We start from the raw sequence: 144179 nt of genomic DNA, 5'->3' as shown, positions 1-144179 counted from the left end.
TGGAGTTGTCAGAAAATGGTTGTTTTTCAACCACAACTCAATAAGGAAGTGGAGCGAAAAATCTCAAGTTTTCATTCGCTCAAAAATAAAATTGGTTTGATTAAATCATCGACTAGTAAGTCAACCAGGGACTGAAAACAGCAGGAACACAGTGTTGCAGGATATGTACTGTGGTGTGTTTGAGATATGAGTTTCTTCACACATCGTTCTGAGTGAGTTTCCTAATGTCAAACATACCACCAATGTAACATAAATTATGAAAGTAATTGTAACGTTTTGTTAAGATCGTAAACCATTCTAGATTTCCGTAACCTGAACTAATAGTTAATTGAAACCTAAAGGCTGCGCTAAAGTAAATAAATGTCAAATTACAAATGCTGTTGAAGTCGATATATTTTTTATAAGCTTTATGGTTGAATTTTAACCACATTCAGTTAATGCGCTCTAATTCGAAAATGGTTTTTAGTGGTTTTTTAACCATACCGTGTTTTTTTTTTTTAATCAAAAGTAGGTAATCAAAAACAACCGTGTTCATCTCTAGATTAAAAAAAAAACAAATAGCACAATGCAAATGTGTGCGTGATATATTAATAGCGTTTCAATAAATACACAATAATAGTTATGTTTGTGTAAAAAAAATCCTTTTGTGTAAGTGGCCGTTAGTTTCACGATAACCCGTAGATAGCGCTGCGGAAAACGCGCCAAAATCAGCCTTCAGTGGTCAGTCTGGGTATATGGTGTCTGCGGTTATAGTGAACCAGTGTTTTATGAGTTTGTGAATAAAATAGAATTTAAGAACTAAAATTGTATTTTTTATTATTCAAACTCCTAATAGGAACTTCGAAACAACAGAGTAAAAATCTTCCAATTGGAATAAATGGAAAATGGTTCAATGAATAAATGCTTTTAAATCTATACCTAAATTACCTTTGAGCAAATATAATAACTTTAAATCAAATGAGCTGGTTTTTGTATCAAAGCATTAATATTTTCAATCTAAGATTTTTCAAAAGAAAAAATCTCTGAAACAGAGGAAAATGCATTTGAACCAAAGGATTTTTTATTTATACCAAAACCAAAGGAAAAAATCCTTTGTTTTTGCAGCACTTTCCTTTGAAACAAAAAATCTTTAATATAAGAACACACCCGAAGTTGTACACGTCCTGATAATAACTTGTCGCCAGTGAGTGTCGCCAGTAAATGTCGCCAGCGCTCATTGACGATAACTCCGGTTTGGGGATTCAGCGACAATATATGGTACACAATTGCAACATTTTGGCTGCTAGTAAATAGGAAAAAAATATCCCGTGAATGACCTGTCCTTCGCTGGTTCATGTATCCCAAAACTATTTTAGTTTTCGTCATCTTCGTTTCTAGTTAGGGTTTCTGAAATTGGAAAAAAAAAATATACATTTAACGGAAAACTCAATGCGAAGACATTAATAACCTACTTTTACCTTTTTGCAGCTCTGAATGAAAAGAAATTGTCAGAAAACTTTTTTTGTTTGCTGGAGGAAATAGGTGGAAATTACTAACACCAATCTAGATGTTATTTTTCTTTGGGCTACACTGAAAATCGAAAATACCCAAACTTGAGAACTGCCACCTGCCAAACTTAAGTTCAAGATTGACAACTTAAGTTTGTGAAAAAATCACAGCTTGCCAATAAGCCAAACTTGTCCTTCAAGCGAAGATCTGTTTTTTTGGGGGGTTTTTGTTGTAAGCGCAGCAGATTCTGTTACCTCCATCCTGGCAGATTTAGGTTTGGGGGGTAAGTTCAAAGCGAAGAACTGTTTTTTTTGGGGGATAACTTTTATTCCCGCTTCATTCGCAGAAAGTCTCACTTATACGATGATGTAGCTGCCGCTCTCAACAACTCTCCGGTGGTCGAGCGGTTAGCATCCTGAGATGGTATTCGCAAAGCCATTGCAGGTATGGGTGTGATTCCTGTACCTGGCGATATTTTTTTTATTTTGATTTCCATTTTATTGTGGTATCAGATTTTGGGGGATGAGTTCTCCTTTAAGAACTTAACTTTGTGCTATGCCACCAATAGCCAAACCTGTAGGGAGGGAGTTTCATTCGGGTTGGCGGGGAAAGTTCTCAAGTTTGGGTATTTTCGAGGTTCAGTGTAAAACCGTAAACTTTTTAGAAATCTGCCGTTTGTTGCCGCCCGCCCTGTGCCGAAGCATAGTGAATCAAAACCTGTAAAAATTTGGAGTAAATGTGCTTATCAAAAAAACATATTCAAATACCCATTTACTTATCTCAGCTTAATACATTAAATTGTGAAAATGTGTTCTTTTTCCGAGTTTCTGCTAATGATTTGAAGCGTACTATAGTATAATCAACTAAAATTTATGTTTTACCATTTGAAATTGAAATTTGATCTCTAATTTCATAGCTTACACGCTGGGCCATGTTCAACCATTAATGCTTGAAAAATAACCATAATGGCAGTTTTGTGGATCAAGTCGTTTTATGAGTTTTCAGTGAAAACTCATAAAATGAGATTTCGTGGAGAACTCGGATTATGGTTATTTTTCAAGCATGATAAAAAAAAGTGAAAATAAGCAGAAATTGAAAGTTTTTTCATTTTATTGGCATAAAATTTAATAAATTAAAAAGACAATAACCGGTATGAATGTAAAATGACAGAATTCAATCTGTGGTCCCTTTATTAGTGCTTTGATAACAGATTTTTTTCATATTGCACTTGTTCCGGTTGCTTCTACCGGTATTCCCACTGGTGGATGCTGGCAATAATGTTACACAACTATTCTACATTGGCTGGGACGAATTGCTAGAAGTCATAGGATCTGTCTCTTCGATTTCCAGTGAGCCACTATCTTTCTGCAATTGAAAAAACAAAAACTATTTGTATGACATGTACGATGGAGCAAAGGAAGTAAATTGAATTGAAGTAATGTAGAATTTAATCTTTTTACCTCTTTGGAAGATGCCAAAGCAAACCATTTTCAGCATTCTTTGCCAGTATCCGTAGAACTTCCGGTATTCGGATGGAGTGTAACAATTTTGGGGAGCCGTCAACTGGAACTTTTCAATTTACTGAAAAAAAAAACAAACAAATGGCGTTACGAAGCATTCGTTTGTTATTGAAAATTTAACCATTATTCTGGTTATCCATTATAAACTCGGAATATGGTTAAAATTTAATAGTTCATTCCGGTTGAAAAATAACAATTATCGCAGTTTTTGAAAGAAACCCATAAAACGGTTGAAAAACACACGATAATGGTTATTAAAAAATGAGCGTGTATTCTACACAAATAACACACGACGTATTACAGGACACGACACTTAACGTTCTTACTAACGGAAAAAAAGGAACTAAAATTACCTTTTTGTCGACCGGTTTCGGGCTCGATGTTGCCCATCTACAGGACGATGTCCGACTGATTCCGCAGAAGAAAAACACTAACACAGCATCATACTATCACGTAGTATTTGTCGAAGAGGGGTTGGTTTTTATACATTTTTGTTTGCCAAGTTGAAAAGCGGCGAAATGATAGGCGCGTCATCCTCGTTCATTAAAGGCCTCTCTGAAGTCGTGATGTACATCGATTCCCAGGCATTTAAATGTGACGCTTTTCGAACACATTTTTTGAATTTCACCTTTTCCCAATCTATGGAATGGTTGAATTCTGATGCATGGGCGGCTACACTGGATTCGTTGGATCTGTTGTTTTCTACGGCGTTTTTATGCTCCTTTATCCGTGTTTTAAATTTGCGCCTTGTTTGGCCAATATAGACCGCCGGGCAGGCCTCGCAAGGTATCTCGTAGATACCAGATCTTTCCTCCGGAGGCACCTTATCCTTTAGTGAAACCAAACAATCTTTTAGGGTGTTGGAACTTTTGTAAGCCACTTTCAAACCGTGGTTGGAGAGGATCTTCCGAATGCCATTGGTCAGTGGTGGGTGGAACGGCAAACTGACCCTTTGGGATTCTTCCTTTTCTGGTTTGAAAGTGGTGGCATTACTTCGGAACCTTTTTCTTTCGTGTTTGCGTAGGATTTTATACACGAATTTTTCGTCATAACCGTTCAGATTGGCCGCCAACGGTTATGACGAAAAATTCGTGTATAAAATCCTACGCAAACACGAAAGAAAAAGGTTCCGAAGTAATGCCACCACTTTCAAACCAGAAAAGGAAGAATCCCAAAGGGTCAGTTTGCCGTTCCACCCACCACTGACCAATGGCATTCGGAAGATCCTCTCCAACCACGGTTTGAAAGTGGCTTACAAAAGTTCCAACACCCTAAAAGATTGTTTGGTTTCACTAAAGGATAAGGTGCCTCCGGAGGAAAGATCTGGTATCTACGAGATACCTTGCGAGGCCTGCCCGGCGGTCTATATTGGCCAAACAAGGCGCAAATTTAAAACACGGATAAAGGAGCATAAAAACGCCGTAGAAAACAACAGATCCAACGAATCCAGTGTAGCCGCCCATGCATCAGAATTCAACCATTCCATAGATTGGGAAAAGGTGAAATTCAAAAAATGTGTTCGAAAAGCGTCACATTTAAATGCCTGGGAATCGATGTACATCACGACTTCAGAGAGGCCTTTAATGAACGAGGATGACGCGCCTATCATTTCGCCGCTTTTCAACTTGGCAAACAAAAATGTATAAAAACCAACCCCTCTTCGACAAATACTACGTGATAGTATGATGCTGTGTTAGTGTTTTTCTTCTGCGGAATCAGTCGGACATCGTCCTGTAGATGGGCAACATCGAGCCCGAAACCGGTCGACAAAAAGGTAATTTTAGTTCCTTTTTTTCCGTTAGTAAGAACGTTAAGTGTCGTGTCCTGTAATACGTCGTGTGTTATTTGTGTAGCTAAAAGTTCTTACGTTGGCACAAACCACTAAAATGAGCGTGTATTCTACCTGAATGGAAAAATCGATAATGCAGTGTGCTAGAACCATCCCTTGCAGTTGGTCGCCTCTATACAAACGGAAGTTTTCTTATAAAAACAACGTTGTATTCAAAAATGCCAAATGATTATACAAATTCCGAACTTATTAATAAACAATAAAATATATTTTTGCCATACGCTTACTTTTTGAACCACTGTGAGTCGAATTGTTGGTGGCAGGCGGCAACCAATGTGGTGGAAAGAGAGGTGATGAGTAAGAAACGTTGCGAAAGTAGATGTAAAGTTTTTTCTTCGTAAACATAGTTACCATGACAGAAGTGACGTCACTACCGACCATTTTCGCGACGCATTTTGCCTAGGATAAATGAAGCTCCCTGACAACGATGCGTTGCGACGCAGGGCTTGTTTATGTTTATTTTTCTTGTTCCTCTCCGACGTGCAATAGTGTACGTTCCTTTGCGCCACCTTAGTAAAAGTGTACCTCATTGGGCGGCAACGGCAAAAGGCGGCTGCATTCAAAATCAACGCGGCCAGAAACTGTCGAAAAAAATCTGGCCCATAGCGGTACCATCCCAGCCGTCTCCCAATGTGGTACATACAATGGTGATGAGAAACTCAATATTGCGGTCGTGGTAAAAAAAATTACTGATAACATAGGTTGTCATGTAAAAATTTCACAAGTGTGCATGTATGCTGTGTAAATAATGTAAATAATAAAAGATTGTATATGAACTTTTGTGAGTGAGCTCTCTTGATATTCGCCACCTGACTTTGAAGATATGTAGACAGGTTGGTCATCCTCCTGTTGGCCGCTTTGTTTCTGACAGTAACTTTTTTTGCCGCCGTATAGGGTAACGGACTTATTTTGGACCAGAGGACCAATTTTAGACCACCTTGACTGGCTCTTTTATAAAACATATAATTATGAAATTTATTAGCAATTCTTGTTGAACCGCGGGCACTTAATGTAATGCATTAATTTTTTTTAATTATTAGTTGCTTTATTAGAGCTAGACAAGGTGGTCCAAAATAGGTCTACTGGTCCAAAATAAGTCCGTTACCCTATAGGACAACTAGCAAGTTAACGAAAATAAATTAATATTAAATGGCGTATTTTTTTTGATTCCGGATTTGGCTCTGAAACCGTCAGAATAAAAAAACGAGTTTCGGGTTATTCCATACGTATAGGTGTGCGTGAGAACGAGCGCAATGTTTACATGCAGTTGTCATTTTGTTCTCCCTTCTGGATTTCTTCATTCGGTTCTTCATATCCGGATTGCCGTTTTTCGTGTCAGGATTGCACTGGACTGCAGATAGTACGATTTTGCTTGGCTGAGAGGTTCAAAATCGCGGCAATAATCATTTGCCCGTTCATTATTTCAACTGTTTTGTTTTCAGCCAAAAACAGCTGTTTAATGTTTTGACAACAACGTTGAGAGTATTGGTGAACTTCTCGCAAAACTGACTTTTTTCTCAGGGCGACTCCGTCCCTTTTTCGAGGGAACCTAGGTTGCCTCTCGAGCAATAAATGAGCACGATGACAGCAGTTAGAGCGAACCTAGGTTGCCTCTAGTTTGCCTCCAGGTGAAAAAAAATACGGTAAAAGAATAATATTTCAACCCGCGAAAAAAGTTTACCCCTTTGGGATTTTATCCTGATTCAGTAATTGTGTTTGGCCGGAGTTTTGGCTTCAACGACACTGTCGTCAGTGTATAAAATATAACGAAACCTGGGCGATGTCGTATTGGGCAAGATGGAATTGCACTAAAATATTTAGATCCAGTTTGTCAATGATGAAAGTCCTGTGGACCCGATTCCTGTTCTGTGTAAGGTAGGTAGATGTCTAATCTCTGCAAAGATTTCACAACGATAGCTATTTTTTTTAAATATTTTATTTTAAAGGTTACCCGCATACTAAAAAACTATATAACAAATAGTTAAAACGATACATCCACGGTCCCAGAAAAAGTTATTGTCTCCGTAAACGTAGCTATAATTTAATACTTTACTTTGACTACGATAAGATAATAAAACGAACGTTCATGTGAATAGTGATGATATCTAGAAAGGTGAATGAATTGTTTAACGATATACTTAAATTTTATCAATAATCGTTAAACTGCTCTCGAACCATAACGCTTAGCGTTCATGTCATGTGTCAAACTCACGTCAAAAATTACCGAAATTCGGGTCAGAGATGCCAGATGGTTTAAAAAAAGAAAACTCAGCCCGGATTCATGAAAATATCTTAAATTTATTTATCGAATCAATTATTGATAGTTGATTAGTTCCGTGGCAAAAATAAAAGCAGTTGCATTGTACAAAGAAAAAAAAATGGTCTGATTCAATCACCGTTCAGTAAGCAGTTATCATATTTTGTTTCATTAGAATAATAGTTATTAAAACTTTTTTAAAGTCTGAGAGAATTTTGCAATGGACAGATTAACAAGTTTCACTAAACTAAGCATGCCTCATCTTTAAAACAATAGTTTTGTTGATTTTGTTTGGTTCCGGCACGAGTTTTTATATTAAACGGTTAGAACTCTTTTCAATAAGTGCTCAGTTTTTTGCCGAAAAGTAAAAAAAAATCTGCAGCGAATTTCTATTTGCCCAACACCATGAAGAAAAAAATCAGGATTTTCAGGACGCTATTAATTATGATTAAATTGCGTAAATAAAGGCAACATAGGTGAGGAGAGTATTAGCTGGCCTGCAGTTTATACGAAAAACTCATTTAAATATCATCTTAACCGAAGATTATTATCGGTAGAACTATTTCATTACAGATCTGTTTGATATCCTGATGGTTCTACTATAAATGCAATTACAATTTAAATATATTATTTCAACATCAGAACAATTCAGTACATTTAAAAAATCAGGACGGTCTCTCGAAAATCAGGACAAATCCTGATTTATCAGAACACCTGGCACCTCTGATGATAGCTGTCATGTCATGCTGCAGTTTTGAAAAGAAGAAGAAAAGAAAAAGAAATTTTAAAACGATTCGCTGGTGAAATTGCAGCCGCAGCAATTTCGGGGAGGAATTTCGGTGCATGTACTTGAACGTACCGGAAAGCAGGCACGCAGGATGCCGGACTCAGTGCAGCCCAGCAGTTAGGCTGAAAAAATCAGTTTTTCAGGTGAGTTAAACAATGTTTTACCTGTTTTTACCTGCTGCTTATTGGGTCGTCAAATGTTTGAATATTCTTGCTGCGTTTATGTGAATATCTAATTGATGTTTTTCATCTTTCATTTCAGTGTCGACGATGCTGCTCTCTTTTGCTGCTCGAGTACGCCACCGGGGGGATTTCCCTCGTGAGTGGCGCTATGGCACCGCAGAGATTTCGTCTGAATGATATGTCTGAAGACATACATTGTACACTTCATTCACCATGTAAATCTACGGAAGCTGGTTCAAACAATTAATTAAAAAAAAACTTGTACCTTAAAAGAAAGTAGTAAATAAAATGTATAGTGAGAAAATAAATTACTTTATGTGAAATCCGAACATCCAAAAAAAAAGTATTCCCTTTTAGTGCGTCCGCCATTATCGCGTACGGTTCTCATAACCATCAGTGTAACGTTGGAAGAACGTTTCGTAAATCTTTTCATAACTGTTACTGTAAAAGTTTAGTTACAAGAGTACTTTTTGGAATACTTTAACAATAACAGTTTGATGCTCTAAATACGTTTCCGTAAGCGATTTTTAGATTTTATCTAAACTGTTTCTAGAACAGTCTCCCCATACAATTGTTTTAACAGTTTTAAACAGTAACATAACTTAACGCCATATTCAACAGACCGTCGTTTTGGAATTCAAGATAAGTGCAATGTTTTTTATGGTTTCAGATATCATTTTCTAAACGTTTTTTTACGCTGTTCCTAATCGTTTTATAACTACAACAGGAACAGTTATGTTACAATATTTTCGTATTCGGGTAGCCTTCCTCGCATCGCAGCACAAAATTTGGACGAACACAAGATGCAAACATTTATGTAATTCTTTAAAGTATTGTGATCTGTGAACTATTTTGAGACCGGTGGAGGAGCCAACAATTGAATTTTTGGAATCTGATCCCTCAAGCAGTTCCCGTAGACGAGATGTTGTCCCCGTTCAATCAGAAAGATCGGATGTATCCAGGACATCATTCCGAAGACGCACAGTTTTACCTGCCAGAAGTCATTTGCCTATATCAAAATTAGAGATTTTTTGTTCGCCCCAGAACATTTCGTCAATCAGGTAAAAGTATTAAATAAAAAAAGATTAATGGAATTGAGCAAATAAAAAAATTAATTCCCCCGGGAGAACGATGAGTTTTTTAAATAAATATTAAAGTTTCCTGCATCCATATCTGGTAAAAAATACAGCGGCTCATTTTTTCCCAAAGTACTGGTTAGGTACATTGATTAGAAAAAGTTTACAACTGGTTTAAATACATTATACTTTGCAGTAAGAAAGAAACAGTTCCGTCTCCGATGTTTAGATTTAAAAATGTTAGGATAAGTTTGGTCTCATTAGTACCTTAAATCCGAATGTGATGTATTCACTGCGCAATTCTCCAGTTTCGGTTTGAGTAAAGAATACAGGTTACTTACGGTTTTCTATAGCGTTTTTTAACCAATTTACTTGTGTTGACATTTTTGTACCAAATTAGATGCCCCATGGTGCTGCTGGATTCAGTCCCTCGGTTGTTGTTGTTGTCGAACGTAGCCGCTGCTTTCAGCGTTAGTCTGTTGCTGTTGATTCCACTTATTGCTGCAGCACTTATGTTCAGCTTCGGATTAGTGGCTTTTTTTTCAACTGAAAAAATATTTAAAACACAAAACATTATTTGAAAATAAAAGATTTCTCACATTACCTTTTCAGACGGCCACAGATAAACTGAATACCCCATGAATTTCACTCGATTTTGCAAACCTACGATCTACATTTTTAATCTCTTACTGAACGGAGGAGGGACATGTTTTTATTCATGTCCCTCAAATCAAATCTGCGGCAAACTACTTGATTGGCTCAGGGGAAGTCAACGACTGATTGATTTCAACTCATGATTTTGAATTTACGCTATCGTTTTTATATTTACATGACATAAAATCACATCCCTTATGCAATAAATTTAGATCTTTTCGAGTTTAACATTTGTTCCAATATGCAAATTTTTGTAGTGTGCGTCGTTTGAATACAAAATGACGTAAAATTAGATCTGATCTAGATTAGATTGAAAAAACTATTAGGTGTTGAAGCGTTTCTGGCTCGTTTAATTTTAGAAAATTTTTGGTGTGTTGTTTCAGCGTTTTTTTTTTTTTTTTTGTAAATTCTTTATTTGAAACGGCTCATACCTTTAGGCTTTAAGGAGCCAAACTCGTTTTGTTTGATAACAATTGTGTGCTTATATCTAGTTCACTTTTAAAGAAAAACGAAGATAGATAGGGAAATATGAAAATAAGAAGAAATTATAGACGAAGATCAATAGCTTTTAGGAAAAGATATATTTCGAACATGTAGTCCAAGTCTCTCACACCCAGCACATCTCTCACTGGAACATAGGGTGGTTTTCCTCGGGCCCGAAGGGAGTCTATCAAATTCGTTCTAGCGACAAGATGGACCTCGCACGACCAAACAATATGCTCGATGTCGTGGTAACCTTGGCCGCAACTACACAAATTGCTGCTAGCAATATTCAAACGATAGAGTACCGCGTCTAAGGAATAATGATTGGACATGAGACGGGAAAATATACGAATAAAATCTCGACTCAGGTCCAATCTATTAAACCAGGGTTTGAGGCTTACCTTTGGGATAATCGAGTGGAGCCATCGACCCAACTCATCCTCGTCCCATTTGCGCTGCCAGTTGACAAGAGAGTTCCTTCGAACTATGAAGTAAAATTCGTTGAAGACGATTTCACGGTGATATGTGTCGCCTTCCATCGCCCCCACCTTTGCCAGAGAGTCCGCCCTCTCATTACCCAATATCGAGCAATGTGAGGGGACCCAAACGAAGGTGATGGCAAAGCAACGTCTTGATAAAGCAGTTTCAGCGTTTAAAGAAGTCTCAGTGCAGCCAACACGCTCGATTTTATTTAACCATTTATGGTTATAGAATAACCATTTTATGGTTTTTGATGACAAACTTTCAATATGGTTATTTTTTAAGAATTTTTCTATGAAGAAATTTAACCATTTTGGTAGTTCTCGCGTATTAACCACAAAACGGTTGAAAAACTTGGCATTTTTTCTTCGCCATTTTGAAAATTTGCGTGAGGAGCAAGCAAGGATATGTTTTTGGAAAAGACAAAAGAATCAATCTTTTACTGTGATTCGGGTGACCGTGGAGATAATCTAAAAGGTAATTACTTGGTCAAAAAATTAGTCCAATAAAATCACAATCTCAAAATAAAATTAATTAAATTTGCAGCGCACCGATTGGATGGCTCAGGTACAGTCCGGAATCAGTTCCAGGGAAAAAATGGCAACGGCTAGCACGGGAGCACTTACATCTGGAATAAGCGCATCTATAGTGTTACAGAAACTGGCCATCTCGATCATTCCGTCGAATAACATCCGTAACATTTGGATGGAGCTGAAACGAGGCGGGTCGGACTGCCCGAAAAGCTCCACCCTCAGACCGTGCTGGAATTGCGGTCAACTTAAAGTTTGTGCTGCAGCTGCCTCAATAAGAACCTCCAGGAGCATTTGGCAACAAGAAGCAGAAAAAAGGACCTGGTAATTTTTCTTGTATTCGATTTCAAGTATTTTGTTTATATAATTTTTGTTTTTTTTAGCCTTTCGGAATATATTTGGGTCAATAATTTTGGCCACATCCGCCAGTGAAAACCAGACGAAAATGAAGAAAAGCCTATATAAAAGCTCGCGTTGGAGGAGGTCATCATCATAAACCGAAGGCCAGCATAAATCAGGATGCAAACTTTAGCCGCTGCTCGAGCGTCGGAACACAAAGTTCTACATTGCCGATTACCGGAAAGCCGAGCGTGAACAGTTCATCTGGTGCTAACCAAATATTGTCACGGTTCGGGAGCGGGACAGCAAGTACGGACTGTTCAAGGCGAAAAATAGGAGAAAAGACGGAAACAGTTTTCGATTATACTTAGAATGTTCATATATTTTTATATCATGATTTTCAATCTTGAACATTTTTTTAACATTAAAAAGAGCCGTACGTACACTTTAACCACACATAAAAAATAAACAATTAAAATCTCGTATTTTTCATGAATTTTATTTACAATTTTGAAAATTTCACGAATTTGCAAACTGCTTTCCGAATTACGGTTCAAAATTGACCATTTTTCAACTTCTCCGCAATTATTTCTTGCGGTTAAAAAGTAACCATATTTCCACTTCTCAAGAGAAGTCAAAAAATGACTTCTATGGAAGAAACCAAAAAATCACTTAACGCGGAAAGGTGTGAAAATGGTTACTTTTTAACGATAATTGGTTAAAGAATTTCGAGCGTGAATGGGATGAGTTGAAGAGTTGCTTCCATAACACTTTTTCAGGCTTTGTTCAAACCATTCGCTACCATTGGAATTTGACAGACTGTGAACTGTGGTAAAACTGCCCTGCATGATGGCGGCTTGATTGGAATGAGGGGAATTTTTGTTTTCCTTATGCAATGAGCGATTTTTTTATAACTTCTCATTTACCTTAATTTTTAAATAAAGAGTAAATTTTCTCAAAAATTTTATTTTTGATGCCCAAAACTGAAAAAAAGATCATTTCTCTCACACTTATTTAAAAAAATCTTCGGTTGAGAGGCATGTTGGTCGCTTAAGATCGACAAATTTTCATTGCGTCGCAGACTTCATGATTGGTTCTGCGTACTGCGACATGCGACCAACAAGCCGGAGGTTTAAAAGTCGGGGCAGTTGAAACGAAAAAAAAAAACAACACAGAGGGGAAAAAGTGGGTGGCAAACATCGAATAGACACTTTTTTTTTGCTTTTTTCTTGGGTTGATCCGTCAATTGACGTATAATGACGTTTGCTGAATAACTTCTCCAGATCAAGATGATTAAAGGCTGAAGACACGTGAATTAGTGAATTTTTGAGGCCTTCTTTCAGCCAGATTGCTGATCAAAAATTGAACCACGATATTTTTTCAGCGTTAATTCAGCAAAAAGTGTTTGTTGGGTTATTAATATTTCCAAATTTAGATATCCTTCACTCGTACACAATATGCTCTGAAGAAGGGACCGCATGAAATTTGATAACTGTGATCATATTACAGTTCAACATATGTTTTTGGTGTTTGTCAACAGCCGAGAATATACAAAAAAAAAACCTAAAAAAATCTGAGTTTTGACTTTTTTTTTTGTAAAAATTTCAGCCCTTGAGAGTTAAAACAAATATCGATTTTTCTATTAATTTATTCTATGCTTCGCTAACTAAGCATATTTTACTGATTTCAAATAGCCAGAAAATCGATTAGAAATGTTGCTTTTAATCCCATATTATGTTGTTGCTTTTAATTTTGAAAACCAACAAAACGTCAACGACTGAATTTTATATTTTTTTATTTAAGTCGTCTTGACTATGAAATTATGTTATAAATTGTTAAGTACAAAAGCGCCGTATTTGCAAATAATATTATAAAATTAAAGTGTTCCCAAGTAACCATTAAGCCGTAAGAAATGGCTCTATTTTGGCACTATAGTCGTATACAAGACATACCTCACAGTGCCTGTCGGCCTTGTATTCTGATTAAGGGCTGTTCAAAAGCCACTTTTGGCCTGTAAATCGGCCGTTGTACTGCTTGTCCCCACTTTTTAACAACGCCTTTTGCAAAATGTCAAAAATGACAGGGAGTGAAAAAGAAAACAAAAACGGAGAAAAAAAAATTATATCAATTTTTTTGTCCTTCTCTCCCAGGGGAACTTTTTTTCCTACCAACCTCTTCTAACTCATGGTTACATCATAGTCGAGTAGAAAGTGGACTCGAACTCGGAACTTCTTCAACCTTCTACGACTAATTATGTATAATCTAGAGACTCTGCTTCATGAACCATTACGTACTCACAGCAAATACAGTAAAAAATTGTGTTCTTAAATGAAATATGCAGGATTTTCGGAACCGAAGGCAAATTTAGAAAAAATAAAACTCTGGAATGAACAATTTATTATATTTGTTCGACGATGTGTCGGGCAAAATAACTTGACAATACATTTTATCCATCAGTTAAAAACTTTTATGGCTATTCTTATTCTGAACACCTAAAACGCTCGGTCCCTGTTGGTCGGAACGGTGTACATGATTCCCTGGTTTTCACTTATGCTAACGTTTCGATGATTGCCATACCGGGTCGTCGACGAAACTGCCGACAATCTACAGGAAAAGTTAGCTGCTTCACCTTCCATCCGATATCTCAAAGCATTGGATGTTTTGGACGAATTCCGGAAAATGGATTCTTTTGAGAATCTCTGCTGGCACTTTTAGGGCATCGATGGCACCCAGTTTCTGCGAGTCATCTGTGGTTCTGGCTGGTTAAACCTTTCCTGCGTGTCAATTGTGATCCGGAGAGGAAGAATAAAAAACAATTCGATCACGAAAATTCGATTTGTTTACATTTAGTTGAGTTCACTTTCTTTTTCTCACTATTTTATGTTTTCTTTTGTTCTTTTTCTTAAAAATGACAAATTGAAAGCCGAAAATCAGCATTGACGTTTATCACTTAAAGCTTCAGCTTCACAGGGCTTGAAAGCCCTAAAGCTAAATCATATACGGCCAAAATTGACAGCTTCATAGCCACAGTGCTCATTAGCATTTAAAAAAATACTCAACGGCTTGTAGGCACTCAAGTGCTGTTATTTAGTCATTATTTGACTTATAACAGTGCTTAATGGTTTGTTGGGTTGTTCTCAATATTTACAAGGTAGTGTGTTGTGTACATAGACACTTTTTAAAACATAGGTACCACGAGCTTTAACACTGTCGTTATTAAAAAGTTTCGATAAACTCCAATCATTAAAGCGCTCTTATTTTTTTTACCAAAGCGTTTGGAGTCGTTCAACTTGGCGTGTCGCTAGTGTGAAAAGCTAATCACATTATATTTATGATACATTCAAATATTCCATAGAATCGTTAGAAATTTAACTGTCGTCAAAAAATAGTAGGGGAAAAAGTGGGGAATATAGCTGAAGATTTCTCTAATGGGATTCTGGATTTCTGATTTTTTTCTAGATGTGATGCTCAGTGAATTTCGTTTGACATCGAAAGCTTTGAGCATCACAACGAAATTTATTGTGCTGCTTAATTGATACTCATCACGGTGAGTATCAATTTCAAATGATTATCTGAAATCTTGCAACTCTGGTCTATATGCCACTCTTATCCGAAAAAATCCCATATGCATTGAACTAAATTTTCCGTTTGTGTGCGTGCATTTTTAACGAACGGTTCCTGGTTCCTAAACGGTTTAACGATATAATCTAATAGTTTTTTTTAATGGTTACGTTATATGAGGCACCATCAAAAAAACAGTAATCTTGGTACAAACGGTTCGTACAATAATAATTCCGATTTCCGTAACAGTTCGATTGACGGTTTGACAAATCGTTTAAAACATGCCTACACATGTTCATTCTAGATAAAGTTCAATACCCTGAAAACGTTATTCATTAGCGTTTTATAAACCGTACCCTTACTGTTCCTAGTACAGTGTCTCCATATAGAGGTTTTAATAGTTTTAAACAGTAACATAACTTAACGCCATATTCAACAGACCGTCGATTTGGAATTCAAGATAAGTGCAATTTTTTTATGGTTTCAGATATCATTTTCTAAACGTTTTTTTACACTGTTTCTAATCGTTTTATAACTACTACAGGAACTGTTTCGTTACAATATTTTCGTATTCGGGTTACCCATCAGAACTGATTCTATATAGACATCTCAAAGCGCGTTACTTTCAAGTATCACTTTTGCATTCCATTGTCCAAAATTAAGCACTTCTAGTTTGAACGAAGCAATTAACTTTTAAGATATTTTTTACTATGCAAACGAACAAAAGTGTTACTAAACTTTTACAGTAATTTTCTTGAAACATGCCAAACAGTTCATACGACCTGTTCAAAACTGATCAAAATTTTGTTTTTTTTTCTCAGTTTGGTTTTGACAGTTCTCTTTGGTGTTTTTGGAGACATCTGGTGGCCCAAGCAAAAAACAAAAATTGGTTCTAAACGATCGTTGGAAATTTTACACAAGTTTCATGGGCTAGCTTGCACTCAGAAAAATACTATTATGTATGCCATAAGATTCTCTTATGAAGTGGCGCCATAAGAAAAATTAATGAAATTCATAAGATTGTCTTATGACGCGAATGAATTCTGAAGATGAACGCCTACTTCAATGAAAGGTTGTTGCTTTTCATAAGAGATTCTTATGGAAATAGTAAATCACTTTCTAATAAGAAAAATTCTAGATATTTCATGCTAAAACAATCACTTTATTGTTTGCCAAATTTGTTTAAAATTAAATCCTTAATGGTCACCATCAGCAGCGCATCAAGAGACGGCTCCATCAAAGTTTTTTTTGCCGCATCTAAATCTTTGACCTTTCGTTTTTTGCCGATCAGCTTGCTGAAAAGTAAACAAATAATGTATTTTAGTTTACTAATACCCAAGCAACATTTTAAATACTGCAAGGTTTTATAAAAAATAAAGCAGGTTTTTTAAAGGGTTTGGGTAGGCATAGATTGCTGTGAAGTATACTTTCAGCAGACCATTATATAAACCATCCTCAGGATATCTACAAAACCATTATTAAACCTCCTTAAAAAACCTCAATCAAAGTTCTAGATTATTTTTCCACTCGTCCCCACAGCGGTTTTGAAGGTCGCTACAAAGCAATATTAAAACCACAAAACATATTTGCTCGAACAAGTCAAAGAGGCTTTGAAAAAAACCTACGAAGAATGTCATCTGAAATGTCAGATCCAATCAAATTCAAAACAAGCTGTGTTTACAATAGAGGCGACGTACAAAAATATTCACTTAGTTTTCACTTTCATTGAGGCTATTAAATCCTCTGTTTTATCGAAAACCATGCAGCAACAAACGGGCCAGATACAGAAGCAGAACGGAGTTCGATTAAAAGCTTGTGGAAGCCGTTTAGTTTATTGGGAAGAAACATTAAGATAAGAAATCTGCCAACTATTTCACGGTGTTCATCGAACCGTGATATAAATCCTCCGGAAGCAATTCGACTGTTCTGTCCGTCATTACCGTTCACACAGTCCGAATGTTCACCACCACCATTTTCCGAATGATACGTCGGTACCGGAAAATGGTTCCTTCTAGCAACATTCCAGCAATCGTCCGTACATTAACTGTTGCAAGAAAACTTGATTGATCCACCGGAAAACCGGATCGATCGCATTCGCAAAAGTAGAATTTATCGGTCGTGAATCGCGTCAATCGAATTGAGTACTTTATGTTTAACGCATTATGAATAATATAAAACAAGCAAAGCTCAAAATAATCTTTCTATCATCAAGATGTAATTTATTTTAGGTACCTTACACAAAAAATAACTATATCACTTTCCACTATGCATTTTATAATTTTCTTTCCCTGCTGTGTTTCTTCCTAATCCCTTTAGTGCTGGCTGAATGACTTCTTGCGATCGTTTCGAGCTTCCGAAGTTTGAATACCTTCATGAGCAGTTGTCCGATGTCAGCTGTCCTTAATCGTATACTACCTGCTTCCGTCGTATTTATAATTTTCCCACAGCATTCTCCAGCTGGTTGGTTTGGTCGTTTTTGTTAGCAAAAGGTTATCAGTTGTTACTCTGGAATCATATTTAAGATGAACCTGCAAGTTGTACAAATTACGATAGTTCAATTTGATGAATATGAAAAGCATTCAAACATATTTACCTGGGATATCAATAACGTTGAAACTCTAGGTTCTACTCTTGGGCGACAGTAGTTCCAGCCGGCAACAGCCTCCCAAGCGCTTGCGATGTGCGAAGTGCGGAACATTTTCGTAGAATTACAAGCTTTCTGCCTACGATCGTGAACTACAGAGAGCCTTCCACGGAGACGGAATGTTCGGATTTCGGGGAGGAATTGTTTTGTTTTTTTTTTTTGACAGCTGTTTACAAAGACAAAAACACTAAAATAGGTTCGCGATAAGATTTCTTGGTTGTATAATGACATTCAACCAGAATAGTTGATCTTATGAATGGTTTGTTTAAGTGAAATAGATCTTCGGATAAAACAAACTTTTACCATGAGGAAAAGCGAAAAAATCGATTACGAAATTTAATAGAATAATAATTAAAGTATTACCTAAATGTTTGGCTGGATAAAAACATAGAATTTTATTGCTAGGTGCTGAGTCAGATTATTTTATTTTAATCTATGCCCTTTCAAAACCTATTTCGGCAAAAAAAAAATTCACGAGTTTTTTGTTCAGTGCAAAAAGAACTGACAATCTAGAACAAGCCTTGAGCAAAACCCTTATAAGTCCATATGCACGCTAACTTTTGGCTACCCCTTAAAGGCGTAAAATTGACCCGTTATTGAGAACCTCCACTATCTGTCAAATGAAGGGTCATTTTAACGGATCAATATTACCCCTTATTTCGAAAAGCTCGAGTCCGCTTCAAAGGGGTAGTTCTAGACGTAACATTGAAAGCGTTATTATTTATCCGGTGAATTGTGATAGATGCGAAAGATTGTAAGTATTTTATGATGTATTTATTTTGTTCCTTTTGTTAGAGTTTAATTATTCATGTTATTTTTTCAGAACTGCACAGTTCCGGATGAGGGCGGTGAATAATTTTAAGCCGATGAACGAAACCGGAACCGCGGTGGATTGACATAATGGTAAAAAAAATGATGAATAAATTTTGCTATTGTCATATTTCAATAAACCAAAACAAAAATGATATTTTGTTGTCGTTTATTTCCCAGCAAACATATTTCCCATAAGCAGCTCCTGAAATTTCCACCATATGAAAGCGTCTCTAATAAGGGGTAATTTTCATCCGGTACGAGCGTTTGGAATAAGGGGTAATTTTGATCCGCTACAAGCGTTATCAAGCTGAGTACCCCTTAAGGGGTACAGCGACTATATCCTTAAAAAGGAGTTCTCCCAGTCTTATTGAATAACGGGTCAAAAGTATTCGTTAAGGGGTAGCCAAAAGTTAGCGTGTGGCAGTATAAGGTACTTTGAATGGGCACTTCAGAACCTCCTGTAGGTGGGCCTTTTTACACTTATAGTTGTTTTATAGATGTTTTAATGGAGCTTATAAAGCGTAACGTTGTTTTATAACAAAGTTTGAAAGTGCCCTTCTAGATTCTTAAAAAACTTAAATTGTTACTTGGGATATATTAGACGTTTACACAAAAAACATCAAATCGAACTTACCATTCCGGAGATAGCAATAACATTTAACATTGAAGGGAAATTATAATAACATGAACTGGCGATTGCTTCGTACAGTTAGATGATGAAAAAAACTGATGCAATGAATGAATGTGTTCATTATTTTTTCACAATGCCGTTTCTTCTATTTTTCATAAGAGCATCGTATGAAAATTGAAAGAATTTTATAAGACTCTTATGAAACATTATTTTACACTCTAAAAAGCGGTTCATAAGATGCATCTTATGAAAATTATAATAAGAATTTGCCTGAGTGTGTATGTCTGTTCTCTGTGCCTAAACCTCCTGCAAGACAAAGTGCAATTGACCTCTCACTCTGCTCAAACTCACTATCATTGGATTGCCAGTGGAAGGTGTCGTGACTGGACGTTTTGCGTGTTTAGCTGCACAACCTTCTGTGTCAAAATTCGTTTCTAAACTGACTGGATGATGGAGCCTTTCCGACTTCGTTTTTTTCTCTCTCGTTCTCACATAAACGAAACCCGAAAGCGAAGACGTGTGTGTATATACAGTTTCTACCTACCGTTCTGCAAATCTTACCAACACTTCTGCATTTACTTTTACCTGACTGTTGCACCGTGCCAAATGCGCAAGTTATATTTTCATGAATTTTCTTTTAATTATCTTTCTTTGCCTTATACTCTACAGAAGGTAATCTCTGATCCCAATGGAAGTGATCACTTACCAATCAAAATAACAATCACCAATGGGGCCAGCACTTCAAATTCAACATATATGGCATATGACCTTACAAGACACATCGATTGGAAAAAGTATTCGGACGAAATAACAGATGCCATTGATTCTATGAATGTTCTACCTCCTTTGGAGGAGTACCACTTTCTTTCACGATTGATCCATGAAAGTGCACTTTGTGCTCAAACAAAACCCATCCCAGATTCATCTGTTCCTCGAAGGACCAGCAGTGTCCCAAGCTCTATAAGGACAAATCAAAAGCATTCAAAGATTTTCGAAAACATGGAACCCTCGTCCTTTTTGAATCATATGTTTCCCTTGAAAATCAGTTCAAAAAATTAATCAAAGGGAAAAAGAAGGCGTATTGGCGGAATTTTGTGGGTGGTTTATCACGGGAAACTTCCTTGAGTACCTTATGGAAAGTTGCACGAAGCATGCGTAATCGATCATCTACAAATGAAAGTGAAGAATATACACAAAGATGGATATTCAACTTCGCACGGAAAGTCTGTCCAGATTCTACACCTGTGCAAAAAATAATCCGGAACGTGCCTCCTGATAGGTGTAGTCTGGATTCCAGCTTTTCGATGGTCGAATTTTCACTTGCCCTCCTCTCTTGTAACAATTCAGCTCCGGGAATTGATAAAATCAAATTTAACTTGTTGAAAAACCTTCCGGACGCCGCAAAATTTCGCTTGTTAAATTTATTTAATCAATTTTTGGAGAACAACATTGTTCCTCAAGAGTGGAGACAAGTGAGAGTTATCGCTATCCAAAAGCCCGGAAAACCAGCGTCCGATGCGAATTCGTACCATCCAATAGCGATGTTGTCTTGTATACGCAAATTGATGGAGAAAATGATTTTGTTTCGTTTGGATAAATGGGTAGAAGCAAATGGTCTCCTTTCAGATACTCAATTTGGGTTTCGAAGGGGCAAAGGGACAAACGATTGTCTTGCTTTGCTGTCTTCAGAGATACAAATGGCGTACGCAAAACGTGAGCAAATGGCTTCAGTGTTTCTAGACATAAAGGGAGCTTTTGATGCAGTCTCAATAGAGGTGTTGTCAGACAAGTTGCACTCCCGGGGTCTGCCTCCTTTATTGAACAACATCTTATACAGCTTGCTTTGTGAGAAACATCTGAACTTTGCTCACGGAGATATTGCAGTTAGAAGAACCTCTTACATGGGCCTCCCCCAGGGTTCATGTTTGAGTCCACTTTTGTACAACTTTTACGTAAGTGACATCGACAGCTGTCTCTCTGAAGGCTGCACTTTAAGACAACTTGCAGATGATGGCGTAGTATCTGTAACAGGTGATACTGAGTCACATCTGCACAGACCTTTACAAGATACTTTAAACAGATTGTCTTCCTGGGCTTTGGGGCTTGGGATCGAGTTCTCTCCAGAGAAAACGGAGTTGGTAGTTTTTTCTAAAAAACATAGACCAGCTCAACCACAGCTCCAACTTCTTGGCAGAACGATCACTCAATCGAGGTGTTTTAAGTATCTTGGGGTTTGATTTGATTCCAAATGTACCTGGAGAGCACACATTGAGTATCTGAAAGGAAAATGCCAACAGAGAATCAATTTTCTCCGATCAATCACTGGTACCTGGTGGGGAGCCCATCCAGAAGATCTTTTAAAATTGTATCGAACAACTATTCTTTCAGTGATGTAATATGGTAGCTTTTGTTTCCAGTCGGCTGCCAAAACTCACCTCATCAAACTCGAGCGTATCCAATACCGTTGTCTTCGCATCGCTTTGGGCTGTATGTCCACAACGCACAACATGAGTCTTGAAGTTTTGGCAGGAATACTTCCTTTGAAAGATCGATACAATCTACTATCACTTCGGTTCCTCATCAGGTGTGAGGTCATGAACCCATTGGTGATCGTTAATTTTGAAAGGTTACTAGAACAAAATCTTCATACCAGATTTATGTCTATATACCATGTCCTCATGTCAATGCAGGTAAACCCTTCTTCGTACTCTTCAACTCGAGTTTTCATCCCAGACTACGATAATTCTTCTGTCCAGTTTGATTTGTCTATGCAGCAGGAAATTCGTGGAATCCCGGATTCGCATCGCCCACTTCAGATTCCAAGAATTTTCGAAGCTAAATATAGACACGTCGATGCTGACAAAATGTACTTTACCGATGGGTCTCTAATTGAGGAATCAACGGGATTTGGAGTTTTCAACGAAACAACTAGCGCCTCTTATAACCTCCAGTCACCATGCTCTGTATATATAGCAGAGTTGGCGTCCTCGTGCAGAGGATGTGCGAGGACGCCAACACTTGGCGCGTGGTCAGCGATGGGTTCACCCGGATCATGACTGCCCTGCAGAGGAGTTGGAACCAGCAACAGTCCGCGATCGGTGTAGGGTGACTCCTTCGTCGGGGAGCACCTGAGTAGTGTGCGTCCGACCCTGGCAGTAAAGCATACAAAGATAAGACTCTACCTTCTGCGTATGCCGAGCTGCTAGGTACGTCGCGCGTCTGTGTGTAGGATACCTCCATCGTTATCGTCGCGGAGTATCCGAGTCGAACGCGCCCTCTGCGACGGAGGCTGTGGGGATAAGACACGACCTTCTCCGCAGTCGAACTCGTAGGGGGAAGAGTATTCACGTCGCGGAGTACTCTCGGGTAGAGTGGTCTCACGTCGCCGCCGGATGAGCCACTTGAGTCGGGTAGGATGACATCGCCGTCGGGATTCATCTGAGTCGCAAGCGTCTAAGACCCGTACGTGTGCTGTGACAGGCGCGAGTCTAGGATAAGCTGTTCTCGATTCGGCACTCGGCGGGCAAAAACCCTAGGGTTGCCAGCCAATAAGGGAGGAGGAAGATCGGACCACGGTCGGAGTAGAATGTCCTTTCGGCGGGGGGCATTCGAGTAGTGTGCGTCCGATCCTAGCAGCAAAGCATACAAAGATAAGACTCTACCTTCTGCGTATGCCGAGCTGTTTAGGTACGTCGCGATCGTTGTGTAGGATACCTCCACCGCCGCGGAGTATCTGAGTAGAACGCGCTCTCTACGAGGGAGGCTGCGGGGATAAGAGTTGACCTTCTTCGTAGTCGAACTCGTAGGGGGAAGAGTATTTACGCCGCGAAATACTCTCGGGTAGGGTGACTTCACGTCGTCGGCGGGTGAGTCATCTGAGTCGGTGTAGGATGAATTCTTCGCCGGGAATCATCCGAGTAGTCTTTCGTAAAGCCCCGGACGTGTGCTGTGACAGGCGCGTGTCTAGGATAAGCTGCTCTCAATTCGGCACACGGACGGGCAAAGAGGAGAGGGCCTCGAGCCAAGCCAGGCGGAGCCAAGACCTCAAGTCGTTAGAGGCGAGGTCATTGGTCTCTTGCAGTGGTCTCGAACAGAGGCGGAGCGCACGTTTTTCGTGGGAACCAAGCTAGTCTCGATTTGCGAGTAAAGGCCGGATCTCAAGTCGTTAGAGGCGAGGTCCTTAGTCTTGAATCGTAACAAGAGGCAGGGTATATATGCTGGAGTTTGACTCGAACTGGAGTTTGCCGAAGAGCGCTTAAGCGCGGACTTGGTCTCCCATCTTGGGTACAGCCTTCGTTGCAGGTCCGGATGGGAACTATGGCCAGAGGCCCCAGGTGGACTTTATGGCGTAGGGGTACATAGTATCATGAGTCGTCCAATTGCACCCATGGACCCAGAGTAGCATACTGGGGGGACTCGGTCGCTCGCCGTGCCTTGGAATGCAATCCGTAAAACGGATTTACCACCTGGGTGATCAACTAATAAAAAAAAAATATAGCAGAGTTAGCTGCTATTCACTGGGCCTTGGACAGCATCGCCTCACGGCCTGTTGGGCACTACTACATTGTAACGGATAGCCTAAGCTCAGTTGACGCAATACGCTCAATACGACCGGGAAAGCACTCGCCGTTCTTCCTAGAGAAGATACGGGATATTTTGAGTGCTTTAACAAGACGTCGCTTTTCCATCACCTTTGTTTGGGTTCCCTCGCATTGCTCGATAGTGGGCAATGAGAAGGCAGACTCTCTGGCAAAGGTGGGGGCGACGGAAGGCGACACGTATCCACGTGAAATCGTCTTCAGCGAATTTTACTATTTGGCTCGAAGAAACTCTCTTGTCAACTGGCAGCGCAAATGGGACGAGGATGAGCAGGGTCGGTGGTTCCACTCGATTATCCCAAAGGTAAGCCTTAAACCATGGTTCAATAGATTAAACTTGAGTCAGGATTTTATTCGTATATTTTCCCGTCTCATGTCCAATCATTGTTCCTTAGACGCGGTACTCTATCGTTTTGACATTGCTGGCAGCAATTTGTGTAGTTGCGGCCAAGGTTACCATGACATCGAGCATATTGTTTGGTCGTGTGAGGTCCATCTTGTCGCCAGAACGAATTTAATAGACTCCCTTAGGGCCCGAGGAAAACCACCTAATGTTCCAGTTAGAGATGTACTAGCTGTGCTAGATTTGGACTACATGTTCGAAATCTACCTTTTTCTAAAAGCTATCGATCTTCGTCTATAATTTCTTTTTTATTTTCATATTTCCCTTTCTATCTTCCTTTCTCCTCTCACAAAGTGTTAAGTTAAGAAAACAATTGTAAACAACAAAATCGATTTTGGCTCCTTAAAGCCTAAAGGTATGAGCCGTTTCAAATAAAGAATTGTTAAAAAAAAAAGCTATTGGGAATATTTTTAGTATAGGAACACGCAGAAAAATATATTTTAGAAATAATAAGATTTCGGTCGAAAATAATAAAAATTTTGGTTGGGAAAAGGCACAAATATATTTTTGGCCACAATGAATAAAAGTATCGTTTTGCTTTAAACTTATCGATTGATTCAAAATAAAATGCACCCCTTTTAAAAGTGATTCAGGATTTATTTCAAAATAATAAAATTTTTGCGTGAAGATTGCAACACAAATGTGGTTTAAAAAGAAAATTGCGAGTTTGGAAATTATCTTTTTTTTTTAATTTGAAATGAAACAAAGGTATTGTTTGTTCATATATGTATGTACTTGAATTTCGGATAAAAAGTTCAATCGCTTTTTGAAGATTTTAATTGTTTTTTTCCACAATCTTACAAAAAACTAAATTTTATCACAATTGTTAGAGCCAGTTGCTTCATGGACCAAGTACTGACGGACGGTATATATAGCTACGCCCTGGTAGAGCCGAAGCTCGACGGCCAACACCTAGAACGCCAACCGGGAGCCTGATATGACTCGACCGACTCCAGTAGCTCGTATGCATCGCTGAAAGGGTAGGCGGCACGGTTTGGGTCGAAGCATCTAGAATAGAAATAAAATGAAAACATTGAATGATCAGAAAAATGTTATTCCCCCAGCCCCCAGCTCAGAGAAATGATATTCCGCCAGCCGGTTTTTAGCAGCTTTCGAGCTAAGAAACTTTGTTACCTGCCTTTAAAGCTGCTGGCCTGGACCCCGAAAAACATGCTAAGTTGGTTCCGCCATCCGTATCCGTGCCGTTATCGCTTGAGCCTTCTCGATGGTTTTTCCCGCTGATGTTGTGATTCGAATGCATGGAAAACTTTTTAGCTTTTTTTTTCTTTTTTCGACTTCTCGTTTTTAAGTTACACGTTTATCGAATAAACCAAATACTGGTTTCAAAATAAATCAAATTTAAATTTTATGCAATAAAAAATAAGCGTATAAAAATAACAAAATTTTTCGATTATCTACATTCCAAATTATTGTGAAAGCTATTCAAAAATCTACTATTAAAATACTAAATAAAATAACAAAACGTTTTGTTGAAACCACTCCCCGTTCTTTTTCTGCGTGAATGAAATTAATGTTGTTTTTACTTTGTATTTTCATTTTGTTAGTTATGATAAAAAATAAAACCAAATTTAATTGAGAATAAACTTTATTTTCACACCAATTTTATCCCTTTTCCTTCAATTCCTGCAGCTCGCTTGGTTTTTGGAATCCTGCAAAAATTAAAAGTATGATTTAATTAAAAAAATATTATTGAAATAAAAAATAAATCACCTTTGTTGCGTTCATATGTTCTGTTGAACATCTTTTTCGTGCAGTCCAACCACTGACCACACTGACATGACACTTAGAACAAAAATTCAACCATTTTCTGTCTAATTTTTTGTTGTCAGATTTTGCAGGTTCGCAATACCGACGGCAGGTGGCGGATCTGAAAAGTTTGAAAAAAAAATGCCCTGTAGGAAAAATTGTCCTGTTTAGCCCGATTTTATTGTAGAAATTGCGTGTTTTATTTTGAAAGTTGGGTAGCATTTCCTAACTGGGATAGCATTTCTTCAAATCGATCGATGCGCACTCTGGAATCGACATTGCGTACTGTTGGAAAGATTATCCAGAAAACGAAATCGAGTGTCCAGTCAGTATGGTCAGTGGTCCAACTTAAAACGAGCGATCGTCACCAGGTTCAACGAAAGATGAGTTGTGTCCATTGCTAAAAGGGGATGAAAAACGAACATAAATTCATGATTATCATAAGCATCATAATCACTTACCAAAAAGACAAAGCTGAATCCACAGTTCCATTAGACACAAAAATTTTAACAACAGCTAACGAAATCAGTTGGCTGAAAATTCAGGTATCAGAATGGGGGTAGGCTTAATAGCGGCACGTTATCCAAACATACGGGAAAATTGTGCCTAACAAGATAGACATACGCACAAAACGGATTTCAATCATTCACTTAGACTTAACGTGAAATTCATGCAACAATTATGTGGAAGTAAAATCGCTACTACCAGGGCTTCCGTTACACACTGTGTTTACTAAAAACACACGTAGAATCGATATTATGCAGCAAAATCATAGTTTACGTGAAAAATCCCGTAGAAAAATTTTCTTCATTCTTTTGGGTGCAAGAAGAAGAACTGCAGGAAGTTTTCGTCCGAGAAAACGAGCGAGAAGAAGAGAAAACCGAAGCTGAAAAAAGTGCGCGAAAACGATAAAAAATCGTTCACGTTTAAAGTTCGAGCAAACCAACACACTAGTGAATCTCGGTTGTGGTTGTTAGACTCGGGGGCAACATCACATATGTGTAGTGATGAACGTTTATTTGTTGAGCTTTCACGTAAATCTCGTTCGTGTGTAATTGTTGCCGACGGATCGGAAAAATCGGTTGAAGGTGTAGGTAGTTGCCTAATCGATTGTGTGAACAGTATTGGTGAAGCAATCGAGCTTACGTTAAGTGATGTATTGTTTGTGCCCGAACTCGGAGGGAATATGATTTCGATCAGCAAGTTAGCTGCGAAAGGTGTCCAAACAACATTCAACAATACTGGTTGTAAAATGATTTACGCGAACTCGATTATCGCGGTCGGTGATAAGATTGACAATATGTATTGGCTCAGGATTTGCCAAGATCGAGTGAATAAAGTGAATGAAAAAGCCCATCAGAAGAACTGCCAACATATTTGGCATTGCCGTCTGGGGCATAGAGATGTGAATGTGTTAAATGAAATCCAGCAGAAGAAATTAGCAACTGGATTCGATGTTGTTAATTGTGGAAAAGTTTTAACATGCGAAAGTTGGAATCAAAGCAATCGAAAGATTCCTTTTAATTCAACCACGGTAAATGAAAAGTTCATATACCAGTATTTCGATAGCAACTTACTACCTTCTTCAGTGAACGTTTTTGATTCAATCGAAAGCGAGCCGAGTGGATAGCTCGATGGATGATGAGATGCAATCTCATTACGAAAACGGGACGTGGGAGTTGGTGGAGTTGCCGAAAACTCACCGCGCTATCGGCTGCAAGTGGATTTACAAGTGTAAAACTAACGAAAACGGGAATTTGGTGCGATATAAAGCCCGTCTTATCGCCCAAGGGTTTTGCCAAAAATACGGGACCGAATATGATTTGGTTTTTGCTCCCGTTGTGCGTCAAATAACATTTCGTTTGGCTTTATCTATAGCGAGCCGCAGGAAAATGTTAGCAAAACATCTAGACATCAAAACTGCTTACCTCTACGGGCAGCTTAAGAAGGAGATTTACATGCTGCAGCCTCCGGGATACGGCAGCAAAAATCCCAAAATGGTTTGCAGATTACGATGGAGCCTTTACGGTCTCAAACAGGCGGCGCGAATCTGGAACAAGGAAATCGACCATGTCCTTAAGTGTATGCGTTTTGTACCATCTAAAGCGGATCCTTGTTTATATATTCGCTTTGTAGATGGCAAGTACGAGTTTATACTCATCTACGTTGATGACGTCATAGTGATTTGCAACACCGAAGGCGAGTTTGCAGCAGTGGCCAACAACCTGGGAAAACATTTCAAACTGTCAGTTATGGGTGATTTGAAATTTTTCCTTGGTATCCAAATTCGATGCGAGAATGGCCGATTCTGTATAAACCAGCGGGCCTATTTGAGTCGGGTCCTAGAGCAGTTCGGAATGACACAAGCTAAGCCATCCAAAGTACCAATGGATGTTGGCTTTCTACAACAAAAGGATGAGTCAAGCAAGCCGCTAGAATCCGGTGATCAGTACCGACGACTTGTTGGAATTTTGTTGTATGCAGCCTTGACAAGCCGTCCAGATATTTCGATCGCTACTTCAATTCTGGGGCGGCGTGTGCAGAATCCGACAGAGGCTGATTGGTGTGAGGCGAAACGTATTCTCCGTTACATCAAGGGTACGTTGAACGTCGAATTATGCTTGGGATACGATGAGCGGAATTTGGAATGTTCGGTGGACGCTGGTTGGGCAGATGACGTCAGCGACAGAAAATCAAACTCGGGATTTCTGTTTAAGTTTGGTGGTGGCGTTATTGGATGGGGGTGCCATAAGCAAACATGTGTGGCTCTATCCAGTACTGAAGCTGAGTATATTGCCCTGGCGGAGTGCCTTCAAGACGTCAAATACGTATTCAAACTTCTCGAGGATCTCGGTGAACCAATCCGTTATCCCATCATCGTGAAAGAGGACAACCAGGAGTACTGCCCTACCGAGAACATGGAAGCTGACCTGTTAACCAAGCCGCTTCCAGCTGTTAAACTTCGATGACTCCGGGAGGCTATCGGCATCCATGAAATCAGCGCTGAGGAGGAGTGTTGAACCACCCTAATGGTTCGACATACATCAACTGTTTCATCGACTGACAACTGGCAGCACTAGTGTTTTATCGACAGACATGAACAGTGCTATTTCTATTATACGACGATATAATACATTCTGCTTTTACTTCCCGAATAGCAAAGACCATGGTAATAATATATCGTAACAATGATTTTGAATTTAATAATAAACTTCATAGTGATTTCAAAATACTAATCAACCGGTTTTAATCTTGAAAGTACCATGATTTTTAAAGTTACCGTGAAGTATATCGTTAATTCAAAATATTTCAAAGTTGCAAATATTTCAGAAACACGAACATCGTACGGTATTACAGTGAAATTCTTGTGATTTTTATTGTAACAGTGTTTTTCATGGTTAAATGATAATCCGAACCACGCGAACATTGGCAAATTTTTGCTTTTTTACACATTTACATTTTTTTCGTGTAAAGAAAATTTTGGCGCTCTACAAACGTCACTTTCTCTCGGAGGAAGTTTAAATTTTTGCGGCCGGAATCAGTGAATCCGGACAAAATTCGAAATCAAGCTGATCGGATTCTGAACAGAAAATGATGGCTTTGAATTCGGTGATCTTGGTAAGTAATTTTATTATTTATTCATTGATGTGTAGGATAACTAAACTGAAATTTCTTTTATTCCAGAAGCTGACGGAAATTCAAAGTTCCACATTGCCAACTTTAGATGAGGGCCGTATACAATTGCTGCGACGTGGACAAGATAGACGTCCGAGGCAAACCGATATCAAACGGATTTGTGGTCTGCTCCTTCGTGATGTGCAGGAATCCAGCCTTGTCCCAGGATCGGGCAGAAGATGCGGTACAAGACGAGCCGCCAATGTTGCAGTTTAGAAGATCCGTAGAGCAGATAGTTTTCTATAGCTTCTGGAAAGTGATATTTTTTTTAAAAACAAGACGAAAAATTTGAATGAAAATTGAAGCAAACAAATGAAACCAGTTTATTTTATTTAATAGTAAATATGAATTTAAAAGAAAAAACAACTAAAAACCATAATACTTACCATGGAATTTCACGGTCCTGGAATTATGATAAATTGTGAATTAACATTGATATTCAAGATTATTAAACGATTGAAATTCAAGGGAAAACAATGAACTCCACAGTTTAATTGAAAAAAGTGGAAGCTGTAATAACCGTTAACATTATCGTTTTGAGTTTCCAAATGTATGGGAAATAGTTGATTTTTTCATTGTTAAGTTGCTTAACAACCCCCTTTTTTCATGGTTAATTTTGCTAAAACCATAAATTTCACTGTCCAAAACTATGAATTTGACAGTCTATTCAAGGTTTTATGTACCATGATTCGCATAGCTTCAACCATAAAATTCATGCTTGCGTTAAAATGAAATTTATGGTCTTTTCACAATGTTTTTCTATTCGGGTTGTTACACGAGATAGTCGCGTATTTATTCTTATCCGATTGTGCCAACTTCCGGTCTTCCACACCTCGCCACAGTAATGAATAGTTATTGTTGAAATTAGAGCTAACACGGCCTTGTGGACGATTACGCGCCTTTCGCTGACGGATTTTCCGTTTTTTTATTTATCCGCGTTTTTTTTGTTGCTCCTTGCGTCGCAATTGCCGTGCATCGTAATCTGTCCAGTCAACTTTCCACACCTTTCTTGTTCCCAAAATTCGCCAACCTGAGACAATTTTAGGATTCAATTCTTCAGCCAGGCTCATTCCTGGTTCAGGTGAAGGAACGACATGAATCGATGTAACAGCGTCATGGATAGATTGTAATTCATCAATCAGGTCCACGTTAGCCGTTGGATTTTGTACTGTTGCTCTTAAGGCATTTATTTCCAAGGCAATAGATTGGAGCGAAGGAGTGAGCTCCTGTTCCAAATTCATGAAGCAGTTTCGATGTTGTTCCTCGACCATGTTCATGAGGCTATTTTGATGTGCCGAAATCAATTCCTCTAGCATCTCAAACGTTTGTGCCATCTTTCTTTTATGTTCGTCAAAAGATGACACGTACTTCTCTTTCATTGATGATGAAAGCGTATCAATTAAATTTTCTTCTGACGGTGGTGGTCGCAAGGCCGTTTTTAAAAGGGACGAAAGCTCAATTTTTTGGCCATTAATCTGATTGGAGAGTGTGTCGATACCCTCAATCAGAGTCTCGAGGCATGAGAATTTTGCCACTTGAGAGCTTAACCTTTCATGGGAGGTGTTTTGCATCTTTAGTTGTTCCAGTATTTCCGTTTGCTGTGCCATCAATTTTGCCTGATCGATTTGCTCCGATATTAAGTGTTGGCAATCACGACAGACCGGCAGCATGAACCGCCTTATAGATTCCTCGCAATTTCGCTGAACTCCAACACAAGCTGTAACAATTATGTTTAGTATGTCATGTATTCAGTAAGGATTATTCGCACCTAAGAACAAAACAAAACAAACCGATAATCGAATTGCCTCAGTGTGGACTTTTCACACAAGTTTCACACACCCCTCGTTCGAGGTATGTGTCAAGAAAAGAAATATGTCAAAAACGAAAAGACATTTCCTTCCGTGTATGAAAAAACGGAAAAAAAGTAACTAGCGTGGCAAAAGTCGGTCGGAGTCTCGGTTCTCGGTTGGTGTGGTTTTTAAGTGCGCTGCGGGATGGAATCGGTGCTACCGTAAAAGAACCGGCGCGGCCAGTAAGCACCTGGACAGCACAAAATCCGAGCGGTATCGGCAAAGGCAGGATTCCATCCAGGCAAAGGATTTCAGCGCCAAATTGGGTGAGTTGCCAAAATCGCAATAACCACGACACGCAAAATCTCACCAACTATTTCGGACAGATTCTTTCGCCGGAGCACAAAGCGTTGATATTGGGTGAACCAGCCAGCAGCGCAACCGGCGAAAGCTGCATCAACCAAGGTGAATCGTCCGTGTTGAGGTCAGGCCGGAAGCGAAATTATACAGGTGAGTTAACCTCGATGTGGCATGCACATGCACATGCAGCTAACCTCACTTCGCTTACTATGCACGCAGATAACCGCAATTCACTGCAGAGTGCAGCATAGCATACTGGTCAGGAGGCAGAACCATTGAACAACAACCCCAATCAAGGGTAAGTTCCGAAAAGAACAGCAAACAGAATCGAGAACTAATTTAGCTCCTCCGCCAGGGTTTTTGTTTTGCCACTTCAGCTGCTGCGTGTCGGTGGATGTGGTTTCTTCGCAGATCGTCGGGTCAATCTGGCTTCAACCAGCCATCGAGAATTCGTCGCACTCACCGATTCTCAAGAATAGCACGACAGCAACTGTGTCCGGAAACCTACAGGACGGATTGTGTCTTCGGGAAGAAACGATCTAAGCGAACATCGCCGGAAGGAGTGACCGCCAAAGCGGCATCAGCAAAGTTGCAGTCGTCGAGGGAGAAAGCATTACGACATCCAAAAGTGGTTGCCGCACTTGGAGCTGTGCAGGACTCTGAGTCAGGAAAAATCATCGACTCGTCACCAAGGCCAGGAAGTGCCGTGTCAAGTGTTACCGTTCGTCGCTAGGTGGCAGCACCAGCAGGAGTTTCGGTGCCTAGGGCATTGCATGCTTGATCCGGATCTCCTGGATGTGCGAAGGACAGATTATTGGTGTGGCATGCTCGACAATCCACCAATGCTCTTCTCAGGAATTGAATGCGCTTACGAGGAGGCCGGCGCGCTTCTTCATATGCATGTTCCAGTTGCGGAAAATCGTTGCTGCTAAGCGGCGCTCGTTTCGCTGCATGCTGCGGAGGTCACGCGATGACAAGAAGTAAGTGCCCGTAATAATTTCCCTGAATACATGCAAAGTAATGAATACCAATTTTGATTTTGTTGTGGCCTATTTTGTTCTTGTGGAGTTGCTTCCGTTGCCTTTGCGAACGTCCACACTTTAGTCAATATTATCATCTCCCAACAAAGCGGCGTGGAACCTTCGGTTGCATGGGCCCGTACACGTCCAAAGGTGAACGCTATCGACGATATCACAAGAGGAAATATGACACTTGTTTGACACACTGTTTTTTTTCTTTAGCTTTAACACAATAACAGCAACACAAAAATAAATTAAACCGACGAAGGCACTTTGAAGCACTTTACGGCGTTGACAAAAAATAAATATTTAAAACTTAAGGAGGAGCGCGAAAAAACACGACTGTACGGTACGACGATCAGAACATATCTCAATCAGTAATAGTATCGTACATGGGCTTGTCTTCTGAGATCCGTGACAAAATCCGTTACAGCGCCGATTGCTTGCTATTTGGTGATTTTAATCAACCGAATCTATATTGGGTGCCCCATTCAAATGGTGATTCTTATCCTGATCCTAGCACATCTTCACGGTTGCCGTGGACCTAGTGCATTTGCAAAGTTCGTCGAATTATGTTGTGAGACGGTATACTATGAAAATAAAAAAAAATATTTTAGAAGTGGCTGAAGTTCTAATTCCGTTATTTGAAACTGCCAATAGAAATCATTAAAGTGATATTTTTAGGCCGATTGATGATGAGAAATTATAAGAGTAAATTAGAAAATAAAGTGAAAATAATATCTTACTGCTGTTTGTTATATATGTAAAAAGAAAATCACATAGTTTTAAACAAATAAAAAATCCTAACCATACTGTAACTCCAGTGTTTAAATTTTACATGCCCTTGATTATTACATGCACTTCAATGTTACATGCACTCAATTTCATTGCTTTTCAACTTTGTGATATTCAACTCGCACGGAAAATTACGTCATATATGATACTTCTTTTTATTTACATCATATGTGATGTGATTTTCCAGTTTTTTTTGGTAGTGTGTAGGGGTTGAAGTTGAAAACGCCAATTAAATTTAAAAAAAAAATAAGAAACGTCAAATGATCAAGCAAGGATTTTTTTCACAGAAATATCTATATCTTGATTAATTTAAACATATATTTTGAAATTTATTTAAAATTTGGTAAACACAGTCAGTATGATCATAAACATGATCATACTAGCCAGGATAACTATGCAGAACATTTTCCTATTCTTACGTTGAAATTTTTCAGCTTTTTGAAGTTGTTTATATCCTTCAATGACACGAGTCTGTGTTGTTTCTATGTTGTAGTCAATTCGATCCAATATTGTTCCTTGCTCTTGAACGAGCTGAGATAAATCCTTAAATATAACATTAAGATCGACTATGGAGTTAACAATATGCTTGACTTCTTGCTCTCGACTTGAAATCATTTTCGTGTTGTCTGATTCGATTAGCAACATTTGTTTCTGGTTGATACTGATGCCCGATGAAGGTAGCTGAAAATACTCGTCCAGTTTGTCATCGTCGTTGTCGTAGTTTAATCCTTTCGGGGAGGTCGATGGAACATCCATGTTTAAAAAGTTATCAAAAGTTTCCACCGAGTTTTTCGGAACTCCTTCGAAGTTGCACGGCATTGTTTCAAAAAATTCTTTAGACTTCTTAAGTAAACTCTTTTGTTTATCCATATAGGTGGTCTGATTTATACGAAACGTTTCCGTGACATGTTGAAGTGAAATCATAGAGCTTCTTTCTACATTTTGCAGCATAACACGTTCTAGATTATTATTTCCTTGAATTGTATACAATTTAATATATAATTAGTTTAAGGGAAATTTTTCATAAACAAGTCATGCAAAAAAGAAATTTCACTAAAATACGTTTTAAATCTTTTTTACAAAAAACCTTCACGCCGAACAAACGTGAAGACCAATATAGAATAGATTTTAGTATGTTATATAAAAATACCTTTGCTGTAAGATTTGATTGACTTTATCTGGCCATGACAAGTAGCAATCAATTTAGATATTTCTTTGGTTAAGGATTCTATCTGTAAAAAACATCTCATGAGACAATTTATTTCAGCATTCATAAAATGTATATACCATGAAGCAACCATTCACCGCCCAGACACCATTTACCTCCTACAATCATCCTTTAATGTATTTTGATTTGTGAAAAAAAAACTGGAATGTTTACCCCAAAATATGACGTTTATTCTTTGGTGCCATCATTGTTCTACCCTTTTTTTGTGGCGTTTAAATAGCTCGAAAAAAACACGCAATTTCTACGATAAAATCGGGCAAAACAGGACCGTTTTTCCTATAGGGCTTTTTTTGTCAAATTTTTCAGGTTCGCCACCTGCCGTCGGTATTGCGAACCTGCAAAATCTGACAACAACAAAATAGAAAGAAAATGGTTGAAGTTTTGTTCCAAGTGTCATGTTAGTGTGGTCAGTTACCCGGATCGGAGCGAATCTCACAAACGGACCGATTAGGCCGATGACATAGTGAATACGATGCGATGCGATGCGGTGAATGCGGTTCAATGCGGTGAACCACATTTGATGAAAATGTATGTGAATCGCTTAAACCTGACAGGCCGATGACATAGTAAATACGATGCGATGCGATGCGGCGAATGCGATTAAATGCGGTGAACCACATTTGAAGAAAATGTATGTGAATCGCTTAAACCTGACATACTCAACGCGGCGAAGCAGATGTCAATTTGTTCCGCCGCTCGAGTTCGCATAGGCTGCGTCCGTAAATTTTCCGCCAATTCGCATCGCATCGCACTCACTATGTCATCGGCCTATGTCATGTTTAAGCGATTCACATACATTTTAATCAAATGTGGTTCACCGCATTAAATCGCATTCACCGCATCGCATCGCATCGTATTCACTATGTCATCGGCCTCAGGTTTAAGCGATTGACATACATTTTCATCCAATGTGGTTCACCGCATTGAATCGCATTCGCCGCATCGCATCGCATCGTATTCACTATGGCCGATGATTTTTTGATTTATTGTGGTATCAGATTTTGGGGGATGAGTTCTCCTTTAAGAGCTTAACTTTGAGCTATGCCACCAATAGCCAAACCTGTAGGGAGGGAGTTTCATTCGGGTTGGCGGGGAAAGTTCTCAAGTTTGGGTATTTTCGAGGTTCAGTGTTCCACACTGCTATAAAAACAGTATCGACATGACAGAAATCCAACGCTGTCAGATTGAATCGGTTCGGTTTTGTTCCGATTTCCGTCAGATTGTCTTGGCCGAAACGATCAGATTTGTTTTCTTTTTTTATTTTTATTTTACTGGCTCAGCCACGCCAGCCACAGCAAAGAAAAAAATATTGTTTTACTTTTTTCCGATTTGTCCGGCAGAAGGTGTACGTGCGCGAGTTATTTGCAAAATTCTGCCGTGGGGACCGGATATAACTGCTACCTGCGAGATAACTTGCTAAGTGCAAACAATCTGCTGCTACTTGCTCCGAACCAAGCGAACAAGGACGGAACCAGAACTTACAAAACGCCGGACATGTATCAACTGTCACGGGGAGAAAAACTGCTAAGCTGCTCCGAAATTTCGGCAACAAGCGTGTCTCGACTGACAATTTGCCACAAAAACTTCCGAGGAGGTAAAGAAAGTAGTAAGTTCTCCCGATAAGCTTGATTCCGCTGGGGCTCATCATCGAACCAGATCATTAAGAACAGGTAAACAATTCATTAGGATCTGTACGGAATGATTGTCATCCGTGTTTGTGTTATTTCTTCTTCATGACTCACAAACTTCGTGAATCTAATTGAATATATTTTCTTCCAAATCTCCCGACACATGACTGAAAATTAAAATCATCCGATGGCAAATAACAGCAACAACTTCCACAAACTCAACTCAAGGGCTCAGCTCCGAGGAAAAACTGCACGAAGTCAAGTACATAATGTCATTTGTTGACTGCATCCGGAACGTGGTCCTGCGCTCAAGGAAGGCGGCCTCGGATTTGTTTCCCATCACCCCTCTGATAGCTACCAAGGTCAAAAATGTCAAGGAGGGTTGCTGCAACAAGTGTCACTCCCAGCCGAATCTGTGCTTAATCGGATCCCGGTGCATCAGTCACTACTATGGCTTCTCCTGTGATTGGTTCGGGAGCAAGTATGAGGGCAAACACTGTGCTATTTATTGAAATAGTAAACCATCGATAGATCCGAAAAGGTCAATAACCCAATAATACGGACAAAGGTCAGCTGGTTCTCAAATGAAACCAGGAAACCTACATCAAACATGGGGAACTTAGCATCGGGCAGCAGAAAGTTAGCCATCTAAGCGGCACTCACCGGAGATATGACTGGGAAACGAAATACGATAGTTTTCGATGATGGTGAGGAAGAAGATGGTTAACCTGGAAAGCCTCAACGAACCAATTCGAAAGCTAAAATCGATGCAACTAATAAATGCTAAGGCAAACTGAATGGCTGCACTTAAAGGTGAGTGAGTGAGATCATAAATATTCATCCATTTTTCAAATTATTTTTTTCTCCTCAGGTTGGTTTGTTTTTCGTCTCCATGGGCCAGGAATAGAGAGAATAGTAACCACAGCATAATGATCATAGCCCACCAAGTAAATGATATTACCAAGTAGGTAGATGTTTTTTTATTGACTTTCGATATTCATTGTGCCTTTTTATCCTTACCAGGTTTACATCTTGCTGTAGTTTCCTGTGGTATCTAAAGTTACTTGAACCAACATCTAGTAAAGCAGTTTCCGAAAGTTCTTTCGCTGCCTTCGTAGGAGCAGTTGGTGCCTGAAGATAGTCTTGTCGGCATCGCTGAACATCCATCTGATAACGCTGTTTCCGGAATTATTTTTTATGCACAAGCGGGAGAAGAAAAATTTCATCATTCAAGCCAGGGCCAGACCACTTATGGCCAACTTCAGAGCAAAGGAGCTCAAGGCGTTGCAACATTGTGACCGTGTTCTGAAAGTGTTCAGAAATACGAAAGACTATACAGCCAACCAATACAAATGTTCTTATATCATCGGACATTTCATTAATGAAAGGTTGGTTCAACAAAAGATATTTTTCATTATATTTTGGTATAAATTGATCTTTAATTATTCATTATCTTTACAGTATTCGGGCCTTTCAAATTGAAAAATACCTACCTAGATATTTTTGCACAAGATGACGATAGCCACCTGTTGTATTACGACTACCGGAAGTCGCTTGTTGTAAATTTGATGGAACTACAGGCGCGAACTGGTGTTAGTTGATGCACTGATGCTCAAGTAATGGAACATATTGATTACGAAAATAAGATTGAAATATTTTTAAAAATTCTCTACGGACGGTCTGGTTACCAATTGTTTGCTGGACAAGATCGTCGATCTCCTAGAGGGCAACTGGATATCACTAAGGAGCTAGAAGTTGGGTCTAACAAAATCGAGCATTGGGACCACCGAAACACCATAGGCAAGTCCTGGACCTGTTTGAGGAAATTCGACTGATCTGGCTTACTGTGTGTCCAATTTGGCCTATCGATCACCTATCTGGCATATCGATCATCAATCCTGCGATCGATCATCAAGTAAATCCTACTCCCCAGAAGAAATTTCCATCGCAAGAAAAAAAAAAAATGAAAAATTGTTGTTAAACTTTTTTTTTATTGGCCCCAAAATTTATTAAAATTATCCGAAAAAATTATTTCGTTGTTTTCTTAAAAATTTTAATCTGAAAAAAAACGTATAACAACAGGGTAGAAAAGCAACAAAAACAACAGGGCAAAACGTTCGGATTTTTTGACCGATTTCGATCGGAAAACCGTCAAGTTTCAGCTTGGATTTTGGTTAAAAATCTAACCGATTTCCGTCTTGAGACGACCCGGTTGTTTTGACAGCTCACTCGCAAAAACTTATCGTCGTCAGGAAAGTTGTTTCACCAGGGCACTGAATCCGTCCGAATTCGGTGGGATTTCTCGTACGATTTCTAACCGATTCACGGGTTGAACCGACCGAAACCCAACCGATTTCGGTTCGTTTTTCCGATCCGGGTAGTGGTATGAATCAAGGAATATTTAAAGAAGGTAGTGTCGAGGCAGCCCTGCTTTAGTATTAGTACACACTGCGACATCACAATCACGAAAAATCTGTTAATTTACTAGGAAATTTGCCTTTTTCATTGATAATTTGAAGAATTTGCTGGTAATGTTCCACTTTTAATACCTGTTATTCTAGAAGGATTCTTGCTCTTCAAGATTGGTACGAAAAAAGTTGGATTTTCGAGTAATTTTTGTATGAAATAGACCATCGAAGTTCGAAAAAATGGTGGATTTTCCCTACTCAAATTTGCAAAACTTAAAAATTAGTTCAAAGTCTTCCATGAAAATGATCAAGTCAGTGCAGTTTAAGATCCTTATTACAAAAAAGATATCAAAAAACAAACTTTGATATAAAACCACAATTATTTATTCGCATTTTAGGAAATCGAGTTAACAATAATCAATTGATGTTAATTGTTCTACATAAGAATTGAATATGGTAAATCGATTGGTTAAAAATCATAACAATCAGTTGAACACTCAATAACTACCAGCTAGACCTTTTTAAAGTAGATTTTATCTTCGTTTTTGAACGTTTTAGCTTCAAGGTAACATTGCGTTCATTATTAAAATGAGAAAAAAACATAATACAATCTTCAAAGGACCAGAAAATTTCATAACATAGTGAAATAGAGGTCTTACAACACAATCAAAATGAAATTGGAATTCATTTTCGTTCTAAAACATGTTTTTCTTTGAAATTTCTGCCATTCGCATATAAATTTTCGATATATTCGTTTTTGTGACGTCACAAAAAAAAAATCCAATATGGCTCTCGACACTACCTTATTTAAATATTCCTTGGTATGAATAAGGTTTAGCAATTGCTTCGGTAGCTTTTACTTAGCTCGAAATCAATCAAAGCAAAAGTCCAAAGCATTTGCTTAGTTTGGTATGAATAAACATTTGCTTAGCGGATGTGTACTAAAGCGCAGACACCATATACCCAGACTGATCAGTGGCGGTTGAGCCCATACAACTACAAATCGCCCAGAACCATACGCCATCTATCGGGGCATCGTGAAACCATTGTGCTTCATCAAGAAAAAAAAATGAACTTGATAATTAACAAGCCAAATGAAAACTTGTTTGATTGAATCACCTATGAGTATTTGAAATTCTTTTTAGAATATTTCCAATTTGGTTTTTGTCTTCACTGTTGAACTGTTTACTCTAATTTACTGTATCATGATAAGAAATGAATGTTGTACACACCATGCCCGTTGATCGATTTAGATGAAAAAATAAAAAACTTACGTTGTATCGGTCCTTAGTTTAGAGCCAATTATTTTGGTATTCAGCTTTGATTTCTAAATTTATCCGGCTGAGTGACAGTTTGAAATTTATAATGTCCGCATTGAATAATTCATTGAGGTCTGAATTGTTCGTCTTATTCTGTTTATTTATAGTTTACTACGACAAAAAAAACAAACTTCATAATATGATTTATTATATCCTTGAAAAACTTGAATTCCAATCAATCTTAGCTGTTTTGGCTAATATCTAGATTGGTTTGAGGAGTGAAATACATTATCGTTGGAATGATTAGAACTTGTTTAGACAATTTGCAAAAAAAAAAATTAAGTAGAATAATAAATATGACGAATGTATTGGCCAGCGCTTTAATCATATTTACTTTTTTTTTTTGTTTCAATTATAGTCGCTTTACAATCTTTATAGCATTCGCGAATTTATCAACGTTGCAGTTGGCGGATTGTTATTGAAAAACTATCCGGTACAACTGTGTTCGATGTTTACTCTTGGGCTCGAACTCGCGGACATCGGCTCAGGAGGCAACAGACTTGCCAACTGAGCTATATCACAAGCCTCAACCATATTTACTGCTGGTAGTGTTCGTGATATAATGCTGGTTGTTTCAATAAAATTTTTATTTCGATTTAGAAATATAACCTCAGAAACTTTTTTAGCCTTATTCGGGACTAGGGGAAAATTAGCCTAAAAAGCCTAATTTTTTTAGACAATTTTTCCATCTTTTTCCGTTCAACTTTTTCTCTAAGAAATTTTTGGAAAACAAGGTCAAATATCCACTGAATTTGAGACATTTAAAAATGTCTGTTTCAAATCCATTTCTCCTTGTTTCTAAAAAACTTTCACGGTTGAAATTTAACCAAATGTTTTAATTCAAAGTTATGTTTAAATCATAGTCTTTAAGTAATTAGTATACAAAATGAATCCATTCTTCAAAAAATTATAATTTTGAATGAAGTTTATTTCATGTGAATAAGCAATAATTTCACTGTATTATTTATCGAATTCAATACTTTTCCACACAGCCGAAACGAATTTTGAATGGTAAAAGAACATTACTCTCTTGATGCAAACGAAGATGATTTTTATTTTCTTGTCGTTGCATGAAATGTCAAATAGCGTATGTCTGTGTGAGTGAATTCGTTTTATGTTTTGATTTTGATGTGACGAACTCACGTTTGTTTTTTTATACCCATTGATAGCATCGATTACACGTGCGATATTCAATAAATGGTTCGAAATTTGTCCAACAAAAATAATGAAAACGGGTAAAACACTTTGTCAGTGTTGTTTATCTTCGAGAAGTATACCGGCCGGAAAACTCGATCGCTAAGATCCAACGATTGAAGGATAAGGCTGAGGCCAAGGCCGCTGGCAAGGAGGAACCTCCGACAAAAAAAACCAACCGCCTGCGGCAGGGCGCCAACACCGTCGTCAAACTAGTCGAGCAGAAGAAGGCTCAGCTGGTGATGATCGTTCACGATGCTGACCGGCTCTGTGCCGAAAGATGGGTATTCAGTTCTGCATCATCAAGGACAAGTTCCGACTGGGAACGTTGGTGTTCCATCAAGATCTGCACCTGTGTTGCTCTGACCCAAGTGGACAACTCCGACCGTGCCAATCTGTCCAAGCTGGTTTAAACCATCTATACCAATATCAACGATCTCTACGAGGAGATCCGCAAGCACTGGGTAGGTGGTCTGCTCGGGCCGAAGAGTATGGCCTGCATCGCCAAGCTGGATAGGCTCAGGCTCGGGAACTTACCCCGAAAACGGTGTACGTCGTACACAGAAAAAAAATCTGAATCCTTAACAACACTGAAATTGGAAATCTTTAATGTTACATGACATAGAACGCGATTTATTAATGTAAATTTACAGACTAAAACAAGATTGAATCCTTAACAGCACTGAATTCTAATGGCATAAATATTACTTGACACGGAACGCGATTATTTGATGGAAATTTACATCACATATGATGTAAATAAAAAGAAGCATCACATATGATGGAATTTTCAGTGCGAATTGAATATTACACGTCATTGATATTTACATGTCTTTCAAATTCCACACGCCTGTAGATGTTTACAGGCGTGTAATATTCAACTCGCACTGAAAATTCCGTCATATGTGATGTTTTTTTTTATTTACATCATATGTGATGTAATTTTACAACTTTTTTCTGGTCACACAGAATTCTTAACAGCACTGAGATAGAAATTTCTTAAAATTACACGACATGGAATGTTATAGGACATTGAATTAATATTCAATGAATATTTTAAAACACTGAACGCGTTAATGTCATGTAAAAATACAGACTGTCAAAAACAGGCACACACAAATGTCATTAAAGTGTTAAGTCAAGTCGTGCACCATATATAATATTTTATAATATTTTATTTGAGCAGTTCTCCCGTGAGTTTATCGATCTTGCTGGTTGCTGGAGATCTTTGATGCGGATCTGGAAGTGGCTCGACGTTATTAAATTTAGGATCCGGTACTTCGGGGAAGAAAAGAAAAGTATGGATGTAACTCCTAAAGACAAACAAAATTTGTGACATAAAAAATTTTGCCGTTTAATAAAATGAATTATATTAATTATAGAAAGATTTTATTTTTTATTAGGAAATAAGAAAATTCCATTATTGAATCATATTAACGATAAATTAAATAAAATAAATTCCAATTGGAAAGTTTTTATTCCAGTATTCAGTGATTTTATAATTTACATCATTTTGATTTTACACGTTGCAAAATTTTACATCACTTTTATTTTACACGTTGCAAAATTTTACTGGCGTGTAATTTCCAACTAGCACTGAAAATTCCGTCATATATGATGCTTCTTTTTATTTACATAACATGTGATGTGATTTTACAGATTTTTTTCGTTGTGTGTAGGTATCCTCAGCCCTAACCGATAGCTGTTGTAAATCTTGTGTAAGGACTCGTGCCGATATTCTCTCGATGTTGTAATGTAATGTAATGAAGTAATATTGACGATATGGTACATTGGATTGAAATGATAATTTGCACACAGGAGTTTTGAGGGACGGGCAATCGATTGTATGTGTCAAATTTTATTTAAGAAACCGACCATATCACCTATTCACTTTTTTGTGATATTAACGTTATTGTACATTGGAATGAAATGGGTTAAGTTAAAGAGACGGTCATTTATATTGATACGACGAAAAAAGGTCTTTCTCATGAACCAGCCACCGTTTTCGCGAAATTTTTGTGGACATGAAATGGGTTAATGTAATAATTGAAGAAAGTGTTCAGGAAAGAAACAGTTACGTCGTTTATGGTGGTAGGTTTCCAACTTTCAAATAAGAATACTGTTACTGCAAAGGTATTTTTATTCAGTTTAAGCAATATCCAGATTTGAATTGAAAATGGGATACGGTTAAAAGTGAACAGTTTTTAATGTTTTGGGTGACTTGTAGCTCTTCTGCCTGCAATAAAAGATCATTTGTATGAGTATTGAATGCACTGATGAATATAACAGATTAAGAACTCGTACCGTCGTTCCAGGTTGTTGACTTCGGACTTTCTTTAGAAATTCAATTTCTTCTTACGGACTTCAAAGCTTTCTAGAAAAAGCTATTATATTTAGCCTTTTCTCCTTCTGTTTCTTCTTCAAGGCTTTTCTAACATCACTCTGATGTTTGAAACCGGCATTGAGTTGCCCCAACATACAGGACATAAGCATGTTAAGATACTTATTTGTTATAAGTAGCGCGCATTCCTCACAAATAACGTCTAGAATCAATGTTTCGACATTATCTGGGTTATATTCATCAACCTGCATTGACGAGAAGCCAAAATCAATTTGGATGATATCCATCAACTCTTCTTTCACCCCAACGGTATCAAGCCTTAGTAGACATTCAAAGTGTCTATCGAAAATGCTACAAACTTGCTGGAAATAGGATACTATTTTTTCTCCTGGTGTTACAATTCTCGATGTTGGTTGATATTTTTTCATTCATTCATTTTTGATCTCATGGATTCTTCTTGTGAATTCACAGTGTGTGGTTTTCAACCATGACCACACTGGAGTTGTCAGAAAATGGTTGTTTTTCAACCACAACGCAATAAGGCCGATGACATAGTGAATACGATGCGATGCGATGCGGTGAATGCGATTCAATGCGGTGAACCACATTTGATGAAAATGTATGTGAATCGCTTAAACCTGACATACTCAACGCGGCGAAGCAGATGTCAATTTGTTCCGCCGCTCGAGTTCGCATAGGCTGCGTCCGTAAATTTTCCGCCAATTCGCATCGCATCGCACTCACTATGTCATCGGCCTAAGGCTTAATTCATTTTTTGATCTCATGGATTCTTCTTGTGAATTTACAGTGTGTGGTTTTCAACCTGGACCACAATGGAGTTGTCAGAAAATGGTTGTTTTTCAACCACAACGCAATAAGGCTTAATTCATTTTTTGATCTCATGGTTTCTTCTTGTGAATTCACAGTGTGTGGTTTTCAACCATGACCACACTGGAGTTGTCAGAAAATGGTTGTTTTTCAACCACAACTCAATAAGGAAGTGGAGCGAAAAATCTCAAGTTTTCATTCGCTCAAAAATAAAATTGGTTTGATTAAATCATCGACTAGTAAGTCAACCAGGGACTGAAAACAGCAGGAACACAGTGTTGCAGGATATGTACTGTGGTGTGTTTGAGATATGAGTTTCTTCACACATCGTTCTGAGTGAGTTTCCTAATGTCAAACATACCACCAATGTAACATAAATTATGAAAGTAATTGTAACGTTTTGTTAAGATCGTAAACCATTCTAGATTTCCGTAACCTGAACTAATAGTTAATTGAAACCTAAAGGCTGCGCTAAAGTAAATAAATGTCAAATTACAAATGCTGTTGAAGTCGATATATTTTTTATAAGCTTTATGGTTGAATTTTAACCACATTCAGTTAATGCGCTCTAATTCGAAAATGGTTTTTAGTGGTTTTTTAACCATACCGTGTTTTTTTTTTTAATCAAAAGTAGGTAATCAAAAACAACCGTGTTCATCTCTAGATTAAAAAAAAAACAAATAGCACAATGCAAATGTGTGCGTGATATATTAATAGCGTTTCAATAAATACACAATAATAGTTATGTTTGTGTAAAAAAAATCCTTTTGTGTAAGTGGCCGTTAGTTTCACGATAACCCGTAGATAGCGCTGCGGAAAACGCGCCAAAATCAGCCTTCAGTGGTCAGTCTGGGTATATGGTGTCTGCGACTAAAGTCTTAGAACATAGCTTTTGCTTCGAAAAATAGAGCTATCCAACCAGCAGAATCTGAAGTTTTCTAAAGTAAAATGAAAGAAGACGATCAAAAATTGAAAAGTACGGCTAAAGTAGCCTTGGAGTCGACGAAGCGGGTGGTGCGTGTAAGAACGACCGGATTTTTTTGTTAATGCGTGCTCGTATGTTGATTATAAAAAAAATGAATACATATTCGAATATTGTCAAACAAAAAATGGCCTAACTTGAATATTTATCATAAGCTGCCACATGTATTCGGATCGGGATAATCCGATGTTTTTATAAAAAAAATAGTCAATAGGCGCGCATTTTAATTTAGATTTTTTTTTTAAATCTTAGGATTATAAAAAATTATATAAAAATGAGAGATCTGTATAATGTTTTAAATTATTACAATTCATTTCTTACTTTGAGCCAATTGGGACTTCTTCCACTATAGCCGGATTTTTTTAATTTGAAATATTTACTAATTGATTTGTTTATTGTCATCTTAGACGAATGATTTTATACAACGACAGGAATATGAAAAAAAGTTGGGTTATCACTTCGACTTTTCTTTATCCATGTTGAAAATACCTTTTTGAATTGTTTTGAAGTGAAATATTGCTAATTTGATAAGTTGACGTTATTAAAGAATTTTTTATTGGAAAAGTCTGCTACCGAGCATGCTTAGAAAATAAAGCAATTGCTATGAGATTTGTCGAGCAATTGCTTCAGATTTGAGCTTTATTCATACCAAACTAGCTTGTTCTAAAAGTAAAAGCTCCTGACTGAGAAAACAGCTGTCAAAAAAAACTTTATTCATAACAACCGAAGCAATTGCTTTAAGCGACTGCTCGACTGCTCGATTCAGTTTAGCAAAAGCAAATACTAAGTTTTTTTCATACCACCCAGTGTTATATCCACTTCGGGTGAATATGGACAGAATGCATGTTACTTCATATGGATTCGACACTAAATTTCGAGAGCAGTGTTTTATTTACGCAGCTTCAAAGCTGATAATATTCGACTTTTAGTTTACATTTTTCGGTTAAGTATTAAATCTAGCTTACATTTTAGTGCGAGAATGTCGCCTGTGCTTCGCTACTCGATCGATTTCGAATCTGGTCTATCCGAGCCAGAATATCAATATAGGGCCTTATTCTGCGACGCGAATGAAGTGACTCGGAGTCACATTAGTCGTAGTCACGTGACTCTAGTCGGGGTATTCCGAGAGGCGACTCACTCACGGTGACCAGTTCATTGTCTCGGTGGCTTGATGTTCATTTTGACGTTCCAGAGGCAATGAACCAGTTTCATCGGGTTCACCATGCGAACTGTCAAACATGTAAGGAACATTCAAAGCAGGTAGTGTGATATTCAATTTCTTGGACGACGTCACAATCATGAAGAATTTGAAAATAATACATTTAATTTTTATGTAACCAAACCAAATGTAAGTCTTAAAAAATCATACCAATCTTTTTCGAATATGCTGTAAATCCATAAGCAGAATTCAAATCGTCTTTCGTTGTAGTTCATGTTGAGAATTGAGATTTGTATCCTAGTACAAGATAAAATTTCAGATTTAGATAAAAAAATTAAAATCTAAAAGTTAAATAGTTGAAGAGTTCCAAAGTTGAAATTTAGATTGAAACCTGAAATCTTAAATTTAGTTTTTTATAAACGATTGTCAGATAAATTTAATTTTTCGATAAAAAAAATCATATTGATTCAAAACCCAGAAATTAAAAATATAAACATAATTCAGAATATTTTTTTTATATGATTCATTTGGTTGGCCGTCAGCACAACTAAAGGCTATTTAGTCCGTTAATATTTCAGAATAAAAATAAGACAAATACATTCATAAATTCAAAAATAAAATTCTGATTTAAAAAACTCAAATTCAAAATTTCATTTAATATTCATCTACAATCCTCTGATCAATTTTAAATGATACGATTGAAGTTCATGTTAATTAAAAATATAAATCTATTATTAAAACATATTTATATTTCAACTTATAATAATAGATTATAAGTTGAAAAATCTAACTAACATATTTTTGATAGAGATTCATAATTCGGAATTGATGATTTCAGAATACATTTCAAGCTAGGATTAGGGAATTTAAAATTTCAGATTCATTTATTTATTTATTTTTTTAAGTTATTTATCTCTCAATAATTACGGATTCAATGACCGAGAAAGTTGAATACAAACTTTCAAGCTTATCTATCAAATTACTAGAATATAAAGATGATAGAATAATCAAATATTTAAAAATAAAGACAAAAAACGGTCTTTTTAAATTTTGTCATTTCTAAATAAATTTAAATTTCCTGCGATTGAAATTAGTTTAATAAATCACGGATTTCAAGGCTAGAGAATTTCAAATTTTTAAAATCATATTCACGGTGAAACCGCAATCGAGGAATCGGCATAAAAACATTTCTAGGAGGTTTTAAACAACAATACCAGTTGGATTTTCATTTTTCAACCATTCCACCATGCTACACAAACTAGTTGTGTCACGTTTTTGTGTTATGTTTTCACGAATAAAACTTGAAAAAACTGACGCACTGTTCGCTAGAATAAAGCATTGGAATTAGAAGAGGTCATGTTTGAAAATTAACCTTAACGGTGGGAAGAAGTTGCAATAAGGTTGTCTAAATATTTTTTCTCCAGGCAAATATGTATCTTTTTCTTCGAAAAGCATTTAGATTTAACGAGTTACAGTGAATGTGTCCGATTGTTGTAGCCATTCTCAATTCTCATAACTAATTTATTGATTGCTTACTAATACAAATACAAATAACGGAATACTTTACCTTAGCAGCCAAGTTAACTTATGCATTGACATTTCTCTGGAGTTCATTCGAAAATGACTTTTTCCCAACAGGCTTACATAATAAGGTGATGCAGATCAGACAAAATGCATGCATGACATTGTTAACTTTATTGAAAATTTCAAACCCATTCACGTTTCATTTAGGATTTTAATCCATTATTTGTGTTTGGGTGTAACTCCAGCTATAAAATTAACACTCTTTGATACCAAAAAAGTGATATTTTTATACTTTTTAATCATTATTAAATAAATACAAAACTTTCTGCATCACCTCCCTTGGTATCTTCATTGAATTTTGTCGTTGTATTCATTTGCGGAGCAAAGTGATGAATTACGCTGTTGAAAAGTTTTGTTTTCCAAAACAGAAGTTTGGGCATAAGAAAAGGTAATTTTGATTCAATGTAGCTTTTATTTATGACTTCATGTTAAATATTTCCCCAGGAATACTTGCGTTTTTTGTATATTGCAGTTCTGGATGGTGCAGACCTCGATACCCGTGTGTGTTTCTTGGCCAACACGAAAAAAACGACGGTGTAAGGAAGAGTGCAGATGTGGGAACAGGAAAAATTAAGAATGAGCAGAAAACCGCCCCATCCGTTGTGGCCAGAAGCTTTAGCAACAATTGTCCCACTAGTAGCAGCAGGTCATCATTGGAAACAGCGGCATGAAGAAACTTCCAGTGTTACAACATCTGAATGATGCTAATAATTTATTGAAATGTTACTTAAATTTTTATTTTAGATATGAATAGTAAACGAATGTCTGCTTATTACAGAAAACCAGAAGAATGTTTTGTTTGATGATATGATCATTGAGTATATTTCGTGTTTTTGAGATGGAAATTAAAAAAGAAATTAACATGTTTTTCTCGGATTTTACTTTCTGATCCCTTATGCTTGTGAACCCGAAATTCAGATCTTGAATTCAAATTTTTAAGTTATATTTTGTTTTGCAGGAGGTCAAAAGCAAGCTGTTCTTCTAAAGATTGTTTCAGATTTTAATCCTTGTCTCACGGTGCATTCTCCAACTATGAGTCTTATATAACTCAAAAATAACCAATAAGATTTTATAAACGACATAAAATAAAACTTATCAGTTTTCTTTATCATTTCCTTTGAATATTTCATCGTTTGAATTTTTTTTAAACCATTTAAAAATTGCTATATCGATCTGGAATTTAATTTCAGAATAGAAATTTTCAATTACTTTTAAGCTAATATTTAGGATTGAAAAGTTAATACATATGTGCATTTGACTAATTGGTTTAGTCGCTTAACACACAAGATTGAAACTTGGATGATTGAAATGGAATTTTTTCAAAACAAATTAGAACCTTCGTGAAACACTTTTTTAAATATTCTCTAACTATTGAATAGTGAATCTTAAAGTTGAAGTTAAAAAAGTCCATAAATTCAACGTTTAATTTTTAATTTATTTTGTTTCGCTTCCGAGTCACTTGCGAAATAGGTTACGACTTCAAAAGTCACTTGCCACCGACTCGAGTCACGCCATTCGCCTCTGAGAATACGGTGACAGTTAAAAAAAGTTCATTCAAGTCACCTAAAGTTCATTAGAGTCACGGCGTTCGCCTGCTAGAATACGGTGACTCTAAAAAACCAAGTCATTTCACCTCACTCGCCTCGCAGAATAAGCCTCATAAACATGAAACGAATAAATGTATTAAGATTCGAATTTCACTTTCAGTTAGATAAAGTTAAAAGAACTTCTTCTTCTCCTTTTGATGGCGAGCTTGTTCAGCTACAGCTACTGCCAAAGGTTGTCAAGTCGTACACTCAGAGGAAATTTTATTATAAATTTCATAAGATACATCTTATGAACCGCATTTTTGCGTGCAAACTAATTTTTCATAAGAGTCTTTTTTTTTTAATATGTCTTTATTCGTACCAATTCATCATTACATTTATATTACATTATTACATTAAATTAGGTGTTCAGTTTAATAATGAACTGTCCAGACTCCAGAGCCCTATAGTTTACTAATCACTAAAATATATTTATTCGACTTAAATTTGCTGAGCACAACGAGTATTTTTTTGTAGGAGAACATCCTGTAATGTCAAAAATATTTTAAACTTACAACTAAAAACTAAAACTATCCTAAAACTAAACTAATTGTAGAGAGAACGAATCTCTGCGATGGAAGACTGCATCGATTTGCCTCTGAAGTTGGAGATGATTTTGTTGGCCATCTCTTCGATCGATTCAATGCCTGCAATCCGATGAAGATCTTCGGTGCTGTGCCAAGGTGGAAGCCGCAAAATCATTTTCAGAACCTTGTTCTGAATCCTCTGGATGGCTTTTTTCCTCGTCGCGCAGCAGCTAGACCAAATCGGAACTGCATACATTATCGATGGTCGGAACACTTGCTTATAAATAAGCATCTTATTTCGCAGACACAACTTGGATTTCCTGTTGATGAGAGAATAAAGAGATTTAGTGTATTTATTACATTTAGATTGAATATCTTCAATGTGATTTTTAAAAGTAAGATTCCGATCAAGTGTGACTCCCAAGTACTTCACGTGATCAGACCATTCTAATGAAACCCCATTAAAAGTTATCGAATGATTTTCATTAGGTTTTAAAACATTTGCTCTTGGCTTATGGGGAAATAAAATAAGTTGAGTTTTGGAAGCGTTAGGAGAAATTTTCCACATTTTCAAGTAATTCAAAAAGGAATTTGAATTTTGTTGCAAGCTACTGCATACCACCCGTAAATTCCGACCTTTGGCTAAAAGCAAAGTATCATCAGCAAATAATCTTCTACCTTTTCCTTCTGGTACATCAGGAAGATCAAAAGTAAAAATCTATCTATATAAATAAAAATGAATTTCTGTCTGTCTGTCTGTCTGTCTGTCTGTCTGTCTGTTCCCTATAGACTCGGAAACTACTGAACCGATTTGCGTGAAACTTGGCAGGGTGGGGGTATTGGAGGCAGGGGAAGGTTCCTATTGTGGTTTGAGACCCCTCCCTCTCTCATGAAGGGGGGGAGGGGCCTCCCAAACAAACGACATTTTTTTTGCATAACTCGAGAACCAATCAAGCAAATGGTATCATATTTGGCACGGGGTGGTATTTGAGAACGAGGAATATTTCTATAAATATTTGGTATCCCTCCCTCCTTTCAGTGGCGTGATAGGAAGGGGGGAGGGGGGCTACTTAACAATTTTTCATATAACTCGAGATCTAATCAAGATATTGGATCCAAATTTGGCATGGGAAGGTATTTGGACTCGAAAAATATTTCAATGATTATTTGAGACCCCTCCCTCTTTCCAGTAGAAAGGGGGAGGGGCCTTTTTCATATTTTTTACATAGTTCAAAAACTAATAAAGCCAATGGAACCAAATTTGGCATGGGAGGGTATTTGGATACGAAAAATATTTCAATGATTATTTGAGACCCCTCCCTCTTTCCAGTAGGGAGTTATTAAGGGGGGAGGGGGCCTCTTTTATAGTTTTGAACATAACTAAAATAGTGATTAAGCAAATGGAACCAAACTTGGCATGGGCGGGTATTTGGGAACGTGACATGTTCTAATGATTGTTTGAGACCCCTTCCTTCTTCCAGCGGGGAGAAAGGAAAGAGGGAGGGGAGTTTCATACAATTTTTACTGCATAACTCAAGAACTACAACAGCAAATAGAACCAAATTTGGCACGGAACGATATTTGGGTACGAGAAATGCTTCTATGAACATTTGGTATCCCTCAATCCTTCAAAGAGGTGGGTAAAAAGGGGGAGGAAAGGTCTCCCTTACAATTTTCAGTATATTGTCGTTACAGGGAAAAACTGTAAAATCAGTTGAGCGACAATGGATTTTTCTCGGAGTAGGTACGTTAAACCTAACGTCGGAAGTAGTCGCTGGATGGCGGGTCACCGTACGATTCCAGCGCACTACTTCCGACGTTAGGTTTAACGTACCTACTCCGAAAAAAATCCATTGTCGCTCAACTGATTTTACAGCGCTGGACTGGCGACACAATAACTGTAGAGCTGATCGAGCAAATTGAACCGATTTTGACATGTGAGTGTATTTGGATACGAGAAATGTTTCTATTATAAATTGAAGCCCCACCTTTTTAGCGGAAAGATATAAAGGGAGAAAGGGGGGTTTCCATTTTTTTTGTTTTGCATAACTCGAGAATTAATCGAGCAAATGAAACCAAATTTGGCATCAAAAAGTATTTGAGTACGAAAAATACTTTTATGAATATTAAGTTATCACCCCTATATTGAAAGAAGAGAACGGAATTGGGAATATAGTAAGGAAAGAGGGAAGCTTACATTTAACCTTTATTTTATATACCAAATCCGAGAAATGGACAAAACTTAACGTGGAAAATCATTTTGGTATGACTCTATGATTCTTTGACACACCATCCTCCTTTCAGTGAGAAGGTACATGGGAGGAGGAAGGCTAGCCCAATACAATTTTGTTAGCACATGTTCTCAATTAATGCTTACGAAGCCAACAAATGGAAACAAATATGGCATGGAAAGGTACTTGGTGACGAGATATGTTTCTACGATTGTTATAGACCCTTACGCTTTACAGTGTTGAGAGGGGAAGAAAGGAGGAGGCTCCATATAAATTTTGTTGTAAAGCTGTAATACTTATCAACCAATGAAACTATATTTGATATGAGAGGATTTTTGGAGACGAAAAAAAAATAGGTATGATTATTAAAGATCACGAACTCCATTCAGCAGGGGGTTAAGGAAAGGACAGGGAGGGGCTCTCTAATCAGTTTTTAGCATAAATCCAGAACATATCAAGCAAAAACAACCATATTTTATAAGTTAGATTGTTTGCGAACGATTAATTTGGGACCCTTCTTTTTTAGGACGAAACTTAAGGAAACAGATGAAAATTATCAGATCTTTTAAACATTAGTTTATAGATCAAGATTCAGAATATGAGTTATGGTTATCTTTGTGTTGCAATTTGAAACTCCAGCTGCAGCTCTCATTCTATAGTGGTTGCTTATTAATTACGTCATAATTTGATTTAAAATAATCCCAAAAAACAATAAAATTTTTTATAATTTCTGAAAATATCATTTGATTTTGAAAGGTGTAGCAAAGCACACCGGGTCAGCTAGTCTATCTATATATATAAAAATGAATTTCTGTCTGTCTGTCTGTTCCGTATAGACTCGGAAACTACTGAACCGATTTGCGTGAAACTTAGCAGGTGGGGGTATTGGAGGCCGGGGAAGGTTTCTATTATGGTTTGAGACCCCTCCCTCACTCATGAAGGAGGGGAGGGGCCTCCCAAACAAAATACAATTTTGTGCATAACTCGAGAACCAATCAAGCAAATGGTAACAAATTTAGCATGGGTGGGTACTGGGGTACGAGGAATGTTTCTAAGAATATTTGGTACCCCTCCCTCCTTCCAGTTGGGAGATAGAAAGGAGGAAGGGGGCCTACCTTACAATTTTTTACATAACTAGAGAGCTTATCAAGCTAATGGAACAAAATTTGGCATGGGAGGGTATAGGAGGGGTATATGGATACGATAAATAGTTCTATGAATATTTGGTACCCCTCCCTCCTTCCAGTGAGGATATAGAAAGTGGGGAGGGTGCTCCTTTACAATTTTCAGCATAACTGGATAAATAATCAAGCAAATGGCACCCAATTTGGCGTGGGAAGGTATTTGATTATTTGATTGGTATGGCTGTGTGGTGGCGGCTTATAGAATACTACCACTGGGATACTGGTCCACGTCGTAAAAGGCGACTTATGCAGTACTTCCCATATGCGTTAGTCATTCTTCAAATGTGACTATCACATTGGGAGGGGGGAACCTTGGCTTGGTTCTAAGCCAAGTTTGTTCAGGGAGGATTCACCAATTGTGCTTATTGCTATTAATGCGCATGCACGAATTGTATTCTCCTAAATTTTGTAAACACCCGCTTCAAGGTGGTTCTGTGCCTGCGGGCCCCAAAGTGGGGGTAGGAGGGTGTATAATAATCCTATCTTAAGCAGAACGTTGTTAAGGTCTGCACTATAGCCAGGCACTGGTGCAAAGGGCCGTATTTTTCCTGGCAACTCGTGGGATTCAGATTATACACACGATTTTAAAATTTTCATCCTGTATGGGATACCCCGCTTCATGCGTCGATATGAAGGTGCAGAGTTTCTTGTGTGTGATGGAAATATGTGTGGAATTCTTTGATAGAAATGCTTTCTATTAAGGTTGCACAGATAAATCTGCAGCACAAAAGAACCGCTACACTGAACTTATGTCGTTTAATCCTTAATGGAACTGCATCAATCGCCTTGGTCCAAGAACCCTATTTCCGAAATGGAACTTTTTACTTAGGGAATTTGCTCAAACCAAACTTTACTGTGTTCAGTGTAATTGGAATGACTAATGCCCGAATAATGCCTCGTGCATGTACAATTCTTTAAATGCAACACATATACCCAATCTAACAAGAGATATTTGCTTCGTTCAGGTTTCGCTGCCTGATGGAAAATACGTCTACTGTTCAGCATACTCACCATATGAACAATCATCCCCTACGGATGATTTAAAAAATGTCATTTCAGTCTGTGAATCACAAAATATACCTCTTGTAATTGGCTGTGATGCCAATGCCCATCATTTTGTACGGGGTAGCTCAGATATCAATCTGAGAGGCTTAAATATAATGGAATATTTAAGCAGCACTGATTTAGAAATTCTAAATGTAGGAAATAAACCAACTTTTGTTAGGTGTGACAGAGAAGAGGTGATTGGCATCACATTTTGAACACTCATGTGAGTTTTTAGAACAATTAACATTCAAAAACCCAAGAACAACTAATTGGGACCTTTATTTGGAGCATATTGCTATTAAATTTCATGAATATACACCTGAAATTACTACTCCTTCTGAGTTGGATGAAGTGGTTGCAAAAACCACCGAAATTATTTTAAATTCTTATGAAGAAGCGTGTCCCTTACGAACGTTGAAATTCAACAAAAACAGTACACCATGGTGTCGTATCCTGAACTAGATCCGGGAATGACGCTTCCGGTCATTCCGTTTTTTAAACCGTTAAGATTTGACGATTTTGCCAAACAACTATATTTCGCAACAATCACGAATAAACTGGCTCGACTAGTTCGCATCGTGTGCTGAAGAACCCACATGCAGTGATGCCACATTTCTATCGGTATTTTGAAATCCAAAAAAATCTTTTATCGGTATGTAAATCATAAAAATCGGTATTTGAGGTGGATATTTAAAAAAGCTTAGAGCAAGTTCACTGGTGTTGGAAAAAAGTGGTAGAAATTTTGACATTTTGAAAATTTTGCCATGCAAAAACATTTTCAAGATCTTTGGCCTTCAAGTTTTTTTACAACACGTGTTGTATTTCCGCATGCTGTGATGCAAAAATAGCAATATTTCTATCACATACGGCTGGAATAGAAACAGTGTTGTAAAAAAATACAACGGCATGGTAAAATTTTCAAAATGTCAAAATTTCTACCACATTTGTGCAGGCTGGTTATCCAACAGAGATCACCCACCAGGATATTCTCAGCTACTAGACGGCGGGCGCGCCTCACTCAGTTGACGGTTGCGTCATTACTGAGGTAGATGGTCTAGCCGTCTCAGAGAGAGTGTATGGTTAACCCATACATTCATTCGTGCACCACACATCTCCCTTCCTCTCAGAAGAAAAACTGTTTCAACAAGTTTTGTTAAAAAAAAACTATTCGTAACCATATTAACACGTTTGAATTATCATGCTCTGCCCAAAAAGAGGGCGAGCACGTCTAAAATGATGATTCATTCTGTCATTAAAAACTTTTTTTGCGCTGCATGTTATGCAATTTTACTGAGAATTGCCTATGCTCTCGTAATGATGACTGCAACGAAAGTTTTACCAAATCTGTAGTTGATACGCTATATAGTAGATGTGGTGGATTCGGAAGAGAACTTAAGATAACTCTTTTTGGTGTTAATTCTGAATAGAACCGATTTTGCATAACCACTAACTACCAGATTCAGGCGAGAACGGAAAAATGCCCCTTTTCTTTCTGCTAATGATTTCCTTTATTCTTTCTGAATTACTTTCGTTCACTTGTGCACTATCCGAACAAGTAAACATAACGTGTGGATTACAACTGATTCATTTCTTTATTTGCTCACGCCCCTTAATTAGCACGGGATTTAATACGCCCGTGTGTATACACCTTCTTTTAAACGCCTGAATGTATTTCTATTTCCATCGACCACGTGGTTTGGTGGTTTCCGTACGCGCCTTGAAATTCTAGACGTTACTGCTGTTATTTACGGGGGAGCGCGTCTGCACCGCTCGCTTTCTCTCTCTCGGTTGAGAAGTTCCCTTGGCATATTCTCGCGACGCTGGTTCGCGCATTCGTCTCTAGCTAATAGAGAATTTGTTTTCGTATGGTGGTGCACCGGGGCACTACCGGTAGTGCACTTTTTGCTGTTTTCATGCTCGTTTTCAGGATGAGTAGTCCACTGGTAGTGCACCATAAAGTGGACGGTGGAACACTCTGAAAATATTCGGTGTTGCTTGCGCTCTCACCAATACTATCATGAATTTTGACAGCACGTGCTTCCCGATGTAAACAAATATCAGCTGGTTGGTTTATTTCTTTACCGCAAAAATTGCGTTCGAGCTGTTTTTTTCTCTTTATTATCCCGAAGAACGGAAACTTGTTCCTGATTCAATACCAGTGCCGTTTCCAACAGAGGCGGAGAATTTCACCTGGATGGCACGTTCCAAAGCAAACAACGCTCCCAAGAAGAAATGTGCCCAGAAGGCTTGCTGCAATCGGTTCCAGGCGATGACGAAAAAGAGCAGCAAATCCGAGTGCAAAAAGGCCAACCCAAAGATCTGGTGGAATCGCCCAAACCGAAAAGTTTTCTTGTTCGGGAGGGTCCTATAAGTTGGTCTCCGCAGCAAGAATCGTTCAGCTGCATCGAAGCTACTCTGCTTCGAGCTGTGCCTTAGGGTGACGATGCTCGGTTGCGCCAAGTCCCGGATTCCCACCCGTTGCCCTTCAAAAACGTAAGTTCGAGACTACACTCGTATGGGAGCTTGAATTTCGTTCGTTTCGGTCTGTTAGCAAAATTTTCTCCCCCGACTTCCGCGATCTGAGTTCGCCAATTTGACTTCCAAGAATTTTTCTTTTGTAATCTGGAAACGGAAATAGGTACTCGAACGAAGATGAGATTTGCGAGGAATAAACGTTCAAAATACCGGAATCTTCAAGCTGGGGTAACTGCAGTCTAGCAGCGAATCTACCAAGCAAAATAAATCTGAAATCTTCACAATTCAACATAATACATAAATTCATGTTAAAATTTTCATATTATTTACTAGACAATGATCAACTAAAGTAAATTTGTTTCAATTTTCGAAATCAAACGAAAACAAATACCAGCTGTAATGGATTTTTGACAGCTTGATGTTTTCTGTTGACACTGCCGATTTCACGTACACCAACAAAGGTGGGTGCAAAACTCGATTCATGCTCGTTTTCAGCTTGGAAGGTGCAACACTTTCGGGTGGTGAAAACAAATACGGTATAAGTGTGAGGATTGGATAAATTATATCGATATTTATAAATAGTTGCTAACAGTTGATCACCCCTTGCCACGACAGGTTACATTCCTCTCTCGAACTGTTCACACTCACACTAGTTTCCTTCGGTTCCTTTCTCAGCTTTGTTCTTGTACACACACACACCTCGTTATGCGGCATTCCAACCATTTCAACGGCATCAGTTTCAAACGGTAGCCATGACAGTCAGCAGCAATCATTCCGTCAGGTTTCCTGTCGTGGCCAGTTGGAGATTTCCTGCTTGACGTTAATGCGGATTTTACACTAAGAGAGCTCGTTGCGAACACTTTCCTTTCCTCTCTCTTTCTCTGATCTTCGTTCCCAGAACGAATGACGCTCACGACTTCCTACAACGAACGACCAGAGATACGCTTCCTTTTTCTACGAGAAATGTACCAATTCGGAATTCGGGTGCCAAAAACGTTGTTTTCATGATTCACAGATCTGAAAGTTCTGAGGAATCGGGGTGGGTTCTTTTCGAGTTTAGTACGTCTTGCTACCTTTTTTTTCTACAAAATTGCAGCGAAAATTTAATGATTTTTTTAGTTTTTAACTTACGGCTCGTTTGACCTTTTTCTGCAATGATTATACATGCAACCAACGTTGCCTCTTTAAAGTCAGTCATTATTTTTATCTATTCACCGCATTCTATATGAATAGCAAATCGAAGAAATGTTCGAATTTTTCAACATTATATTCCTAAACAAAATATAATCCATGCCTTCATATATCCTTTATTAAGGAGACATTGTAATCCGAAAACTTTGTGTGTAGTAATATTGTCAGTGCCGTTGAAATTGACAGTGACGATGAAGATTTCATCAAGATATTTGATAGATGTCTGGTCAACATTAAGTGTCGTCAGGAATTTTGCCGTCGCTGATATTGACGAAAGTTCCGGTTTGGAGATTCAGCGACAATACCATTCAACAAAATGATTGACATGACTCTACACTTTTCCAAGCAACAAGTGGTTTGATTTCCTTGTAAGCTTAAACAATTATTCAAATGTTTTTCCTCAGGTCGAATCAGACCAAATCTGTACTTGTGGCAACCATGATTGCAACACGAGTTTTGCCTCAATAGCTCTCTCACATTTCTAATGGAAGAAAACTCACACACACCTCCAGCGGTGGAACCGCATGGCTCTTCCGCAACTGTTAAGAGATGTTTGACAGGCTTGCCAGACAAATTTTTCTTCTCGTACCTAATTTATTATCATGTCAACAACAAAACCATACATTATTTTTCTGGCTACCTAGTACCTTGAAAATTATTTGTACCCTCTAATTTGGGACCTCTGGTACAGATGTCTATTCTAATTCGTTCTTATTCTGATTCAGTTCTCTATTCTGAACATTTAATAAATCTTTCAATTGTTTTTTTTTATGATTTCATTCATTCATACTTCAAATCATGACTTTCGCGTTTTGTCTTTTAAAATTTGGCTTTACACAAATTGTATATAGTTGATATCATGATTTAATTGCCGTGCTGTGAGCGAAAATCTTTCTCATGAATTAAATTGATATTATTTGCAGTAAGCTCATTCCATTTACTCGTCTCTAATATACATATCTTTTCAGCTTCTTCTCCTTCTTATCTTTTCCACAAATTCTCATCCGCTCATCTTCTTCTTTTCTTGTTTTTTTAATCTAGTTATCTTATCATCTTCTCCTCGTCAAACTTTTTCTTTTACCTAACTTATTGAGTTCTCATCTTCCTCACATAAAATCTGGATTTCATCTTTTAACCAACTAACTTCTTATCTTGTAATCATCTCATTTTGAACATCTTCATCACAATTTCTTGTAAACAGATAATTTTCTGAAAACCATCTTCTTTTTCCCATTCTGCATCTTTTACTTGTTTCAGTTGTTAAGTTTCTAATTTTTTGAGTTTTTTAAAATAATCATTATCTGCAGTTTTTCCTTTTTTTCAATTATCTCAATTTCTTGAATCATCTTCTCATCATTTCACAGATTTCACAAAACATTCGCATTAACTGTGATCCACAGAATGTCATTTTTTCCGTTTATTTCCCGTTGTGGTCGTTGTGTTCCTAACTCGCAATTCATAAGCTTTTTTTATACAGCTTTTCTCTCAAAACGCTGTTTTTCGTTGCGGTCCTCCCAACTCGCAAGCTAAGGCTGTTCTCTCAACTCGCCTTTTATCTTATTCAGCTGTCCTCTCAACACGCTATTTTCTTTGCGGCCCTCCCAACTCGCAAGCTTAGGCTGTCCTCTCAACTCGCCTTTTTTAAAACAGCTGTCCTCTCAACACGCTGTTTTTCTTTGCGGTCCTCCCAACTCGCAAGCTTAGGCTGTCCTCTCAACTCGCCTTTTTTTTATTCAGTTGTCCTCTCAACATGCTGTATTTCTTTGCGGTCCTCCCAACTCGCAAGCTTAGGCGGTCCTCTCAACACGCCTTTTCATACAGCTGTCCTCTCAACACGCTGTTTTCCTTTGCGGTCCTCCCAACTCGCAGTTATAGGCTGTCCTCTCAACTCGCCTTTTTCACCCAGTCATCGAAACTTTTTTTGTTTCGAATTATTGAATACTCACATGCTCTCCTAGCAACACTGGTCGGTCCTCTCTCAAATTCCACTTGTTTTTTTTTGCCTGGTGGGTGATCTCATTTATAGGTTCGTTTGTTGCTAATGTAAACTGATTCTTTTACGCAACATAGCATACCTCATTCAATTTTCCTCTACACAAAATATCACTTAAGGAAAATTAGGTCCTGACGGTCGCCAAATGTGCAGGCTGGTTATCCAACAGAGATCACCCACCAGGATATTCTCAGCTACTAGACGGCGGGCGCGCCTCACTCAGTTGACGGTTGCGTCATTACTGAGGTAGATGGTCTAGCCGTCTCAGAGAGAGTGTATGGTTAACCCATACATTCATTCGTGCACCACACAACATTTTCCCAACACCAGTGAACTTGCTCTTACATTTTCAACTTCCTAACGTATTTTTCTTTAAATAGAAGCTTGCAATAAACAGCAAGTCTAAAAACTCTTATGAATGTTGAAAATGACGGTTTTGAAATTTTAACAGAACTTTATGTTTGTTATGACTTGCACATTTTTTTTTAAATTTAAAACTATCTGCTTTTGCTGACGAAAGCAAAAATCTCAAATGAAAATTCAGCAGAAAATCCGAAATAAGTGTTTCTTTCCAGTACTCATAACTGAATGAAAATTTATTTTAAAAGTTGAAAACTTGAGACTTTGATTTTGGCTTAAGTGGGATGTAAATTTGATAAATTCGATAAGGTTATAATAGAACCAGGTCAACCTAAAGGAAAGTAAACACTTACAAATCCAATGGCTTTTTGACGTTCGAGGTAAATATGGGCCCAAGTTAATGTTCTTCGTTTTATTTATTGGTGGATTTTCGCCAATCTGGCCAATTCAGCTTTTAGTATTAGATATGAGTTCTAGCGATTAGAAAAAGAAATGATTGCAGAAAGTTGAGAGAGTTGTTGCTTCAATTTTTTTTATAGTCAATAAAAAATTAACTTCATATTATGAAAAATCACGCATTAGTCATATGAAAATCCAAGAATTTTATGCGAAAATAAATGAAAGATGTGCTCTAAAAGAAGGTGGTCTTCCGAAAAAGATTAAAAAACACATAGTTTTACTATAACTGAAACCCATTTTGCCTGGCGTGGACTTTAATTCTGCGATCTCTGCAGTTTAGGTACTTATGATATAATTTATTTGGCTAACAAGATGCAGAAGGATTGAAAATAATACCGATGATATTACATACCACGTATCTGATTGCACTTCAAATCTCGACATACCCCATCTGGCGACGAGTTGAACAAGGATTATGATTATATTCAAACGGTGTATGTATTTCCTTGAAAAGTTAGCATCTCACGAGACAAGAGCTTTAATGCGATCGTCAATTGAGATTGACCTTAAGGAACTTCTATTGGTAGTCGCAGTTTGACCTGCTATCAGCCTTGAGCTTAGTCCATTGGCTTTGAGTTTGAGTACCATAATCGTGCATCATTTGACAGAACAAAGGAACAAAACAGCGCGAACAACTGAACGAATTATCAGAGTGAGCCGTGGAGATCTTTGCAGAATACTTTAAAAGTTGTACAGGTCAAAGTTACGCCACGCCAGCTACCGAACTTTGTCTTCTTTCTACGGGACCTTTACGAGGATAGCTTGAATGAAGTGGAAATGTTGAAGTGGAATGAGTTTTGAGTTAAAATTTAAAAAATCGGTATGAAATCGGTATGTTTTGCCAAAAATCGGTAATCGGTATATACCGATTCTTGGTGAAAATTTTGCTCAAAAATCGGTATAAATACCGGAAAATCGGTATGTGTGGCATCGCTGCCCACATGAGTTGTCATTTTTCTCTTTTCCTCTCGGTGTCACATGTAGTCTGTCTCAACTACAACCAAATTGTTTCGTTAAAAACACTGATATAATTCATTGTCTGATTCTTAAGACGTTTATCTGTAGAATTTCATTGACTCATTATTTATATCTCTTATGTATGCCATATTATCTACACATGGTGGAGCTCAAATCTCAGTAAATTACGAAAAAACTGCAGACTCTTGGAACCGAAGGCGCACGGAAGGTTTTGATGCTTTCAAGTTGGCTCGCAGAGCTTACCGGAAAGCAACAAGAGCTACCGAACGCTCATGTTGGCAGAGTTACTGCAAAAACATTTCAAGCTTGCACGAAGCAAGTAGGTTAAATAAAGTCTTAGCCAAATCAAAAGATTATCAGGTTTCATACCTTAAAACCCCTAGTGGTGATTATACATCAAACGACGAAGAAACATTAAGTTGTCTATTCAATACTCACTTTCCAGGATGTGTTGATCAAGATTCATCGATAGAGCCTGAGTTCTTTTCTGGAAGTCTAGATTCCTTGCATTTTGCTCGGAAAATAGTTACTACAGAATCGATCAAATGGGCAATCGCTGGTTTTGCTCAATACAAATCTGGAAGTGACGGTTTATTTCCAGTTTTGCTTCAAAAAGGTTTCGATCATTTCAAACACATATTAAGAAAAATAATGATAAGCAGTTTTGCTCATGAATATATTCCTAAACTTTGGCGGCAGATAGCCGTGAAATTCATCCCTAAAGGGGGACGATCATCATACGACGAAGCCAAAAGCTTTCGTCCTATTAGTCTAAGTTCATTTCTATTAAAAGCACTTGAACGTTTAATCGATCATCATATCAGGCAAGAATGCCTCGTCCAACATCCGCTTAATGCGACACAACATGGATACCAAACAGGAAAATCAACATTAACTCTTCTGCACAACGTAGTACATAATATTGAAAATAGATTTTCACAGAAAGAATCATGTCTAGGAGCATTTCTAGACATAGAAGGAGCATTTGATAATGTCTCGTTTACATCAATAATGGATGCGGCACTACTTCATGGAGTGCCTAGTGTTATAACTAACTGGATTAGCGCAATGTTCAATCTTCATTCGTCTTTAAGACAGGCTTCAATAACAAAAGTTAGCACACGTGGTTGCCCACAGGGAGGTGTACTATCACCTCTTTTGTGGAACCTAGTTGCAGACGGCTTGTTGAGAAAACTCAATGACCGTGGAATACCAACCTATGGATTCGCAGATGATTATCTTCTGCTGGTAAGAGGTTTGTGCATAAGCACATTATTTGATATAATGCAACAATAAGCTCTGCGCTCTGTTGAACGATGGTGTTCTCATGTAGAACTTTCAGTTAATCCTCTAAAAACTAATGTTATTATTATTATTTCATTTATTCATCGAACATATTTGTTTAAATGAATTCTAATGTATATAAAAAAAAACAGATCAGATAGAATTAAATAGACTGGACTGACGAACACGACGAATAAATGAACTGGTGCAGATGTTCAGCGTCCTGGAATACTCGCATCATCGCACTCAATGGCTCATTATAGCCGTAGGATGTTCGGTGGACTCGAGTTGATAGCAACGAGTGAGATCGTAAGGTCCTTAATGGCGCACTTAAGCATAACATTTCCAGCAAGTGTGGTGACTGGACCTCACCGTTCAATACTTTAGCGACGAATGTTGCTTGTTGAATCCTTCGGCGGCGTTCCAGTGTTTCAATACCCAAAAGCTGGCAGCGGTTAGGATAAGCGGGAAGATCCTCAGGATGGTGCCATGGCAGATGTCGTAGGGCGAATCTTAGAAAACGCTTTTGTATGCGCTCAATTCGTAGGATCCAACACAGCTGGTAGGGGGCCCAGACGATTGCAGCATGTTCTATTATGGACCGGACGAGTGCACAGTACAGCGACTTCAAGCACAGCGGATCAGTAAATTCTCGTGCTATTTTTGAAATGAAACCAAGTTGTCGATTGGCTTTATTTATGACGGTTGTTCGATGGCTGTTGAACGTGAGCTGTGCATCAAGGGTAACACCTAGATCGTCAACTTCCAATACCCTTTTAAGATGCTGATGATCGATGCTATATTCGTGTAGAATGGGTGATTTTTTTCGATGGAAGGTTATTACATAGCATTTAGGGACACTGACAGATAACTTATTCAGTCTACACCATTCACTAAACCGATCGAGCAGCGATTGGAGGTGAGCACAATCCTCGGAGCATTCTATTGGGACATATATTTTCAAATCATCAGCGTATGCAATCTTAGTTCCATCATCCAAACTGATTATCAGATCGTTGAAAAACAATACAAACAGCAGAGGTCCAAGATTGCTTCCCTGAGGCACCCCAGACCGATTTATGAAAGGAAAGGATATGCTGTCACCAAATTTAATTCTGATACACCGATCTGTGAGAAAGGATTCCAACCAAACAACCATGTTCTCATGAACACCAAGTTTAGATAGTTTGGCAAGCATTATTCTGTGATCAATCCTGTCAAATGCAGCCTTGATGTCGGTGTAAACAGCATCTACTTGCTTTTTACACTCCATCTGGTTCAGGCAAAACGATGTGTATTGCAAAAGGTTTGTACTCACCGATCTACCAGGCATAAACCCGTGCTGTTCAGCCGCAATATATTGGGATGAAGCTCGTAATAGAGCGCCACTCACGATGATTTCGAAAAGTTTAGAACCTGCCGACAAACTAGTAATACCTCGATACTGCTTGACATTTCTTCGGTTACCATTTTTAAATATTGGAACCATAAATGAATTTTTCAATTTTTCAGGAAATTTACGTTGCTGAAGAGATCTGTTGTAGATTCGTACCAGAGGCATTGAAAGAGCTTCGATGCAGCGGCAGTAAATTACAGCTGGAATTCCATCAGGTCCGGGAGCGAATGAGGCTTTCAATTTCTTCGCGGCATTTACAATTAGCTCTTGGTTAATTACAAAAATGTTAAGCTCTATTGCATCAACTGGAACATAAGAGTTGGCTACGCTGCACTCAGATTCGGAGGAAACAGTGTCCGAGAAAACCGATCGGAAATGCTCAGCAAATAAATTGCAACAGGTATCTGGAGAGCTAGCAACAGCATCATGGTAAAAAACGGAGGTCGGTAATGGGCTCGTTTTGCGTTTTGAGTTTACGAAAGTCCAAAAACTTCGCGGATTACTGCGTAAACTAGACTGTAAGCGTAAGACGTGGAACTTATACAAGGATTCATTCAGTCTACGGTAAGCAACGCTTGCTGCTTTGAACTGTCGTTGAAAATCCTCAGTTCGATTTTTTCTAAGTCTCCGTAGACAAGCATTTTTTTCGCGTCGTAGTTGCCGCAAGGTGGGCGTACTCCAAGTCGGCGACATAGGTGCTTTAAACTTCGGAACGTGCGAATTCAACCAGGTACAGATCAAATTGCAGAACGAATCTGTCATTGCATCAACTGACAAGTCTCCAAAAATTGCATCCCAGTCAACACAGTTCAAGTACTCAATGAGCAACGCAAAGTCCGTCTTTCGGAAATTTAAAGGCCTGTTCCTCGGTTCGGAGGTATTTGGAGAACCGTAATTTGTTGACAGAGCAGCGGGTAAATCAAAAACGATGGGCGGGTGATGCAAGTCTATCGGTACGAGAATATCGGGAGCATTTCTTATTACGATTTGTTCCTCACAAGAGCCAAAAACGAGATCAAGTATTCGTCCGAGATGATTACTGATAGTGTTGAATTGATTCAGATTTAGCGAATTCATTCCATCTATCAAGGAGCTGGCGCAGCACTGATCGGTGTATTATTTAAGAGTTTAGCACCTGCATCACTCGCCTCCCACAACAAACGAGGTTGGTTATAATCCCCACATACCACGACGGACTCATCAGCAGAAGCACGGGTGCACAGCTCGCGAACAGTAGCTACGTGGGACTCCAAAATGTGCATACAGTTACACTTATCGGGTGGCACGTATATAGCACAAAAAATAAACTTTTTCCCGTTGATATTCGCTGCAACACAGACTTGTTCCAAGTCATTTCCGCAATCAGTGGTGACAAAACTGCTCACGTGGTGTTGTTTAACGGCAATCAGAACTCCACCAAAGCTTTTTTTCAAACTATTTCTTGAGCTGCGGTCGCATCGAAAAACAGAGTACCTATTGCTGAATAGTTGGGCAGCATTGATTGAATCCGTCAAGCCAGTTTCGGTCAATATGATGACATCGTAGCTGCAATCGATAGTTGCCAAATAGAAGTCCTCTGTTTTGGTGCGTAGGCCCCGAACGTTTTGGTAATACCACCAAGCTGTGTCGTTGGGTTGAGTAGACGGATTCCTGTTCGATGCAAGGCTAGAAGGCAAAAATGCATCACTGGGTGAAGTGCTCGAAGCAGACGAATACTTGCCGTGACATGGCTATTGGAAGCCTCCCTCTGAACCACCTGACCGATCAACGGGACGACTTGTAACAGGAACGGTCGGTCGTTGGTGGCCAGAGAAGAGAACTTCCGAATTGGCATGAGAAATGGTGCGTCCCGACGTCCAATTGAAATTTTCCGGAGCAGCATCGGTGACCGTATTATCATCGGCAGCAAGCTGCAGCAGTAGGTTGCCATCATCAAATATTGGTTCGTAGTCACGGGCAAAACTGAATACATGCGACCCATACGATGCGGGGCTGGAAGGTTGAAATGCGTGACGAGGGGGAAATCTTAACACAGACGAATACTTGCCGTTGCATGGCAATTGGAAGCCTCCCCCTGAACCACCTGACCGATAAGCGGGACGACTTGTGACAGGAACAGTCGGTCGTTGGTGGCCAGAGAAGAGAACTTCCGAATTGGCATAAGAAATGGTGCGCCCCGATGTCCAGTTGAAATTCGACGAGATAGAGCCGGTAGCCGAAATATCATCAGCAGCATGCTGCAGCACCAAGTTGGTGTCAACATGAATTTGCTCACCATAGCGGGTATGACAATCCAAGTAACGATTCGAGGTGTGGCTAGAAGCGCAGACACCAGATACCCAGACTGATCAATGGCGCTTGAATCCATACAACTACAAGTCGCTCAGAATCATACGCCATCTGTTGGGGCATCGTGAAACTACTGTGCTTCATCAAGAAAAAACATTACACTTGATAATTCACAAGCCAAATGAAAACCGTCTTGATTGAATCACCTATTAGTATTTGAAATTCTATCTCAAATATTTTCAGTATCGTTTTTGTCTTCAATGTTAATTGTTTACTTTAATTTACTGTATCATAATAAGAGATGAATTTGTTTATTAGAGTAACATCAACGGATCATATGTAGATCATAATGATAACTTAATAGTAATTACAATACAAGATAAAAATTAACATAAAAATTAACACAGGTTTATACAGTTCTTGAAACAGTTAAAATTTTTCTCCGGAACACGTTCCTCGAAACATCGAAGTCGAAATGCTCAGAAAAGCGATTGAACGTTTTCAATATGCCGATAAATGCGCTGTTCGCTCCATAGTTGTTGAGACGAATAGAACATAGAGCTGCAAGAGCTGGTTTCTCAATCCTCGGGGGCGCACGCTGAGAGGAATGGCCTCCAGCAAAACGGGACAGTCAACTCTGGACGTTAAGAGATCAGCAACAACTAGAGCGCGCGTAGCGTTTCTGCGGGCTTGAAGTGTATCTAGGTCTATAAGGCGGCAGCGATTCTCATAGCTTGGTAAACGGAACGGGTCTTGCCAGTTCAGATGGCGTAGGGCATACCGCAAGAAGCGACGCTGGATAGCCTCGATTCGTTCAGCCCCATTCTGGTAGAAAGGGCACCAAACAGCTGAAGCATACTCGAGGATGGAACGAACTATACAGCAGTAAAGACTTTTCAGGCAATACACGTCTTTGAAATCTTTGGCCATGCGAAATAAGAATCCATGGTTTCTGGATGCTTTGTCGACGATGTAGTTTGTGTGAGTCTTAAAGTCCAGGCGTTGATCGAGAATAACGCCCAGATCGTTGAAGTGGTCCACCCGAGAAATGATTCCGTCTCCGAGAACGTACTCCACAATAAGAGGGTGTCGCTTACGTGAGAATGATACGACCGAGCATTTACTGCGATTCAGGGGCAGGCAATTCATGTCACACCACTGAGCAAACACATTGAACTGCTGCTGCAGGAAATTGGTGTCCTCTTGGCTGTTTATGGTGTGAAAGAGTTTCAGGTCGTCGGCATATGCAAGTTTTTTGCAGTCAAGGAGCGAGAGTACGTCATTAAAATATATCACGAAAATTAGTGGTCCTAAATGACTTCCTTGAGGCACACCGGAGCAGGCAAGAAAATAATTTGAAAAAGAGTCACCAATACGAACGGATAACTTTCGACCTGTTAAGTAACTGTGGAACCAGTGCAGAAGGGATCCACATAAACCCAGACGTTCCAGCTTTGCGATAGCGATATCGTGGTTCACCTTGTCGAATGCAGCAGAAAGGTCAGTATATATGGCGTCAGTTTGAGTTTTCCTAGCAAAGCTGTCTTGCACAAAAAATGTGAAGGTGAGTAAGTTAGTAGTCGTGGATCGTTTAGGCATGAACCCGTGTTTTTTTTTTTTTTTGTATGTTCTTTATTTGAAACGGCTCATACCTTTAGGCTTTAAGGAGCCAAACTCTTTTTGTTTGATTACAAATGTGTGCTTATATCTAGTTCACTTTTGGGAGAAGAAAGAAGATAGATAGGGAAATATGAAAATAAAAAGAATTATAGACAAAGATCAACAGCTTTTAGGAAAAGGTACACGCAGCGAAAAGTAGTACCATTGAAATGAAAAAAATACATCTTTGGTTCAAAAACCATGTGTACCTTGAAACAAAATCCAATTTCCTTGATTTAAGTAAATTTTATATTGAACCGAACTTTTTTTTCCTTTAAATCAATGTTCCAAGTTTTAAAATCAAAACATTTAATTTGAAATCAAAGAATTTATTTTTTGACGCAGAATCAATGTAAAAATTCATTGATTTGAATGATTTTTTTTTTAGTCAAAGTATTTTTTCGTTAAATAGTCGACACATCTTCATGAGCTTCTGTTTGGTGAACGGGTCGGGAAAAAGTTTTCCAACAACCAGTCAGACCTTTTTATATCAGTGGAATCTTCCTGCCGGGCAACCCCAGACAGCACCAGAATCACGAGATCCGGCGTATTGAAGTTCCGTGGACTCCAAGGTAGGTCTTTCTAAATCAATTTAATTTTAAATAAACCGTCAACATAATTTTTTTTTTTAGGGCAACCATTCATCCAACCAATTTAAAGAGATAACTGTGCTGACTGTTCCAGTCCTCTGGCTAAGCGGTTGCAGTCGGTTCCGATCCGGTCCAAGGAGACACAACGGCTGGCGCCGAAACCCTTTAGCAACTGTCGACAAACAAATATCGTTCAGTAAGTACTTTCCATGCTATGTATGTAAATTTTTTTTTTATTGTTAGAATTATTGAACTTAATTTCGTTTTTTGTGAGCTTCATAACAAGAGAAGCATTTTTGTCATAAATTTGTATTTAATTCATGTGTACATTTTGTTCTGCTCTTTATTTACAGATGAACCGGTTCAATGAGATAATCGATGATGTGAAGTGGTTTAATGTAGAACATCTTCTTACAGAGAAATAAAATGTTTCAAACCATAATTGATTTGTTTTTATTTCCAATAGGAAAAAAATTAATATGTGGTACTAGAATTTTTGGGAACAAAAAGTAGAATTGAAGAACAAATGCTTTAAAATTGAAATCCAAATACCGTTGAATTCAATGAAAATTACATAAAATCAAACGAAAAGGTTTTTGAATCAAAAGCATTTTGTTTTTTGAAACAAAGAAAAAGTTTTGATTCAAAGGAAAGCATTTCTTAGAAACAAAAGAAAATACATTTGAATCAAAGGAATTTTTATTTGTCCCAAAACCAAAGGAAAAAATCCTTTGTTTTTACGGCACTTTCCTTTGAAACTAATTTTTGTTTTTCTGCGTGTATATTTCGAACATGTAGTCCAAGTCCATCGTAGCTAACACATCCCTCACTGGAACGTTAGGTGGTTTTCCTCGGGCCCGAAGGGAATCTATGAATTTCGCTCTGGCGACAAGATGGACCTCACAATGAACCCGTGTTGATCATTGGAAAGTTGGTGCTTGAAGAACGAATTAATGGGATCCAAGATAACAATTCAAACAATTTGGCTATCGCGCATAGAGCTGAAATTCCGCGGTAGTTGTTAACATCTCTCTTGTCACCCATCTTGTGAACAGGAAACATGTAGGCTTCCTTCCACAGTGAGGGAAAGATTCCAACATCCAGCGATGATTGGAAAATAAGCCGAATAGGAAACAGCAAAAGTGGCATAAAACACTTCAAAAAAGTAGCAGATATACCATCCGGGCCTATAGATGAAGAGTTTTTCAGCTTAGCTGTCGCTTTCGATATGGATGCATCGTCGATTATGATACCGTTGAACGAAGAACCTATAGGCAATATATTTCTCACAGCTCTAGCCAGTTGCTCAGGAGAAATGGATCCAGTTGTAAAAATGCTAGAGAACTTCTCGGCAAATAGATCACAAATTTCGGGATCAGAGTTCGCTGTGTCGCTATTCAGGAACATGTGAGACGGAAGCCCTGATTCTCTTCGCTGATTTTTCACGTGCTTCCAAAAAGATTTCGGACTGCTTTTGAAATTCTGTTGTAACCGATTAATATAATTCTGGTAGCAACGCTTACTGGCTTTCTTATAGGCAGAATTCAATTTGCGATATATGTCCTTAGTGTAGAGGGACTTATGCTTATTGTAGTTGCGTAGTGCGCGCTGCTTGGCCGTCTTAAGGCTCCGAAGACTTCCAGTAACCCAGGGGGTCTGTAGATTGGTAGCCGTGCTGCGTTTCGGCACATGACGATCGATGATATAATGGGCGATGGGCGCGCTCGCAATCCCAGCATACGATTTCTCGTGTGTTGATCAGAGAAAGCAATAGCCTTCACTCCAATTTCACTCCGATTAGCTGTCATTCTTATGGAAATCTGTGTAAGAGTGAAGAGCAAGCTTTATTCTTTTTAGCAGGCCCAATCCCAATTCAGGATGTTCGCAAACGTCTCCGCAGCTGCATTGGTTATGCATTATGTTATACAAACAATGACTGTTGATCGATTGAGATGAAAAAAAAATACAAACGCAACGTTAAAGCGGTCCTTAGTTCAGAGCCAATTAATTTTGAGATTCAGTTTTGATTTCAAAATTAATTTATCCGGTTGAGTAACAGTATGAAAATTATAATGTCTGTTATAAGTAATTCATTGGTTCGGAATTGTTCGTCTTAATCTGAAAGGTTGACTGCGACCAAAAACACAATCTATATATAACTCCTTGAATAACATGAATTCTAATTTATCATAACTGTTTCTTGGCTCGTACCTACACACAAAACTTTCGAGGCTCCACTTAGCAAAATTTCGCTGTTACTTTCCATTAGCAAAATATTTTTTTTACTGTTGAGTTAGCACTTTCACATATTGTCCTGACTTTAGCTCAATTTGAGTAAAAAGTACCCAATTGCTACTCACTTCAGTAATTGCAGTAGCACGGACTCAAACTTTTAGCCTATTATCGAACCGTTGTCGTATTTTGTTTTTGTTTTGTTTTTTCCGGATCCCGATTCGTTTGATTCCGTGCGAATTAAAAGCACTGACCATACTGACTGGACACTCGATTTCGTTTCCTGGATAATTTTTCCAGAAAAAAAAAAACAAAAAAAAAACATTTTTCCAACAGTACGCAATGTCGATTCCAGAGTGCGCATCGATCGATTTGAAGAAACGTTATCCCAGTTAGGAAATGCCACCCAACTTTAAAAATAAAACACGCAATTTCTACGATAAAATCGGGCTTAACAGGACCATTTTTCCTACAGGGCAGTTTTTGTCAAATTTTTCAGGTTCGCCACCTGCCGTCGGTATTGCGAACCTGCAAAAGCTGACAACAAAAAATTAGACAGAAAATGGTTGAATTTTTGTTCTAAGAGTCAAGTCAGTGTGGTCAGTGTTAAAAGTATCTAAATAGACCTATTCTGGAAGTTTTTTCTCTGTTTATCCGGATTGCGATCGTTGAAATTTCATCGCGATTCAGGAATGAATAAAAAGTGTCCAAATTGACAAATTCCGGATCAAAATTCCCGGTTCTTGCAGTACGAACTAAGTCGAATTGTTTAGTTCCGTTTCCGCCGGTTTGAAAATGATGTTTTTCGGGGAAAAGGGATTAATGTTGCATGCATTGTTAAGTTGTCCAACGTCGAGGACAACCAGCAGTGCAGGAAGTGCCACCAAATTTGTTTGTTTTGGATATCATGGTGGCTGTTGGGTAAAACCTCCCAAGAACGGAACACATTTGAATGGTAATGATTTCTAAGTAGAGGTAAGTTTTGATTTCGATATCGATTATTGGAAATTTTACTAGCTATTAATTTTATTTTTTAGAACAGTATTCACAAGAAAGAAACTTGTCGCACCTTGAGGGAGCTCGAAAAAGGAAGAAGCGTCGAAGATTTAGGAGCTCCTCTCCTGGCCACCGCATAACATGAAGCTGTCCGGCTATTTTGCGCATTTTCAACATTCTTAAAAAACAGAGCAAAAGATTGGTGTGTTTTCGTAAGGATGTCCGGAAGTCGGTAAGTGTATTTTTAAGTGCCCTCTGATTTAAGATATGAAAAAGGATGATGGCAATGCATAAAACTTTTCTGCAGCTTGTAGGCAGCTACATGAATTTCTATTTTCAAGCAGTGGTATATAGTGAAAATAGTAAATTAGGCCAATTGAATTTGAAAGAATCTGCTTTTATTATAGGTTTTTAGAAACACAATTCTATCGTTGCCTGACGTTCAAAAAAAGCCCATAACTTGTTGTTTGTGTACTATACAACGATTTGCCTTTGTGAGTTTCCAACAGTTTCTCGCTGCGAGGGTAAGGAATGCAGCTGCATTGTGATTTATCTTCCAATATAAACTTCAGAAGCTTTCTTGTTACTATTCAAATCTTATGAACAATATGTCTACAATCCTGGAAGGCATAATTAAAAAATTCAGCATGATACTGAATTGAATGTTAATCTTATTCGAGATAAAATATTGAGTCCGACTTATTATTTTCTGGATCAGAAATATGTATTTTATGCTTAAAACTCGATTCAAATCAGCGAGGCTGGGGATCCGGGGATACCAGTAAAACTGCCAGTTCATTTTATAAACTTAAAAGTAAAACTCAATATAATTTTATTTATTGCAAAATTTCAGCCTAGCTGATTGGTCTGGCTTGTATTCCGCTTCGTGGGTTGCTCTCAGCAATGGCATGGTCGCGGCCAAGCTTTGGATGAAACTAGTTAGCGCACTAGTTAGCGAAATGATGTAAGTTCTAAATTCGTGAACGATCTATAAATTTTATATTTTAACCATTTAATTTTACAGAACAGTATCGGCCTTTCACTTCATCTGTACTTTCACCCAGAATCAACCAACTAATTGATATCGCAGTAGCATCGTTCCTACCGACATGGAAACTCTCTCATAGTGTGCCAGACTCCAGGTTCCGGATACCATCATGTAATGTTGGTACCGAAGCACCACGCATATAACTTTTACGACGTGGAGATGGAAAAAAAAACTAGTGTGCTGTAGTTATTCTGAGTGCATAAATTAAAAACAATTCAAATCCAATTTGTGTAGCCTTTTTTAGAAGAAAACAAACGTTATCCTACAAATTTGAAATTAACTGAAAATCTAGTAATTTTTGAGAGCAAAAAAATGTTTGCTAAAATATTAGCAAAAAGCAGTTTTTTAACTGAAAAATTAGTAAACATTTAGTCCGGACACTTTTTTACTATTTTGCTAAAATTTTAGTAAAAAAATATTGCTAATTTCATTGCTAACTTTCTAGCTGGTCAAATTTGAGCAAAATTTTGCTAAATTCCGGCCTCAGAAATTTTGTGTGTACACACAAAAAAAAGCATAGTAAAATTACTAAATCCGTGGTTTAAACGAACAACAGGCGACCATATTTTTGAGTCAAATATGTTTTGTTGTTTATAATACCTTACGCATAGCTATTTTACCATGTGCTCAATTTGGCTGCGCATAGTAAATTCGACTGCGTTTTAGTAAAATTGTCAATGAAATGATGCATTGTTTTACTTCGTCCCTAGTAAAATTAATATGTTTCATGATGAAACTAGTATGTGTTATGATAAAGATTAGGAGGAGCGAGGAGCTTGATTTAAATAGTAAAATTACTATGTATGTTTGTTTGTTTATTTGCATGCATGCATTATGACATTATTTGAAACATGAAAATTCACACTTCCGACACACGTCGGTCAATGTTAGTGCGTTCTCCCGATGTTCTGGAATGATTTTCAAAGTTATGTAACTATAAAGCAGCTCAAAATTAGTTTTTTACAAACGGGTTTGATGATTAATGATCCTGAATTGGTGTAAACAACAAGAATGTTTACCATAGTAAAATTATCATACGCACTTATGTTTTTGAGTCAAATATGTTTTGTTCTCAAAAGTACGATGTGCGTAGTATTTTGTTGATATGAATTGGTGCCACAATGTCAAAATTACTATGCGGACGGTAGTTGTGATAGAAATTATGATGAAATTATCATGACCATAGTATATTCGACAACAAACATTGAGAGTTATCGAAAATTACCAGGTTCATAGTAATTTCAATATTGTTTCATGCGCACTTTCACAAAATCGATGTTAAACTTTTCGTGGTTGAAAATACTATAGCGCTGAAATGGTAAAATTATCATGACAGCGTCTTTGGGATGACCACTCAATTTTTTTCCGTGTAGATAGGTTTGAGGAGTGAAATAAGTTATTGACATATATAGAATAATATTTAAATGTGATAAATGTATTGATAAGTCCTTAAATCCTATTTGCCGCTGGAAGTGTTCGTGATATAATGGTAGTAATTTCACTAAAATTTATAAATTTTTGGAAAAATAACCTAAGAAACGACCGTTTTTGTCGACCGGGTATTTTTCCCTGCTCAAATGTGCGTGAGAAATGTCAAAAAAAAAACAACTACTATAATGACCATTTCGCGAGAGCTTTCTTTACGTCGTATGAAACATCTTGAAAATTCACAGAAAATTGCTTCAAAAGTAATCAAAACAACTTTGAAATTTGTATTTCACATATAGAATGTTGTCCAGGCTACAAATATTCTAAATGGAAAGAAGTTGCCGCTAGTTTCAGTCAATTTTTGTTTTTTTTTTTTCGTAATAAAACTGTTTGTTTACATTTTGTTCCATACGACGTAATGAAAGCTCACGCGAGATTTTGGCATAATTCTGGACTGGACTGGAAAATTAACCTTAAAAGCTTTTTTGTTTTTAGACTTTTTTCCCCACCTTAAACCGTACACGAGAGCAAGTGTGCGTTAGAAATGTCAACTTAAAAATCTTTTATTCGAAAAAAATTGTTGAAAAATTGCACTGAATTTGGAATATTTCAAAATGTATGTTTCAAATCCATTTCTCTTTGCTTCCGAAATTTTTTCATCTTTGACATTCAACCAAATTCTTTGATTCAAAGTTTTGTTAAAACCATATTTCGAAAGTAATTAGTTTACTGAATGGATCCATTCTTCAAAAAACTATAATTTTGAATAAGGGCCATTTTAATGTTCCTTAACCGATGCCCAATAATGGAAATAATTTCGCAGTAACTAAACTTATATATCGATTTCAATGCTTTTCCACACCACCAAAACGAATTTTGAATGGTAAAAGAACAGTACTTCTCTGTGACAGTACTATCTTGATGCAAACGAAAATCATTTTTATTTTATTGACGTTCTATGGAATGTCAAATATCGTATGTCTGTGTGAGTGAATTCATTTAATGTTTTGATTTTGATGTGACGAATTCACGTTTGTTTTATTTTACCCATGGATAAAATCAATTACACGTGCGATATTCAAAAAATGGTTCGAAATATAATCAGAAAAATAATAATAAAAAAAAATAACTTAACAACAGAACAGGAAAAGCTAAGATATTCTTACTAAACAGACTCGGATAATTGAGATTGATTGTCAAGAATCATCATTATGTCAACCAATGCTCTTCGTTAGAAATTGTACTAAATTTGCAGGAAAATGCATCATCTCGAAACTAAACATATTTTTTCCTCAACTGCCTCTTCCAGTGGCTCCGGTAAAAGGGCTAGTTTGATATCCAAGTTTAGTTAGATATTTCGAAAAGAAGACATTTCTCGAGTGTGACTAAATTTTTCATAGAAAAGGAATTTTTAGGATTCATCGAAGCAAAAAAGTAAATAAAAATCTGACACCGGTTTTTTATTGTAGATGGTGGCTTGATGGTATATTTCGTTGTTGCGATTTTCATTAAGCTTCTTCTGTTAACAGAACATTGCTTTACAAATTTTGTAAATATCACCTCGCAATATACAATTAGTGAAATGTTTTTATGATGTCATTTGTCGTTTTCTCAACTAGTCCTAGATCGTTTTATAACTATTTACAAATAATTGGGTTTGTCATAATATTTTTCTACTCGGGAAACTTGAACTTACCCTTGACGGAGGTTTCGGGGTTAACGAAATCTTGCAGTTGAAAGTGATCTTTACAAATGAAGCCAAAGATGTCATAAAATGGTTATTTTTCAACCACAACGCAATAAGGAAGTGGTGCAGAAAATCTCAAGTTTTCATTCAATTTTCATTTATGTCGAAGTCGATGTATTTTTTATAAGCTTTATGGTTGAATTCTAACCACATTTGGTTAATACGCTCCAATTAAAAAACGGTTCTTTAGTGGTTATCGAAATATATCGTGTTATTTTTTTCTACACTCAAAAGAAAAACATAGTAAAATTACTAAATCCGTGGTTTAAATGAACAACACGCAACCATATTTTTGAGTCAATAATGTTTTGTTCTTGATATTACCATGCGCATGGTAATTTTACTTTGTGTTGATTTTGGATGCGCATAGTAATTTCGACTACATGCATAGTAAAATTGTCAATGAAATCATGAGTATTTTTTACATCATGCATGGTAAAATTGAAATGTTTCATAACAAAACTAGTATGTGTTATGATATAAATAAGTACATGTTGCTTGATTCGACAACAAAATTACCATGCGCCATGGTATAACTATATTGTAGCGCGATAGGAATAACACTCTGCGATTTTTTCGAGATCTGGAAATAATTTATTTTCAAACAAATTACATTTTTATTTTTTCGTAACAACTATCACAGCACGATACAAAGGCCCCATAATAACTTCGTTGATTCATTGTCAGGCGCTGAAATTTTTTTAAAAAAATCACTTAATGAGCAGATTAAATTTAGTAATTGTGGTACTTACGCTTGAATCGATATGGATGTTGGCAGTCATCTTGAGACCAATGATCCAGAAAGTGGGCCCGGAAATTGCTATCCTTCCGTTAATCTTCAGCGGCTGGTTGGGAGGGAGATCCCCACGGCCGGGGAATTCGGGTTGCAACGAATGGAACAGCTAAACATTAAAAGAAAGATAGGAAAAAACATTTGATTCAAGAAAATAGAAAAAAAAATCTGTTAGCATATTCCATAAGCAGTAAATCAGAAGTAACAAAAAAAATTTCATTTAAAATTTACTCACCTGAGGGAATGCGTTTCCCGATCCGACAAATGGACTGATTCCAATCCACCTTACGACGTACCCGCGTAATTTTGTTCACTTCCGAAATCCCGACCGGCTGACCCGAAAAAAAACACTCGACCGAAGCACAAAGTTCTATGAATTATAATGAGCATAGTATTTTCGACAACACAAATGACCAGCGTTGCCACATTTAAATCTGTATTTTTGAGGCAAAAAATCTTTTTAATCTATAAAAAATCTCAAAAATCTGTATTAAAATCTGTATTCAAAATTTTGATTCCGGATACTAACATTGCACTACGGTGACCTTTTTTTAAAATGCGTGGCGCACTAATCTAGTTGCCCTCTTCATTATTGCGAACTGCGACATTTTTGCGATCTTTCAAATCAGTGTTAATTCTGTGATTTTGCTACATGCAATCCGCTTTTTGGTTTGTTTGTACAAATAAATGCGACTTCGAAACATTGCACGAAATCCAATTTCCTGTACATCGAACAAAATACATATCCGCCTCCGCTACATGTAAAAAATAAGGTCACGCCAACTTTAAAGTGGATATGTTTCGTAAAATGCAACGATCTTTGTCCATCCGGGGTTTAAAAATCAGATGGGAGTTTTAAATTGTGTCAATTGTCTCTGATCAGTTTCTGTAATTAGTTGTAATCGCTGTATACTACAAGAAAAATATTCACAGCAGCTGAAGTAACTCAATGTTATTTAACTAGGTACCATTAAAAGTTACATTTCGTGTAATGCAATGTCTGATCTTGGTATATGATTTTCGGACACAGGTTTGAAAACTGTTTTATTACCGTTGCATTGATGCAGTTGCGAACTATAATCTGGAAGATTTTTCTCATTTGTGAGCATGGCAAATGATGGCTTGAACTTGAACTCAAAGCATAATCAAAATAACATAGAATATTTTTCATTTGCTGAAAATCTGTATAAAATCTGTATAAATTTCCAATTATCTGTAATCTGCATATACAGATTCTTGGTTTGAAAATTTCAAAAAATCTGTATGTTCACTGAAAAATCTGTATATGTGGTAACGCTGCAAATGACGGTGTTTCAACATTACCATGGGCATAGTAATTTCAAGAACACGAATTGTGTAATATCCGAATATCATGCGCATGGTAATTAAGCCACGAGGAAACTACTATGAGCTGTCAAAGTAAGCATAGTAAAAATACTATGTCGTAGTATTATCGCCCAGATTTTTGGTAAAAAATACTAAATCATGGTCGAAAATACTAAATGATGGATATAGTAAAATTATCATGACTCTGTATTAGAAAATCCCATGCAATTTTTTTCCGTGTATAAAAAGTAGGTAATCAAAAACGACCGTGTTCATCGCTAGATATAAAAAAAAAACAAATAGCACAATGCAAATGTGTGTGTGATATATCGAGATTTTTCCTTTTGTGTATGTGGCCGTTAGTTTCACGAAAACCCGTAGATAGCGCTGCGGAACAAGCGCCAAAATCAGCCTTTAGTGGTCAGTCTGGGTATCTGGTGTCTGCGCTTTTACACTGCTTTTTGTGATGTCCAAGTCGCCAACATTTCCCACATTGGCGCACAGGATACACATATTGCTTCACCGTGTACAGAACTTTGTTTAACTCAACATGCGAGGGTAGGATCGATCCACTTAAAGTGAAAATAACTGTGTAGAGAGGAATATCGAGACCATCTTGTTTCTTCACAATTCTACGACATTCAACGATTTCAGGGTAATGTTGTATCAATTTGCATTTTTCATATGCACGAGCCGTTATCAGTTCTTCATCTTTCACATCCGTTTCTATATATGCAACCCCGAGACATTCAACTAACCGCTGTGGAATTACTTTGAAACAATCGCCATTTTCCGACAATTTTTTTTAATATTATTTTGTTGGATTTTAGCAATATGAAGTGTTGCTCTGCATCAATTAATTAAAGGAAAGTTATTTACATAAAAATATTTCATTGCAACTGCCAAACGTGATAAAATGTGGACATCCATACAGAAAAGCATAAAGTTCAAATTCATATTTCTTTGATGCAACTTTTTTATTTCGTAGAGTTTTACTGGGGCGCTTTTTATTTACCTCTTTTTCCGAAAAAAACCGATAAATTTAAAAGCGCACCAACTTTTCCATGGATAATGTGAAAAAAATCGTTCAAGTTGATTATCATTATTATATTAATTATATTCTTGATCGGATAGAGCGATATTTTGTTGTGTCAGAATACCCTCTTCCTGTCATAGAGTCTTGAGCCAATTATTCACAGCGTAAAGTACCGTTATATTCGAAAATATGAGGTCTCGGTCTCAACGCTTAACGTGCATCTGTCAAGTCAGCTGATTGCACCGATTGCACACATACAAATGCAATCATATGCATAGTAAACAAAAAATAAAATCGCCCGCCTGTACAACACAGATTTTAACGACTTTTTGGTTGCGTGTGATCCAAGCAAGCCTGGAAAAATTATTTTTCTCAACGGCCATTTTGCTGCAGTTTTGGATGGTGGCAGTCTTTTCCACGTGAGCTGAAAAACTAAATGGTAAGATTTGAACGATTACAGCCGATATAAGCTTTAAACATTTTTACTAAATTTCAGGTGACAGCAAATAACAACCGCCGTCTTGGTCAGGATGTCCGATCAGAGATGGAGGAGGATCCGGATGCCGAAATTCAAGTGGTGCATCAAATTACTGTGGGAAGAAATAGGCTCTGTGGTACCGGCTGCTGCTGCAATGTTCGCGTCCAAGCGTTCTCCCGAAATGAAAGGTTCTGCTACAACTTGAACAAAACCCATTCAAAACTTTGGAAAAATTGACGGTGCAGCTGCTCAATGGAGCCGTTTCCTCATGCTTGAACAGTTATTAAAACTCGTGGAGGAAGAAATTAGGATTGCACAAAGATGAGGCAAAATGTAATACTGTGATATTAGAAGAGAAAAATTTAAAATTCTGTTATTTTTAAAGCACAAATATACTCCAATTAAGAAGAAAAATAAAAATTGCAAATCATTTTTTAGTTTTTTTTTTCAAATATTTTTGGATTTGAAACATCCTAGCCATGCCTACCCTAGCAAGCACGCACACATATGCATTCAATTTTTGACGCACTAACACACCAATACTATCAAACCATGGCAGATGTCAACGAGAGCTGTCATTCTGAACCGGGAAAACCATTTCAAGTAGAATCAGTTGGGCCATTTAATGCTTAAATTCAATGGGAGGAATGCTTGAAGAATGCTTGAAATCCAAGCATTCCAAGCATTCATTTTGTTAATCGGGTATATTTTTATGACATATGCAATTTCAAAACCGCAACGAAATAAACTACAGTCCCCCCACAATCATGGGTCACACACAATTATTAGTCACCGATCATTAAAACTGCTGATATCTACTAAACCAAAAGAAATTATATCATATTATTATTTTTAGTTAATCGACAATATCATCAAAATGCATTAAAAATATTATTCGTGCGTTTGATAACAGTAAAATTTCTATTTGAATACTTTTTATCAAAGGTGAACTATAAGCTGTGGAACTATCGCATAAAATTCCAATGTTATAAGGTTGACATCTTAAACCGTTAAGCCCCTTATTCGGATATTTCAAAGATTCCAACCAAATGAATTGGTCCCATATAAGCACAAAAGAAGAGTTTTCATTCTCCAAGTAAAACTGAGCGAATGAAATGTGGAAATTCAATAATATCTAGCCAAATAAAAGTGACCCATAATTGTTACAGAATCCACCAAGTTCCACACAATCATGGGTCACTTTTTCGCAAGCAAAACAAAACATTTCTTGGTTGCTAGCTCAACCCAATTGCCCCTTGAACGTATACTAGCGAAGAATGCCCCTGAATGTTTGCCAGAAACTTGTTGATTTTATGTTAATATTCGGTTGTTGCCATGGACTTCTATGTGACTAATAATTGTGGGCAATATGACTAATAATTATCACAAGCTTCAACTTTGACCCATAATTGTGGTTTTGAAAAACGTTGATTGTTTCGGTAAATTATTTTATTTTTTAATAAAATTGGAAACAAAATCATGTTTGAAATCAAAGACGGAATATTTAATGCCTGAAATTCATGCAAAGCGTGATGTTTGGTCCACTAACACCCGAATGAACGAACATTTTGTGGTGAAATGATACGTTAAGTGACTAATGATTGTGGGGGGACTGTATAACGATATATTTTTTTTTTTTGTCAACGAATTTATTATCTTGAATCACCCCTCGGTAAAGATCTGTCAGGCCTTCTGGTTGTATTAGCTACTTGAAATTTGCTCTTCAGAACCTCCTGTAGGTGGGCCTTTTTACTCTTATAGGGGATTTAATGGTGATTTAATGGGGTTTATATAACTAGACGTTGTTTTAATACGAAGTTTTGAAGTGCTCTTACAGATTCTTAGGGCATCCGCAGCAATCGCGAGCAAAGTGAAAATGCTCACGAGTTTAATTACTTCCATACCGCACCGGGGGTTAGTATGAAGGTGGGCAAAATAGGGCCGATGCCGTCGGGACCGACAAAATCACCAAATTTGCTCACTAGAAAGGGGCGAGAGCAAACATGCACTGAAAAAATTCTACTGTTTTGAGCAGAATTAAACAAACGATGTCGCAGCGTGTAGATGTTTGTTGATATTTATTTTAAGAAAAAAAATTGTATCAGATTAAAATTGTGGATGGATTTTTTTGTAATAACCAGTTAAATTCGCAATTTGGTTACATTTTTTCGGGTTTTTTCAGGAATTGAACGAGAAAGTGTAAATGCTGGTTCTGATGGTGAGTTATTTATTTTGTATTTTATATATACTGTTTTGGACTTTTTTCTACATATGAATTTCGATAACATTTTTCCTTTATCACTCAATTTCAGATAAACAAACTTGAAGGTGCTTGAAGCATCGTAATTTGTGACCAAAAATGGTCACTCGGAGTTTCTCGAAGTAATAATAATCGAGACCAGTGCGCTGTGCAGGATTTTTGTATCCAACCGGCCAATATGGGTGGCATTCCAGTACTGTCCCTACCGATTCGGCTTTCGAAACGAGGTCTCTCAATAAGTTTGCAACTAATGGGACCCAGTTTTTCGGAGCAGCAACTATTTCAATCAGCACGTTGGATAGAAAAAGAAGTTGAAGATTTTTTAGAAAAGTATGATTTTAATATAAATATAATAAACAAATAAAGTTGAGTTTTAGTTAAATTGTTTAGTTTGTTGAATTTTGTTTTTCGGGTCCATGTGTTAGGAAATATAAGTGCCCGGCGTTTTGAAAGCAAAATCGAGCTTAATTCGAAAATATATTATTATCTGAACTTATTTTATTCAATCAAGTCGTCCTACAATTCAATAAGTTTTTAATCACAATCCAGCAAACGGGTGACACGGAATTGGAAACACTGTAAGGGAAACTCAACGCTTTACCGAAAGGATCAAAGTTGAATCGGTCGCCGAAAACAACCACCACCGGTTGAAAGCGGTGTCTTACAGATATGATGACGAGGCCAAGCGAAGCAAACATCCTGCTCGGAAGTTCTTGCTGCATCCGTAATCGGACCCGATTGCTGGTGTTCGAAGCTGCTTGGCCTTGCTGCTGCTGTACGGCATATTCAACCAGGATGTAGACTTTGACGTCACGATACGGATAGCAGCTATCCCGTCAAATAACTGCCAACACCCCCAGGCCCTTTTAAGACCAACATTCATCGAAATTTAAGCAAAAAACTGACGACTCCGAAAATTTACTCGGTACGTATTAATTTAAGATTAAGATTTTCTACAAAAGTTTTCTCAGTGCAAAGCTAAATTTAAAAATATGCTATCGCCCGGTGCACGAGAGAGTGTGTATCCCAAAACCGGTCCGCTGAAATGAGCAAAACCGGGCCGCGTATACTCACTTATTGGTGCGTTTGCTCTTATAGAACTTAAATTGTTACTTGGGATAATCATCGCCAAACGTTTTCATCATATATTTGGCTATTTCGTCACATGCAAGGTTAGAACCTGCCACAGATTCCACGATAACAATGACCGGGCCGGAATAAGATTCAGGATACTTTCTTACTCGGCGTTCCTTAACCGGTGGTTCCGAATCATCGCCGTCAGGCATTTTCAATGCAAAGAATGGAAGAAATACAAGAGAATTAGAATGCGCTCAACACAGCTCACAACGATATAGGTCTGATACGTACCAAAGCACAGAGCGATCATTCATCTAACTCACCTTTCACAGTCAAAGATCTGAAAACTGTTTTCAAAACCGGAAAAGATTCGGCACCTGGAATCGACAAAATAACACATTCAGTTATAAACCGACTACCGCTTTCGGCTCTTCGACAACTAACGGGAATTTTCAATGATATATTCATCAATCGAAATATCCCTCAGGCTTGGAAAATATTTAAAACAATCATTATCCCCAAACCAGAACAGAATATTGATTCGGTTTCTGGTGCGTCCCATTGCGCTTGCATCTTGCTTCCGCAAAGTTTTCGAGTTAGTGATAAAAGAGAAATAAGAATGGTGTATGGAGAGTAACTTCAAATTTCCAGATGAAATAAGTGGTTTCCGTAGGGGAAAAGGAACGATGGATGCTCTGTTTCCTTTAATCGAAGAAGGATCAAACGCTCTTAGTTGTCAGGAATATGTCGTTCTCTGTAGCATTGACATATAAGTGCGTATGATAATGTTGAAATAGAACTCCTAATCCGAGAATTGAGAGCATTAGAAATCCCTGAATGTATTATCCGCAACATATACATCCTATTCGAAGAAAGAATTCTATCGGCGGATATAGGAGATTCCAATACCATCACAAGGACTACGTGGAAAGGATCACCACAGGGTTCACCATTGAGTCCAATCTGTTTCAACATAATGATCACCAGACTTTTGCAAAATATTCCGCAAAATGTTATCAAAATGCAGATGATACAACTATAGACAAAAGAGGAACAGATGTAAACGCATGCTGTGATGCGTTACAGACAGCAGTGAACTCGTTAGTTTATGGCATAACAGATCTCGGTTTCGAAATATCACCCACCAAAAGCAAGTGTTTACTGATCTCGACGCAGCAACCGGAAAATCCTCCTGACATCCTGATCAACGGCCAACCTGTGGAATACGTGAAAACGATGAAACTCCTGAGCATGCACATAACACGGAATCTTAAATGGACCTATCACATCTCTCAAATTAGGAAAAAAGTGGCACCATTCATCAATTTCCTGCGATGCGTTTCAGGACAATCCTGGGGTGCACATCCCTCCTCGCTTCTCAAAATTTAAAAAGCTAGCGCTCGATCAATCATCTAATATGGTTCCATTTTGATGACGAAACTGAATCAACGGGATACTCTCACTTTGGACAGAATCCAATGGGCATGTATTCGTGTATGTTTAGGGTCAACTAAAACTACACATACCGGATCACTAGAAGTCCTAGCTGGATTATGTCCTCTGAGATTTAGGAGAGAAATGGCGATCATGCGGTTTATCAACAAACGAGCTCATTTACAAAATTGGAATGAACTGTATGTAAGTATTTTAGTCTTCAACCTGATGTCTAGTTTTGTAACGTAATTTCATTTTTAGCATCGAACTCGTTATTCCAAATATATGTTGTTTCATGATTTGTGTAAATGTGGATTATGACCTTACTGCCCCCCTGAGCCTTTCCAACGCCCCCCAAATTTCAACATTGAGCTCACCGCCCCCATGGAAGCTCTCATCGCCCCCAAGGGGGCGGTAGGGACCACTTTGAAAACCACTGATTTAAAGGAATACGTGTGATGGCCAAATATCGCTTCGTAACGTCTCTGGTAAACTTGTTGATGGCTGAAAAAAGGATCGGATTACAACAAGCACTTAAGGAGCCGATAAAATACTCACCTACAGAATTGGCAGCTGGTTATCTCGACTGTTTTGGCCACATCGCTCACCATCTTTTCGATTGGGACAAAGTTTGTACCAAAAGACTTCATCAGATGAGAAATTTTACGGGAATTCAGGAATTTTCGTTGCAGAAAACACTATCAGGCTAGGTATAACACGAGTTAAATGATGTCCCATAGCAAAACAAACCGAAATGTCTAGGTCAGGCAAATAGAAATTTTGCTGCAGCATTTTTTTACTTTTCGTCACAAAAATGAGCACTTTTTGAAAAGATTTGTAATCGTTTATGATAAAAATTCGTGCCGGAAACATACAAAATCAACAAAGCTGTTGTTTCATAAATGAGGCTTGCTCAGTTTGGTGAAATATGTAAACCTATCCAATGCAAAACTCTCTCAACGACTTAAAAAAAGTTTTAAGAATGGTCATTCTAATGAAACAAAATTTGATGCCTGCTCACTGCTCGGTGATTTAATTAGATCAGTTTGACATTTGAACCTCTTTTTTGTTTTTTTTTCTTCTGTTTTCCATCCCTGGCGAAATGTGAGAAGTGAGAGAGAAAAATTTCTCCATGGGCGTTGCTTACAAAAGGGGGCAAATGGATTCATCATCCTTACATGATGTTTGAGTTTGTAACTCAAATATGGTTTTTTTTTTTCATTATATACCGTAGAAGAAAATTGAATTGTCATGTAAAAAAAGGTGAAATGGGTTCATCACTCTTAAAAGATGTCGAATTTTTTTTTGGAGAAAATTGTACAATGATTATTGTACAATGTAAGAATAAGCGCGTAAGAAGTTGAATTGTAAATTGAATAGTTGTTTGCCTTGAAATATGAATTGTGTTTTGAAATCCGGTGGTTTCAAGGGGGCCGGCATGTTCAATTTCTCACGTCTCACCAGCGTTGCCATATTTAAATCTGTATTTTCGAGCCCAAAAATCTTTTTAATCTGTATAAAATCTCAAAAATCTATATTGAAATCTGTATCAAAAATGTTCATTCCAGATACTTACGCTGAACTATGGTGACCTTTTTATAATGCGTAGTGCACTCATTTGGACTACGCTGCTCATTACTGCGGGCTGCTATTTGTGCGACATGTCAAACCATAGTGTTAAACCAGGGAGGTGGCAATCTAGAGTGCCTATAAGAAGAGTGACGCCAACTGTCAAAATTGGAATAGCGATGAACTGTCAGTGTCATTCCAAACGAACAAATGACCTGTCAAATTCAGCCTTCTCAGGCTGAATTTGACCGAATTTGACAGGTCATTTGTTCGTTTGGAATGACACTGACAGTTCATCGCTATTCCAATTTTTACAGTTGGCGTCACTCTACTTATAGGCACTCTATGGCAATCTAGTTCTTCTTTCGAACAAGAATCTTTTCTTTTTTTCTATCCATCGGGAGAGACGTTTATGGTGTTTTCCTCTCAAAGCAGTACGAAGTCTCAATAGTCAAAATTTCATCCAATGAGGAATCAGAATGATTAGTGTGCTATCAACCATACTTCTCTAGCATTTGACATTTAGTTCGGGTCCTTGACAGCAAAATGTCAGGTTTGTTATGGGCCCACAAAATCGTGGGCCCGTAATTTTGTTGGTTGTCAAATTCAATCACAAAGGATAGGGATGCCATCTCCCTGTGTTAAACCTGATATTTTGTATACACCAGTGATTGAAATCCTCACCAATTTTCTCATCAGAGGCATTCAAAATACACACTTTGAGGCCTCGCATAGCTATACAGGAGACGATACATATACATTCATTCAAACCTCCCCCCCATGAGGAGGATCTGCTCTGAGAGACACTATCCGTTTGCTGCCCCGAACGAACTCTCTCAACGTTCGGTTGCTACATGATGCATGAAGAAGACGAGGCACACATACTCATTTACGTTGTTGAATTTGAATAACTCCAGCCGACAGCTGTCGTTGAGGAGAACATCTTCAACCTCGCCGCAAAGGTTGAGGCAACAACAAAAACAACCGAACTTATTGCGTTGCACGGCCCGCAACGTATAGTGCAAAGAGGGGGGAGGAAAAAGAAACGAAAAAACTAGCTGCCTGCGTGCGGTTGCTGTGCAATAATAGCAATAGCAGAAAAATCTCGGGTATTCGATCCAGGCACAAACGAGGAGACTCGGGTTTGCTCTGCCTTTTGAATTCGGTTCCCTCAAGAATGTAACAGGAGATGAGTGAGAGCCATTCGTATGGTTTTTTGGATTCGCTGCCTCGAATGTACACTGCTTCTTGAAGGCGGGCCATATTGAGAGCGTATGCATCATCGGTTTTGTCGTTTTCGCTGCCTCAAAGCAACCTTTGCTTCCGAGTAAAGCAGTGAGCGAGAGAAGGTTGATTAATTCATGCTCAGCAAAATTCAATCACTGGTATACACGGAAAAAAATTACATGGGTTTTTCAAATACAGAGTCATGATAATTTTACTATATCCATCATTTAGTATTTTCGACCATGATTTAGTATTTTCTACCAAAAATCTGGGCGATGATACTACGACATAGTATTTTTACTATGCGAACTTTGACAGCTCATAGTAATTACCTCAAGTCAAAATTACCATGCGCATGATATTGTGATATTACACAATTCATGTTCTTGAAATTACTATGCCCATAGTAATGTTGAAACATCGTCATTCGTGTTGTCGAAAATACTATGCTCAATATAAATTCATAGTAATTTTACCAATGTGCATCGTTTGAGTGTTTGTTTTTTTTTCTGGTCAGTCGGTCGCGATTTCGGAACGCGGACCAAAGTGATTTTTTTTTTCCTGTTGGGGAGAGAGTCCACTGCGACCATTAAGTTGATCTATTGTGGTATTACCCCGCGTTATTATTTTTACTTTGCTATGCTACTTGACACACCTGCACTATTGGTTGAAGTTGCAGTTGTTTACCGGTAGCACTACGAGCACACACATAACTAGGTAGGATCTCCAAGTGCAATCTAAGTTCCCTTGAAAAGATCCATCCACATGCATGTGCTGCATCATTGAGGCGTACAATTCCAAGATATACACGGCTAGCATTTCACTAATGCTAAAACCGCCAACCTTCATCATACTATGTGTGCCAGGTTATGTAACGACCGGGATTCGATCTCATGAACGTTGGCTTAGAAGACAAGTATGTTATCCTCTAGGCAAAGCTCATCTGTTAATGAGGCGTCAATATGTTCGACCGCCTCGACTCATTGACAGTGATGAATACCATCCTTAAAAAAAGTTAGCTAATTTTTGAAGCCTAATATCTTTCTTATCTTAACTCTAATTGGAATGCAGTCTTCGGATGAAATATTTTTCATAATTTGGGCTTTAAGAAAAACCGTTTTTGAAAGAAATCGGCCGACGGGAACCAAAGTTATTGATGAAAAACTGGTTTTTCATGTTTCTCCCGAACAAAATGTCTCGAAATCCCATACAAACTTCAGGCTCGTTGAGCGACCCCTTCCCGTGATCCGATCTGGCCCAAATTTGGCATGAGATTTTGTACTAGGACTAGGATCAATTTCAGCCTGCAGCGCATAACATTTCACAGGTTTTGAATTTCCCATACAAATTTGGGTCAGTCTAGTGTACAAGAACCGTTTTTGGTTTAACTTTGTCCGATTAACTGTACCGGACAAAATATATGTCCGCTATGTGTGAAAATTAAGGTCCCGCAAAGTTTTAGGTCGATGTATTCCGTTAAATATAACGATTTGTCTGCTTCTGGTGTTTAACAATCAGTTGGGATTTGAACTTTGTGTCAATAGTCTTTATCATTAAAAGTTACATTTCCTATAATGCAATGAACAATTTTGGTATATGATTCTTAAACACAGGTCTTAAAACTTTCTTCAATTCTTTGCATGTTGTTTTGCATTGTAACGGTTCCGAACTCTAATCTGGAAGTTTTTCTTATTTGCAAGCGTAATAATTGATGGATGATGGAATCGATTGAATCATCAAAGTAGACTATTATTGATTGACTCGAAGTATAATTATACTTTGTCTACTTTGATGATAGGAGGGGGGGGGGGGATTGGGAAGGTGGGAAAATAGAATTCTGATTAATGTGGATCATCATTCTATTCAAAATAACTCTCTCAAATAGTTTACTTAAAGAAGGAAGCAACCTAATTGGTCGAGGACTGGAAGGCTCTGAAGCACTTTTTCCAGGTTTCAAAATTGGAGTTACTTTGGCATTTTTCCATTTATTGGGAAAATAAGCCGAGTGAAAACATTTATTGAAGATTTTAACTAAAAAATTTAAAATGCTTTCAGGCAACTTTTTAATAAGAATATAGAAAATCCCATCTTCCCCCGGAGCTTTCATATTTTTAAATTTTTTGAAAATCATTTAAGTTCATCAATATTTGTCTCACAAGAACTTTCAAATACATTTTGCTTAGAAAGAATATCATCAAATTCTAGAGAAATTTGAGCATCAATTGGACTTTCAACGTTTAAATTAAAATCATGAGCAGATTCAAATTGTTGGGCTAACCATAAAAAGAACCGTTCCCAATGACGAAATAGTTTAACCTTAAGAAAACATTATTGGCACTGGAAAAACCGAGTGGGCGGTAATAGAGGTCCGTTGCACATCCGCAAGTTAGGTATTCTAAAAAGAGTGTACATTTTTTGCATTCCACTAATTTTTTTTATTGAAAGAAGAGTTTTGAAATGTATTGGAAAAAACATGTTTGAAGTTGAAAAACCGCTTAACTGGGCGGTAGATGGTGACTAAATGGTATAATAATAAATTATTGTCAATAATTTATTGATGAGTTGCATAACATACTTTATAATAAAATTTACCTTTTTCTCATCTTCAACGCTTTCCGAAAGAACAGATCGCACTGTGTTGTTTTGAATATTGAGAAGGTCATCAATGCGAGTCTTTATCCTGTAGAATATTTAATGTCATTAATCTGTAAATTGCATAAAAAATACAACCAAATAAATTCAAACGAACTTAGATAACAAATAATGGATTTCTTCATATCTTCCTATCCAAATCGGATGCTCCAGCACGTTGTTGTCGGGCCCATTATTTAGCAATGCAAGATTATCAGAAGGTTGCTGAAAGCAATAATACACATTATTAATATATTGAGAAAACATTACTATAAATATAAACAGGGTGGCCACAGAACCGGGAAAACCGGGAATTGAAAATCGAATCGGGAAAACCAGGGAAAAACGAAGATCGATAGCTTTTAGAAAAAGATAGATTTCAAACATGTAGTCCAAGTCTATCACTGCTAACACATCTCTCACTGGAACGTTAGGTGGTTTCCCTCGGGCCCGAAGGGAGTCAATAAGATTCGATCTGGCGACAAGGTGGGAGTCACGACCAAACAATATGCTCAATGTCATGGTAACCTTGGCCACAACTACATAAATTGCTGCCAGCAATATTCACACGATAGAGTACCGCGCCTAAGGAATAATGATTGGACATGAGACGGGAAAATATACGAATAAAATCCCGACTCAGGTCCAACCTATTAAACCATGGTTTAAGCACTGACCACACTGACATGACACTTAGAACAAAAATTCAACCATTTTCTGTCTAATTTTTTGTTGTCAGATTTTGCAGGTTCGCAATACCGACGGCAGGTGGCGAACCTGAAAAAATTGACAAAAAATGCCCTGTAGGAAAAATGGTCCTGTTTAGCCCGATTTTATCGTAGAAATTGCGTGTTTTATTTTGAAAGTTGGGTGGCATTTCCTAACTGGGATAGCATTTCTTCAAATCGATCGACATTGCGTACTGTTGGAAAAATTATCCAGAAAACGAAATCGAGTGTCCAGTCAGTATGGTCAGTGGTTTAAGGCTTACCCTTGGGACAATCGAATGGAGCCACCGACCCAACTCATCCTCGTCCCATTTGCGCTGCCAGTTGACAAGAGAGTTTCTTCGAACCAAGAAGTAAAATTCATTGAAGACGATATCACGTTGGTACGTGTCGCCTTCCGTCGCCCCCACCTTTGCCAGAGCGTCTGCCTTCTCATTACCCGCTATCGAGCAATGCGAGGGAACCCAAACAAAGGTGATGTAAAAACGACGCCTTGTTAAAGCACTCAAAATATCCCGTATCTTCTCGAGGAAGAACGGCGAGTGCTTTCCCGGTCGTATTGAGCGTATTGCTTCAACAGAGCTTAGACTATCCGTTACAATATAGTAGTGCCCAACTGACCGTGAGGCGATACTGTCCAAGGCCCAGTGAATAGCAGCTAACTCTGCTATATATACAGAGCATGGTGACTGGAGATTATTAGAGGCGCTCGTTGTTTCGTTGAAAACTCCAAATCCCGTTGATTCCTCAATTAGAGACCCATCGGTAAAGTACATTTTATCAGCATCGACGTGTCTATATTTAGCTTCGAAAATTCTTGGAATCATAAGTGGGCGATGCGGATCCGGGATTCCACGAATTTCCTGCTGCATAGACAAATCAAACTGGACAGAAGAATCATCGTAGTCTGGGCTGAAAACACTAGTTGGAGAGTACGAAGAAGGGTGTACCTGCATTGACATTTGGACATGGTATATAGACATAAATCTGGTTTGAAAATTTTGCTCAAGTAACCTTTCAAAATTAACGATCACCAATGGGTTCATGACCTCACACCTGATGAGGAACCGAAGTGATAGTAGATTGTATCGATCTTTCGAAGGGAGTATTCCCGCCAAAACTTCAAGACTCATGTTGTGCGTTGAGGGCATACAGCCCAAAAGTTGTTGATATTCAAATGCTTCATAAAATTGTTCTTCCATTCAGGATAAAACGTTTCCATTCAGTCTCTTCCCAAAAGAGGAACGAAATTCTTCTTGCTTTTCAAAACAACCAACTCTTTCCTTTTTTTCAGATTATTGAGACTAACCAACACTTTGATTTGACCTACAATCTCAAGTTTGGCTCCATCCACAACAATCAATTTTTTGTTACATTTTTCTATCGCAAGAGAAGAGGAGTAAGCCATGATTTTTGGGCATCGCACGCGTTTTTGTTTTCGTCCATAATTTTTTTTAATTAAATTACAATAAAACTAGAAATTTTAAAATGGAACAGTGGAAAATGATAGATTAAGTGACTGGTGGTTGTTCCCGGAGTGCTTCGTATTTTGTTTCGGCCTGCTGAATCCTGGTTGGGGGAGTTCGGAAGGAATTTTAAAGTCAGCTGCTCCGGACTAGAGGAAAAGGTTTCTAGTCGAAAACTTTCAAGACTTATTTGGTGAGATCTAACCTTTTTTATTATATTAAACGTTATTTTCCTAATATACATTGGCATTAGATTAGTGTAGCTATTTTAAAATTATGCTGTAGGCATTTAAGACATCCATATGAAGCGTTTGGAAGGGAACTCCACGCTTTATTCCTCCCCTTGCTCCAGAATCTTTTGCGGTAATTACCACATGGTTGGCCTGGCCGTAGTTATCTCTGCAATGCATGTTTTATGTAACAGAGATAACGTCGAAAAGAAAAATGAAGGACGCAAGTCTTTTCATTTTCCAGGATGCTTACACGTTTTGGCTATGTTGGTAAAAGAAGAAGAAGAACATTTTTCTATCGCAAGAGAAGGAAACATTGCTTTGTAAAGGGTTTCGCTTATAACCGAAACCGCCGATCCTGTGTCTATTTCCATTGAAAGATTTTGATTACCTATAGACACATCTACATAACATGCCTCAGATGCACTATTAACATTTGTTATCATCAAACAATCTATTTCGCTTTCCTCACTAGAATCCTTCAGACGCAGTCTATCAAACTTATCAGAAGGAGAGACGTTTTTCCCTTCTTCTTCTTTTTCAATAAAATGAACATTCTTTTTTTCAAACCAGCAATCCCTGCGCAGATGTTCCGATCGACCACATTTGTTGCAAACCGCTCCAGAATGATTGAACTGTTTGCGACTATGAAAACGTTGATCGTTACTACCGTCTTTATCGAAACTCCTGCTTCTCGATCTATTTCTATCAACTCTCCCATAATTATTCTGATTATAATTAGTTCTGCCTTGATAACGCTGATTTTCAAAACGCTCACGACGGCCCAAACGATTTTTAATGGAAAAAATATCCGCATTAACTTCGCTGTGTTCACCAATAATCTTGGCGCGTTCCCCAGTTAGTTCGCTATTGATGATTAAGTTTGCTACCTCATCTAACTCCCGATCGTCATCCATAAGCAATTTATGCTGCAGAATTTTATCTCGAAGACCAATAATCAACCGATCCCTTATTGCTTCCTTTTTAAATTCTCGAAAATTGCATTTTTCTGCTAAAAGTTTAACAGCAAAAACGAAATTTTCCGAATTTTCACTGACCCCTTGAAATCTGTTGTAAAATTTGTATCTATGCATTAAGGCTGGTTGCGTTTTGTCAAAACGAGCTTTTAATTTGGTGATTATATCCCTATTTTGCAGGTTACTAAGGCTGATGTCATGCTGAAGCAACTAGCAACGCGACCTACAACGCAACGTTCACACGACTAACCAGCTCTCATTTGATCTCCATGGAAATCGCGCAGACCTGTCATACTGGTCGCTTTGTATAGCGCGACCAATCTGATGCCAATGTGTTTTGTAGCGCGACTAGTAGGAAATCCAATAGGAATATTGTTTTTTTCTCGATTTGAAGCAGTGATTCCGGGTTTTTCGTGAATTCTTAGTTCCGGCAAAAAAAAACAAGGAATTTTGTCGGTTCAAATTTTGGCATTCTTGCAATCCGGGTCGTGATTTGATGAGTTTTTGATGGCTCCCGAAAGAAAGGAGACGATTCAAAGCATTATCAGAGTAGAGAAGTGATGATTTGTAGGGAATTTCAAAGTCACAGGTCGCGCCAGCATGACATACCAATGCGTTGCAACGAAATCTTATTGGAACGTTGCGTTGCGTTGCGTTGCTAGTTGCTTCAGCATGACCAGAGATGCCAATGTGCCTGATTTTTCAGGCGTTGCCTGATTTTTCGAGGCTCTGCCTGACCCCCTGATAAGCCATTGATTTTCCCTGATTTTTGAAAATATGCCTGATTTTGCCTGATTTTTGCGAATGTCATGAAAAATGGGTAGTAAGGAACTGGAGTAGGTACCATAGCTGAAGTGAAAAAGTGAAAATGTGGCTGAATCAAAGCAATCGAAAGATTCTCGTTAATTCTTATTGAAAAAGAGAATTGAAGGGATTGCTTTGATGCAGCAGAATTATTCAACTAAGTAGGCTCCACAACACTTATTGGAGTGAAAATGTGGAGCGATGACCAAAAAAAAAAAGGTCATCACTTTGAGCGAAATTTCCGTTTCTTTTACGTATCCTGATTTTGCCTGATTTTTATTTCGCAAGTTCCCTGATTTTTGAAAATAAATGTTGGCAACCCTGAGCATGACATCAGCCTTACTTCCTCATTGGGGAAAAGTACACAGCAAAAAATTTCTTAAAGTACACGGAATCTAAAACACGAGTGATCTATTTTTTCTCGAGTGTAATTACAAAAAGATGTAATTTTAAACTTCTTTTGATATAATATTAGTCTTTTTTCCAAAATTGAATAAAAATAATCTGTTTTAATTTAATTTTACATTGCGTCATGCAAAAATCAACCGGTCAATGAAATTTATATCACAAACAGTGTAAAATTATATCTGTTCGAATCAAAATTGAATGTAAGTATTTAACCTGTGCCTTTCAATTTTTCAAGTTAGTTTGCGCGTCGGGCACAAAGTAAACAAGTCGCGGAAAATTATTTGGAAAAGAGTCGTTCAAAGGCATACAGGAGCACTTTAAGAGGCTTTTATAGTAGTAAGTTTATGAGACGTGAAATGAAGAATGCGATTGAAACTGATTAGTTTTCTCTCCATTACAGCAAGTTTTGTCTGAATAATCCAAGTGTGCAGGTGATGCTGACAGAAAAAGCATGATGGTATGGAACCAGTCGAGGATGCTGATGACGCTGATCCGAAAAACATCCCCGTGCTGGGAATCATCGGATGCAACAACAATTCCAGCCTGAAACTTTCCGTGATGCTTTTTTTATGTTCCAGTTTTGGAAATAAATGTGAATTAAAAATGATACATGTGGCGTATTCTTTCAAAGACAAAACAAAAAAACCATAACATTTAGCATAAACTTCAATATTTACGATAATAAATTTTAAAATTTACATCCATGTGTATTTTTACACGACGGCTTTTGTGATCCGATCTCGTGCATTGATTTCGATCCAAATTTACACGACTCAAAAATTACATCCTTGGAAAAATACACCGTGATAGAAATTTATATCAAAATCGATGTTCCGTTTTCGTGCATCGTTTTCGATCTAAATTTACACGAATTTTTCTTGCTGTGTAGTTTTATTTCATCATAAAGGTCGCGGTACACCTCAGGTGAAAATGAAAAATCTTATTTTATCAAAAACTCAAAAAAGTGACACATATTGGCTTTGTAACATGGTGGAATCGTTGGGGAATAGTTAAAAGATGAATATTGAACTGGCCTCGGTGTTCAAAACCTCCCCAACCAGAGGTGCCAGGTCGTTTTGTCAAAAATCAGGACAACGCGAAGAAAAAAATCAGGATTTTTCAGGACACCGCTAAATTGGTGAAATTAACATGCAGTTCTGCTTAGATTGCATAACTTAAGGCAAAAAATAGGTGCTGAAGACGCCTCGAATTATGCAACTGAAACAAGAATCAACTTGGCTGACCAGTAGTAAATATCGAAAAACATCATTTGAATATCATTTCAACGAACGATTATCATTGGTTGAACTGATTAAACTACTTTTTTTAAGATTTGTTTGATATTCTCATCATTTAACAATATATTTAATTAGAATTTGAATATTCTTTTAAAAATCAGGACATTTATGGGCCATTTTTCAAAAATCAGGACAATTCAAGCGTTTTTGAAAAATCAGGACGGCCTCTCGAAAATCAGGACAAATCCTGAAAAATCAGGACACCTGACACCCCTGTCCCCAACAAACCATTAAGCACTGTTATAGGCCGCATATGGGAAGTATATCAGCATTTCAGTGCCTATTAGCCGTAATAAACGTTTACAAATGCTAATTGGCCCTGTGACATTCAAACTTCAACTAAGCTTTATATGAGCTTAGATAGTAAATGTCAGTGCCTTTAACCGGCTTTGTGGGTGTCATTTTCCCAAAAAAAAAAAAGAAAAACAAAAGTCAACAATCAAAAAACATAAGAATCTTCAACGTACCTTTCTATTGAGAAGTATTTCCTAAGCGATCAAAATAGTCTTCGGTATTAAAAAAAGACAAGGAAAAGTTTATAAGGCGCTATGACCGAGCTGCTAATTTTTCTACTACCAAAAGGCAACGGTGGACCTCCCGGGAGCTGTCGAAGATCACTGAGGACCGCGAAGCTATCACCTACGTTACTTATCATGGAAAGTGGAAGAACCTTGGGAAACTCTTTTAAGTGATGCAGTTATGAAAGCCCGGAGGAAACTCGCACTGTGCCTAGGACCCTGTTCCCGAAAGATGCAGTCCGATTTAACATAGGAGTGAGGAAAATTTTCTAAATAAGTTTCCCTATGAAAAGTATATTTTCTGCTGCCAGTGAAGATGCGAAATTTTTTATTAAGAAAGCAAAGAAATGATGTATTCTGTAAACGAAAATATTATGTTGTCAAAAGATAAGTTTTTAAAAATAAATAAAAAAAATTCAGTTTTATGCTGAAGTTTCCTTTATTTGACCAATAAGCTCTAAGAAATTGAATTTATCATCTTTGTATTGTATATATGAAACTGATAGAATAATATCAGCTCAGGGCACCGGTAGAGCATTTCAATTTAAATACCACTATTTTTCCCAGGTTGACAACATTGCTGGATTGGATCAAGAAGCAAAGGTGCTGATAAATACTGGCAACTGCCAAGACAAGAGTTCGATTCCTGTGTCTAGAGCAACATTCCATTCGTAGAAAAAAATCAGCAGCTAGGGACCCAGACAACCATTTGGTGGGTATATCAAATTTGCAACATAAATATACGAGCAAATATACGTGTAAACATATCGTATATAATGCAGCAAAACCAGTATATACGTATCATTTTGGAGGCCATATAGGTACATTAGCACACATATTCTTGATTTGGATTGTTTTGTCGTAATAAAAATCATGCAATATATTTAAATACGATAAAGAATATGCATGGGACGCACATTGAAGGTGCATATATACGAATTGTCGTAATGAAAACATGCAATGCATGTAAATACGATGAAGGATATGCATGGGCCGCACATTGTAGGTGCAGATATACGAAAATGAGTTTAAATAACATTCATACGATATAATCTGTAAGATAATATACGACTTCTGGTTGTCTGGGGAAAGAAGGGATGAAAGAGATAAAGAAACGAATAGCATATGGGGAAAAAGACAAAAAAACATGAACAACTTTTTTATTTTATTTTTTTTTGTGTTGACCTGTGGGTTGTACCCACTGGAAAAATATTTGACAAGCCGTATATCGGCCGAAAAACACGCCAAAAGTGGCCTTTGGGCAGCCCTTAAGTCGAATATAGAGCTTTCAGGCTTTGTAAAGTAGTTCTATATTCGACTATAAGGCTGACTAAGGGCCATTTTTAACGGCCTAATGGTTACTTGGGTCTTTAAAATGTTTTATTTTCGATTCTCTTGATTTTCACCGTGAAAATTTCCTCATGTTGGGGGAATCGAAATAAAACCGTTTTTAAGAAGTTTTAAACTCCGAGATCGGTTCAAAATTCAGCTTTTAACTATTCCCCAACGATTCCACCATGTTACAAAGCCAATATGTGTCACTTTTTTGAGTTTTTAATAAAATAAGATTTTTCATTTTCATTTTCACCCGAGGTGTACCGCGACCTTAAACGAAGTCGCCACTGAGTGAAATTAACCACGATTTCCTGGACGCTTCCGATACATTATTTAGCTCACATAATATTTCAAACCTTTCCACGTAATTCTGGAACGACCTGCCCACATGATAGTGGTCAATCGTTCCGATCATACTGGGGGCCGCCATTTAGCTAAATATACTTAGCAATAAAATACTGTGTACACACAAAACTTTCGAGGCCGGAAATTAGCAAAATTTTGCTCAAATTTGACCAGCTAAAATCTTAGCAATCAATTTAGCAATTTTTTCGAACTAAAATTTTAGCAAACGAGAGACAAATTTAGCCGCCGCAATTTTTGCTCACTTTTCTAGCAAAAACCGGAGGAAAAGATCGCCCCAGACCTGAAATTTCAATATTTATTGTTTTTCTTTGCAATTTCTTAGGGAATGTTAGATTATTGAAAAGAATACAAAAATAAGTTTACTTTCAATTGATTTTTCTCTTTATTTCGACACTTCATGGAACTTATTTAGTTCCGATCCTGGGAACGCGAAATGCCAAGCGATCGACATCGGGGTTGTTCCGGACGCACCGCATTGAAATTCCAGCTTTGTCCCTTTCGATTTTCGGACTGTTGCAGTTAAAACCCGGAACCCCACCGGCAGCAGCAACCTAATAGGAAAAAAAAACATAAATTAAAAAACGGAAAACATTTTACACTTCTTGATCGACTCTTACCTGTTTGCATCCACTATCGATTTGGCTACCAATTTGTCGTGAACTTAGCCACCAAAAGAACCGCCAGCAACGAATTTCCGGAACGGCACTGAATCCCGTCAGTTTATTTTTTTGTCTCTACCGGCAGCGGCTGCTATCTAGAAATAAGGCGGCTAGAAAACCTTCGTTTTACTAAAATCGAGCAAGATAAACTTTCTGATTACTAAAATCAAATAAATTGTGCTTTTTGCTAACTCAAAAGTAAAAAAATATTTTTGCTAACGGAAAGTAACAGCGAATTTTTGCTAAGTGGAGCCTCGAAAGTTTTGTGTGTAGTATAAACCCAAAAAAAAATGAAAAAAAAAAAACTTTGTACAGGTAGATATTCCATAGAAGATACTCATCAAAACTATATTTACAGGTGGCGGATGATCAACATTTTGGCACAAAGCGGCCACCCCAGAGCCGGTGTGAAAGTTGTGAAAAAAAAAGGTTTTTTTTGGAAAATAAATTAATCCCTTATTGAAAATGGGAGAAAATAATTGTTTTTATTGCTTATTATATGCACAGCCAATATTAAACTTTAATTTTGAATTGAATATAAATTTCATACTAAATACTGCCGGTTATGTTGAAAGATATAGCTGGTTTCCAGCAATCTGGATTGCTGATTTTCCAGCAATTTGAATTGCTGGAAACCAGCATTTACGTTTGCTGTTTTTTTCCAGCAATTTAAATTGCTGGAAATTTTGCTGGAAAGTCAGCGGGACAAAAACCAGCAAAATTTGGCTGGTTTCCAGCAAAAAAAAATTTGCTGTGTAGGTAGCCTAGCGTATGCAGATTCACTTTGCTACGGCGATCCACTATCGCTCGATGTATCTCATTCTCTTCGCTGAGATGTTTCTATGCTGTTTTTATTGTAGCCTCACGTATGTATATAGATTCGCTTCGCCACGACGATCTACTATCGCTCGCTGTATGGGTAACTAACGCTCTCCCGGTATTTTTAACTTACTCGGACCAAGCCTCAGTTGAAATGGAATGACCCACACTAGAAAATGCTTGTTTTCTGTTTGAATCACCAATTTGTCCTCGTTGCCACTAAACTTTATCAGCAAGGGAATGTTGATCAGGGATAAAATTACTCTTAAGGTAAGTTTTCAGATAACTACGGATTAACACAGGATTAGATTGTCTCCGGTTATACGGCTAGAATACGAATGGCTTTATTCCATTTGTTCTTTTCAGATCTTCGTGTTTCGAATCTCGTAAACACGAAAGCTTCAAGTTCGAAGATTCATTTCATACATTGCAGAACGCAAGTATCAATATATGACAGTAGTGATTCAGTGTAGGCCTGTTGATCCAATGCCACACCTTCACTCGTCCTCTCAATCCGAATTCCCAGACAGCATTTTGCGGGACCAAGATCTTTCATCCGGAAGTTCGAGTTGAGTTGCTCCTTCAGCTTCTTCGTCGACACCTCATCGTGGCTAAGAATGATAAGATCATCTACGTAAATTGCAACGATTAGTATCTTACCACCTTTGATTGCAGTGTAGACACAAGGATCGAATTTCGTGGGTTTAAGTCCGAAACACTTCAAAGAACTATCAAGCTTATGCATCCAGACTTGACTTGATTGTTTGAGTCCGAAAAGTGCCTTGTTGAGCTTGCAGACCAGCTCCCCTTGAAGGAAGGCTGTTACCGCATCCTTTTGATTTTGATGACCAGTTCGTGTTTGTCTGCCTATAGCTATATCGAACGACCGGAGCATAAGTTTCGGTATAATCCACCCCCTGTCGTTGCGAGAAACCTTTAATTACAAGGCGCGCTTTGTACCGTTGTACGTTGCCATCCTCGTCGTGTTTTGTTTTAAAAACCCACTTATTCTTTATTGCTTTCTTTCCAAAATTCAACCAGGGACCAGGTGTTGTTCTCCACCAGCGCATCGAATTCCTCCTTCATCGCACGCTTCCAGGATTCTCGATCGTCACGTGATAAAGCCTCTTGAACCGTGATTGGATCATCCATCGTGTCGAGTTGAAGTGATGCCATCGCTACCTGAGGACCATCTTCATCGTCAGTAAAACCTCGGAATTCGCTCGATGCTTTGCTTGAACCACGCTGTTGATAAGAAGAACCAGGCATTCCAGTGCTATCTATGATAAAATTTTTATACTTGCCAGGTAAAGCGTGCTCCCGACCGCTGCGCCTCAACGTCTGTGACCAAGACGGATTTGAAGTTTGTCGCGAAGGGAGCACGGTCACATTAGTCAGATTATCATTCGAAGCATCGCTTTCGCCACCATAAACCTCATGAAAAACGTCGTCGTCAGTTTCGTAATCGAACTGGCTATCGTAGGCACCACATCCGTCGTTGATTGTTTCAACATCGCCTTCAGGCCCACGGATGTTGGTTTCGGGTTGCTCGATGTCCAATCGGATAACCTTGCGCTCGCTGGTTTTTTATGTTGGCGCCACAGTTCCAATCGCTGCTCCTTCGTTCAGAAAGATGACCTCTTGACTTGTGATCGTAGACTTCTTCACGGGATCATATAAGCGATATCCCTTCGTTTCTTCGTCAAAGCCCGTCAGGATATACTCACGAGATTTGGGGTCCCACTTTCGCCGTTTTTGCTTCGGTACTTGAACCATCGCTTTGGTTCCGAAAATCCGCAAGTGAGATAAGTTTGGCTTCCTGCCGCTCCAAGCTTCCTCTGGAGTTAACTCGTGTCCACGAGTCGGTGAACGGTTTATCACGTACACCGTCGTTGATACCGCTTCCGCCCAGAAACCTTTCGACAGCTTGGCATCGAATAGTAAGCACCTTGCTTTTTAGACTATTGTCCTGTTCGCACGTTCCGCGAGACCATTTTGTTCAGGCGTGGTCTCGTGTCGTATTCCGGCTTGACACAAAAAATCCTGGAATCCTCTATTGGTGTATTCCTTACCGTTATCCGACCGGATTGTCTTCAACTTGGCACCAGTTTGACGCTCCGCCAAAGAAAGGAAATTCTTAAACACCTTCAGCACTTCGAACTCGGTTTTGGTTTTCAAAAAATAAACGAAAATGCGCCTCGTTTTATCGTCGATGAACGTTATTGTTGCAAGCAAAATTACACACAGGGACCCCTCGTTTTGCGACGTGGGTTGAATTCAGTCATCAGCTTCGCTGTCATAACAAGGTTGAAGAAAACGTGATAACATTCTTGAAAACGTGCTAACAAACTAAATAGCCATACTCAAGTTAAAAATATTTATAATTGAAATCTTTGTCGAAGGAATACTAAAAGGATACTAATTGTGAGTACCTAACATATTATCATATAAAACCTTACTTATTGTAATAAAAATTACAGCTTTGAGTTTAACCTTCCTACAACACATTGTGTTTTTTCTACAAGGAGATCCGAAATATTAGTTTTCGACAATATATTTTTTAAAGAATTATTTACGGAATTCTTTATCAGCGAACATGTTGGGCAAATCATTCGTACGAATAACCCGGACAAGAGCAAGGATGGTGGATATGCCGGTAGCAGCTGGTCAGAGGAACTTCCTTATCGGAAAATCGTCACCTGCTAACCTAAAAATTAACACTGCTTCAGGTCTGGTGGATTCGGATACGGATTCTGAGGACGAATTTACGACTTCCATGGTCGATGTAAGTTGTGGAAATCAACGAAACTGTGGTTTATGCGATCGTCCGAACGATGCCGAAAAGTTCATGGTCCAGTGTAAAGACTGCGAGATTTGGTTCCACTTCACCTGTGCGAATGTGGATAAAAAGACTGTGAAAACCATAGCTTTTTCCTGTGCTAAGTGTAGAAGCAAGTCATCAGCATCTAAACTGGTCACGAGTAAATCGGATACATCGGGCTATCGACAACTGAGATTGGAAAGGCTGTTAGAAGAGATGCAGGAAGAGAAATTGAAGCGTGAAAAACAATATATCGACAAAAAGTACGAACTTTTGAACCAGCAGGATGAAGATGCGGCAAGTGCGTAGTTGTCGATCACGCAGGAGCAGGACCAACGAGTGGGTGAAGCAAACTCAAACGCTAGCGAAATCCGATCCTGGTGTCGGTGAGAAAAGTGTTGTTCCTGAAATATTGGTGCAAACATTGCCCTCTAGTTTGGCGACGGTACCTCAAGCCAATTATAGTTCGACTCCAGTGAAAAGGTGCAGTACCGTTAACGGCGAGAAAAGGAATTTGGATGTCGTTTCTAAAAAACCGGAAGAACATAGGGCAACTATCGAACCTAATCTTCCGGTGGCAATTTCGAGAGGGTATTTGGAAGCAGCGGTCGGAGACGATCCGAAAGAGAGAGCAGAACAAATCCTTTCCCCAGTCGATCGAGTCAATCTTCAACCGATCCTGGACGTCCTTTATGACCCACTTCCGCCAAAACTATCCACAGGAGCTATTCCCAAACCGACTTTGTACGAGCATTGGCGGAATCAAACAAAACAGCTTCGCGAAGAACATCGAAAGGAACTAAACAGAAACGAGCAGAAAAATACAGACCTTGAGTACCGATTGAAATTGATGGAGGATCGATGGCGGGATGAACAACGAATTCGAAATAAAAAGGAAGAAGATCTGATCAGATAGATACATTCGCGGGACCAGGAAAAGGCAGGTTATAAAAAACAGATGGAAGCTAAAATTGCTATGCGGGATTTAGAGTTGTCTCAACTTCGTCAAGGATACCTTAGCAGAACTGAACTCAAACAGCGCGTGGCCTCACAAAAAGTTGAATGGGCTCAAATGCAACGCGACTTAAAAGAACGTGAGGCAGAAATCGAAAGTCTACGGAAGCAAATTGAAACGCTAAAATTTTGTCTTCTGCAAAACACCGGCAACGAGTTTATGAATAAGTCGAGCGATAATCATCAGGTGGCTGAACAAACGATTCCTGTGAGCAACCAGATACCCGGGAATGATGCGAACTGTTTCCAGAAACCAAATGAAAGGAGGGAAGAATTTCGACCATTTGACAACAACAATTCCAATGAAGTTAGGCATACTCTTCAAATATTGCTGATCCACTCTTTTTTTCTATTTCTGCGATAGCTTATTTGGGCTCCCGTAGGGTACCACTGTAAAAAAATTACAGTATTCAAGAAAAAAATGAGCATTGTTCTACATAAGGATTATTTATCGACTGAAATTAAATCGGATGAACAAGCGGAAAACATTGAAAGATGATTTAATAAAAAGTTGTCAAACAAACATGTATACCAAATATTATTAACGGATTATCTATTGTTTACAAAACAAAAAATTGTGTTTGCCTTGAACTTGGTCAATCAGCGGTCAAAATCACGGAAAAATGAATAATAAAAAAAAACCTGTTTGCGATGGGGTCAACCAGCGGACAAATTCACGAAAAAAAAATGAAAACCTGTAGTTGTTTAAATAAGTTTAGAGTTCGACGACACGGTAGCGATCATTCATTGAATGTTGGATTTCGTGCTATGTTTTGCAGTCGGAGTTATTCGTATAAAGTTTAACTGAAAAGCGGTTAGCGTGTAGAAAACCGTCAGATTTTATACTGATTTGACAGATCGCACAAATTTCGCAGTTATGAGTGCGCAGTCCAATTTTTTGCGATGCGAATGGTATTATTTCCTATAATAGACTATTCACCGCGTACACAACTCCTTTTTTTAACTTCTCATATACGATTTGTTACATTTTAACGACAACATAATTGAATTCGACCAGCATATAAAGTATCAAAGACGCATTTATCGCATCAAAAATCTTCGTCATGCCAAATTAGTTAATTCTCAGGCTATGGAAAAATGTGTTTTCAATAATGTAGATTGTTTTTTGTTTTGTCTGGGATTTTAACGCCCGCAATTAATTCAATCTCAATGAATACTAAGAATAATAATATTTCATTACGATGACTTCATGTTTTGTCCTCTCTTGCTAAATAATGATTTAAAATTGATTCAAGAATTTACTTCTTAACATTTCAATGAAATTAGTGAGTAAGAGTGAATTTTTTAACTGTGTTTACTGCTCCGGCTAGCCTACCGCACGGAAGGCTACCGTCGCGCGATTAGAAATTTTCCCAGTAACCGCAATACCTCCCGCATACTAAAAAACTATATCTCAAACAGTATTTACGGTACACCAACGGCTTCAGAAAAAGTGATTGTCTCTGTAAATGTAGCTATTATATTGAATTTTAGATCGACAACGATAAGAACGAAACATGAACGTTCATGTGGAAAAGTGACGGTATCTGGTACGGTGGATAAATAATATGAACGATTTACTTCAATTTTTCAATAATGTAAAAATGATCTCGAACCGTTAACCATATCGTCCATGACTTACGTCAAAAATTGGCCGAAACGCGGATCAGAGCTGCCAGGTGACTTTGCAAAAAATCAGCATATATTTATGAAAATATCTATATAAAACATTTTCATTAAATTAAGAATATTAATACCAAGCAGCATTCAAGTTCAAAACGGTCCAATGAATCCAAATTTTTAAGTTTTCTTTAGAAATCCTGCAAATCATTTTTTTTAATTTGGTTCAGCTGACTAAACGTACTTTTGTTGGCCTGCAGTTTACAACTAAAAACACCACTGATATATATGAGTCAAAGATTATCATCGGTTGAAGTTAAACTATTCTATAATTGATTTTTTTTTCATGTCATCATCATTTAAATATAAATTCAGCTATAATTTAAATATTTTTATGAAAACCAGGACATTTTACAGACCATTTTTCAAAAATCAGCACAACTCAAGCGTTTTTGAAAAATCAGGACGGTCTCTCAAAATCAGGACAAATAATGAAAAATCAGGACACCTGGCACCTGGCAGAAAACTTCAAGAAGAAGAATAATGAAAAATTTTCCTCATCCGAACCAGACGCTTTTTCTTCCAAAATTTTAGATTTCTTCCGAATCTATTTGGAAGTGCAGCATAACGGACCATAAAATCAAGGTAAGAGAGAGCAATTGAATTAATTCATATTATTTAATAACTGAGCATTTACCATTTCTTTTTCCACAGGTACGAACAATGTCAGATGATGAAACATTCAAGGCAACTCCAGCATCTTCGAAGAGAAATAGAATGCTTCTAGCCGAACTACCATCCCTTGCCGATCCTTCCGAGCACCATGCGGGTGCCGGAGGTTGTTCTGGAAACTCTGAACGGCATTTCGTTATGGAGCACATCATACATTCCCGGCTCAAATTTCTTCAGACAGGAACGGTGTGGCCAGTTAGTGCTAAACAGGTTCGGCTTTCACCAAGAAAGGCAATAAAATGTAAGTGTATTTGCAATAAAATTTATAATATTTTGAAGTGATAATTTGAATTTTAATAAAAAATAATCCGAAATTTCCATTGAACTGTCAACATATTATGTATGTGTGCGTGTTGCATTCACAAACGTTTCCATAAATCATTTGCTTATCATTGGAAGAACGTAATGTAGAATCGTTACAAAACTTTTACCTAAAAAGTTAAGCTACAAGGTTCCTGTAATAAAACTGTAACAATGATCGTTTCATCCTCAGAAAACGTTTTCTCAAACAATTTTTGAACCTTTAGCAAACTGTTTGTAGAACAGTCCTTCCATACAACGGCTTTAACAGTTTTAAACAGTTACATAACCTAACAACATATTAAAAATACAATCAATTCAGAATTCACGATTCAAGCTATGTATTTTACAATTCGTAAAATCGTTTGCCAAACGTTATTTTACGCTTAATAAAACCGTCGTTAGACTTTTTAAGCAATCGTTTGGTTACAATCCACATTTATGCGGGCTTCCACGGTTTCCTCTCCAACAGGTGGTCGGACGCAAAATTATTATCCTATGCAGTTAGAGCAAGTCCAATGGTGTTGGGAAAAAGTGGTAGGAATTTTGACGTCTGTAGCACAGATGGGAATTTTTCTATCGTGAAATATAGACCAAAAAGGTTGGCCGTCCACCGGTGTGATAGAATAGAGTATTTCCTGAGACAGATTGTGGTAGGGTAGCTTTTTGTTTTGAAAAATGTGAACACCAACTGGTCGCCATTTTGATCTTTGATGATAAGCAATGTTCAATGCTTTCTTTTAAAATCTTCTTTCATTAAAAGCATCAACATACCTTCATGTCTTAACTTGTTGTGTTTTTACAAATCATTAAATAAAGAACTTTTATTCTTCTCACCAAGATGCGCTTGCAAAACCACTACAATTGCATTGTCAGTTTTATTTCGTTACTATCTGGTCATTGAACATGCGTAATGTTGTTGTTAAGTTTACCCTACCACGATATGCCGAGAAAATGTAAACATGAGAAATCAGCTGTTCGTCTGACAAGTGGGGAAATGCCTTATACGAAGGTATAAAATTGAAAGCAACCAGCGATGCCAAGAGAATTTGCTTTTCAGTTATTTTACTGACTTTTTGTATTTTGAATTCACCGTTTGAAATTTAAAATCAAATTCATTTTACTTGATCATTAACTTAAAATAGTAGTGCCAATATGAAAATTTTATAATTTAGATGTATGAATAAGTATTGTTTAAGTTATAATGCCCTAATATTAAACTGTATTCTGCAGAATTAGGAGTTTTGTATTGGAGGGCATTTGATTACACGAGTTGATAAAGTTTTTTAACTCTTTCTAAAACTTTCATTTTCAAAGTGATAATTAAGTAAGTGACAAATAAAAAGTATAGATATTTAAGACACAAGGTGAATTCTACTCCCGATACGACGCCTTACGTTTGATATGATTGACACTTGTCGAATCAACAGCGAGGGTTCCGTTTTCTAAAGATGATGGATCCATTAAAGACGGCGTTCCGAACTTGTTACCGGACATTCCGACGGAATATCTTTTTCAAATAAAAAAGCGAAACAATTTCCTACTCCCGAAAACCGCTTAAACAAAACATACAAACAGAATTTATTTATTCACCCAGCTATCTGGCATCTCTGCGCCTCAAAATGTATTCGATTGGCAAGGGCATGAAAAAAATTGGCTGTAAGTTTTAAAGAGTTGATTAACTTCATTGCAATTCGTATCAATTTAAGTGATAAAAGATTAAAAAAAAAGAAAATATCACTTTGTGTTTAAATCCTGAAATTGCTCAATTTCCTTTATTTTCCCCTCAACTGAGGTTTTGAGCATAAGATAGATGGCAGCACCTAAGCGTTTCATGCACGAATACTGTATTGCAACGCCGACTCTATCACTCGGTTCGGTGTTGCAAAATATCGTGTTTTTCTATCACCCTCAGCCAAAAAGTGTTATACGATACAAATTTTGCAGCGCGAAACTGTTCGAATATCAGATTTTCCCAACACCGATGTACGGCAAATGTGTTGTGATGTGTTGTAAACCTTCGAAATTTCCAACTCCATCTCAACCAGTGAACTTGCTCTTACCTATTAACAATTTGTCTCATCCCCAATTCCCCGCTGTTTCAAATGCGTTCGTGGGGGACTCGTTCGGAAAAAACAGTATGCTTACAGAATCTCCTCCAACATCCCAACAATTGGTCGCTCGACAGGCGATAACTAATAAAGACCTCCCACCTTTCTCTGGTGATCCTGCTGAATGGCCCCTCTTTATAACAACTTACAATCACTCTACCCTGTCTTGCGGCTTGACAAATTCTGAAAATTTGATGCGGTTACAACGCTCTCTGAAAGGTACCCAGGTAACCATTAAGCACTGTTATAAGCCGCATATGAGCAGCATAACAGCATTTCAGTGCCTGTTGGCTGTATAGGATGTTTACTAAAGCCTATTGGCCCTGTGACATCCAAATGACAGATAAGCCCTAAATGAGCTATGAGAGTAAATTCCAGTGCCTTTAACCGGCTTTGTGCATGATATTTCCCAAAAAAAAAAAAATAATCCACAGGAATCAACAAAGCGCATAAAAATATCAAATTGATTTAGGCGATTCAACCAGCTAATACCGAATTAAAAACGAAGTTCCAGATGATCCAGCGGCTGTGGGAGCTGAAACCTGAGCCGTCAAGTGGAAGAAACCGAAAGATCTCCCTCGAGCTATTAGAGATCCGTGCACCGTGAAGCAGGTGCTCGCGACAGGAATGTCCCCCGATAGAAATCCGCAGTGTGCCTTATTAGTGCTTCAAATTCCCAATTGAAATGTTTATAGTTTGTTGCTGGTGGTGTAGTTGTAATATTTTAAATTTTAAAAATACCCAAGTGAATTGCGCTGTGTTGATGTGAAAAAAAGTGTATTGTGCTGAAGAAAAATCATTGTGTATCAGGAAAAATGAAATAAATCTGAAATTTCTACACTAATTACAGTTGGATGTTTTCTTTCTCCGTTAAATATCATAACAAGTTATGATTTATCATTTTTATATTGCAGTGCCGGGTATATCGTTTAAGCCACCGGTAAGCAACTCAATTTAAGTAGAACAAATTTACCTACACACAAAACTTTCGGGGCTCCACTTAGCAAAAATTCGCTGTTACTTTCCGTTAGCAAAAATTTTTTTTTACTGTTCAGTTAGCAAAAAGCAAAATTTACTTAGTTTTAGTAATAACAAAGTTAATCTTGCTTGATTTTAGTAAAAGTAAGGTTTTCTAGCCGCTTTGTTTACAGACAGCAGCCGCCGCCAGTTGGGAGAAAAACAACAAACCGAAGTGGTACATCGCGGTTCCGATAATTTGATGCTTGCGGTTCGTTTGGTGGGTAGTTCAACGACAAAATGGTTGCTAAATAGACACCGGATGCGTACAGGTAAGGACCGATCTTGAAGTGAACAGATTTTACGATTTTTAAATTCCTACCAGGTTGCAACTGCCGGCAAACAACGGTTATTTTTGCATCAGTCCGGAAATAGAGAGGGACCACAACTGGCATGTCAACGCGCTGCATCCGGCGCAACCCAGTTGCAATCGTTGATGGGGGTCGGCCATTGGCATTTTGCTCGCCGGAAGGTGCGTTCCCAGGATCGGAACTAATTACTTCCAATTTGACGAAAAGAGGTAAATGAAGTTCCGAAAAAATGTGAAAAATAAAGTAAATATGAAGTTATTTGTGTATTCTATTTAATGATCAAACATTCCCTTCGAATTAGCAGAGAACAAACAATAATTTTTGAAATTTCAGATCCGGGGCTCTTTTCTACCGGTTTTTGCTAAAAAGTGAGCAAAAATTGCGGCGGCTAAATTTTCTCTCGTTTGCTAAAATTCTAGTTCGAAAATTTTGCTAAATTAATTGCTAAGTTTCTAGCTGGTCAAATTTGAGCAAAGTTTTGCTAATTTCCGGCCTCGAAAATTTTGTGTGTAGATTGATGAAAGCATGGAATAGTGCAAGGAGAAAGGGCGCTGATAAATCCAATTGCACTGGTAAGCCTAGAGTTCAAATCCCGATTCTGCACTAATATGTCTCATTCGACAAAAAAAATAACCACTAGAGAAGCATGAGTGAGGGAGATAGAGAAAACAAACAGCATGGAGGGAAAAAGATAAAATATTACAATTTTTTTCATTGTTTACATTTTCATCAGGTGGGTTGTACCCACTGGATTAATATTTTGACATTTCCCCACAGGCTCTATATCGGCCGAAATACACGCCAAAACCGGCTTTTGGGCAGCCCTTAAGTCGAATATAGAGCTCTTAGGCTTTGTGGGACTGTTTCTATATCCGAATATACGGCCGAATAGGGGCCATTTTATACGGCTTATTGGTTACTTGGGTAGCGCTAGAGAAGCTGTCAGTAGTTTTCTACTACATCCATCCACTGTCCCAGAAATTATGTCAACGCTACAGATGCTGTATGGAAAACCAGAGCAAGTAATCAACAACATGATAACAAAAGTTCGTGCTACTCCAGCTCCAAAACCCAATCGTTTTGACATGTTAGTGAACTTTGGATTAATGATTCAAAATTTGTGTGGGCACCTAAAGGCTCTCGGGTTAGAACAACATTTTTCCAACCCTGATCTACAAGAACTAGTAGACAAACTGCCCCCTGAGGTTAAATTTAACTGGGCTTTACACCTTCAACATTTCGATAGGGTGGACCTTAATGTATTTGCCAACTATATGGCAGGGGTTACTAAAGCGACGAGTAGAGTTACTCCAGTTACAGTCTATCCGCTAAGATCTGCCAAGGATGATCGTGCACGGGTTAAAGATAAAGCGTTTATTAATGCTCATAGTACATCACCAGTCATGGAATCGGGAGATGGAGCAGAAGAAGAACCAATTAAAGGTTCTCAGCTAACGCACATAGTGGATTATCGGAAACCAGACCCAGTTAGAAAATGCGCAGCTTGCGGTGCTGAACATCAAGTTTTCGCCTGTCATGCCTTTCACAGATTGGTCCTTGATGAGCGTTGGGAGATTGTGAAACAAAAAAAACTTTGTAGTCGATGCCTCACACCCCACACCAGGTGGCCCTGTAGAGGAGAAATTTGTGGTATCAACGGATGTCAAAAACGTCATCATCGGTTGCTCCATTTCGAAAATTCCAACTCTACAACCACGCCAATTGCCAATGAAACCATTTCATTCCATCGTCAACATTGTTCTTCGACACTATTTCGCATATTGCCGGTCACATTATATGGCAAAAATGGGCACATTGATACTTATGCTTTCCTTGACGATGGCTCCTCCGTGACTTTAGTAGAACAATCATTGGCTGATCATCTAGGAGTTGAAGGATCTACCGAGTCTCTTATGATTCATTGGACGAGCGGAATTCATAAAAAGATCACTAATACTCAGCGAATCGACTTTGAAATATCAGCGAAGGACAGTTTTAACCTTCCCGCGCCGTTCGGGTCAATATGACCCGAAGCGTACATTCAATTCATCATAACTCGTGACAAAAAAATTGGAAAAATCTGAAATTTGGAACAGTTATGCAGAGCCGCAGAAGACACAATCTGTAGTACCAGATAACTTCCGGTGACCACCAGAAATGGCCCCATGAAAAAAACCGATAATATGCCGTTCGGGTCATCTTGACCCAAGCTCTTGCGCTCGTTCCCCTGGCCACAAATAATAACCAATTTTGATGATATTATATTCGTTGTTTAGGTAATTTAATCTAGTTTCTCAACATTATAAAATAAAGTCAATATGTTTTAGTAAATTACCGGTAATCGATTCCGAATGAAAAAAGTAAAAAAAAAGAGCTCTTTTTGAAATGCTTTTATCTTCTGAATGATCTATTGTTTTGATCTAACTTAACGATTTTCGAAATTGTTAAGAATTTACCTTTTTATAGATGTATAAATATGTAGGGGTCCAGTGGAAGGTTTGGCCGCTTTCCCTGAACTTCCGGTAGAAAAAATTCTTACTTCAAAAAAGTCACCCAATTTTGGCTTTGCATTGCTGTATCTCGCTTACCAATGGACCGATTCTCTAAATTCAAATTTTAGTTTTTTTTCGATAACTTTATTATTATTTTCGTAGAACATAGTTGGTTCCTCAAAAATCTCAGTTGTTCAGTATATGGTAATGAAACTCACATCTTTTTTGTCATTTTTCAAATTCCCCCTCGTGTCGGTGGGTTAACGGGATTTTGTTAGCGTGATTTCTCTAAAATTTGAACTCAAAGTGGTCACTTTTTATATACCTAGAGATTCATTAGACTCCCCTCTTTCGATGGACATACTTTTTGTGTGGTGTTTTGAAAATTTGTAGCAACGTTTTTCGAATTTACTGGAAGCTGTCAGATTTCAACCAGTTAGGCCCACATTTTCAGCAGGTTGATGTACAAATCTCGCACCCCTTGTAACCGGTTGGTTACAAATCGTTTGATTTTTGTTTTCATTTTGTAGTTTTGTTTGTTTATCTCTAGAAAATTCATGTTCCTTGTCTAGTCTCACAACAAGATAGCACCACAGTAGGCTTCATTTTACTGCTGGCTGCTGTCAACTAACAGAGGAGGAAAGGAGGAATATTTGGAAAATGAGACGAAAAAGCCGAAAAGGAAGCTTGCTTCCGTTTTTGGGCTCTCTTCTGTACCAGGCGTCCGTGTGTGAAGTCAGAGTTTCCGTTTAGTGTCTGTGACGTTCTAAGGAATTCACCCGAAAACGCCGGTTGGCTTTCTCACGGGTCGGCCCGCAGATCCCTTGTGGTCTCGCGCCTTATCGTAAAGGATCAGCATTATCATCGTCCTCGGGTTCTGCGGAATCCTAATTTCCAAGGAGGACTTCCCTTCTCGGCCTGTCCGGATACGGGGCACTCTCGTGGGCAGGCCGATTAAAAGGCAAAGAAGGAAGACGCCTGCATTAACTGAGTCCAGCAACGCCCGCTGGCGCCGACAGTTTCGGCACTCCGTCGATTCGCCAATATATCGACGGCCCTCCTGCTTCCGGAACTGGATTTCCGGAACTACGACGTCGCGACGCAGCAGTAACAGCAGCACATCACGGTTAGTGAAACGATTACACGCCACACAAGACACAAAACATTGTTTTATACACACAGACAACACGCCACAAGAAAACGTTAATAAAAAACGCAAAGTAACATGAAATTTCCGATTTGTTGTATTTTATCCGTAAAGTCCTTGGTTACCCAGTAGCCAGCCGGCCCTGAGGTTCCGTGCTCTTAGAGTACCTTGCCTTGGCTGGTCTAGCCGCTGCTGAATCTATCCGTTACACCCTCACGTAACCGCGGGAGAAACAAATCCTTTAGCTCTCTTTTTGTCGCTCACCAAATGCAAATCTACCACCCATCAGCAGGAGGAACTGCCGTCTCGCCACGTGGTTTGTTGATTAATTGTGCTGATGCATGTTATATTATTGTACACCCAAAATAATCCGCACGTCGCGTTTACGTGAAACACACATATTTTTTATCCAATTGATTTTCACGTAGCTTCTACGAGTAAAACATGTGAACGTACGTCAATAAGAATTCACATGCTATAGACCCAGCTGCAATTTACGTGAATTTTCAGTATGTTCGACGGAATGGGATGTTGAAAGCGTCATGAATTAATTTATGCTTGTTGAAATCATCACGCTGATTTGTTTGATGCTTTTTTCTTTTTTTGTTTTTCATAAATAAAAACGAATATGAAATTTAATCAATTTTATTACCACCATTATTATTCAACATAACACTTACTGTCACTACAATTTTTTGTGATGAGAATTCCGAGGACTCTGCATGCTTATGGCCTTCTATTTCCTTTCTGGTTTGCTTCCTTTAGAGATCCCTGATCTGACTGATCTGAAAACATTCACAAAATTAGAATTCCTACCTACCTAACCTAAGGGTCCAGCGCCGATTGACCGGCGCATAGGGCTGAGATAAAAGATCTTCACTGCTGGCGATCCGGAGCCAGCGTCTTCACTTGCTGCCAGCCGAGGTTCTCGTCAACTGTGCGGATTTCAGCGGCTAGACTTCGCCGCCACGAGCTTTTAGGCCTGCCTCTTCTTCGATGCCCATCTGGATTCCAGTCAAGCGCCTCTCTGCAAATCTCGTTTTCATCTCTTCGCAGCGTGTGCCCAATCCATCTCCACTTACGTTCCCGAATCTCGATTTCTAGCGCCTTTTGATGACACCGGCGATGAAGTTCAACGTTTGAGATCCAGTTGCCAGGCCACCAAGCGCGGATGATGTTCCGCAGGCAGCGATTCACAAAAACTTGCAGTTTTCGCGTCGTCACCGCATATGTGCACCAAGTTTCACACCCATACAGCAATACGGATTTGACGTTTGAGTTGAAGATTCGGATCTTAGTTCGTAGAGAGATCTGGCGTGACCGCCAGATGTTTCGGAGACTCGCAAACGCAAATCGGGCTTTTCTGATCCGGGTCTCGATGTCCTTCTTGGTCCCACCATCAGGCGTAATCTGGCTACCAAGATACTGGAAGCACTCCACTGTCTCAACCTGTTGTCCAGCTACCACGAAATTGGAACGATTTTCTGTATTGATTTCCATCGACTTGGTCTTTCCGACATTGATTTTGAGAACTGCTGCCTTGGAGCTTTCGGTGAGGTCGTCGAAATTAGAATTCGAAACCAATAAAAAAATAACTTGCATTGAACTCACCAGGATGCAACGATTTCTAGGAGCCACTAATCGGAGTTTACCAAAGATGACTTTTCTTCTCGATGCGCCGGATCTTCTCAAACCGAATCACTTTCCGTAGCAGAATGAATTCTCTTATTGCGCGAAACTTCGAAATAACCCGTAAACTGCTGACTGATATTAGCTTCAATTCTTATAAGAATTTACTAGCACGCTTGAGAAAAATAACTCCAAACGCCTTCCTCTTAGATTTTACGTGAAAATCATGAGTAAGTTATGTGGAAGTAAGTAATTACTACCAAGGCGTCCTTTATACACTGTGGTTACTAAAAGATTCACGTAAAAACGATATGATGCAACAAAATCGAAGTTTACGTGAAAAATCCCGTATAAATAGTTTCCTTATTATTTTGGGTGTAGGTATTGTTTGAATCTTTTTTGATATTTTATATTATATATGTATGTACCTATATGTTTATGGATGATATTATAAATTTTTCAATTATATTCAAGCACAATTTTCTGCAACTGTGAAATCTATTATTTTTATTAAAAAAAATTGTTTCGATTGTAGTCGTTTTAACATCTTTATGTGATTCGCGACTTATATAAAAGATGCAGTTTGCAAACAGTCATGGAAAAACTTATCAGGTACAACTGTGCTCGATGTTTACTTTTGGGCTCAAACTCACGGATTTCAGATCTCAGATTCAGATTTCAGATTCAGATTTTAGATTCAGATTCTAGATTCAGATTTCAGATTCAAATTTTAGGCACAATTTTCCCGTATGTTTGGATAACGTGCCGCTATTAAGCCTACCTCCATTCTTGTGATTCATATTTCAGATTCAGATTCCAGATTCAGGTTTCAGATTCAGACTTCCTATTCAGATTTCAGTTTAAAATTTCAGATTCAGATTTCATATTTTTGATTTCAGATTCAGATTTTAGATTCAGATTTTAGATTCAGATTTCAGATTCAGATTTTTGATTAGGGTTTCTGATTAAGGTTTAATTTAGAATTCGTATTTAGAACTTTGAGTTAAAAATTTAGAATAATTAAGAATTTAAAACTTGAAATTTAGAAATTTTTGAATGAAAATACTGAACTTTTAAAAAATTGTAAAAAATCGTAGAAATTTCATTTTTTTTTCTTCATATTTTTTTGTTTTAAATGCTTAATTTCTCAATTAAATTCTTTATTATGAACTAAGAATTTTCAATTATTCATTCCACGTTTTAAATTTTAAAATTTGAGTTCTAAATTCTAAAAATGTCAAAAAAGTTGTTAGTTTCATTCAGAGATACTGAAAAACTAAAATGTTTTACAAACAAAGTTTGTTCTATGAATATAATAATAAAGTTATCGAAAAAAAAACTAAAATTTGAATTTAGAGAATCAGTCCATTGGTAAGCGAGATACAGCAATGCAAAGCCAAAATTGGGTGACTTTTTTTGAAGTAAGAATTTTTTCTACCGGAAGTTCCGGGATAGCGGCCAAACCATCCACTGGACCCCTACATATTAATACATCTATAGAAAGGTAAATTCTTAACAATTTCGAAAATCGTTAAGTTAGATCAAAACAATAGATCATTCAGAAGATATAAGCATTTCAAAAAGAGCTCTTTTTTTGGATTTTTTTCATTCGGAATCGATTACCGGTAATTTCCTAAAACATATTGACTTTAATTCATAATGTTGAGAAACTAGATTAAATTACCTAAACAACGAATATAATATCATCAAAATCGGTTATTATTATTTATGGCCAGGGGAACGATAGCAAACTGCAGGTTATATAGACCCGAAAAAAAATAACAGATATTTTGCGAACGGCATGGGAAGGTTAAGAGGCATCCAATTTCAAATGTTTATGTTGTTGAAAGTCTGAATCTACCAATTCAAACTTTAAATTTTACGGCACTAGCAGAAAAATTCAATCATTTGAAGCATCTACCAGTCAAAAGTTTCAATGCGGCTTCGCCAGGACTTCTTTTTGGACTTAGTAACTCCCATTTATTGGCACCTCTAAAACTTCGCGAGGGAGGCCATAACGAACCCATATGTACGAAGTCTCGAATAGGTTGGTCAGTGTACGGAGGGCAGCTTTCACAGTATGCTGCTTTAATTCATCGTCAAATGCATATTTCCTCGAATGAGATTGAATCCGACCTTCATGAATACGTTCGTCAATTCTTCAGCCTCGAAAATCTTGGCGTTGCTTTGGTGCCCCATGTTGATTCTCTAGACGACCAGCGAGCCAATAAAATCCTCAAGTCAACCACGGTACGGACAGTATCTGGAAAATTTAAAACCGGATTATTATGGAGATATGACTATGTAGAATTTCCTGAAAGCAGAAAGGCTGCCGAAAAGCGCCAGAAAGAAAGAAAGAAAGCTTTTAAAAAACGCCAACTTGTATACAAACGTGCGCCAACAAATCCGGGATTACCAGTCTAAGGGCTACGCTCATAAGGCCACCATCGAGGAACTTCAAAATTTCGATCCCCGTAGAGTTTAGTATCTACCTCTAGAGGTAGTATTGAACCCTCGCAAACCGGACAAAATACGCCTTATCTGGGACGCCGCAGCGAAAGTGGATGGAATATCGCTCAACTCTATGTTGCTGAAAGGGCCAGATATGTTGATATCGTTGTTGTTCGTGCTGTTCAAGTATCGTGAGCGAGAGGGGGCCATTTCCGGTGACATTAAGGAAATGTTCCACCAGGTTTTGATTCGGGAGGCAGATCGCAGCGCACAACTTTTCCTGTGGAGAGATCATCCCCAGGCCCCTATGGAAACGATGGTAACCGATGTAGCAATATTTGGAGCGTCATGTTCGCCGACACAGTCCCAATTTGTAAAAAACTTAAACGCATCTGAACATGAAGCAGAGTATCCTACAGCTGCTGCTGCTATAAAGCATCGGCATTATATGGATGATTAATTAGATAGTTTTGACACACCGGAAGAAGCTGTGAGAGTCGCGCTACAAGTGGCAAAGGTCCACGAGAGAGCAGGCTTCGAAATCAGGAACTGGCTGTCTAGCGACCCACTAGTGTTACTTCAAATAGAAGAGGCCAAACCAACATCAGTGAAACAATTTGTGATGGACAAAACAAGTGAATATGAACGTTTGCTTGGAATGGCTTGGTTTCCTGAAACTGATTCCTTTTCATTCCCGCTCTGCTTTCGAGATGATGTACGCCGACTTATAAAATGCGAAGAAATACCAACAAAACGAGGTCTGTTGAAGGTAGTAATGAGCATCTACGACCCCTTGGGTCTCATCGCAGCATATGTCATCGAAGGGAAAATATTGGTTCAGGAAGTGTGGAGAACAAACATCGGGTGGGACTCGAAAATTCCGCCTAATATTTTTGAGCGGTGGAAACAATGGATCTTGACTCTGAAAAGTTTAAGCAATATCAAAATTTCTCGCTGCTACTTTCCCGGATATGGATCAGGTAGTTATGAGAGCTTAGAGCTACACGTCTTTGTAGATGCTAGTGAACAAGCATACTCAGCTGTAGCCTACTTTCGCATCATAGACAACGGAAGAATAAGGTGTGCCCTGGTGTCTTCTAAAACCAAAGTAGCTCCACTGAAACCAACATCAATCCCTCGACTTGAACTTTTGGCAGTCCGTTTACGAAAGTCGGTGGATGAAGGACACTCCTTGAAACCTCGTCGAACCTACTTCTGGAGTGATTCGTCTACTGTCATCGCCTGGATCAAGTCCGATGTCCGTCACTACAGTCCTTTTGTGTCATTCCGCGTAGATGAAATCTTGAACCTATCTCGAATGGCAGAGTGGCGATGGGTTTCTACGCGATTAAATGTGGCGGATGAAGCCACCAAGTGGGGTAAAGGTCCTACTTGTTATCCTGAGAGTCGATGGTACTGTGGCCCAAAATTTTTATATGACAACGAATCAGAATGGCCCAACGATGGCAAGGAAACGTCTATTGAGACGCGCGAAGAGTTACGAGCAGCATTTGTTTTCAATCATGTTGTTGTAGGGGAAAACTGTACAAGACGCACCAGTTAAGCATAATTGCTATTTACAGCGATACCCATCTTCTATGAACCAAATTGAAAGTTCACGACGATTCAGGGATCATATTTACATCTTATCAGAAAGAAATAATACGTTAAAAACACGATTTTGGTTATACTTTTGTGAAAATCTTAAACAGCCAGAAAACAAGCCGCGGGGTAGAACGCCAAAACTAGTGGACAGAACGCACCATACCGAATGGGTGGTGAGAAATGGAACAAAGATTATACGGAATATAGTTATTGAAACATCAAATTTTTTATTACATGTTCATCGTATTTTTGCAAACTAACCATACTTTGGCAAAAAATCATTTTTTATTGCTTAATTTAACGAAAATTTCGCTTTTCAAAATTCACTTTTTTATTTCCTTATAGGTAAAACGCCTTCAGGTAGGCAACGGAATTCAATTTCTTGACTGATATCGCGGCAAACATGGCGGCAGATAATTTTTTCGAGTCAAATATTGGTGCACGTTTTTAACTCAAACAAGGACGAAATTTGTTGTAATTATGCATTCTTATCGTAATTTAGGAGTCAGCAAATGAAAAGAAAGACATTTTGTTTTGAAATTTGGTTTTTCTCAAAAGTTAACAGCATTCAAAATGTAAATTTATTTTTCGGCATATCGGTGAAAAGTAGTTATGAAATTGATAAAGATGGATAGAGAAGTGAGAAGAAAATTTACAGATGTTGAAAAGAGCGAAAGAGCATTTTTGCGAGGAAACTTATTAACGTACACCATACTTTACCCTGCAACATTTCATTATTTAGGAGAAGTAGTACCGGGATAGAGGTGGCACTACCTTAACCTATACAATGAAATCTGGTTGGTCCGAAGTCTACATGTGGTGAACACGTATACTCCGGACGGCCCGTCCGGAGTATACGTGTTCACCACATGTAGACTTCGGACCAACCAGATTTCATTGTATAGGTTAAGGTAGTGCCACCTCTATCCCGGTACTACTTCTCCTAAATAATGAAATGTTGCAGGGTAAAGTATGGTGTACGTTAATAAGTTTCCTCGCAAAAATGCTCTTTCGCTCTTTTCAACATCTGTAAATTTTCTTCTCACTTCTCTATCCATCTTTATCAATTTCATAACTACTTTTCACCGATATGCCGAAAAATAAATTTACAAAATTAATTAACGGTGGTTAACTTATCTTAAAAAGCATTCAAAATTTTAGCCTAAAACACGTGGTTTTGCGGGCATTCTGCCCCAATTTTGATATGATTAATTTTATGAAATTAATTTGCGGCTTTATCGGTGAGGGTTAAAGAGTTGAAATGAAAGACGGATAGAATATCAGAAGAAAATTCTAAGGTGGTGAAAAGAGCGAAGAGCATTTGAAATAGAAGCTTGACCACATACTAAATTCTTTGTCCCACACCAATTAACTGTATTGAAGAAGTAGTACCCAATAGAGAAGGCACTACGTTTTTCGATACAGTTAATTATGGATGGTTCGACCGCCATGTGAATGCACATGTGTCGAACGGACAAAAAATTTAGCATGTGGTTGCTCTGTTAAGTCTTCTATTGTGCGTTATCGTTCGATCGACGGCTAGGTAGATTTCTTATTTTCGTTTTGTGCGCAAGTTCCAACTGGATTGAGTCGTCGCCTACGGTCAACGGTCAGAAATCTTGGCCTAACTATTTTCGATTATTTGAACGATGTTTTGTAATTGATTTTTTATAGCCGAATTATTTTTTTATTATGAAGAGAAATCACCGTGAATTTGTTTTATGAAATTAATTTGCGGCTTTATCGGTGAGGGTTAAAGAGTTGAAATGAAAGACGGATAGAATATCAGAAGAAAATTCTAAGGTGGTGAAAAGAGCGAAGAGCATATGATTAATTTTAGTTAAAATTTGTGGAAAGTTAGTGAAATATAATAAAATATTAATAGCCATTCGAAAGTGCATACGAGTGTTATAACGAAAAGCTGCAGTTAGATCAGATAGCGCAGACTGGTTTACCATAAAACCTTATATGTCAACCATAAAAAATAACAAGTTTTAGGCACAATCCATTAATTCTTCTGTTTCTAAGAATTAGAGTCGTTTTTGTGAACTTTTCATCTTAAAAATGATGAAAAAGCTCGTTTGCTACAATAAAAATGAAGAAAAACACCATTCGGAGCCAAAGGTTAGTGTATTTTGAGAAAGAATGGCATGGGCCATTTTACCCCGCTGGTGCGTCTTGTACAGTTCTCCCCTAACTCCACATATCGAATTTGCAAGGTTTTCAAAATGGGAACGTTTGCTACGAACGACGGCTTTCGTTTTTCGTTACATTGAATCGTCCAGCTTCAAAGATGGGGAACGCAGATTTTTGCAGCCGTTTTCCTTTGGAACAGAAAGTTCCTAGCAGCTTAGATCAAGGAAACATAAACAGTTTAAATTTCACAAATGAATTCCCTTTAGACTTTGCCGTAATTTCAAAAGAAACTTATTCTGACAAAGATCTTACAGAAATAATTAAATTTGTTGCTACAGGGTGGCCAAAAACAATACCTACACTGTAAATTTTTGCCTCGATTTCCAGCAAAAAAAATTGCTGGAAACGTTCAGCAATCCAAATTTTTGCTGGAAACCAGCAATCGGTTTTCGAATTGCTGGATTTTTCAGCATTCGGTTATGTGCTTGTCATTTTTGCTGAAAAATCAGCAATCGGTTTTCCAGCAATTGATCTAGTTTGCTGGAAAATCAGCAATCGAGTTGTCAATTTGGAGTTTGTTTTTGTTTCGTACGCTGAAGTAAGGTGAGATTCTATTTTACGAATTAAGGTTAAATTAATATAATTATTTTATTTTCCTCTATATTCTAGCAACCAGGCATCAAGTCAAGGGTAAGTTTTTATAGTGCAGAGATATATATGCTATAGAAGATACTCATCAAAACTATTTTTACAGGTGGCGGATGATCAACATTTTGGCACAAAGCGGCCACCCCACACACAAAACTTTCGGGGCTCCACTTAGCAAAATTTCACTGTTACTTTCCGTTAGCAAAAATATTTTTTTACCGTCGATTTAGCAAAAAGCTAAATTTACTTGATTTTAGTAGTTTTAAAGTTTATCTTGCTTGATTTTAGTAAAACAAAGGTTGTTTAGCCGCTTTGTGTACAGACAGCAGCCGCCGCGTGTTGGGAAGAAAAAAAAACTGACACGATTGAGCGCGGTTCCGAAAGTTGGATTCTGGTGGTTCTAAAGGTGGCTAAATCAACTACGATATACTAGCCTAATCGACGCCGGAAGCATACAGGTAGGATCAATTATAAATTATACAGATTTTCCTACTTTTTAATTTCAAAACTGTTTATTATTTTTCTACCAGGTTACAACTTTAAAAAGAAATCCTCAACAGTCTGGAAATGGAAAGGGCCGAGATTGAAAATTCAACGAGCTCCATCCGACACACAACTTAGTGCATTCGTTGGTAAGAATGGCATTGCATTTCGCTCGCCGGAAAGTGCGTCCCCAGGATCGGAACTTCTGTTCTACAAAGTGTTATTTTTTTTTTGGAAAAGTGTGAACAATAAACTAAAAGTGAATGAAATTTGAGTATTGTATTTAATAATCAAACGTTCCCCCTAAATCTCCAGAGAAAAGCCCATAATTTTTTAAATTTCAGGTCCGGCGATCTTTTTCTCCGGTATTTTGCTAGAAAAGGGAGCAAAAATTGCGGCGGCTAAATTTTTCTCTCGTTTGCTAAAATTTTAGTTCGAAAAAATTGCTAAATTGATTGCTAAGATTTTAGCTGGTCAAATTTGAGCAAAATTTTGCTAATTTTCGGCCTCGAAAGTTTTGTGTGCACACACAAAATTTTCGAGGCCGGAATTTAGCAAAATTTTGCTCAAATTTGACCAGCTAGAAACTTAGCAATCAATTTAGCAATTTTACAAACTAAAACTTTAGCAAAATGGTCAAAAGTGTCCGGACTAAATTTTTACTAATTTTTCAGTAAAAAAACCATTGTTTGCTAAAATCATAGCACAAATTTATTTTCTCTTGAAATTACTAGATTTTCAGTAAAATTGAGATTTCAATCTAATCGTTGGTTTTCTACAATGAAAATTGGTTTGTGATTTGTCAATGAAAAATACTGGATAGTTTAATTGGTTTTAAATTTATTTTTAATTGCGCCACCCACATCATTGCAAACATCCGAATTCGGGACTTAAGCGATAATTACTGTTTCATCCGGCATCAGGGGGGTGTTTGCGGTCGGCCAGGAAAACTGAAAATTGAATGCAAGAATCACATTTAAACTTTTTTGATACGGACTGTTTCAGATAATTCAGATTGATTCAAATGAAACTTTGCATGCAGATCTATTAGCTTAAATAATCAGGATTGCTTATAGTAACTTCATGTGTTACTGATTTTTGGAAAACATTAACGAACGCGTTAAGAAATAAACGGCAAGAACAAAATTCTTAAAAGATGAAGATGAATAACATTCAATTCACATGTACCTATTATGGATTCAAATTTCTCAGCTATTTTTACATACGAAAATTTGTACTTTACAACGGAAATAGAAAAAGCAAATGACTTTCCATGTAAAACTTATTTACAGGAAATATCATTATTTCTTAAGTGCAAGTTCAACCAACTCAGGAATATGGACTTGCCTCAAATAAGTAAAGAAGACGGAAACATTAAACATGTATGGACGATTATTTTTGAATTTCAACGTTCGTCGAAATGAATGAAAACATTCACAGAGTAAGATTGTACATTTGTTTCAATTACTTACCAATCATTTGACAGAGTTCGCTGGCGAAGCAGCCTTTGTGGGCTCGGCAACGGTGCTTGGGGCCTCTTAGCACTCCCATAGGCGGTCGCTTGAAGTGTCGCTCCACCAAAAGTTCGGTACTTCAGGCCGTAGTTTGGAACGGTGACACTGATTCTACCGAGGCCGGTTACTTCCAACCATTTCGGCAGACTGTTCGAAATATTCTTCCAGGTACTTACGGGTTGGCGGGCGTCCAATTCAAATTTTGTGCTTAATCTCTGAATGAAAATAAGCTGAAAGAAATGGAAAAAAATATCAATTTGGAATTACGTATCACAATATTTCGATACGTACATATTTCGATTTTTTCTTTTAAGGTTCTGAAATCAAAATACCTCTAAAATAATATATCGAAAACAAGTCCACTCACCAGCTTTAAATAGTCTATTCGGCCTGGAGTTCAACTGGGTGGACTTCACCAAAAGGTCATAGTCAAGGAAGAACATCTTATGAAGACTACGCCGTAATCACTACGGCATTGGAAGATGCTGCTCCAGCTCCCGCGATCAAAGACCAAATTTCACACTGGAAAATATAAGATAAAACCAATTATCGGTAGATTCCCTAATAGGATTTAGGTTAGGACGATTCCAGAAACCAATAATTTTTTTGTTTACGGAACTGGTGCTGCTTGCATTCTAAAAAAACAACTTACCTCTACTTGTATATCCGGACCCGGACTCGCTATCTGAAGACATTACCAATCTAGCACTGCCTTTTTGCACGTTCCTACGGCCATAGTTCGTAGCCCCAAAAATGCAAAAGAATTTGCATCGAATTTTTGCAGAAAAAAAACAAACAGAAAAACAATTTTTCAATTATATCTGTTCCTTCTGGAAAAATTAATCTGAATCAGCGCGAAAAACGGTTCGCAATGCTTTGTTCGAATTCGGATCTGAAATTATCAATTGGTAGCATCCTGGATTAGCCGGTCCCGAACACACAAAAATCGTGCGTAATCTCCTTTTTGCAATTGCACTGCGTTGAACATTTCATTAGTGAGCTTTGTCATCGAATTCAAAAGGAAAGCAGTGGACAGTTATTTTTGTTGATCTGGATCAGCTGTTCCGGAAGGCAACCAATTAAAAATTTGTGTTCTGAACTCGAACAGAGCACTTACGAAGAGATTTTTATGTGTAGGCCACTTTAAACAATCATTCACTTACCTTTTTTCATATTTTTCTAGAACTGAACTAAAAAATGACGTGCAGCGAACTCCCGATGCAAAAACAACATCGCCATTTTGGGCAAACTGATCTGACACTGCTGAAATTGAGCAAATTACGACCGTGGTTCGTGTCCATGCTACTGTAATGAACTAAAATAAATAGCAAAGAGTTTTTTTTACTCAAATTCAGTAAAATTTACGGAAATTTCGTAAAGTGCTAACTCATCAGTAAAAAAATATTTTTGCTAACGGAAAGTAACAGCGAAATTTTGCTAAGTGGAGCCCCGAAAGTTTTGTGTGCAGAGCCGGTGTGAAAGTTGTGAAAAAAAAAAATTTTTTTTTTGAAAAATAAATTAATCCCTTATTGAAAATGGGAGAAAATAATTGTTTTTATTGCTTATTATATGCACAGCCAATATTAAACTTTAATTTTGAATTGAATATAAATTTCATACTAAATACTGCCGGTTGTGTTGAAAGGAATAGCTGGTTTCCAGCAATCTGGATTGCTGATTTTCCAGCAATTTGAATTGCTGGAAACCAGCATTAACGTTTGCTGTTTTTTCCAGCAATTTAAATTGCTGGAAATTTTGCTGGAAAGTCAGCGGGACAAAAACCAGCAAAAAAAAATTTGCTGTGTACACACAAAATTTCTCGGCCTCAACTTAGCAAAAAGTGACCATTACTTTCCGTTAGCAAAATATTTTTTTTACTGCTGAGTTAGCACTTTCCTAAATTGTCATGACTTTTGCTCAATTTGGGTAAAAACAACTCATTTGCTACTTATTTTAGTATTTAAAGTAGCATAGACTCCAACTTTAAGTCTATACACGAACCGCGGTGAACGTTTTGTTTTGACAGCCATTCAATTTTGATTTCTTTTCGGGGCGATTTCTGAACGTTTCGATTACATTTGAAATTTCTATCGAGTTAACTTTAGTTTCAGGTGTTTGCTTTCCGTTTTCGGAGAATCCCCTGTGATTAACATGATGCTCCAAGTGCCGGTCTACGTCAATAAAGTGACCGAATCGGAATCGTCCGGCCCGGATGCATGTAAGTTGCTTCGGCAAATAATATCGCTTCGGCTGTGTTCATCTAGGTATCGAATTATACCCGCTGAGAAGTTTGCCCTTCAAACGATTTTCGATGGTACTGGAGAATGGAACTATCAAAACGTTTAATCCGATTCCCCTACTCTTTAGCAGATTGGTAAGTGAGTTTCAAGATAGAATTTGAGCTTGAAAGAAAAATAATTTGGCTTTGTTTTTCAGGCTTCGTCATTTCCGGGGTCATTAAAAAAAAGAGGACGAAAAAAATGGCAACGGTCATTTCCAAATGGCTTGCCAACAACAAGACCCGCAGCATCTGTCGGATCTCTGTAGAGGCAAGAGGTTACTGCTTGCTAATCGGGAACAAATATCCAGTTGTCTGGGGGGAAATTTCTTGCCCAAGTACCCGTATCCGGAAAACCACTGGCATCATCCGGAGCTGTCGTCTCTGACTAACGCTCACCGCCTGGAAAACTTCAGATCGCCAGGAAAAAAGTGAAAATTAAATGATTTCTTTTAGGTAAGTCATCGAAACTTAGTTGATTAGAAATTGAAACCTAAGAAACGTAATAATCATTCGTTTTGCGCAAGAAAAAACCTTAAAACACTCTTGAAATCACACTTGAACAACTATCCATTAAAATTATAAATTTAATAGTGAAATCATCTAGTACAACACCAAACAAGAAATTCCGGAAACAAGAAATGAAGCTATACTTCAAAAATTTTACATTCAGGCATAACAATTACACAAAGGTTTCTAAACTATTTTCTTTTCAATTAGTCATCATTTTCCTTTTAGAATCATATGCCAGAACATAATATAGATTAATTATTTATTATTAAAATATGTTTGATAAGTTGATTTAAATTTAAGAATTATTATCTGATATGATTTTTTATTTGATCTTGATTTGATTTGACCGGACAAGGCACCGAAGATGAGCTGGTAGAAGACTGTCAGTCCTGGCCAATTCTACACAACGATAGCCCGTTTTTTCATCTTTGTAACAAAAAATGCCGTACTGCTAATGTAAGTTTTTTTTGTCAACAAAAAAGTTTATTATAATAATTTTGTATTTGTGTCTTCCACAGATTCACATGGGTATTCCAAATTGCATTGTTCATCAAAGAATCGTTTGTTGTACCTAACAGATTCAATATTCCCTATTCTCGGAGATGCAAAACATTTGCACTTTAGAAGTTTCCGGAAAAGAAGACATGACAAGGAGATAGTGTTATTAAATAAGAAAATGACATTAAATGTAAAAACAAAACTGGAAAATATACTATCTATTCATTTTGAACAGGTATAAAATCCATATTATTGTGAATCTCAGAATCCTCAATTTAACTAATTTAGCAGTAAAAATGAAAAAAAAATTGCTGAAAATGTAGCAAACAAGAATTTTTATTTGCTGAAAAATTAGTAAAAATTTAGTCCGGACACTTTTTGGTATTTTGCTAAAATTTTAGTAAAAAAAAATTGCTAAATTGATTGCTAAGTTTTTAGCTGGTCAAATTTGAGCAAAATTTTGCTAATTTTCGGCCTTGGAAATTTTGTGTGTATGAAATTTAAGAACTTTTTTGCACAAAAGGAAAAACTGGAAGTTGTAGACGAGGTTTTGCTTTTAGAAAACAGGGTAGTGGTTCCAAACACCTTAAAACTGGCTATACTTAAATTACTGCATGCTAATCATAGCGGTATTGTCAAAATGAAATCATTGGCTAGACGATCAGTTTATTGGCCGGGAATGAATCCTGATATCGAAGATTTTGTCAAGTCCTGTGATATTTGTTCATCTATGACAACGTACACAGTAAATTTTTGCCTCGATTTCCAGCAAAAAAAATTGCTGGAAATGTTCAGCAATCAAAATTTTTGCTGGAAACAAGCAATCGGTTTTCAAATTGCTGGTTTTTCCAGTATTCGGTTGTGCTCTTGTAATTTTTGCTGAAAAACCAGCAATCGGTTTTAAAATTGCTGGACTTTCCAGCAATTGATCTAGTTTGCTTGAAAATCAGCAATCGAATTGTCAAATTGGAGTCTGTTTGTTTTCGTACGCTGAAGCAAGGTGAGGCTTTATTTCACGAACTTTGATAAGATTAATACAATTATTCTTATTTTCTTCTATATTTTAGCAATGAGACATCAAGCCAAGAGTGAGTATTTAAAAGATAGGTAGATATTTCAAGAAAAATACTAATCAAAACTCTATTTTAGGTGGCGGATGATTAACACCCCGATAATTTTGGGAATAAATACATGTATGAAAAATGGAAGAAAATAATTGTTATTTATTTCTTGTCATACCACAGCCAGTATCCAATATTTAATTTAGAATTGAAATATAAATTTGAAACCAAATACAACCGAATGTTCTGAAAGAAATAGCTGGTTTCCAGCAATCTGGATTGCTGATTTTCCAGCAATTTGAATTGCTGGAAACCAGCATTAACGTTTGCCGTTTTTTCCAGCAATTTAATTTGCTGGAAATTTTGCTGGGAAGTCAGCGGGACAAAAACCAGCAAAATTTTGCTGGTTTCCAGCAAAAAAAAATTTGCTGTGTACACAGCAAATTTTTTATTGCTGGAAACCAGCAAAATTTTGCTGGTTTTTGTCCCGCTGACTTTCCAGCAAAATTTCCAGCAATTTGAATTGCTGGAAAAACCAGCAAACATTAGTGCTGTATTCCAGCAATTCAAATTGCTGGAAATCAGCAATCCAGATTGCTGGAAGCCAGCAATTTTTTTCAAAACATTCGGCTGTATTTGGTATCAAATTTATGTTTCAATTCGAAATTATGTATTGAATACTGGCTGTACCTATAATGTCCAATAAATAAGAGTTATTCCATTTTTTCAATTAAGTGGTATTTATTACCAAAATTATACATTTTTTTTAATATACCAGCACCGGTTCTGCTCTGGGGTGGAAGCTTTGTGCCAAAGTGTTGACCACCTGAAATAAAGTTTTGATTAGTATCTTTCATAAAACATCTACCTATCCAATGAAAACTCACCCTTGACTTGATGTCTGCAGACCATGGTTGCTATAATATAGAGGAAAATAAGAATAATTGATTAATCTATTCAAAGTTCGTGAAATAAATTCTCACCTTTTTCCGCGTACGAAAACAAACCGACTCCAATTTGACAACTCGATTGCTGATTTTCCAGCAAACTAGATCAGTTGCTGGAAAGTCCAGCAATTTGAAATTCGATTACTGGGTTTTCAGCAAAAATGACAAGAACACAACCGAATGCTGAAAAATCCAGCAATCAGAAAACCGATTGCTGGTTTCCAGCAAAAAATTGGATTGCTGAACATTTCCAGCAATTTTTTTTGATGGAAATCGATGCAAAAATTTACTGTGTATGTTAAATCTCCTGAAACTTTTACTTGGATTCCAACTTCACGTCCTTTTAGTAGGCTTCATGCAGATTTTTTGTATTTTGAGAAGAAAACATTCTTATTAATTGTAGATAGTTACTCTAAATGGCTTGAAATTGAATGGATGAAGCATGGAACTACGGCACAACATGTGAATAAAAAATTAAGCTCAGTTTTTGCTCGTTTTGGGTTGCCAGATGTGGTAGTCACTGATGGCGGGCCTCCTTTCAACTCAAGAAATTTCTTATTGATAAAGATTTAAAAGCCATTGATGTAGAAGGAAAAATTTCTTTATTTTTAATCAATTATAGGAACAGCTGTCTAAATGGGGATGGTGAATTCCCAGCAGAGAAAGTTTTAAATTATAAACCAAAAATGCTCATAGATCTTCTTAATCCAAACAAAACATACAACAAAAATTTAAAAAAATCTCCTGCTAAAGATAAACCAACAGATCAAGATTAATGCGTACCTCCCGATGAATTTGACAAGCTTGTGGCAGGGGATAAGCTTTTATACAAAAATCCTAATCGAAATGACATTCCCAAGTGGTTGAGTGCAATTTTTGTAAAAAGATATTCTTCTAATATCTTCCAGATTTCGATTGGAGCGAACGTTTTCACAGCACATCGTCATCAACTGAAAATGGTACACGAACCTCGAAGACGTTGGAATGTGATGGTACGAACCGGGATTCCACGAGAAAATGAACGGCAGGGCAAACGGCGACGAAGTTCCTCTGAGAACGAATTCCTGGGGTTTCCAGATAGTCAGGAACCGTTGACACCACCTCCAAAGATCCGCTCCGTATACGTATACTATAGTATTGCGTAGTCCAATCATGACGCGGTCTAAGAGAAGCCGGGCAGATATTCTCAAAGAATAACTCAGCAAGTCGCACGTATTGTCAGTGCTGTATTCGAATGATGATATAGAATATCTAAAGAAATGTTACCTACTAAGTTTTCTATCGATTATTTTAAAAGAATATTACCAGGTGTTCCAAAAAATGGAGGATTGTCATATATTGATACTGGCGTTCTGCAATGTATGAAATGAATCTTCGAACTTGAAGCTTTCGTGTTTACGAGATTCGAAACACGAAGATCTGAAAAGAACAAATGGAATAAAGCCATTCGCATTCTAGCCGTCTAACCGGAGACAATCTAATCCTGTGTTAATCCGTAGTTATCCGAAAACTTACCTCAAGAGTAATTTTATCCCTGATCAACATTCCCTTGCTGATACATTTCAACTACTAAAACGATTCCACATGGATCAATGCAAACCGACCTGTACTGAGATGAACGCATCCGAGAACTTGACGAAACTGATGTGCCCCAATTCGGAGAAAGAGGCAGCAGAAATGAAGAACATCCCCTACCAAGAAGCCGTGGGTTGTCTGATGTACTTGGCCCAAAGTACACGTCCAGATATTTTGTTCGCTGTAAACATGCTCAGCCGATTCAACACGAATCCTGGTCTCAAGCATTGGAAATCCGTGAAACATCACGCAGAGAAAACTTGGATATATTGTCATTGAAGTTGAAATCCGAAGTTTTCGCGCTGGTGATCGGCAACCTTGCCAACTAGCGACGTTGTGAAATATCATTACTGGGAACGCTTTTGTAAAGTAATAACCAGCGTGCCTATACAGCTACGGGTGGTTGCAAATTGAGCAACAGTAGGCAAGGAGTACCAAACGTTTCACATTGGTGGGGGGTGGAGACGGAGCGCTTTTTGACAGCGAATTGTTCGCCTACCATGCCTATGATTACGATTGCCTGTCACAAGATGGACGATTCCGTGTATTCACGCAGAGTAAACTTGAATTTTGGAACGAATTAAATCTGACTTTGTTTCAAAACATTCATTTTTTTGAATCCAGCTCCTGTTTTTTTTTTGAATCAATGAATTATAGTTTTGATTGAAAATAATAATTTTTGAAAGAAAGAATAAATTTTTTGAATTAAATAACTTTGGACTTTGATTTCAAACAAATTCTTTGATTCAAAAGAAATTTGTTCAATTGCATATTTCTTTAGAAACAAAGTAAATTTGCTTTCAACCGAAGAAAAATGTTTTAAACTGAAAAGAATAATTTTTTGAAACAAAATCTTCAAACTTAGAAGATATTTTGCATTGACTTGCAAGAAGAACAGAAAACCGAAAAATCGAATAAAGTTCGGCCGCTCGTTTTAAAAATCAAACCAGTGAATCGGAGTAAGCTATAAATAAGGAGGATTCAGGGTGCCAAATTGTAAGTGTAAGTTGATAAATACTGAATATTTAAGTGAATTCAAGATTTTCTAAAACGCTTGTATAGTTACAGGACCACGGCCGACGGATAGATTTCCAAGTCTCTCGAACATGGAGAAAGCTGCGCAAAGTAACACCTCCCCAAATCCCGCGGTCGTATTTTTTCGGCCCAATCTTCAACGGCAATCACCAGTCAGACCAGCCAGCAGCTGGAGTGGCTTTCGGAAGTTTATTAACCGGGCCACGGAGAATGCGAAACTTTGTCAACGATATCAAGGACCCTACTCGGTTATAGTGAACCAGTGTTTTATGTGTTGGTGAATAAAAAAGAATTTAAGAACTAAAATTGTATCTTTTTATTATTCAAACTCCTAATAGGAACTTCGAAACAACAGGGTAAAAATCTTCCAATTGGAATAAATGGAAAATGGTTCAATGAATAAATGCTTTTAAATCTATATCTAAATTACCTTTGAGCAAAGATAATAACTTTAAATCAAATGAAACTGGTTTTTGTATAAAAGCATTAATATTTTGAATCTAAGATTTTTCAAAAGAAAAAATCTTTGAAACAGAGGAAAATGCATTTGAACCAAAAGATTTTTTATTTAAACCAAAACCAAAGGAAAAAATCCTTTGTTTTTGCGGCACTTTCCTTTGAAATAAAAAATCTTTGATATAAGAACACACCCGAAGTTGTACACGTCCTGATAATAACTTGTCGCCAGTGAGTGTCGCCAGTAAATGTCGCCAGTGCTCATTGACGAAAACTCCGGTTTGGGGATTCAGCGACAATATGATGATTGATACAAAACAAAACTGACTTTGATTCAAAACATTCAGTTTATTGAATCAAACTCCTGTTTTCTTTGAATCAATGAATTATAGTTCTGATTCAAATGAAAAATTTTTGAAAGAAAGAATTAATTTTTTGAACTGAATAATTTTGGACTTTTATTTTAAACAAATTCTTTGATTCAAAAGAAATTTGTTCAATTGCACATTTCGTTAAAAACAAAGTAAATTTTCTTTCAACCAAAGAAAATTGTTTTCAACAGAAAGGAATAATTTCTTTAAATTAAAATTTTTAACTTAGAAGATATTTTGGATTGAGCAAGAACCGAATTTCGAATAAAGTTTGTCCGGTTGTGTTGAAAATCAAAACTAGTGAATCAGAGATAGCTTTAGGAGGATTCAGGCTGAAGAATGGTAAGTGTGTGTTAATCCATTAATCAAAAAGTGAATGTTTAAGATTTTATATAAACTCTTGCATTACAGGACCGCGGCAGATTCCATCCCAAATCCAGCGGTCTGATAATCTCCGGCCCGATCTTCAGCGGTAATCACCAGTTGGATGACCACTAAAGCTAGCAACCGGAGCTGCTTCCGGAAGTCTATATTGAGCGGCCCAAGAAGAATGCCCTCAGGCCAAAATTAATACCAAAATTATAGTGAACCAGTGTTAGCGTTAATTTTGTGAATAAAAATGAATTTAAAATGTAAATTCTTTCTTTTTATTATTCAAAATTCCTAAAAGGAACTTCGGGACAACAGAAAATATTTCTTCCAATTGGAATAAAAGGAAAATGGTTCAATGAACCAATCCTTTTAAATCTAAATCTAAATTACATTGTAACAACTTTGCATCACTGTTTTTTGTTTCAAAGCATTAATATTTTGATTCAAAGATTTTTCAAAAGAAAAATTCTTTGAAACAAAGGAAAATGCCTTTGAATCAAAGGAATTTTTATTTATCCCAAAATCAAAGGAAAAAATCCTTTGTTTTTGCGGCACTTTCCTTTGAAATAAAAAATCGTTTCGCTGCGTGATGTTATGAGGTATTTGCGTGGTACTTCTAACTACAAGTTGCGATACCGGAAGGATGCCGAATCAAACATCAGCGGATACTGCGATGCTAATTGGGCTAGTCGTAGATCAATGGGATTATCTGCGGCTTGAGGAGACGTGTTGGAATCAGAGATTAGCAAGCCTTGAATATCAAGCAAATAAGTTTTTTTTCTTGTTAATACATTAGTTTCTTAGTAACCACAATCAGAACAAGACGTTCTTATTAAGCTCTGCTGATAATAATGACGACTGATTAATTGTAAACATTATTTAGCACATCTTTTTTAATTTTTTTGTGAACATGATTTTAACTTATCTATCAAAAATAGATTTTAAATGCATCATAGTGTCGTCTACACCAGCTTTTCTATTCCCATAACGATTTTGTGTACGGTGTTTTTTAATGATTTTGATAAAAGGTGATAAAAATTGAAAATAGAATCGAGGTAGTCTAAATGTTAAATTATATGAATGTGATGAAACAAACAATCAATGAAATAAGTTGAAAATTTTGCTTTTCTTCGATGAAATTGGACCATCAAAACCTGGGAAACCTTGAATTTATAACCGGGAAAAACCGGGAATTTCTAAATGAAAAGGTTGTGGCCACCCTGTACAAAGGAAACCACTTTTTAAAACCTGACCTCTAAATATTACAAACGGAAAAAACTTAACCAGCAAAACATATGAGAATGCCGCCAAGTTGGATCTCATTCTTAGGCATAAGTCGTGTAATATATACAATGCGCATACAATAAAAACATGGGAACTTCACAATTGCATGTAGGAAAAAAATGAAACGAGAGCAGTCTCTCTAAACCTATTTATTTAATACAAGAATTTCCAATGTTTTCCCTAACCTCAGCATAAAGTTAATTGTACGGCGTGTTCGTAAATTGATTTTTTTGGGTGATGCATCGATTTGTTTGGTAGATGTCAAATTACCTTCCAATGCCTTTGTATACAGTTCATTCAATTTACGAACGCTAGCATCGATAGAAAAAATCACTTCGATAGAAAAAATAAATTTACGAACACGCCGTAACTAACGGGCTGCGTAGAAGGTAATAAAAAAAAATATAAAATATGCATAAGCATTTTGACTTTTGAGCAATCCCGGTGACAATAACCTTCCGTTAGATATATCTGCGTGCACTATGTGTCTTGAAAGTGGAGGACTTTCTTTTAATTTCGTATGAAATGCCAAAAAGTGCAACAACTGTCACAAGGTCACTGCTTCTAATAGGAATCGACGATTGCTTTTCATAGCAGCTTATTGTAGTTTGTAAAATTTTGTTAAAAAATTTACTCACCCCTTCCGAGTAAATGTTTTTACTGTATAACACATTATTTCGAAGCATGAAAAACAATTCTGATAAATTACGCTTTGACATTTTAAAAGTTTAACTAAACGCGAAAGAAATGCAAAATTCGTTTGATGAATTCGAAACAATATGTTTTTATGGATTATTTACCAAATTGACTTATTATGCACGCTTGTTTTTATTTAACCAATTATGGTTATTGTTGACCCTACACAATCTTTTTTTTTAACTCAAAATTAAGTAGTTTTGGTTCAAAACAGCACTTCAGTGGCATCCCTCAACTTTGAGTTTGTCTGGGCAATAGCAAAACTAAGTTCTAATAGGCATACTCAATACTAAGTTCGGCTGTCGAACTCGAATTTATCCTTTTTTTCGAGGGTAGCTTATTTTCAGGGAATTAAAGGATGATTAAAATTTGTTGTACCCGGATGTTGCATTCCGGTACAATGCATTGCAATTACAGAGCGGTGGAGATTTTTGACACTCCCGGTCAATGAAAACTTCCGGATGTTAGGCCGATGACATATACCGTATTTTTTTTCACCTGGAGGCAAACTAGAGGCAAGCTAGGTTCGCTCTAACTGCTGTCATCGTGCTCATTTATTGCTCGAGAGGCAACCTAGGTTCGCTCGAAAAACGGACGGAGTCGCCCTGAGAAGAAAGTCAGTTTTGCGAGAAGTTCACCAATACTCTCAACGTTGTTGTCAAAACATTAAACAGCTGTTTTTGGCTGAAAGCAAAACAGTTGAAATAATGAACGGGAAAATGATGATTGCCGCGATTTTGAACCTCTCAGCCAAGCAAAATCGTACTATCTCCCGCATACTAAAAAACTATATCTCAAACAGTCTAAACTATACATTTACGGCTTTAGAAATAGAGCATTTCCTGAGACAGATAGTGGTAGGGTAGCTTTTTGTTTTTGTTTTGAAAAATGTAAACACCTACTGGTCGCCATTTTGAACTTGGAAGGCTAGCACTGTTCAATTATTTCTTCAAAAGAAATTATTTTTTCAAATTAACATTACATAACATCAACATTACCTTCAAAGTATTTCATGTCTACAATTATTTAGTTTAAGGTAGTTTAAAAAATTAAGAATTTTGCATAACCATTACTTTTGCACCGCCAATTTGGTTTCGTTACTATCCGACCATTGAACATGCGTAGTGTTGTTGTTATTTTTACCCTACCACCAGCTGCCGAAAATTGTAAACATGAGAAATCAGCTGTTCTGTTGACAAGTCGGGAAATACCTTATAGTAATGTTTCTGTAAACGCAGCTGTTCTATCAAACGTTACTTCTGCAACGATAAGAACGATATATGGACGTTCATGTGAAAGCGTGATGGTATCTGGAATCTGGGTTGCCAGGTGCCCAGATTTGTCTGTAAAACCAAGACTTTTGACCCTTCGTCCAGATATTGGTCAGACACAGATTTTGCCCAGATTTTTTATCAGAGTGCCCAGATTTTACAGACTTTTGAAATTGAGTGATGAAATCAGTATTCATGTATCGGATTTGATCCTGAAGTGCCAGATTAGACTGAAAATCTCGCTTGTATTCATGGGACCAATCATTCATAAACATTTTTTTTGGCATGGTACGTGGTAGGAAACAGTGTTAGTTATGTACTCAACTCGAAAATAACCCGAATCAACTTTTAGAAAACGGTATCTGACATCGTAAAAAACATTCCACTAATTGTGAAATCCAAAACGACGGTCTGTTGAATATGGCGTTAAGTTATGTTACTGTTTAGAACTGTTAAACCACTTGTATGGAAGAACTGTTCTGCAAACAGTTGAGACAACGTCTAAAAACCACACGTGGAAAACGTATTCTGGTCATCAAACTGTTTTCCTTACAGTTATTCTTAAAGTAATCTTGTAACCGAACATTTCCAGAAAAGACCTATATAACGATTCGACAAAATGTTACTTACGAAGGTATGCATACGTTTAATAGAATCATACATACGGGAACATGGCACGCACACAAGTGCATATTTTTATAGAGGGTTTTCGGATTTTTTTATGGAAATATTTTTGTTTGATTATTAGAAATTATTTATTCAGTTTACTTACATTTTCATCTAATTGAAATTTATCGGATACGGTCATCCGCCTAAAATGTGTAAAGATCCCATCCGACAACAGGTGCAGCGAGGTGCTATCGTTGTTCCTGTACAGTCTGGTACCGCGAGTCCATTGTCCAAAGGCAGATTTCCAGTGACGGTCCCATCCGGCCATAGCGAAAAGGTGCTACCGCTGTTCCAGCGCTATCGTCCCTTTGGTTCACGATTGTGCGGGAACTATAATTAAAAATTTGTCAATCAATAAACTATTAAGGCTACAGACCACAAATGTATCAAAACTTACTTGATGTTCCGATAGCTTAAAAAGAACCGATGCAATCGGGCCCGATTACTGGGGGCTGGTTCTTTCTCAAACAGATCCATGATTTGAAACGCCGGTGAAAAGACGAAACGCGGATAAATTTGCCCGGGCAAAACAAAACAAATGTTTTGAAAGAGCGCATCCAACCGCTCAGTGATGCCAGATTGAAATTTTTTAAAGTTTTTTCCTTTTTTTTTAAATAAGTTAAAATAATTATTCATTCTCGAAGAACTATGAAACAATTAAGAAGAGACTACAGTATAGTATACTTTAAAAAAAAATGGAAATTAAACGAAAACAAAAATTTAAAATTTAAAAAAAGGGTCACTGGAGATTAATTTGTATTTCATCTTTTTATCGTCCCATGAGATATTTTAAAGTGCACGAATAGATCGAACCCGGTATAGATTCGTTCGGTTAACGGGTTAAAATATGTACAATATTTGTGGATGTAGCATAATAAATTGGTAACAAAAAAGTATTTTTTAAATGGATGCAACAGGTTAAACTCAACTCAAAGCTCAACAGCATGAGTAAAATTTAGAAAAGAAAATCAAAAGATGTTGTTGGTATTTAAAAAAAATTGAAATTACATTTTGAATCTAACGTTGTACCACTATTAACTATAATTTTTTTTCCATAACAAATAATGATATGTCAAAAATCTAAAGAATTTTCTTATAAAGAACTTGTCATAATAATTATAACTATATTTGATTCATGATTAGATAATAGAATGTAGCATTAAAGATAAATAACAACTCCTTGAACGGCGGAGCCATTGTAATAAGGACAAAAAATTTTTATTTTATGTATCTGTTTGAAATAAATAAATAAATAAAACAATGAATATATTGAAAAAACATGTATATTTTTACAAATCAGTACTAAGTTTTTTTTAAAAACCACCTGGCATCTCTGACTCGCGTTTCGGTCATTTTTTATGTGAGTTTGACATGTGATATGAACGCTATGCGTTAAGGTTCGAGAACAGTTTTACGATTATTTATAAAATTTAAGTAAATCGTCTAAACCTTCATTCACCTTATCAGATACCATCACTTATTCACATGAACGTTCATATATCGTTTTTATCGTTGTCGAAGTAAAGTTTAAAATAATAGCTACGTTCACCGAAACAGTCACTATTTCTAGAGCCGTAGATGTATCGTATTGATTATTTAAGATATAGTTTTTTGGTATGCGGGGAGGAATGAGTCCGAAACATGATCAACGACGGCCTTACGCAGCTGCCGGCGAAGGTCAAATAATCTGGCTCGTCCCGTTTTGACTTGAGGGTTATTTGACATAACGGTTATCTAGCATAATGAGACCTTTCGCAAAATACAATTTTTTTCATTAAAATTTGTTTGCCAACTAACTATTCTGTCAAACGACTTTCCGGAAGATAATGTCAGAATTATTGTTCCACGCTGATTGAGCTTTTTGTGCTGATGATGGTGATGGGCATTCTACATATTCGTGTCTCTGTTTTTATGCTTTGTTAACGATAGCTACCCTTCTCAAAGCAATGAGTTCTTCAAGCCATTGATCTAATCATCGGCACAGACAGATCGCTTTGCCGTGGGCTTTGCTTTGGGGACACTTTGCCGCCCTTGGGAGAATTTTCTAGAAGAAACAAACGACTTTCATTAGTGAGTTAGTACAATTAAGTATTAGGACTTCCAATTTTTGTTTATTGAAGATTTTTAAGTTGGTTATTGAAATATGTTCCAGAAAGAAAGTTCAGTTTCTATAAGAAAAAAAACAAGAAAAACTTACGAATCATCTTGAGTGTTTCTTGTGGAATCCATTCATAGTCCACATCCTTGGTACTGGTGGTTTCGGTTTCCACAGTTTTACGGGCAGCTGGGGAGCGTTCACGCTTGCCACACGATGCCAGGAATTGTTGGCCGAGCACCAGCAACAAAACTACAACAGCCGCCAGGAACACGTACAGGAAGAACGTTTCCCCACCCAAACCCTGATAACTGATTTCCGCAGGCGTAACGGTAGTTGAGCGCAATGTTCAATCCGAATGGCCGACCGGCAAACGATTCAGATGGAGGAAACGAGTAAGAGACGGTTTAATGTCTCAGTTGTAGGAAATAGCCGAAAAGTTTTGAATGAAGTAATTGAAATTTCTACTATAAAATCGTCACTTCTCTTATTGGCGAAGCCAACGAGGAATTTGACAGAATTTAGAGAGGCCTTGTAAATAGAAGGAACGTATCTGCATCTGGCGATTTCGTCGTTTCTGGCTCTTCATCTGTTTCCCGGTTTCTCGTTTTTGGTTACCGATGCCTCATCGGATTCAACTTCAACATCCAATTCCTCGGTAGCATTGGCCATGAACCGGGAGCCTAGAAAAACCTAAAATTACTGTTACGAAATGCCACGTGAAAACTTGAAACTTACCGTTGTCCGCCGTAAGGAGAACCGCCGGAAGAACCAGCAAAGCAAAGACCAAAAGTTTCTTCATTGGAAGTAACCTGTTCTGCTACTTGAATCACTGAGTTTATTCACAAAATTTACACTTTATTTATTCACTGGGAAAGACACTTTCATCCGCTAGCGCAAACCGTGATAATATGAGGTATCTTTTTCTACCAAATGCTGCACGGCTGGACGTTTTGCGATGAAAACGTTGTAAAACCGTTATTAACTGACCCTCACCGCAAGGCCATTTGTATGCAAACGACGGATTTTCTGGATCCCCCAAAATTCCATTCTCGCTAAATTTGAAATACTCAGAGCCCGGCTACCTTTTACTCAGACGTCGCCACATACATGAAGCAGCCGACGGCTGATCTTAATGAACTCAAAAATCAGCGGAAAAATTACTCAGACTTCATAAAATTCGGCACTCATAGAACTCGAGTGCTTGAAGGCGACAACTGAGTAAATGTTGATCAGTTTGTGCTAGGCGGTCGGACTTGGTTGTTTCGTGGAGCAAAAAATAAAGAAAATACATGGTGAATATTAATTTTAAAGTTAATTTCTGTATGTATGTATGTAGATAATCCACCATGGGTGCACGGATTCACCGCAGTTTCGCCAACGTATGCGTTAACTTACATCCTTTAGATTTTTAGTTCGGCCAATCTTCAATGCAAATCATCACATACCCGACACCATGGCTTCGTGTGAACTGACATGAAATGAAAATGTTTCGTGTAGGTGTATGTCTTACTTGTAGAACGAGCAAACTGTTTCGCAGCCGTATAAAATTCATAACATATTTAGAGTTAAGAATCTACGACAGGTATTCCGCATCCGTGTAGATACCTGCCCAGCTGGCAACTTTTTGTTCGTTCTTATATAATATATTCAATCAATGAAATATTTATATGGTAAAATAATCTTACCTTTTTACCTGTCTTACCTCTAGACACTCTCAGCTTACCTGTAGTTGGAACCCACCTTGTTGAATATAACCTGTTCACTTTCCGTCCGATCTAAAACAAACAATTTTTATATTATTACAAATAATCATCCCTCTATTCAATAAATCCAAAAAATGCTAGTAAACTATTGACTTATAATTGGAATGCGTTGAACACTATGAAACTAAAATTATACACATTAATTTTTTCAATTATTTTTCAACACATTTTTTAACGTATTTTATTTCCTCATTGTTTGTAAACTATCTGATTTATAAACTTTTCATTTTTAGGAGCTAACTTTTTTTTTTGCTATGTAAAACTGTTGGAACTTTTATTGGATTTTGAGCAAAACTGGATCAACGGTAAAGCATTCGAGGCTCTAACTGTGAAATTATTGAATTATTTTTTAATCATTGTGAAAAATATTTTCAAGCAATATAATCTTATTTACTAAAACACGTATCATATAAAATTAAAGTTTTAACTTAAAATAGATTTCAGATTTGAAATATTTTCTGAACACTAGTTGTCATGCGCTCAATCCCTTTGTTTGATGCCCTGATGCATCCCACCAACCCCATAAAAACGTCAGTGGTATACAGTACAATTCATAATAATAAATAATATTAATAATAAAGAATAATAATGATGAAAAATACCAATAAAAAATAAGAAAAGGATAGATAATAATAATAATGATAATAATAGGGATTATATATGATTATAAGCGTTAAAACTGAGATGATATATCTGATAAAATGATACTGAGAAATAAAAAAAAAAATGATCAGATTGGAAATGGAAATCATTTGAAGCTTTTTTTACTAAAAGGTAAACATATATATGGACAATAATAAAAACCAGTGATAATAAAAATAATAATTTGTTATATGAGTAGTGAAATTTTCAACATACAATGTAAACCTGGCAGCATCGTTGATGAAATCTGAAATTTATTTTTTAAATTCATTCTTGAGAACTTGCAGCACTTTACAAAAATAAAAAAGGCGTAACAGAGGAATATTGAAATTGTGACTTTAGTGAATATCGTGACAGAAATAGCAATCTGAAATAGTAATGTGATATGAAATAACATATATTTATATGAGAATGTTTATTAATCAACTACAATATTATATGAGAGTACACAGAAATTAGAAACGCATCATTTAAAATATACATTTGAATAAAAAAATATAATCGTTGCAACTGAGAGGCATAAATAAACAATACGTGAAGTGAATACTTAGATATATAAAGACTTCAAAAACATCAATTCTCAAAATTACCACCTAGCGTTACTAGATTATGCATTTAAAAAAAACATCTGAATTTGCTGACAGACTATCCAAATATACAATCGCTACAAGACTAACAAAATAAATGTTAAATATGTACATAAAAAATAGAAAATAACAACTTGAAATTCTGAAAAAGACCAACAATTAAAAAATAACATTTAATGGATCACTACGATCATCCGATGGCACTAAGTTTAATGATTATGATAATTAAATGATGTTTGCTAAGATTATTCATTGCGGAACTATTATATGGGCCTCAATTGTAAGGTTTGCATCCGTCAACAACAAACACATTCTGAAAATCTAAAAATTAGAAAATAAATTCAACCAGCAAACAGATTTATGTAAAATATCTGAAATATTCGGTAAGTTATTTGTAATTCATTATATTTAATTTTGAATTAAAAACATAACTAATCCATTAATTAACCTTTTGATTCTGAATAAAGACCAATGCTTAATATTAATGAAAAATTAGACATTTACATCTACACCTGTCCTTATTGAAATATAGGTTTTTATGTAAAAAATAAAATCAAGAAAATAATTTAAAAAAAAAAACAGAAATCAATACTTAAAATCTCAACTCTAATGTGACTATGCTGTGGTTCGATTGAAATGTAAAAGTTTCACAATTAACAAATATGCTACAATCAAGGTTGATGAATGATTCAATAAAACGAACGCCCATTCCTGTCATTCCACATAGGCAAGTCTTGAATAGATGAAGGGGAAAACCAGCGCTGAAGTTTCTTTAAGTCACTCTAATTGAAAACTATTACATCATTACTTTAATAACAACGCCATGGGTCTATAAAAATATTAATTGCACCTTTTCCTTTAATGTGACTCATTCAACACTTGAATTTTGATGTTTTCAATAACTTGAATTCCATCAACTCGTCGACTTAAATTCAATATGCATCATATTAAATCAGTTACCTACCATTTTAGTTTCTACATAAAACCTTGGAAAATGATCCGGTTTCACCAATCTGCGGGCATGTCATTTCGTATCTCAAAGATTATAGAATATCCGGTATCCAAAAAATAATTATGTTTCACTGCTGTGCTGATTAAATCCGTTTGTTTTGATTTTAGTCGGGAAAATTATTTGTCGAAGTCCAAAGATAGTTTTTATAAAATACGAGAACTATGGTCTGGAAATATTGGTTATTTCAAAGCAAAGCTTTAACTTAAAATCATATAGTAACTAACGCAAACATATAAAAAAATCTTATACTAAATAAATAAAGCTTTGCGCATAAATCGGTACAGATTACAACTAAAAATCTTTTCTTATCTTTGGTAGTTACACTATCTCTGGGTCAACATGTTTGTGGAAGGATGATCCCATGCAGCAAACAGAGAGCATAAATTTAATCTACACGGGAAAAAAAATCTTGAACAAGTCGATTATCTTTCAAGTTTTTAAAAATAAATGTTTAATAAATTGAGCTATGAAATTATTCGAATGGTTAGTGTATTATTATCTAGTTTTCA

General features: G+C 37.5%; 1 protein-coding gene, 2 long non-coding RNA genes and 1 pseudogene across 4 annotated transcripts; 2 read left to right on the top strand and 2 right to left on the bottom strand.

The window, feature by feature from the left end:
• Positions 1–1024, top strand: part of LOC129737715 (60S ribosomal protein L7a-like) — a 3154-nt pseudogene extending 2130 nt beyond the window's left edge.
• Positions 1025–10992: 9968 nt separating this feature from the next.
• LOC129751842 (uncharacterized) lies at positions 10993–12122 on the top strand. Its single transcript, XR_008738804.1, has 3 exons — positions 10993–11253; positions 11323–11630; positions 11690–12122. It is a non-coding gene; the product is annotated as an uncharacterized LOC129751842 (long non-coding RNA).
• Positions 12123–34005: 21883 nt separating this feature from the next.
• LOC129751824 (syntaxin-16) lies at positions 34006–135742 on the bottom strand. Its single transcript, XM_055747559.1, has 5 exons — positions 135571–135742; positions 91022–91128; positions 90865–90952; positions 34852–34933; positions 34006–34675 (listed from the first exon to the last, which is right to left on the bottom strand). Exons 1-5 carry the CDS (start codon positions 135649–135651, stop codon positions 34035–34037), a joined length of 999 nt encoding a protein of 332 aa, XP_055603534.1. The 5' UTR covers positions 135652–135742; the 3' UTR covers positions 34006–34034.
• Positions 135743–138743: 3001 nt separating this feature from the next.
• LOC129751838 (uncharacterized) lies at positions 138744–140710 on the bottom strand. Of its 2 annotated transcripts, none has more exons than XR_008738802.1 (3): positions 140402–140710; positions 139766–140356; positions 138744–139612 (listed from the first exon to the last, which is right to left on the bottom strand). It is a non-coding gene; the product is annotated as an uncharacterized LOC129751838 (long non-coding RNA). The 2 variants fall into 2 exon arrangements; XR_008738803.1 differs by having other exon boundaries at positions 138745–139612; positions 139766–140346.
• Positions 140711–144179: the final 3469 nt, after the last annotated feature.

Source organism: Uranotaenia lowii, chromosome 1 (genome assembly GCF_029784155.1).
Source record: "Uranotaenia lowii strain MFRU-FL chromosome 1, ASM2978415v1, whole genome shotgun sequence".
Taxonomy (NCBI): domain Eukaryota; kingdom Metazoa; phylum Arthropoda; class Insecta; order Diptera; family Culicidae; genus Uranotaenia; species Uranotaenia lowii.
Note: the sequence above shows the minus strand (reverse complement) of the source record. Positions and strands in the feature narration are given on the sequence as shown.

Coding starts and splice junctions, on each gene's coding strand:
- LOC129751824 (XM_055747559.1), bottom strand. CDS start 135,651: ATGTCAAAGCGTAATTTATCAGAATTGTTTTTCATGCTTCGAAATAAT. Junction 91,129..135,570: donor AAAACATTTACTCGGAAGGG/GTGAGTAAATTT, acceptor TATTGCTTTCAG/CAACCTTCTGATAATCTTGC. Junction 34,676..34,851: donor AATCAAATCTTACAGCAAAG/GTATTTTTATAT, acceptor ATACAATTCAAG/GAAATAATAATCTAGAACGT.